The sequence below is a fragment of the Peromyscus maniculatus genome, chromosome 18 (assembly GCF_049852395.1).
Source record: "Peromyscus maniculatus bairdii isolate BWxNUB_F1_BW_parent chromosome 18, HU_Pman_BW_mat_3.1, whole genome shotgun sequence".
In the NCBI taxonomy this organism is placed as follows: domain Eukaryota; kingdom Metazoa; phylum Chordata; class Mammalia; order Rodentia; family Cricetidae; genus Peromyscus; species Peromyscus maniculatus.
In genome coordinates this window covers 43,863,877-43,978,880 of record NC_134869.1, presented here as the reverse complement: position 1 = coordinate 43,978,880, position 115,004 = coordinate 43,863,877, and the positions used below count along the sequence as shown (strand labels likewise).

The following is a 115,004-nucleotide window of genomic DNA, read 5'->3' as shown; positions in this document are numbered from 1 at the left end:
TTTCACTCTCCATCCTCTTAAAAGATCTCTGTGTGTCTGTGTGTGTGTCTCTGTGTATGTCTCTGTATGTCTCTGTGTGTCTCTGTGTGTGTCTCTGTGTGTGCCTCTGTGTGTGTCTCTGTGTGTGTCTCTTTGTATGTCTCTGTCTCTCTGTCTCTGTCTCTCTCTGTCTCTCTCTGTGTCTCTGTGTATGTCTCTGTGTGTCTCTGTGTGTGTCTCTGTGTGTGTGTCTCTGTATGTCTCTGTGTGTGTGTCTCTATGTGTGTCTCTGTGTGTGTCTCTGTGTGTCTGTGTGTGTCTCTTTGTGTGTCTCTGTCTCTGTTTCTCTCTGTGTCTCTGTATCTCTGTCTCTCTGTCTCTGTCTGTCTCTCTCTGTGTCTCTGTCTCTGTGTCTCTGTGACTCTGTCTGTGTCTGTGTGTCTGTGTGTGTGTGTGTGTGTGTGTGTGTGTGTGTGTGTGTGTGTGTGTGTGTCTCATCCACCCTACACACCCAGTTTTCAGCACACAGAAATTTCTGGTTCTCATTATCAACTGCCAGAAGCACAGAAACCCCTCAAACGGCGGGTTGGAGATTTCTGTAGAAGCTGGTTCACTTCACACCCCACCAGCAAAAATGAACTCAATGGGACCTGTGTCCTGGGACCACTTGGCCTGAATCCTGCTCCCAATTGGTGAGGGCTCCTGCCGTGTGCAGCCCTCCTGGTTAAAGCAAATGCTAGCCACTCCTTTTGGTTAAAAATAGTTTTACATCCTATGAAGAGGGATGAGGACTGAGGTCATCTCCGTGACGTCATTTTATAAACACATAAATAAAACGGACAGAAGGAGAACTTGAGCAAAAATAAACTATTGAAAACGGGAGCAGAGAACAGCATCTTCATGGAGATTCTTCTTAAAACTTGTGCATCCAGTGGACATTCCAACCTGTCAAGAGACGGGGACTTGATCCCAGTAGGTCAGTCACAAAGTCTCATCCTTCAGTCTCTGTGACTGGGTCAGGAGTAAACACGTGACCCCATCTGGCCAATTGGAACTCCGGCCTGGGTTTCCTTCCAAATGAAGTGGAGGGAGAAGGACCTGTTTCTGTGGGGTTGGGGGGAAGGGGGGTACATGGTGCTGGGCTGCAGCGCCTGTAACCAGACCAAAGCGGCTCACCTGCACAAACAAGTCAGTGTTCAGAGACGCTGAAACAGGCAGTATGCAGTGTGACGGGGTTGGGTTTCCTGGTTCCAGCCAATGCCAGGTCTACCCTGCCCTGTCCTGTTCCTGACACGTTAACCTGGAAGTCATCCTCTATGATGTCGCTCGGTCAGTTCAGTTTCTTTCCCTTACCATCAAGACATTCATATTCAATTCTCTTCTACCTCTGTGTTGGTCCTCTACAAGCCCCTTAATTAAGCAGAAATGCATCCTAAGAAACAAGGAAAGCTGACAGGCTATAAAGATCTATACTAGTCATAAAGCAGCTGGAGCACTTTGAGGGATGAAAATGGAAAGGAGGTGAAGTATTTCATGCCAAGATCAAGTTGCCATTTTCACACGGACCTTTGTTAAGAATGGAATATAGTATCGTAGGATAGACAATAGAGGCTGGAAGAAGGAGTCCTAAAAGACAGCCCAAGCATTCTTCCTGTTTGTACACCTTGACAAAATATTGTGAAAACCCTGTCCCCAGCTTGCATGGCAAAAACCTCAAGTTTAAAAATGGCAAGCTGTCTAAACCAACCGTCAGCCATGACAGCCATCATGGGACCCTGGGCAGTTTCAGAAACTGAGGTAACCAAGGAAACAGCAGCTGCATTGAAATAGCGGTGTCTCTGGTGGGCAGGAGGCCTCTTCATGGGTAAACATGCTTGAGGCAGCAGCCTGGTTGCTCCTGCTGTATCCAAAGCTAAGCCAGGGCACTCAGCCACTCGGGTCTGGGTCCTCAAAGACCTCGGCTTCATTATAGTGTTCCTTAGGTTGGGATTTCGATCCCCTCTTTTTGCGGGCTTTTCTGAGGAACGATGAAAAGAAATACCTCAAAAGAAAGACTTTTCCCACCATAATTTGGGAGATAAAAAGTATTACTTTACCCAATAAACATATTACCTACCTCACATACGTTCATAAAACCTGTTCAGACTGAACACTGGAGAACTTCTTATACTATCCTCTGCCTCTCAGGGCAGCCCACTCCAGTCTCTCTTTGAAATACATTTTGCTTTAATTTTTCTTTGCCAAATAAGCTTCTATTTCTAATGTCTGTGTCTCTCAGCGGAATTCTTTCCTTCAAAAAGACAAGAACCAGGAGACTCCATTCGGTAGCTCTTGGCCAACGGAAAGGACAGTGGACAAACGTCAAAACTGACCCCAGAGCACAGTCTCTTCGCCTCTCAGTCTCTTCTCATCTTAACAAAGATGTTTTATAAGGAAAAAAAGAGAGAGGGAGAGAAAGGCACACCTGGGTGTTTCCGAAACCCTTTGACGACTGGCATTTCAGAATCACACGCAGAATCTCCAAGGACATACCCGACTTCTCCCATAAACCAAAAAAAAAAAAAAGTTTAAAGAAAATTCTTGTCCTGACCTCGATCTAAGATGTGTGGTGGGTTCTCTGACAGACAGAGAAAACCCACCACCTGCTTCCCAGGTCCATCACCCATTCCTCAGAGACAAAGCCTTCATCTGCTAGAAGAGCTTCAGCTCGGTCTTCTTAGTTGATCTTTGTGTCTTTAGAACCTGATGCCAGATGATAGCATGCGGAGTAAAAGCCTTTTGAAAGCTAATGGAGACTGTGTACTGTCGGGTGGGTGCTACCAAGGGCTGGTTTGCTTCTGTGCGGTGGTGGCGACCCTCATCCTCCTACTGGGCAATGACTTCAGTGGTGTGTTTTCAACCTTCTGCCTCCAGCCAGGCCCAGCCCCTGGGAGCAGGAGGAATTGGAGTCTCAGGAGACCTAAGTACTGGCTCCTTTGGGGGGGCCTCATTACCGAGGGCACAGAAAAAGTATTTGACATCTTCGGGACCACAGGGCCCCCCCATTAGTGACTTTTCTTATCACCATTTAGAGAGGTTGGCATGCTAATACAGTTAATATTCTAGGTGTCAATTTCTGGGCAATGTACTGAACAATTTTAAGTGGGCAGATACGGCCCAGTTGCCTTTGTGGACAAACAGAAGGTGGCTAGGGTCCCATGACATAGTCTGAGATTTTCTAAATGTCCATTTTACATTTATGCCTGGCTTCTGCCATTGGCGCTTTCCTCTGACACCCTAATATAAAAAGAAACAAATTCCAGAAAACTCAAAGGTAAATGAAGACACCAAATGCTCTACCAAGAACCCTGACATGGAAATCCAAGGAGAAGATCTGGTATTACAGGAGAAATTAGCAGAATTGTGGTCCACTCCCAGGGAGGCAGAAGACTCTCGTGTCTGTACCAATGTTAACCAAAATGCTAACATTTAAAACATGAATTTTTGCCCACTTTGGAACAGCAAAACAGTGTTTATGGCTCTCTTATTCTGAGTTTTGTGTAGATTTGAAATATTTCAAAATAAAAAGCTGAGGGAATAATTCTAAAATAAAAGACAAAAATAAAACTTCCTCCGGGCTAGGGTAGTTGGCAGAGTGCTTGCCTAGCATGTACAGAGCCCTCCGTTTGGTTTCCAGTACCCCATAAACCAGGTGGAAGCAGAAGGATCAGAAATTCAAGGCCATCTTCTGTTTCACAGCAAGTTCAAAGCCAGCCTAGGACATATATAACTAAATGAGTAAACCATTGCTTTGAAGATGGCATCTTCGGGTTGGATGTGTAGGCTCCAAAAATTAATACAAGAACTGATAGCCAAACATCAAGGCATGTATGTACCTGTCATCCTAGCAGTCAGGAAACTGAGGCCGGAGGATTGCTGTGAGCTGGAGGCCACCCTAGGTTACACAGTGAGACCTTGTCACGAGAAAAAAAAAATGGTAGCAGCCTAGACTACATCTTTGGGAGTAAATGTAGAGGAGAAATCGAGAAAGAAATTTCTGATTGGGAACAGGAGACTACAGATGGGAGGGGGAGGTCAAAGATGACACTGTAATGTTTAACTTAAGGTCGGTGGGTCAAGAAGAGGACAGGGGGCTAGATATGGTGGTGAACACCTGTAATCCCAGCACTTGGGAGGCTGACGCAGGATCACAAGTTCCAGACGGGCCTGAGCAACACAGTAGAACCAGAGAGAGAGAGGGAGGGAGGGGGAGGGGGAGGGGGAGGGAGGGAGAGGGAGAGGGAGAGGGAGAGAGAGAGAGAGAGAGAGAGAGAGAGAGAGAGAGAAGAGGAGAGGAGAGGAGAGGAGAGGAGAGGAGAGGAGAGGAGAGGAGAGGAGAGGAGAGGAGAGGAGAGGAGAGGAGAGGAGAGGAGAGGAGAGGAGAGGAGAGGAGAGGAGAGGAGAGGAGAGGAGAGGAGAGGAGAGGAGAGGAAAGAAGAGTCCATTTTGAGTTGGCCAACTACCCCTGGGCATGAGACCGGCCCTGGCGGGCAGCTGATATACCCAGTGACACTCATTGGAGGAAACTGATTTTTCTCTTTCTTGGCAGTTATCAATTGAAAATAGCCTCTTGGGACTGCATTTCCCTTCTCCTTCTCTGTGCTGGGATATCATGTGGTTTGAACCTGCAGATTTTGTACATTCTGGGGGTGACGGTAGGAGAATGAGAATGGAGGGAGGTAGACAGGGAGGTTATCTGGATGGAGTTGAGGGAAGAGAAAGAATATATTCAAGATATAGTCTGTGGAAAAAATGTGAAGAAAGAAAATCAATAAATTTCAATAAAAAGGGGGGGAGAGATGGAAGGAATGGGGGGGAATAAGTTATACGTGGTTCCTATCGGCCTCCAGGCAGAGAGGGCAGTCTGGTTGGTGAGCGAGCGGCCCCACCTGTGAGGTTCTGAAGACCTGGAAGTGAGAAGGAAAAAGGCAAGTTCCGCTTGCCCGCTGGAGATGACTGAGGGGAGGAACGTCTGCCATGAAGCTGTCCACACTCACTCCGTATGGTTTCCTGGTCTAACCGAGTCCTACACAAATTCCACTCCTCATGAGCATGTCTTCTCAGTCTGCGTTTTCCCTTTTATGTTGCTGGTGCCAACGCCAAGCGCGGCTCCTAACAAATGTCTCTCTTCGTCTATTTTTATCGCCCCAACAAATCCAAGGGCTCATAATTAGCGAGGTTTACATAACAGGTATAATTTCTTGATAATAAACTCAGCCCGTTATGGTTGTTTTTTCTTAATGGACCATTTTGTGCTCGAAACAAACAGCAGGCATTAACCAACGATGTCTGGATAGCAATAATGCTTAGCTGTGATGGCGGATGGCTTGCTACTCTCTTGAAGCTAATCATAATTCTAAAACAACATAAAAACATTAGGAGATTAATAAAAGCCATTTCATCAGCGCAGACTCATTCTTCTTTAGTGCCTTGTGTGTCACACCAAGGAAAGCCACTTTATTACATGGGTAGCAGCGCATTTATGACAGGCACTTGAAAAATAAGTCTGCCGCCCGCCTGCTGAAACTCCGCTTCTTGGTTGTAAGCCGCGCCGTCATCAGAAACACACTTTAAAAGGAAAAATGACCACACGCCTTAAATGTGTGGTTCTTGCTAATAGAAGACTTGGCAGGTGCATCTGTTAGAATTTACACTGTTGATGTATGGTCCGTGTTCAACCATGAGTCAACACGGTAGCCGCGTGAGATCTAAATAAGCAAATGAGAGGGGTTTCGGTTACTCAGTATTTTATAGAGTCCAGCATGTCGTTTCAAAGATGGAGAAAGGCCCCTTCTACCTCAGCTCCTCTGCTTGTCAATGATTAGAAAACAGTTGGCTAAATGATTGCCCTTGCCGGTCATTCATCCCCATCTTCCTCCACCAGGAAATCCAGAACTCCAACAGGCCGCCAAGAGTCTGCCCCACCCCGACTCCACCCTCAACAAATAGTTCAACAGACAGCGGAGATGGCCAAAACCACCCAGCAAAATCCATTCTTCCCCTTCAAGATCTAAAGATGGGCCTGAGACCAGCTGCTCACCCAGACAAGTCCATTTCCCACGCCTTCTGAAGCAAGAGAGAGACGAGGCAACCCCTCATCACGGGTGGGGGACAGAATAGCCACTTCCGGATCAAGGTTTTTGAGAGACAGGCATGAGGCTGGGCAGGTAGCTCAACAGTCGGAGTTTGCCTAACGTGTGTACGGCCCAGGATTTGATCCCCATCATTGCAAGTAAGAAGGCAGAGGAGGAGGAAGAGGGGGAGGAGGAACAGAAGCAGAATCTCTCCCCATCCGTGTTCTCCTCTTCCCTGTCCACCAGCTGGGTACGGATGATAACTGGGTCCCTAGGAACCCCAATATGTCTCCTGGGCCCCTAAATCATGACACACAGCATGAATCATCCACTGGCCCCTTGTGAACGAAAGAGAGATCCCTGTTACGTTTGAGCCATTAAACATCTGGGACAGATGTGCTGCAACAGGCTACCTTCTGTAATATTCCAGAGGCCGCCTCATAAATAACCAAGTAATATAAACTAACCAGTCAGTCACATGTCATCTACATGTCTTTCTATTGTTTCAATGTGAGGCGCCCTAATGTCCGCCATCTGCTGGGCTTCCCCTCGACTGGCCTCTACGCCGCTTCTACTGAGATCATCAGGCATAATTGTCATGTGGATACAACTGCCTCCATGGAAATTTCCACTGCTCCTTCCCCTACCCCTCTGAACACAGCTGCCCCAACTGGATCCCTCAAAATCTCAAAATGGAGCTAGAGAGATAGATGGTCAGCAGTTAAGAGCTCTGGTTGTTCTTCCGGAGGACCAGGGTTCTAAGTCCCACCCACTGGTGTTTCAAACATCTGTAACTCTAGTTCCAAGCGATCTAACGCCCCCTTCTGGCCTCCACAGGCAATGCACACACAGTGCAAATATATACAAAGGCAAAACAACTGTATACATAAAAAAAATTAATTATTTTCATCTTTAAATGCCTCCAAGTCGGTAGTGAAGTTGACAAGCATTTCATTCTCCATTTGATGCTACATTCATTTGACTTTAGCAATGAAAGAAAGAAAAAAACTCAATTAATGGTGGCTTAGGCAATAAACGCATGTACTTTTCTCAATTTACCAAGTGTCGAGTGCTAGAGAGATGGCTCAGCTAATAACATGCTTGCCACAAAAGCAAGAGGACCTGAATTCAGATACCCAGTACCCACACATAAAGCCAGACATGGCAGCCTATGCCTGCAACCCCAGAGTGGGGGAAGGGGAGATCAGTAGGTCCTTGGGGCTCGATGGCCAGATGGCTCTGGTTCAATGAGAGACTCTGACTCAATAAGATGAAGGAAGACATCTGGTGTTGACCACTGACTTCCACATGTATGTGCACCAATGTGTGCTCGCACACGCTCACACAGAAAAGGCAGTGTGGGGTACAGAGCTCCAAACGTGGTGTAGTAGCTCCACACACCATCAGTCACACAATGTCTCTGTGTCTTTTCTGCCTCTCTGGTCTCTCAGCTTTACATTATTGACAGTGCATCTTCACACAGCATCGACGGGACCCAAAAATATCATCTCCCCAGAAGCCCACTCACCCAGATTTCTCTAAACATAGTGCTGAGCAGAACCAGCTCATGGGGTCATCTGAGCTCTGGAGAGTTCCAGGAGGAGGAGACGATGTCAAAAGAATGGGACGAAGACTAATGACTGAATCATGACTTCAGTCCCTGAAGTTAAACATGCGTCTACTGGGTGCATGTAAATGTGTCTGCACAAGACAACAGAATGGCTACTGAAGGGAAGGTCAGCTAATTGTGTCTGCCACAGACCCACATTCCACCATCACCTTTCACAGAGAGAAGACAGACTTTCATCTTCTACCAGAGACAACAGGCATAAGGTGAAGACATCTGTACCCATGTTACACACAGGCCAGGCGGTGGTGGCACACACCTTTAATCCCAGCACTCGGGAGGCAGAGCCAGGAGGATCTCTGTGAGTTCGAGGCCAGCCTGGTCTACAGAGTGAGTTCCAGGATAGGCACAAAGCTACACAGAGAAACCCTGTCTCAAAAAACAAAACAAAAAAACAAAAACCCATGTTGCACCCAAAGACACACACATATATACACACGTGTATGCACATACACATACCATACACACATGCACAAGTACACATACACACACATACCTATCCCACAATAGTCATTGTTTGGGCTCAAGTCACAACTTACTGCCCTATCACATCACTTCTCATTTGACAGAATCACATGACCAGACTTCAAATCAACAAATATCATGGGATGCGCCTACAAGACTGTGGGAATTGTTAGAAAAATTATTGTCCCATAAGTGACCTATATCCAGACAGAAAGTACTGTAAGGTCCAAGCTGTATTAACAGTAACAGTAATAAGGACAAACAGACTATCTGTTCGATATTAACGGCATTTAAGCACAAAAAGTAGACCTTTCGTTAGAAATGATGTGTTAATATTCTGAGAGGAGAAAGTCTAATTCATCCACAACTTCAAAGGAAAATATCTCCCAGGGGAAATTAAGTTCATCATAAAGGGAAAATGCCCACAGAGCTAAATGCATTTTTTAGACTCAATATTTTTCCCTTTGCCTATTTCAATGAATTTCCAAAATGATGGATGCTAAGCAACCTGAGATGAAACTTTCTGATTGTCCAAATTCCGTACTTAGGGCAGTCCAGGAGCCTTTGATAAGAGGCAGGGCAAGAACCACGTTCCTGACAGTGATTTCTACAGCTCACCTCTATCAGGAAAGAGGTGAGGGAGACGTCGTCGTCGGGGCTTCAGTTCAGGTTGGTGGTTTCTACTCTACACAACTGTCCCTGGAGCTGACTATGAACCGGTTAAGTGGGTGCCTGGTAACAGCAAACATGGGGGAAATAACAAATGCACGTAAGGCAACACAGAGGATTTGGAGGGATTTGTTTCTGCTCTGTGACTACTGGGAAATTCAAACTCCTCCCAGCCATCTCCTTCCCTCCCTCCCTCCAAGCTCTTCCACGTGTCCCCAGTAAAAGAGCTCTGTGGCAGGTGAGTTGGGGGTAAAGAAGACAGAGAAAGGAAAATAAAGTGAACAGCTCTGTGAAAGGGGAGCCAGGATGTCCTCACACAGCCAGGAGCGGCCCCTTCAGCAAAGACAGCTGGCTGGGTCAAGGAAGAGAACAGTTTAGGTGACTTTTTTTAGATTTTTTTCATCCAATATGTATCACACATTTAACCATATCCCACCCGTTATCATCTCTTGTGCCCCTCCCCCTCCCCCAGAGCCGTGACTTTGTGTGTCAGTGTCTGGACGCATTAATTAGTGTTGCCTGTGTGAGCGTGAGTGGGGGGGGGGGGAGGGTTATGGCTATACCACAGAGGAATATGACTCCCTCTCTTAAGTAAGGTTTCCATTGCTGTGAAGAGACACTAGGACCACGGCAGCTCTTATAAAGGAAAACATTTAACTGGGGTGGTGACTTACAGTTTCAGAGGTTTAGTCCATTGTCATCATGGCGGGACATGGCGGCATGCAGGCAGACATGGTGCTGGAGAAGGAGCTGAGAGTTCTACATCTTGATCCTCAGGCAGCAGCAGAGACTGTGTGCCACACTGGGCAGGGCTTGAGCATATGAGACCTCAAAGCCTGCCCCCACAGGGACACACATCTTCCAACAAGGCCACGCCTACTCCAAAAGGCCACACCCACTCCAACCAGGCCACACCTACTCCAACAAGGCCACACCCACTCCAACCAGGCCACACCCACTCCAACAAGGCCACACCTACTAATAGTGCCACTCCCTAGAGGCCAAGCATTCAAATGCATGAGTCTGTGGGGGCCATACTCATTCAAACCACCTGGTCTCAATATGTAGGACCAGTTGACCACCACCTGCCTCAGCCTCACAAGCCCTGAGATTACAGGTATGTGCCGCCAGCTCCCACATAGCTTTTATCTCCAATTTCTGTCATCACAGCTTACATGTTGGAGCGTGGTTGTGTTTGTTACTGTCCTCTAGAGCAGGGCAGGCAACCACAGCAGAGCAAAATTCAGCTTAGCATCCAGTTTAGTATCACTGAAGAACAGTTTTGACATTGTTGATGACAATATTTTTGAATGTTATAGAAGCACCTACATTTGACCTTTCAACTTTTTCAATCTAAAATAGAGGGGGGGAAATTGTTTTGTTTTGTTTTGTTTTCTAGATCGGGTTTCTCTGCATCCTTGGCTGTCCTGGAACCCACTTTGTAGACCAGACTAGCCTCTAACTCAGAGATCCCCCTGCCTCTGCCTTCCAGAGTGCTGGAATCAAAGATGTGCGCCACTACTGCCTGGAGAGAAAAAGTAAAAAAATGAAACAATTTAACTCCTGCTCTGGGTAAGGCCTCCAGGGACACAGCGCATCTTCTATAGCACAGACTCTACGAGCTTCTGCCTTGGCTCCAGCGTTGCCTAGTGGTTGCATCAATGAAAGCAAGTTCTGGGAGCATTCTGAAACCAGAGAAGATGTCTCTTTTATTTATAAGCAAAGAGCCCAAGAAGAACCCCCACAACATACCCCCTTGGTCAGGCCCTGCCAGCAAAAAGCCTCAGAACACATTGGCACGTCCGTCTATAAATCAAACTGGCCGGCATCTGTGTTTCATGAGAATGTCGAGGCGCCGTGTGTGGATTATGTGCTGATGAAAAAGTCAGTCGTTTAGTAGGAAGTTCAAAGAACACTCATCTTATTCCTAAGGAGAGGTACAGCGTCAGTCATATTCCCCAGGTAAGTGACCACCCTGATACTGTGCTAAGGATCTATGACAATCTGAACCTATTGGAGCAACCCTGGAGAACACAGCCTCTCTCCTATGAGCTTCAAAGCTGCCTTGTAATATGGTTGATGGTAAGACAAGAGAAAAACACACTGATGAAATCCCCTTTTTCACTACAAATTACATCAGGAAGACGAGAATTTGCTTGGCACATTTCTATGCCCATTTTGAACAACTTCCGAGGTGAAAGTTTCTGAGCCTTTGGCAGAGAGACTCTCTAAGCTAATGCTTTTCGTTGTCATGCTTGTCTTCCAAGGCAATATCTCTAGGTCTCAAGGGTTTATTCCGCAGCCAACACACAACACTGAAGTGAAACCTTTCCAATCATTTTCTAACCCAAACTATATTATAATTTTTTTTTTGCTCTTTTAACAGCTTGGAGATATAAAACCTTGACATGTAAACAAATATTGATGCTTCCTTTGAAACTTGGGAGAAAAGAGTCAATAAATTGGATAGAGCTAAACATTCTGACCAGCTAGCTGGGCGTAATTAGCCTAACACTATTGCGCAGGTGAATTGTGGCCTTGTGTTATGTAGACAGCATCAGAGAATAACTCTTCCTTCCTCCCTGCAGAGTGCTCTTTTAGAAGTCTTACGGCTCTAGTTAGTTCAATGCTATTTATTTTTACTTCTGTTCATTAGTTCGGTCCTCAGGAGAAATGTTCATTGTTTAGCAACAATAAATTTTATTTCCCATGTGTACGTCTGGTTACAAAGCTGATACAAATCCCTCCAAATCTTTCATGCCACCTCATATGCATTTATTATTTCCTTCACCTTTTCATCAACCATTCCACTATGCAGCCAATTTCAAAGTAATCTCCGTAAATTGGGCATCACAGGTGTGGAGTAAAGCCCTGGAGACAGACATCTCACCCGCTCCCCTCTGCCGTGGGTGCTTTCTCTATCACACAGCTAACCCTGTTTAGACCTGGACATCGCTTTTGTTTAAATGCAAACTTAGGAGCACACTAATCATAAGGAATCAACCAACAAGTATTTGTTTCTATTCATCAAATTCTTTCCTCGGGAGTTGCTCCGGGTAAAAGGGAAATAAAACCAGAATAAATGAATAGAGGGGGAGGGGTAAGCATATGTCCTGGCCAGTTTCCTTGTCAACTTGGCACAAGCTAGAGTCATCTGGGAAGAACCACAATCAGATGGCCTGTAGGCAAGTCTGTAGGGCATTTTCTTGATTAATGATTGATAGGGGAGGGCTGAGCCCACCCTGGGCAGTGCCACCCCTGGGCTGATGGTCCTGGGTTGCAAAAGCAGCAGGCTGAGCAAGCCACGGAGAGCAAGCCAGTAAGCAGTATTCCTCCATGGTCTCCGCTCCAGTTCCTGCCTCAGGTTCCTGCCCTCACTTCCTTCGTGATGGACTGCAACTGTAAAGGGAAATCAACCCTTTCTTCCCCATGTTGCTTTTGGTCAGTGTTTGTCTCAGCAATAGGAAAGTAAACCAGGACACAGTTTCAGTGATTTTTGTTTGTTTTTTGTTGTTGTTCAGAGTGGATTCAAACTTGGCTGAGGATCCAGAAACATAACTTCAAAAGAGAGTGCCAACATAACTTCAAAAGAGAGTGCCATCCACAAGGAAACAAAGCCACCCTCAGCCAAAAGAGACTAACGTCAAGCCACACTAATATATATTTAAGCTATATTAAAATGTTTCTAGGATTAAGTCAACCAGCATGTTTTATTACCAGGAGGCATGTGTTTATGTGGATGAACGTATGTGGATTTGGGTACACACTGACGCACTCCCACAAATGTGGAGGCCAAAGGTCGACCTTGGGTGTCAGTCCTCAGAAGTCATCCATCGTGTCTTTCCAGACAGGTTTTCTCACTCACCTGGAGCTTGCTGGTTAGATTAGGTTAGCTGGCTAGTAAGCCCTGGCGATGCTCAGGTATTCCCTCTCCCCAGCTCCCCCACCCCCCACACTGATGTCACAAGCCTGCAATTAGCATGTCTGGCTTTCATACATGGACCCAAGGGTTCCAACATGGCCCTCATGCTTGTAAGACAAACACTTTACCAACTAAGCTACCTCCCCAGCCCCTCAATCAACAATTCTTTTTAAGTACCACAACTTATGATTACAGACAGGCGTGGTAGCATGTGCCGTTAGTCCTGGTACTCCAGAGGCAGAGGCAGGGGGACCTCTGAGTTCAAGGCTAGACAGACCTACATAGTGAGACCCTGTCTTAAGAGTAATATCATTTTCCCGCTTCTCCCAAATGTATGACCTCCTCTTTAACCATTGTTGTTACATATACCTATAAACCAATAAGTAGGTAACTACAGCCTGCTGAGCCCAGTCAGTGTTGCCTCAATACATGTTCCTAGGGCCCACCACTTGGTATTGATAGCCAACAGGGACTCATCCCTGGGGAATTCGCTTGTGTCTTTTCAGCTAAAGGTGAGCCCCAGTGCGAGTCCCTACATCTATGTTGGAATGTCAACTGTTATGGGAGTTGTTCGGGTCTTGTTTAGACAACTGTGCTTTGAGATTTCATGGGTGTGGCTTCCCTGCCCTAGCTAAAAAGCACACTCTCACAAAGACTTCCTGGCCCTCTACCTCTTCCAATCTGTCTGTCCGTCCCTCTCTCTTCTTCAATGTTCACTGAGCCTTCAACACAGGAGTTATATTGTAGATACATTGAGAGCTATAGAGGAAGTCATAATTACCCCCGAGGAAGTCATGGGTATAGATCCCTTAACATACAGACATCAAGGTCAAGGAGAAGACAAGTCCTAAGAGGAGTGTGGAGCAAAGAAGAAACATCTGTGTTCCCCTTTTCTGCACATCAGAATGTTCCAAAGAGGCCTTCAACCCACAAAGATCCACCTGTCTCTGTCTCCGGAGTGTCGGGATTAAAGGTGTGCATCACCACCACCCGGCTGGTTTGGTTATATTTTTTTATCTACCAGAATTTCATCATGTGTTCAGGTAGAGAGAGAAATGGTTTCCACTGTAATTAGCCAGTTCTTTGGAGGCCTGATTTGCCCTGTCTCTTTTCTAATTGGATCTTTTGCATCATTCTAGATGCAGAATAGTTCAGCCCTCATTAATAAACACATCCTGATTCTCTACCTGGCTTTTCTACCTCTTCAGGGTAACTGGGGGAGCCACACAGGAAGGATGCTCACCATCTTGCTTCCTTCGGATTCCTCGGCTTTGATGGGGTGGAGAAGGCCAGGATCCCTGGGCTAGTTTGCATGTTAAAGGTGCTCCTGGCCAGATACCTGGGTGAATCTGAAGGTTCCCCTCTATTGTGAGCAAGGGTGAACTCTTTGGCAATGTGAATTGACAATAAGCAGCACATCCGACAGACTTCAATAGTCCTTTGAACTCCACGCTTTTTAAGTCGGAAAACCTGTACTAGAGGAAGTTTGGACCTAATGTATTTTTATTGTGTCACTTTACCCGAGTTCCCCTGCCGCCCCTTGCTAACCCCGTAAGACGTTTGAACATGTCACCGCTCCTCAGTTCTGTGACACAAAGGCAGACATCTCCGTGCCTATTTTTAAATTATTTTATCAGTCCCTTTCCCATTTCTGATTTTACTTGCGTATCACTCACTTATTTTCTGTACAGAAAGGGCATTTTAAAGGGCATTTTCAGATAAAGCACTTTATTATTATTAAGCATTGTAAAATTATTATTGCACATCACTTTTATTACGTAGTTCATTTTAAATGGGCCAGAATATTTTAATCATCCAAGGAAAGCCAGAGTTTATAGCTTAAAATTGAAAATATATCTACACATTTTTTTCCATAAAATATGCATGCATGATTTTCAGCTCCATTTAACTAATGTGTTTTGGAAATATGTTACAATAGTAAATTCAACAAACCTCAGTCAAGGAAAAAAGTGATATAAAAAGTGTGATTAATAGCAACATGATGGGCTTTTTTTTTTCATTTTACAGGAGACCTTATTTTGAAATATGAATCATTTTACATAGATAACCTCTATATTTCCATGTCGTTTGTCTAAATAGTAGTCTGTACAACTCTGGGTGCAGAATTGAAAATTATAGCAGAAACTCAAAACTGTCAAAACAACATAAATTACCCACAATGCACTTGCAAAGAAAAAAAACTGCAACTGATAAAGAATTAAAGAGTAACCAAAAAGAATCGATAGTATGCACACCCTAGATACATAAAGGTTCAGAAATGTAGCAATCTTGTAACTGGAAAATATTTCTTTATTGCACTCGTGATCTGAAAACAAGTCGTCAGGTCATTGAGCAATCGAGCTTTGCAATTACCTCTTGGTCAACACACAAAACATGCGGCACCGAACACAAAAGGAACTTTTTCCTAGTTTAGTCACTTCCCTCAGATGTGAGGCCACAGGAAACGAAGTTTTGTTCCGTTTTGTTGTTTTAACGGTTCAGTGCTTTTACTGAAACCTGACAACCGATACGAAGAATCTGAGTCTGGTACAATCCCTTCCCTGGCTGCAGAAGCGCCATTCTCTAACCCTGCGTGACTGGTTGCTGGGTTGTCGGACAGCCGGAGAGCAGTGCTGAAAGGATCCAGGTTCTCACGGGACTTCGGGGCATGTTGGCGGGCACCGGGCTGCTGTCCCCTGTCTGCTGGAGCATGGCCCACGGTGTGTGAGCTGGTTCCCAAGCGGCCGCAGGCTCATTCCCAAAGCAGAGTTCACAGAGCAGAAAACAGCCGCGTTTGCCCACCGCTCGCTCTTCCAGCTGAAACACGGCAGTGAGCACCAGGCCATGGATGAGGGTCCAGTCGGCAGCCTCATGCTTCCGGACAGACTGAATAAGAAAGGTGTGGTGTCCTTCTCCTGGGGTGGCACATGGTCCTGCACACTGAACCTCATGTGTCTTGGGCATGTTCTTCCAAATCAAAGCGAAGCCAAGCCCAGCTGATTTTTGCTGCGGGGCTGTTTTCTAGCCTGTTCCCATAAAGCTCTTGAGACGCTTCTCCAGCACATTCTTGACTGATAAATGTGTGTGCATGTTGGGCAGGATCTTATGGGTTCATAGAGCAGCCTGTGCACTGTGAGCCTGGAGAGGGGCAGGAAGGCCGGCTCTGCGTAGATCACAATGTCGTCCGGTGCCCCAGAAACACTTTCCAAGCACCAAATTCGAATCCAACGCATTGATGGTTAAAGCTGCGGGCTCTCATCGGCTTGCAGGATGTCGGTTACATCCAAGTCAACATCTGGAGCGCGAGCCGTCTCTGAAAGGCCATGACTGCGGTCTTTAACTCAAACAAGAGTTTTAAAATATCCTCATGGCTGGGTTGGAGGGATCAAATGTTTCCTGCACGTGACCGGCAGACTGCCCATGATTACCTCTGTGCTCCGCCACCATCTTTCTCTCAGCAAGCTTGTCAGACACATTTCTATGAGTCAAAATTGGTTTGTAGCTTTTGCTTAGTTTTGTCAGGGAGGGTTGGCTCGTTTTATGCCAACTTGACACAAGCTAGAGCGATCGGAAGAGGGAACCGCCACTGAAAAAAAATCGCTTCCGTAAGAGCCAGGCTGTGGGCAAGCCCGTAGAGCATTGTCTTAATTAGTGATTGATGGGGGCGGGCCCAGCCCATGGTGGGTGGAGCCATCCTGGGCTGGTGGTCCTGGGTTCTATAAGAAAGCAGGCTGAGCAAGCCATGGGGAGCAAGCCAGTAAGCAGCATCCCTCCATGGCCTCGGTATCAGCTCCAGCGTCTAGGTTCCTGCCCTGTTTGAGTTCCTGCCCTAACTGTTTTCAGTGATGAACTGTTGTAGGAGTGTGGTTGAAATAAACCCTCTCCTCCCAAAGTTGCTTTTGGTCACAGGGTTTCATCACAGCCATAGGAGCCCTGACCAAGATGGGGGGAGTGTTTGTTTGGGGTGTGTGAGCTGGTTTGATTTTTTTCATTCATTACTGGGATTGAATCTAGATATACTGACTGGGTGAGCACACTAACCACAGGGCTGCCTCCTTAGCCCGTATGATAGTTTCCACTAGAGAAAAGAAAGTTCCCGTGCACAGAAGAGCAGGTCTAATCTCCTGCTTTGCATGGCTGGGTGGTAGCTGGAGTTCTCAGCTCAACCACGTGCCATGAATACGACACACTGAATTTGCATAGCTCTATCCCTCGGTGGAATTACAAGGGCTCCGGCTTCTCATTGGGACGCATAGCCTAGTTTCTAGGAGCAAGAAGCTAGGAGATCTCTCCATTTTCAACATCCTGAGGGAGCGGCGTAGGGAGACTGGACGGCACACCTTCCACCAAGCAGATTGGAAAGCGGTTTCCCCGTGGCTGCAGAGCTTCAGATGGCGGCTTTAGCGGGATTCCAGAAGCAGGGCATTCGCTGATCACGCACAGGCACCTCCTTTCAACATGGGCCATCAGACAAACAAGTAAGATAAAAAAACATCAAGAACAAACAGACCTTTACCTGTACCTCTGCTATGGCCCTTGCCCAGCACCCCTTCCCACTCAGCCCATTACTGACCACCACCCAAATGACCGCGTCCTAGCACCTAACACCATCCCTTTCTTCAGCTCCTCTGATTCTGTTCTCCCCCCAAGGGACAGTAAGAAAAAGAAGAAACAGTTCTGGTCTCCTCAGACTTCGGTTTCCATGGAGTGGGTTCTCTTCTGATTGTTCTTTTGGATTAGCATAGCTGATAATACTCTCTCGCCGCCTTTGGCTCCTGTGCCTCAGTTCTCCTTCCTGGCTTCTACAGGGTGGTGATGCCAATCATCACCTTTGAGCCCATCCTGCAGCTTGATCCTCCCACAGTGTCCTCCCAGGACGAGCCCCAGACAGCCCCTTCTCTGGGTCAAGTAGCTCCTACAGCGGTGGACTTAATGTCACGTGGATGGCCGGAGTGGGAGGCTAAGGAAGATGATCACGGAACTCTGTGGTCACGAGGACACTGCTAGCGAGCAGCCAGAAGTGTGGCTGAGCCCTAGCGTTCTGCTAAAGAGAAAAGGACAGGGAAGCCAGTCGGTGTCTGGACAAACAGCCCCAGAATAAGCGTCCCACAGACCACAGAACTGAACATGTCTTCCTCAGAGAAGGAGGGTTGGATCATTGCAGTCTTCTTGCTCAAAGCTGAGTACCATAGCAGCCCTGAAGAGAAAGCCCCATGTCAAGGACAGAGACCTTGCGGTGCATTGTAGGACTTCTCAGCCACTGACTTCTTACCTCTTGACTTCCTATTAAGAAATAATGATTCATCTATTTTTGGTTAAGATATTGTGGCTAGAATTTCTACTGCTTGTAACCAACTCAATTTTTTTTTCACATTAAATGTTGCCCACAGTGGTGACAGAGAGTCAAAGCTCACAGATTCACCTGCAGACATCTTGGCTTTTTAATTTTTACCTGGAAACGCCTCCCAACATTTGACCAACAAGACTGGAGTCCCTTCATCTTTTGGACAAAGCATACTAGTACATAAAGTGTGAGAGCTGGAGTTATGTTTTAAATCGCCGTGCTTAAGAGATCTATAAAACAAAACCACCGCTGACCTGTCAGGCCCACTTGCCCAAGGACGCGGGTTAACTTACTAGAATGCTGGGGGCTGCTGTTTAAGATGACCAGTCATGGGTTTCCACTTCTTTAAGCAAGGTTAGTTGCCCCAACTGCCCCGGGGATGCTTGGTCACACAGGAGGTACGTCAGGATGTATGCTTGCCCACCCCACCCCCCACCCGACGAAGCGGGGGACATGCGGAGCCTTGTGAGTTTTGCCTTTATAAGCTCCTTTCTAGTGTAATTCAGCACCATTCCCCAGGAATCCCAGGTATGGACCTGGCCCTCGTCCATCTTCCTGGCCAGTATTTAATAAAGCTTGCTTCAAATTTGGCTCAAAGATTGTGGTAGTGGTCTTATTCTCACACAGTGGGGTTAACAAAAGAAAATGATATTTAAGCATAAATGCCTCAAAGAACATCCTGGCATAAACCAGAGAGACAAAGGGGTTGGTAAACCATTTCATCTTAGGAAAGGCTGTGTCCTGTCTCCATTGCTTCCTAGCTGTGTGTCCTTGAGGAAATGACCAAAGCATCTAAGCTTAGTTTCTTTATCAAGTACACAGGGTATGGAGAGAAAGCTCAGAGGTCAGGAGCACTTGGCTGCTCTTCCAGAGGACCCTAGTTCAATTCCCAGCAACCACATGGTGGCTCACAACTATGGTTCGATCTGATGCCCTCTTTTGGCATGTAGGCAGAACACTGAATACATAATGAATGGATAAATCTTAATAAAAATAAAAAATAAAGTACACAGAATAAATTCTGTCTTGGAGAGTAAACATAAAATTAAAACATGTACATATGAATAATTATTACTGTCAACAGTGGCTATTATTATCTCTGAATGTGTTCCTATAATTTTGGTAATAGCCTCTGTTCAGGTTGTTGTAACAAACTATCATAAGCTACGTTGCTTATAAACAATACAGGTTTGTTTCTGAGGCAGATTCAGGCAGATTTTCTCCCTTTCCTTAGATGGTACAGAGGGGACCATGCAGCTTTCTGAGGTCCCTTTAAAAAAAAAAAAAAGTACTAATACCACTTATGAGGGCTCTGTAACAAGCCCCAGACCTTAGCAGGCCAAGACCTCAGCACAACTGATGCCATGACAGAAGTGGCCTTCAGGCTGTAAAACCAGCGCATGGACAGCACCACCTGCCAGAACTAAAACAAAGGAAAGTCTCTAAATGTACTAACCTTGCTTCTTGTTTCTGTAGTTCCACTTCTGGCTAACTGTTCTTGTTAACTGAAGTATGTCAACCCTGGACATTTTTTGTGTGTGCTTAAAAGCTTACCTTGAGAAAGGTGTGGGGTTACATTGGGGTCCTGAGTACCCAATATACTTGCCAGATAGCTAATAAAGACTTTCTATTGGCTTAAACCCATACCTGAGCATCTTCTCTGGTGAATACCCCACAACAGCCTCCACCCTCATGAGCAAAGCACCTTTCAAAACCCCAACCCAATATTATCCTCTTGTTTTCAAGCAAAAGATAAAAAGGTAGATGCTGTGGAATAATCCTTCTGTACACTATGAATATGTATTATTCTCCCATTGTTAATAAAGAGCTGATTGGCTGGTAACCAGGCAGGACAGCCAAACTGAGAATGCTGGGAGGAAGAAGGGTGGGGGTCAGAGGAGTCGCCAAGAGAGACAGAGGGAGCAAGACATGCTGGAGAACAGGCAAAACCACAAGCCACATGGCAATACATAGATTAATAGAAGTGGGTTAATTTAAGTTACAAGAGCTAGTTAGTAATAAGCCTGAGCTATCAGCTGAGCATTTACAATTAATATTAAGTCTCCCTGTTGGTTATTTGGGAGCAGGAGGTAGGGACAGGAAACTTCCACCAACAGGTAGAAGTTGACATTGATGTAGGAACTTGATTCTAGTTGAAAGTAGGCCCAAGAAGGAGATTCTGGTTTGGGGATAGCTCAGTGGATACCCCGTGTGGTAGTTTGAATATAATTGGCCCCCATAGTCTCATTGGGAGTGGCACTATTAGAAGGTGTGGCTTTGTTGGAGTGGGTACAGCCTTGTTGGAGGAAGTGTGTCACTGTGGGGACAGGCTTTGAGGTGTCCTAGGCTCAGGATACCACCCAGTGTCTCAGTCAACTTCCTGTTGCCTGCAAGATGTAGGACTCGCAGCTACTTCTCCAGCACCACGTCTGCCTGCACGCTGCCATGCTCCCTGCCATGATGACAAGGGACTGAGCTGTAAGTAAGCCACCCCAGGTAAATGTTTCCCTTGATAAGAGTTGCTGTGGTCACAGCAATAGAAACCCTAAGACACCCTGACAATGCAGTGTCCCATGAGCAGAACACAAAACCACGGGTATTCTAGTCCCATACATCAGACTTCCAGAGCCACACAAAGCCAGAAGACTGGGGTTTTCTGGTGGGCAGATGGCTAGTCGTCAATAAAAGGGTTTTGCGCTTCGAATGTTGAGAGTTTATCTGTCCTCTTCTACACCTGTCGCCAAGGTCAGTCTGGGGTACATGAGTGTGTCCCTTATTGTTTTTCTGAAAAGGACAGAAAAAGTAAACAGGATTTCTAGAATCCAGGAACTTAATTGTCTTTCCTTCCCTCCCCACCCCTTCATTTTATTTTCCTACAGGAGAATAATTGGACATAAATAACTAGGAAGACATGGGCAGAATTTGAGGTCAGGATCTCAAACCCAGAGGAGACATTTCTGCAACAAGGTCTTGAGGATTTCCAAACAATGCTGAAAAGCAGCGTGTGTTTGGAAGCAGCAACCCAACAGCACACACTCGGGGTGTCGCTGCCGTTTGCATAAACGCTTAGATGCTGGGACTTTAAAATTCAGCTGTGCTCTGCCATATGCAGCCCCACGCTGATGAAGTCCGCTAACGTCGCCTTGTAGAGTTTGGGCTTCTGTCAAGATCGGTCACGGTCACAGTCCTCATTTCTGCCTGTGTGTCATGCAGATGTGGGTATTAACTTCCATACCCGTTTCTAGGAAAGCCCCACTGCAACCTTGTAGATCACCGAGCCTGACAAGGTTAACCTGGAGGACGTGAAGTCAGATGGAAGCATCAGAGAAGTGTGGTTGGAGTGTCTGGGTGTCCCTGAGCCTTGTGACACAGTTCTGACCACGCCCTACAAGGGTGGGCCCGCCACCCACTACCTCAGTCCCTGTTCCCAAGGCTCCTACCCTGCAGCGAAGACCCACAGTGTTACATCTTATATGGCTGTCAATGTAGAGTTGCTGGGTTGTATAAGGGGAGGAAGGTGACTTTCAGTGGGACAGAGGGTGTTTTCCAATCTGTGAAACTCCTTACATCCTCTGAAATGCTGTATCCCAACTGTAAACTGGAATACTTACAACCTATGGGCACTTTCCTGCGTTTCTAGACTTGAAAATAGAGGAGGCTAAAAGGTGTGGCTTCTCTTAAAAGCTCTTGGGGCTTTAAAGATGTCTAGAGCATTTGGTCAGGTGATTCACTTTGGGAAATCCATCCTCAGACAACATCTGAAACGGACCTGAGCCAGACTGCATTGGCTAGTCCACCCTGCATCTGCCAGCCTCTGCTCAACAGCATGCACTTGCCAGCATGCCTACGTGACCACCCACGCACGCATGCACGCACGTGCGTTTTCAACCATGGATTCCTCCTCGTCGGACTCCTACCTTCAGCCTTCCCCCACTCACAGCCTCACCTCTTTCTTCTTGGAGACAGGGGCCCTCCTTAGAAGAAAGGAAGTCAAACTAAACCATGCAGAATCCCCTTTAACAGGCAAGAAAGAAACGAGGAGCCACTCACCATACAACTATCGGAGAGCATCTGATCACCGGACAGTTAATGCTGCAAGTTAGATACCCTTTCTTCTCTTCCTTCCTTTACTCAGGCACTTCATATTAAATACCTTTTGTACGCCAGACACCATCCTAGTTGGTAGGATTATAAAACTTACATTCAGTAGTGAGGAGGTAAACATTAAGCAAAAGATAGAAAGACTGAAGAGAGACAGCTCAGTGAATTCACAGAGGACTCAAGTTCAGATCCCAGTCACTCGTGTTCTCTAAGGGCACAAACATACACATACATACATACACACACACACACACACACACACACACACACACACACACACACACACACGACAGCCAAATAAAATTAAATACTTTTTTTTAAAAAAACGAAAATTGAAGGAAAAATGAACTGAAGGAGGAGTAGGACATGACTTGTCCTAAAACATGGAGAAGACTTTATAGATACAAATGAGAAAAAAGCAGGCAGAGGGATGACATGTCCAGGCTGAACATGGCAGGCAGACTAAACCAGACCCTGAGAGGAGAGAGGGGAGGGAGAGCAAGAGAGGAGCCACAGACCCAGAGGGGAGCCTGGGCCAAGAGATGGCTGTAGCCAGAATGGCCGAGGTATATGAGGATCAAGCACACATCCTGTGCAATTGAGGCGATCACGCTTGTTTACAGAAGTGAAAACACGACTTGTTGGCTTGTCATCTTACGTGAACAGCAGCCCTCAGCATTCCGGGAAGTCATCTGTCCTCGGGCAAGTGGGCTCAGAGGTTAGAGGTGGTTTTGTTTTATAGATCTCTTAGGCACAGTAATTTAAACTTCAAAACATAGCATTCACCAGAAAAGAGAAAAGACTGGAGAGCCGAGTTCTGATAATTGCAACCTTTAAAGGTTTAAGAACAGCCGAAGGGAACATCGGGAGAAGGAACCTGAGAAGCAGCATCCAGGGAGGCAGGAGAGAAATCAGTGTCTCGAGGGAGGGAAGGTAAGCCGAGAGCTGCCAGGAAGACGGCTTCGGTGTGTAAGCGCCATGGGTTCAAGAACCTGGGGGGGGCGGGGACACGACAGCAGGGGTGGAGAGAACTTATTCAAGAGGCTTTGCTTGACAGGGAACCCACACGAGGCTGTCACTGAAGGATGAAGAAGTAACAGGTTACTCAGAATGGTGACATACAGGACAGCAACCTGTAGGCACCCCCAGGAACAGCCCCAGGTCTAGAGCGTGCTAGGGGAATGTTGCGTTTGAACTGGAGATACCCAACAGGCAGAAATTAGTTTTAGACTCTCAATGAGCTCAGAAATTAACCCAGGTGAATATTCTCCGTTCCAACTATTTGCCAGCACCCACAAAGGCCCACGGCATGCAAGGGTTTATCATACTGAACACAAATTTGAATTCCACACACTACAGGCGACGTGCACAGGACTGAATTCTTCAGGTAGTGAGTGAATGACCTCAGCTGCCTGCTCAAGAGTCTGCTCTCAACACCATCTGTTCATTAAATACCCAAAAACAGCATTCAAAAAACACAAAGTGTGTTTCCGGAAGAAAGCAATCCTTACGGTCATGGTTGGGACGGGAGGAAAACTCCAGAGAAGCAGAGATTTTTACAACACTGTGCCAGCTAGTTTTATATCAGTGTGACGTGAGCTACAGTCGTTTTGAAGAGAAAACGTCAGGTGAGAAAATATCCCTGCCAGATTGGCCTGTGGGCAAGTATGTGGTACGTTTTCTTGAGTGATGATTGATGTGGAGGGTCCAGTGCCTGGGAAGGTGGTCCTGGGATGTATAAGAAAGCAAGCCATAGCCGGGCAGTGGTGGCGCCTTTAATCCCAGCACTCAGGAGGCAGAGCCAGGAGGATCTCTGTGAGTTCGAGGCCAGCCTGGACTACCAAGTGAGTCCCAGGAAAGGCGCAAAGCTACACAAAGAAACCCTGTCTCGGAAAAAAAAAAAAAAAACCCAAAAAGAGAGAGAGAGAGAGAGAGAGAGAGAGAGAGAGAGAGAGAGAGAGAGAGAGAAGGAAGGAAGGAAGGAAGGAAGGAAGGAAGGAAGGAAGGAAGGAAGGAAGGAAGGAAGGAAGGAAGGAAGGAAAGAAAGAAAGAAAGAAAGAAAGAAAGAAAGAAAGAAAGAAAGAAAGAAAGAAAGAAAGAAAGAAAGAAAGAAAGAAAGAAAGAAAGAAAGAAAGAAAGAAAGAAAGCCATAGAGGAACAAGCCAGTGAGTAAGTAGCATTCTGTGGCCTCTACTTCAGTTCCGACCTCCAGGTTCTTGTCTCGATTGCCTGGATGATGGGCTTTAAGCTGTAAACTGAAACAGACCCTTGCCTCCCCAAGTTGCTTTTGGTCACGGTCTTAGGGTTTCCGTTACTGTGACAGAACACCATGACCAAAAAGCAAGTTGGGGTGGAAAGGGTTTATTTGATTTACACTTTCATATCCATAGTCCATCACTGAAGGAAGTCAGGGCAGGAACTCAAACAGGGCAGGAACCTGGAGGCAGGAGCTGATGCAGAGGCCATGGAGGGGTGCTGCTTACAGGCTTGCTCCCCATGGCTTGCTCAGCCTGCTTCTTTTTTTGTTTGTTTGTTTGGTTGGTTTGTTTGTTTGGTTGGTTTGGTTTGGTTTGGTTTTTTGAGACAGGGTTTCTCTGTGTAGCTTTTGCGCCTTTCCTGGAACTCACTCTGTCGACCAGGCTGGCCTCGAACTCAGAGATCCGCCTGGCTCTGCCTCCTGAGTGCTGGGATTAAAGGTGTGCAGCGGCGGCGGACCAAAAAAAAAAAGTGTAGCCCAGGCTGGCCTTGAACTCATGATCCTCCTGCCTCCGCCTCCTTCAGCAAATCCTACCAGCATGCGTCACCACAACCGGCTCAGCCTGCTTCTTATAGAACCCGGGACCACCTGCCCAGGGATGGAACCACCCACAAAAGTCTGGGCCCTCCCACTTCAATCACCAATTCAGAAACTGCCATACAGCTGGATCTTATGGAGGCATCTTCTCAATTGAGGTTCCCTCCTTTCAGATGACTCTAGCTTGTGTCAAGTTGACATAAAACTAGCCAGGACAATTGGCCCCTTGTGAACTTGACACACAAGCATATTGCTGTTAGGCCATAATCATTCCTTTCGTGTTCACCCCTAAGATCACACATTAACATCAACATCACAACATTAAAACATTTCGCAAACTTTTAAATCCCACAGCCTTTACAAATTCAAACACTTTAAAATTCAGTCTCTTTAAAAATACAAAGTCTCTTTTAAAAACCTAAAAAAAAATCTCCTTTAAAAACTCAGTCTCTCAACTGTGGGCTCATGCAAAATGAAAAATAAGTTAAATATTTTCTTACTTCAAGAGAGAGACGAGCCAGGGAATAGTCACAATCTCAACAAGGCAAAACCAAACTCCAGAAGTCTAAGTAACTCAACTGCCCAAGTCTGGGATTTACTCACGATTTTCTGGGCTCCTTCAAAGGGCTTGGGTCATTTCTCCAGCTCTGCTCTCTGTCACACACGACTTCTAAGGTCAGGCTGGCTCCACTCCACTGCTGCTGCTGTTCTTGGTGGTCACCCCGTGGCACTGGCGTCTCCAAAACCCTGGGGTCTTCTGCTGCAGCTGGGCTGCACTTCCACCCGTAGTCTCTCACGGGATCTCCTTACAGTGCCAAGCTCAACTCCTCTGCACGACCCCTCCATCCTGGGTCTTCAACTGCCACTGAGGCTGCACCTGCACCAATGGCCTCTCCTGACCTCTCCCAGTGCCAAGCCTCAGCTGCCCTCCATGACCCCTTCATGCCTTCAAAACCAGTACCACCTGGGTGACTCTTCTATTACCAAGTTCAGCTGCCGGGGCGAGGGACCATCTTGGCGGCCTCTCAAACACAGCCTCTCTGTGCTCCCAGAAAATACTTTCCAGAAGATTTCACCGCAGTGATGCTGGTCTCTTCTTAATCACCGCCAATTTCTTAACTCCAGTCGACCAGCATCAAGTTATCCCAGCAAAATTCAAAGGTTTCCTTTAGTAGTTCTGGGATCTTATTAATCACAGCTGATTTTTCAGGCCCAGCTAACCAGAACCACAGAATCATAATTCAAAATAACCAATGGCCCTGATGGAGTCTTTAAACTTCCCCCTGAAATTCATAAGCCAGGCCTCCATCTATGGCACAGCCCTCCACATTCTTCAAAATTCCAAGCCCTCAAAGAATAGCTCACCAAGCATTGAACGCTCAGTGGTTTTTCTAGCCCGAAGTTCCAAAGTCCTTCCATAATCCTCCCAGAAAGAACATGGCCAGGTCTGTCACAGCAACACCTGGTTCCTTGGTACCAACTTGTCTTGGGGTTTCTATTGCTACAACGGACCACCATGACCAAAAAGCAGGTTGGGAAGGAAAGGGTTTATTTGGCTCACACTTCCACATCACTCACTGTTCATCATTGAAGGAAGTCAAGACAGGAACTCAAGCAGGGCAGAACCTGGAGGCAGGAAATGATACGGACACCATGAAGAAGAGCCTCTTACTGGCTTGCTCCTCGTGGCTTGCTCAGCCTGCTTTATTATAGAACTCAGAACCACCAGCCCAGGGATGGCACCACCCACCATGAGCTGGGCCCTCCCCCATCAGTCACTAATTAAGAAAATGCCTTACAGCTGCATCTCATGGAGGTGGCTCCATCCTCTCAGATGACGTTAGCTTGTGTCAAATTGACATAAAACTATCCAGCACACGAGACAATGAGAGAATCGAGTCATCTTGCCTTTTGATGACAGGGCTTTTGAGTTGTGAGGAGGGTGAGAATACAGGGTCTACAGATTAGAGGCCAGAAGTGCAGGGGTGTAAGACATCTGCTGTAGGTATATGCTTCGATACGACGCCTGCTTTTACCGCAGAATCCTTATGAAATGGCCCAGTTTCATGAGGGACCTGAGGTAAGTTAAGATGACGTGGTGCTTTACATTTTGATCGACTCATGACATTTTAGAAAAAGGAAACAGACACTGGAGCCAAGATGACAGTGAATTTGAAAGTTCTGAAAGACAGGATATTGGGCCAATAAGTGACTAAGAGGACAGAGTCCTTCCCTGAATAGAAAGATGCTGTGCCTTTAGGCTTTTCCAGAAAAGCACACTGGCTGTGTGGGAATTTCAAGTGATTACTGCTGAGAAATTCCCTGGAAGGCTAAAGCCTCCTAGACAGCTGTGGGCCTGGACATGAAGAAGAAGGAACAAGGACAAGGTGAAACTCATGGGGACCACCTGAGGCCCTCACAACCTCCATTCAGGACAACACAGGTAACCTGCACAAAGAGCTCACCTGTCCACCATGGAGCCAAAACTGGGATTTGGAGAAGCTAAGAAAGGAGATCCAGCAGGAGCTGATGGAGCTGTGGGCTTGGATGCTGCCTCACATCAATGAGATGAGCATCAGATAATGTACATGAACTATGAGAGAACCTGGCATCTCATGCTGAACTTCCACACATACCAGCCCACTGTTGGTAGGGATAGAAGGAATCATCCCAGTCCTCATGGTTTGCCTGCATCCAGAGCCCCCACCTGTTTGAAAGACGCTGGCAGATATTAGTCAATGATTTCACACATCCGCCTCATCCTGATAGACTTTATCTCAACCATGCAAGGTGTAGCTACCCAGAGGACATGGGAATTGAACCTGTGAAAGGTGATGCTGTCATTCTACTGGGTCATCTCCTTCAGAGTGGTGAGAACATTGTCAAGTCAGTAGTTTCCATGAGCATGAGTTCCCTTCACACTTCAACTTCTGTTGAACAAGCCCCTTGGTCAGAAGCCATTTGTAATACCTTGTCCTGACTACCTGGTATAAGCTCAACCGACGGCAGCCTTGGCAAAAGCCCTAAGGTTAAGGAAGACAAACCCATATCTAAACCAAGTATCTCTTCCAGTGAAAACTTGAAGCATTGTCTCCTCGAAGATGAATGGGGTCCAGTGCAGCCAGCAGCTACCAAGTGGCTGGCTCACCTCCTGGGGACTGGTGCCATTTCTGCTGTTGCCAAACTAGGGCGCTCAAGAGTGACCTCAGACAGAACAGCCTTCATGAATGGAAGTCCACGCTGCTGAATTCAGGCATGACCTCCATCCTTGCTATCATGGCCACTTTACAAGTCTGTCAGGCATGAGTGGGTGGGGTGGCCTGGAAACAAGAGGAGACAAATGTGATCACTCTCTAGAGGCTGTACAGATCTGTGCACACATATCCTTGTCACCAATTTTCAGTCTAGGTCCATCTTAAGGCAACACATATAGTCAGCTCCTTGTGTTCATTAGGTGGTCAGCTGCCCATGGTCATAGGCTGTTTCTCAAAAGAATAGTCATCTGTAATGGTGGAAGTCCTGCTCCATCTGTAAGTATGCACTGTAATGCCCTTGGAGTAGTCTCCAATAGTGTCCCAATCCACACAGCATGTCATGAACAATCAAATCTGTGAGGGCACAGAGCAAAGTACTTTAGGTGGCATCTGGAACCGTTGCAAATTCTTCTGGTTCTTCTGAGTGATGCTCTGGCCTCTGTCTACAATCACACAAATACACACATCATGACACACCATTATGTGTTCGTGTCTTTCTATTAATTTAGGATGTACACTAGGGGAAATATATACACTCTTACACATGAGTTACAAGGATTCCGGCTATTTTATTTAAGTACTTGAGGAGCAGATAACCCTCAAGGCTGGAGCTCTTTGTGATGCCCAATGACTGGCATGGATGAGACAGAGCTGAAGATCATGGAAGGAACAAGTATCAATGACCAAAGAAAGCTGACTCCAAAATAATTTACTGCAAAATGGAAAATTCAGTCAATCAACTCTTCGGGGCTTTCTCTCCGCTGCACTAATCGCCCAGTTTGATGGATGGCCCAGCTCCTTCTGGCCCCACCGCCTATAAATAACAATCCCAGGCTTCCTTGCAAAGCAGGGGCTCTCGGTAAATGGAGAATCGTTTTAACTGTGTGAGCACAAGGCCTTCAGCCTCTTGGCTTCACATCATATTTATTTTGTATTCTTTTAGGCCAAGCCAAACCCCCCCCAAAAAAAAAATGCTAATCTAACCCAGTTCACACCACAAAGAGGACAAAGATGTCACTTGAAATGGGGTCATTTTTATTCCTGTCGTCTCTACCTTGGACACAGACGTTTAATATTTAAATGTTATTCCCTGTGAGAGCTGGACTTTCAGTATTTTGTGCCTCTGACAGGATTCAAATTTCAGATTCTACCTTGTGTGAAAATATCATTTCAAAGCATGTGCCCCAGGAGAATGATAATAAAGCCAAATCTTGGCATTTTTCAAGATGAACTTTCTTCAGCGTTCTCTTAAAAATGTGGGTTCTTTCCTGCTCCTTCCCAGACACCATGAGTTAAGGAACGGTACCTTTCCCTTTGTCCCAATTAAGTGCATTCCGGATCTGCTAGCAAACTATTTATTATAAGCAGATAAGTAATTGCTAAATGTGGTGATATTGTTGAATCTGCATTTAGTACGTTAATTACAATATTTTACAATGCGTTAACTGTGTCTCTTGATTCTGCTTTGAGATGTTGCCGTTGTCTCTAGCTATAATTTGAATATTGAGGACACGTCTGTTGTTTTCCTTTGCTATTAGTATAATCCTGAAAACACCTGCCCAGCACATTCTAAGCGCTAGGGGCTACCACGATTAATAGCCGCAAATCTTAGGAAATCGCTTTTTATCCTCCAGCAGTCTGAACAAATTGGGTCATTAAAACATCTTAGCTTAAATGCTACGTTGCTCTGGCATGTCTTACAAGGTTCCATAAATTCTGTCACTCTGCCCCCCATAATTCATATCACAAAAGAAATGCAGTGTTCTGAATTTAACCATACAGTGTCCACTAGTAACCATGGGCACGGCTCTCACGAAGATGTATGGATTTATAAAATTGTGAAAAACGAAGGTTCTCGGGTTTTCCTTCATGGTTGTTTCCTTGTCTGTGTCCTCCCTGGTCTCTTTTACATCCTCCCCCTCCTACAATGGTCTCCCAGTGACTTCCTGTAGGGAGCTGACTTGAAGCAAACACATACAGTGGGTTCTATATTTTAGTAGATGTCGGAATGAAAAGCTAGCTTCTGCTTTCACTAGAGTTAGCTCTTTTACTGGAGACCATTTCTGTAACAAAAAGGCAGAAAATTAAAGAAAAGCATTCTTATGTGCACCGGGCTTTCTTTTGGGCCACCAACCAGCCCCCAAATCATGACACGGAGACGTATTATTAGTTATGAATGCTCGGCCTTAGCTTAGCTCTTGTTTTAATCTCTTTATCTATGTTTTGCCTCAGGGATTTTTACCTTTATTTCTGCATATCTTACTTTCCGGCTGTCTCTATGTCTGGCTGGAGGCTGCCTGGTTTCTAGCCTTGAGTGTGTCTCTCTCTTTCTCCCTGTTCTCTTCTCTTGTTCTTTTCTTCCCTCATTCTAGACTTCACCTCCTTCTTCTCTGCCAGCCTCCCCTCTTCCCCCCCCCCCCGCCCCAGCAGCTTTTAATTAGACCAATCAGGTGCCCTAGGCAGGCAAGGTGAATCACACGCCACACATCTTACATAGTTAAACACACATCCTTACATCGTTAAACAAATGCAGCCTAAACAAATGTAACACACCTTTACACAGTTAAAGTCATACCTGCAATGCCTCCGGAGACCAGAAGAGGGCGGCAGATCCCCTAGGACTGGCGTTACAGACAGTTGTCAGCCCTATGTGGGTACTGGAGATCCAGCAGGTTCCTCTGGAAGAGCAACCAGTGGTCTTAATGGCCAAGCCATCTCTCCATCTTCCCGAGCCTTTTGAGTCAACGTTGGTTACGGTTCATCTTTGTGAACTAAGGCTGACTGATTAACAAATTAGAAAAGTGTGGATTTTACATCAGAGAGCCAGAACATGCAAGTATTTTCAAGTCTTAAGCCAGTGTGCCGTTAACCTATGCAACAAGAATATCAAAACTTGAAGATAAGTCAAAATGTGGAACAACCAAAAAAAAAATAAATAACTAAAATAAATTATTAGAAGAGGTAACGACCATTCAGTGATGATCTGAAAGCAAATAGCTAGGAGTTTCAGTCCACTGGAATTACAGTAACAAGACAGAAAAAAAAAGTGCAAACAGAAGCAGGGGGATCACACACGTGAGTTCAGCCAGCACTGCATATCGAGACCCTGCCTCAAAAACCAACAAAACATAATAGAGCTGGAGAGCTGGCTCAGTAACCAAGAGTGCACACTGCCCTTGCAGAGGACCCCAGGGGGAGCATTCCCAGCACCCATGTCAGGCAGCTCACTTGAACTCCGGCTCCAGGGGATCTGACTCCTTCCTCTGACCTCCACAGGCACCTGCTCTCATGTGTGCACAAATCACAACACAGACACACATGTACACACATAACTTAAAATAAAAATAAATCTTTAAAAAGGATTTAGGCCGGGCGGTGGTGGCACACGCCTTTAATCCCAGCACTCGGGAGGCAGAGGCAGTCAGATCTCTCTGGGTTCGAGGCCAGCCTGGTTTACAGAGCGAGTTCCAGGACTGCCAGAGTTACACAGAGAAACACTCTCTTGATAAACTGATGATAGATAGATAGATAGATAGATAGATAGATAGATAGATAGATATGGGTGGATAGATAGATATAGATGAATGGATAATAGATAGATGATAGATGAACATAAATGGATGGATAGATAGATATACATACATACATACATACATACATACATACATACATACATACATACATGGAGGGATTTAGTGTGCAGGCCCTTTACCAGACTCCCCTTTAAGGAGGCGACAGATACATGAAGATCAATAATTCTACCACAGACATTTAAAGTCACCCACCTGGCCCCTCACTCTGCTTTTCTGCAGGTGACACCCTGCAGTGTCCTCTGTCTGCTCAGGTAAGTCTTCATCGGAAGTGATTGCTGAGCCACAGAGACAATCTTGACAGCCGCTAATTGAGCAACTCATGTACCTCGCACCCTGCCAAGCGCCAAACAACGTCGTAGAGAATTGTGCCCTGTGGAGTGGGAAGTCTAGTTTCAGAGCAGACATCAGACAAATTAAGATACGAGAACTGCATAATTAGTTTTATTAGACGCGATGAAGGAAGCCGAAGACGTAATAAGTAGAAGGACCTGATTTGGCTTTGGAAGATCACAGAGGCGCTGATTGTGGAAGAGGTGTTTATTTCAGCAGGTATTTGAAGCATGTGGCAGGGTGAGGAAGGGATGTCCCACTCGGCATAGGGATCAGAAGATCAGAGTCTCCCGGGAGGACTGAAGAAGGAGGCGAGGGAATGAGAAGAGGCCAGTGGTACATGAAATGAAGGCGGAAACGGAAGCAGGGCTCAGCCTACCGTGCAGGGCCAACGCCCTTGAAGCTTGGACTTCATTGTGAGGCAGTAGCCGTTCAAAGACGACTTGGGAACCACGGGGCCACCATCCAGGCGGAAGTGGGGAAATCAGTTGGGAGCAACCTCGGAAGTCCAAGTGGGAGATGAAGATGCCGTGAGCGAGGATATCGGATATAAATGACTAAAACGGCCCTTGCGTTTCCCGTCGGTCTCGCCGGAGTTTGGTTGGCCACAGGGTCCCCAGACCCGATTCTGGCTGCAGCGGCTAGACAGATTCTGGAACAGAGCGAGTCCAGGTTCGGTCCAGGGGACCCGCTGGATTCCTGGGTGTTCTGCTTGTCTCCTCCTCCATCCCTCACGCCGCATCCTGAACGGCAGAGCCCCGAGGAAATGGCCCTCGGGGTCAAGGGATGCCTGAGGAACCGAACTAGCGAGTTTACGTTTTGTTCTTTCTGCGAACATCGGTCCTCTTTGTGGAGGTAACAAGTCATTGAGGTCAAAACTGAGCCTCTGCTCTCCATGAGACTTGGTCCTGCCGTCTGTCCCCCAATCAGATATTTCCCAGATCCCAACAACAGCTGTGGAGTACTGACCGGTCCCTGACACCAACCTTCACACGACAGACACTGAGCAGCCCTGGAGCTCGTACTCAGCCCTGGACTCTTGGTCTGCTTGCTCCTGTGGATTTAAGTTACCTCTCTCTGCTGATGACCCCCACGTTCTTACAGTTTCTTACTCCTGAACCCCAAACTGGTATCCAAGTGTCCCCTCAACACCTCTAACTCAGATGACTGATAAATAACAACTTTTTTATTTTTTAATGAACTCTTGTTTATATGTCTGGGGTAGAATATACTGTCTTGATATGTTTATACAATGAAGAATTGTGAAATCAAACTCATCAGCGTATCACATCACTCAATCACCTTATTGTGGTACATCCCAGATTTACTCCTAGCAATTTTGAAATACACAATACACTGTGTAACCCAGTAAATCTCAAAACACACACACACACACACACACACACACACACACACACACACACACACACACACTCCTTCTACCCAAAACTTTTTTTTCTTCTTTTTTTTTTTTTCTGAAATTTGGTCTCAGGGTGTAACCTTGACTGGGACTGGCAGTCCTCCTGCCTGTAAAGTTACATCACCTGTCAAAACTGAAACTTTGTATCTTTTAACCAACATTCGCTGGCTTTGCTGCACCAAACCCCACCCTATCCTCCATGATGGACCATCATGCTGTGTTTCTGAGAGTTCTTTTGGAATGCCACAAATAAGAGCGTTTATACAATTCTTTGTGGTTCTGTGGCCCTCTTACTTCAGTTAACACAGTATCCTTGGGGCTCATCTATATAACTGTAGACAACAGCGCTCCTGCCTGTGACTGAATAGTACTGCATTGTGCACTTTGTATCACACGTCCTTGACTCCTTGTCTATTGACAGGTGCGTACCTTGATTTCGTAGGGTGACTGTTTGTAAATAACACTGCAATAAACACAGGAATGCAGATCTGTCTTCATCCATCTTTTGGATAAATGCCCAGAAGTTGGAATTCTGGGTCATTTGATAGTTCTATTTTTAGTTTGTTAAGGAACCTCTTTAACTACTCTCTGGAATGGTGCATTAATTTACATTCCCAGCAACACTGAACAAATGTTCCCTTTTTTCCATATTCTCTTAACCGTTTTTACTTTCCTTTTGTTTGTTTGTTTTGGTTGTGGTTTTTGTTTTCTGAGACAGGGTTTCTCTGTGTAGTTTTGGTGCCTGTCCTGGGTCCCGCTCTGTAGACCAGGCTGGCCTTGAACTCACAGAGATCTGCCTGGCTCTGCCTCCCAAGTGTTGGGGTTAAAGGCGTGCGCCACCACTGCCCGGCTACCTTTCCATTTTTAATAGCCATCCTAACAAGCATGAGGCAATTCCTCACTGTGATTTACATTGCAATCCCCTGGTGATCACTGATGTTGCAATTTTTCTTTGTCTATTGGTCAAATGTTTGTTTATTTGCTTTTCAGAAATATCTATACAAGTCTGTGACCTTTTTTCCATCAAAAAAATAGATGCTATAATCTTAATCCTGATTTTGAATACACATAATATAAAATAAAATAATAAAGCCAGGAGTGCTGGCACACGCCTTTAACCCCAGCACTCGGGAGGCAGAGCCAGGCAGATCTCTGTGAGTTCAAGGCCAGCCTGGTCTATGTAGTGAGTTCCAGGTTAGGCAAGGCTACACAGAGAGACCCTGACTCAAAAATAAATAGAGAGATAGATAGGTAAGTAGATAGATAGATGATAGATAGATAGATAGATAGATAGATAGATAGATAGATAGATAGAAAAATAGATAATAGAGAGATATCAAAATAAAATAAATAATATTTTAATTACAAAGAAACTTCTCTTATACCAATCCCTTTTCTCAACACCGCTCTATTTTCTAACATATAGTCTGAAGGCAGGTTACAGTTGACTACAGTTGACCCATTAGCAAGTACGCATAGACACTCTCTTTAAACCATTGTTACTTTTGGCAAATTTCTCTCTTTCTCTGTCTATGTCTCTCTTTCTCTCCCTTCATCTTTCTACCTCCCCAAACACAAATGTGCATGCATAGGTGTGTGTGTGTGTGTGTGTGTGTGTGTATTCTACTTTGCCTTCTGTTACTGTGATAAACCACTATGACCAAAAGCAACTTGGAGAGGAAAGGATCTATTTTTCATCTAAGTTACAGTCCATCGTCAAGGGAAACCATGGCCGGAGCTCGAGCAGGAACCTGGAGGCAAGAACTGAATCTGGTGCCCTGGAGGAATGCTGACTGGCTCTCTTCCGGACTCACACTTACCTCCCTTTCTTACACAACCCAGGACCACCTGCCCAAGGATGGCACTGTCCACACTGGAATGGGCCCTTCTCCATCGATTAACAATCAAGAAAGTGTCCCACAGAGGTGCCCACAGGCCAAGCTCATGGAGTCAGTTCCTCATCTGGGGATCCTTCTTCCCTCCAGTTCAGTCAAGCTGGTGAAAACTGGCCAGGATAGTGTGTATGTACCTCAATATAATCATATCCACATAGAGGCATTCACATTGTAAATATTCAAAATTAAAACTCCGTTTCTTCAACTGTAGGAGCCATGTCAACTTTCTCATTTCTGTCATCCCAGACAGTTCTATCAGATACACGGCCATGATCTAGACCCTTAGCTCACAAATGACTCAACACGTGCCGACCCCAGGTCTGCAAGACCTTTCTCTAAAGAGCAGGCCTTTACACACCAGCTGGTCCTGGCACTAAATATCAAGAGGTGAGTGAGAAAACAGTAGTTGTGAAGGTGAGGAGGGCACAGCTGCCCCATTCAAGGGAGGGCCCGGAAACTCAGTTCTAGCCACCGACCCCTGTGAAAATGTGGCCACGGCATTCCTGAGGAGCCCATGCTTCCGCAGTCAAAATCTCAGTGAAGTGTCTAAAAGCAAGTGGTCATTTTCTAATCATGCATGCTCATTATAAAGTACTCAGGAAAAGCATTGAACGAGGCAGAAGGAGTAAATATGACCAAAACCATCCTGCCCCTCACTGCTCACCATTAGTATTTTGGTGACTGTCCCATGAACAGCGTCTCCTTAGAGATGGGTACCTGTATAATTAGGTCTTCGTGGAATGTTCTATGTGCTGCTTTTTTTTTTTTAAATCATGGGCCCATAGCCGGGCAGTGGTGGCACACGCCTTTAATCCCAGCACTAGGGAGGCAGAGCCAGGCAGATCTCTATGAGTTCGAGGCCAGCCGGGGCTACCAAGTGAGTTCCAGGAAAGGCGCAAAGCTACACAGAGAAACCCTGTCTCAAAAAACCAAAATAAATAAATAAATAAATAAATAAATAAATAAATAAATAAATAAATAAATAAATCATGGGCCCTTTTTATGATGTCTCCCTATCCTTTCCCATGCTTCCTTTTGAGTTTCCACCATTGGTTCAAGTCTTTTCATGAAACCTTGAATGCCAAACTAAACATGTGCACCTCAAAGACCTCCAGTTCATCATTTTTGCCTCACACACACTCATTCTTTATAAGCTCTGTGTCTCTTAGTTCGAATTTCTACAGAAAGAAAAAAAACTAATACTCCATTGAACGCACCATTGACGGGTCTCCTTCCCACTAAGCTATAAAGGACGTCAAGGCCTGACTGGCCCCTAATGCCTGACCCTGAGCTGTGCTGGGAGCTGGAGAAACTTCCCAAACAGTTCTACATATGAAGTGGTTCCACGCAATGGTGAAGGGCGCTGAACTAGACTGAGTATGAACCCTGAATATCCACCACTTTTCTATGTTATCTTGAGCTAATCAATTAGCCTTCCGGTGTCTAATTTCCTTTGTATGAAAATTATGAGTCATATTAATACTCTATATAGCCATAGTCAAACTGTAGGACTGATCTGAAGATGTCGGTGTCAGAGGCTTAGAGTGGTGTTTGGCTCGCCGTAAATACCAAAAAACTAGCTAATAATAGTATACTATTTCCTTTCTGCTATTCCCGCCTGAAGAGTCCAGTGAACTCAACAGATCCTTTCAGGAAGGCCCTTGGCTCCATGGTAGATACTTCTGTAGTGAGAGGAGAATCTGTTTAAATTTTAAGAAATTGACTTCCCCAACATCTGTGACGCTTCTATCATCCGTGGTTTTAGGTGAAACAAGCTGCTTCCCACGGCTCCTCCCAAACATCTGCAGGACTCTGTAAAGAGTAAATGTTTGTTTAAAAGAAGAAGAAAAAAAAGGCAAAGCTATTCCTTGTCCTCAAGGGGTCTTTGGCCTAATAGGGGAGTTTAAATACAAATATCACTCAGTTGTTACAAATATCCTGAGTGCGATTCCTCCTCGGATTGGAACTTAATTCTGAAAGCTAAGAATCACTGTTGCTAACAATGTCACATAGGTTGTATTGGAGATTGAATTTTCACACAGTTTGTTAGTCAGAATAGGAGAGTCTGGGGACCTGGAAAGATGGCTCAAATGGTTAAGAGTACTCGCCGCCTGAGCAAAGGACCCAGCACCCACATTAGGGGGCTTACAACTACCTAGAATCCCAGTTCCAGGGCATCCAACGCCCTCGTCTCCGAAGCCACCTGCACGTAAACTCATGCAAACACACACACAACACACATCCGTGTTAATAAAATTAAAAAATAAACAAACCATTTTTAAGGTAGTTTTTTACTGCAGTTACAATTAAGCAAAGTCAGCCGGGCGGTGGTGGCGCACACCTTTAATCCCAGCACTTGGGAGGCAGAGGTGGGTGGATCTCGGTGAGTTCAAGGCCAGCCTGGCCTACAAAGTGAGTTCCAGGACAGCCAGAGCTACTCAGAGAAACCCTGGCCCCCCAAAAACAAAATTTTTTTGAGCAAAGTTATAGTGACTTTTAAGATAAAAATTTCCTTTTTCCACATCAAAAACTGACGAGGAGTGCCTGTCTGTCCCAGGCCCTCGAGAGCCCAGATCACACCCTGATTCAATATGTGTCGATGGTTACAAGAGGTAAAAAAGAAAATAAAATAAAAATCGAGGATATTGTGGGGGACCAGCCCCCACATTTATTTACCCCAGGAACTCTTGAGGAATGAGGGATAAGAGACTTAGAAATAGAGAATAAAGAGAAAGAGAGAAAACACAGAATAGACTCGGGTGGGCCTGGATCCTTATCCACCGGCCCAGAACTTTATTCCAAAGGTCTGTTTATAACAATGCCAAGGGGTGGGGCAAAAGACCTCCCCCTTGCTGGTTAGACCCTCACAAACACCTGGGACCCGGCCCATGGTCCAATCAACCTCCCATGCAGTCCTGCCGGGTACAGCCACTAGGAAACCTAGTGGGCTATACAGGACATGACCAGCTACATTTCTGGATGTTCCTGCCTGGAAACGTTTTGCTCTCTACTCCTATCCCTATGCCTTTGTGAACCACAAAAAATGACAGAACACCGACAGGCAGCCATGACTGAGAGTTCAGCGGGACAAGGCCACCCAAGCCTCCTCCTGGAACGTCACCGAATACTTGTGGGCAGTTCACATCGTCTATACCAAGCCTCAGGTGTCCAAAGCTTCCTTGATTTTCTGAAACTGATTTCATCTCCCCCTGGAGCCCAATTCCCAGTAACAGTAAAAACTGAAAATCCATGCTCAGGGTTTCCCCAGAGGCCTGTGATTATCTCCACTCTCCCGTTCTCCTGGGGACTCGACCACCATGGTCTCTCAGCAGCCCAAGGATTTGGGGATCCAGGGTTTTTTGCCTTTCTCCTCCTCTCCTGCCTTCTTGCGAGCAGAGACGACCCTGCTTCGCAGCCCAGCACACCGTCAGCCCTCCTGAACTGGCTTCTCGTGGTTTGAATGGAAGCTTTGGGGGTTCGGACAGCATCTGCTTTCCAACAAAGACCAGCGCTCAGTAACTTCTTCATTGTCGATTTAACAAATCGAGTGTAGAGGCTGTGAGTGAGACAAGGCCCTTGTGTTTGGAAACGGAGAACTCTTCCCTTTGCCAGGCTTCCATTCCCACGTTCTCAGCAGCCAGAGAAGGAAGTCCGGACCAAGGTTCCAAACTTGACCCAGTCCAGTGGGCTTTTGGTGGTGCACACCTTTAATCTCAGCACTCAGGAGGCAACGGTGGGCAGATCTCTGTGAGTTCAAGGCCAGCCTGGTCTACAGAGCGAGTTCTAGGACAGTCAGGGCTACATGGAGAAATCTCGTCTCAAAAATTATAAAAATTCCATGAGTTCTCACTAGTTTGGTTTGGTTGTCTCTGTAGGTTTCCCCATCATGATCTTGATGCCCCTTGTTCATAGAATTGTAGCTAGAGTTTTCCTGCCTTGCCCACAGTCAGGACAAATCTTTGTCACCCGCCAGTCCCACAGCCGCTCAGATCCAACCAAGTAAACACAGAGACTTATATTGCTTACAAACTGTATGGCCGTGGCAGGCTTCTTGCTAACTGTTCTTATAGCTTAAATTAATCCATTTCTATAAATCTATACCTTGCCACGTGGCTGGTGGCTTACCGGCATTTTCACATGCTGCTGGTCATGGCGGCGGCTGGCTGTGTCTCCTCGCCTCCGCCTTCCGCTTCCCATAATTCTCCTCTTTCCTTGTCCCACCTACTTCCTGCCTGGCCACTGGCCAATCAGTGTTTTATTTATTGACCAATCAGAGCAATTTGACATACAGACCGTCCCACAGCATAGAATCCCTCTTCTCTCTCTTCAGCTGGACTCCTGGAGCTTGGTCTGGTATTTGACTGTGGACCTCTGCATCTGCTTCCATCAGTTACTGGATGAAGGCTCTATGCTGACAGTGTATTCACTGATCAGATTACTAGGGTAAGCCAGTTCAGGCACCTTCTCCACTATTGCTAGTAGTCTAAGCTGGGGTCATCCTTGTGGATTCCTGGGAACTTCCCTAGCACCCAGTTTCTCCCTGTCCCCATGATGTCTCACTCTATCATGGTTATCTCTTGTGGAGCCTCCACGGGACTGGACTAGGCCCTCTGCATAAGCGAGACAGTTGTGTGGCTTGATCAGCTTAAGGGGCCCCTGGCAGTGGGATCACAATCATCCCTGGTGCATGAGCTGGCTTTTTGGAGCTGACTACCTATGGTGGGACACCTTGCACAGCCTTGAGACAGGGGGAGAGGATTGGGCCTGCCTCGACTGAATGTACCAGACTCTGCTGACTCCCCATGGGAGGCCTGACCTTCTTGTAGGAGGGAATGGAGGGTGGGCTGGGGGGGAGGAGACTAGAGGGGTGGGAGGAGGGAAGAGGGGGATCTGTGATTGGTATGTAAAATGAATTTAAAAATTCATAAATTAATAAAAAAAATTTAAATCATAGGAAAAGAAGAAGGAAAGAAAAAGAAAAGGAAGGAAGGAAGGGAGGGAGGGAGGGAGGGAGGGAGGGAGGAAGGAAGGAAGGAAGGAAGGAAGGAAGGAAGGAAAAAGGAAAGGAAGGAAGGAAAGAAACTTCTATTTCAGGGCAGGTGAGATGGCTCAGCAGGGAAATGGTACTTTTACTACACAAGCCTGGAGCCCTGAGTTCAAGCCCTGGAACTTGCATGAAGGTGGGAGGAAAGAACTGACTGGGAGCTGTCTCTGACCTCCACAGACATGACCTCACACATACCCGATGATGGTGGTGATTTGGTCCTCATTCTTTCCATCAGACTCGTCCCAGCTTCCTCTTCCTCCTTCTCGCCAGCTCTACAGCCCAGGTCCTTACAGCACCAGATGGGATCTTACGGTCAGGAAAGACAGAAAAGAAACCAGGCCAGGTGTCACAAACAAGATGATCAAGGTCCCGACTCACTCACAGCAAAGAACCGGGCACTGTCCAAGGAAGTGACCGGCTGTCCACTGGACAAAGGGAGGGGAAGCCTTTAGGGACAGCTCTGGGCTGAGCTGGAGTTTGCTCATCTTTCATTGTCTACGGGCACAGCTTCGAAAAATGCCCGGTCCTGTGCACAGACACACTGACCTCAGTGTTTGCAGAGTTTGCAGGTTGGCTTTGCCCGAGAATTCCTGCATCCCTCTTTTTTTTTTTTTTTTTTTTTTTTTTTCTTTCTGGAGCTGAGGACTGAACCCAGGGCCTTGCGCTTGCTAGGCAAGCACTCTACCACTGAGCTAAATCCCCAACCCCAGCATCCCTCCTCCTGTCCACATCATCATCTCACATTAGTTTCCAGGCATCCTGGTTTGGTCTGGGCCTCCCAACAAGGCTGCGGGACCTTTGCTAGTGAGAAGCACAGGGCAGAACAGAAGGAACGTTTACCAGCTCCATCGGGCAGTTGACCGTGTTCACCGGAACATTTTGAAATGGCCAACACATCACCTGGAAGAGCTAAGTAAAATGAGACGGACCCAATTCCAGGACAGAGGTGCCAAGCCTTTTATCCCCTGTCAGTCACCCATCAGACATGTGCAGGCCTCCCTGAAGAGTCAGTGTTTTCCACAAAAGCCACCTTTGAATTTCTGGGAAATAATCTATGCAATCTATGCAATCGTTATGATAACCCACAGGTCAGAGGTAATACCTACAGCAAAGCCTGTGGGAACCAACCAGTGTCCTGCCCACTTGGGTGACCAAAATGACTTTTTTTTTTTTTAAAGATTGATTTATGATGTATACAGCATGTATCCCTGCAGGCCAGAAGAGGGCGCCAGATCTGATTACAGATGGTTGTGAGCCACCATGTGGTTGCTGGGAACTGAACTCAGGACCTCTGGAAGAGCAGTCGGTGCTCTTAACCTCTGAGCTATTTCTCCAGCCCCCAAAATGACTTTTAAATCAGCTCCGAGCAAGTGCTGGGATCCGGCTGTGGTAGGTTATCTGGTGTCCCAGTCGATTCTGGAGAGTTACGAGGCAGTTTATGGGGTGAGGTTTCTACCCACCGAAGGCCCTCCCCGCGTGAGCGTTTGGCCTCACGGCCTCATCTGGTCCTTTACGGCAAAGCGGTTGGAAGAATGTAAGGATGGGGGCAGAAAAAACACGTGCCACACTTTTAATGGACAGCAGGTTAAGGGCCGGAGTTTATTTGCCTTCTCTCCCTTTGTGGTGGGCTCACACAGTCTCACAGCACAGCCCACAGATGCCTTTTCCCGGCTAAGCTCACAGGCGCTGGATTCAGACCAACCAGAACACAAGCCCACGTCTTCAGACAGGCCCCAGTCACCAGCCAAACACCCAGCCAGTCAAGAGCTGGAGAGAAGCCAAGAACCAACCGGCCGTGGCTAAGTCAGGGTTGGGCTCTCCTACTTTATTGGGAAACGTGATCTATCTTTAGATCAATCTGGAGTAGGGGCTTTTTAACGTTTACATTTCTTTTCATGTTGAGTAAATAGGAATTCCTTCTCTGTCTTTCTCATACACACACATATACCACACACACACATCACAGACACCACATACACACACATACACATACCTCACACACATGCACATCATATACACATCACACACACACCTCACATACATGCACACATCACACACACATTCACACAGACACACACATACATGCACACATAGCACACACCACACATACCTCACACACACAGATACATACATGCACACACATACACACACACACAACTCACACACATGCACATATACACATCGCACACACACCTCACATACATGCACACATCACACACACATACACATTCACACAGACACACACACACATGCACACATAGCACACACCACACATACCTCACACACACAGATACACACATGCACACATACACACACACACACATCACACACACACACACAAGTGTGGGAGCCCGGGCTGAAGAGATGGCTCAGAGGTTAAGAGCACTGGCTGCTTTTCCAGAGATCCTGAGTTCAATTCCCAGCACCCACATAGTGGCTCACAAGTGTGGGAGCCCACAGAGGTTTCCTAGTGAGGTCTGAGCCTGCTTTACCAGCAGGGCTGCATAAGAGAATGATTGGACCATGGGCCTAGGTACCAGGTATTGGGGAGGGTCTACACTTGACTGTATCTAGCAGGGGGAGGTCTTTTGCCTCACCCCTTGGTGTTGTTATAAAAAGCCTTTTTGAATAAAGTTCTGGGCCATTGGGTATTACCCAGGTCCCCCAGAACCTGTTCTTATTCCTCTCTCCTCCTCATAGGAACCCTTTAAAAGGTGGGAGCTGGCCTCCCACATACAAGCACACACAGACACACACACAGGCACACACGTCTTGTCCACAAAAGGATACGTTCTCCTGTGTTTTGATAGTCTGCGAGATGCCACCTAAGACAAGTTCTGATCTGTGATCCACACCAGACTGTTAGCATTTAAGTCCACGCTAGTATAAAGAGCTGAGCGATCTGAGCCTGGTTCCACTAGCCAGCACCCTAAATACTCAAGATAACGACACTTGCTTTGGAGGGGTGTTGTCATGATTAATGTACTTTACAACACTTATAAATATGTAAGATTGTTCCCAATGGAGAGCCCGTTACTGCTTTGCTGCTTTTAATTTTGTTGAGTGACGTCACACCCTATTTCTCTTAGATGCTTTCCCGATAATCCAGGACAATATACATTCCGAGGCAGCAGGCAGGCCCTTCCTTAGGGACCGTGCTTCACGCGAGCCTAGAAGGATGCTTTATTAGCGGTTACAAAGACAGTTCTCTGGAAACATTAAGCATCACCCTCTATTGTGGAGGACAAAGCAAAAGCCAGGGGAGGGTTTTGCTCACCCAGCCCCCCAGCTGCCTGGCACCCCGGCACGCCGCTGCTAACCAAGCTCTTGGCAGTTACCATCTCATTAGGCCTCCTGGGCCATCCAGGATGAACACGCTTCACACCCAATGCTAAGAGGCCCAGGTGAGCACCTGCTGTGCCTCAGGCTCCCCACTCAGCCCTCTCTTGTCTTTGTAGACTAACAGTGAGACCCACGCCCTCAGTGACCTGGTCGGATCACTTCGTGTCTGCTCCGGTGTCTCACAAGAAATCCATTTTACATGCCAGCATCATGGCCCATGGTCTTCAATCTTGGGAGGCAGAAGCTGGAGGATTATCTGTGAGTTCGAGACCAGTCTAGTCTATAGAGCGAGTTCCTGGTCAGCCAGAGCCATCTGATGATGATGATGAGGAGGAGGAGGAGGAGGATGACGAGGAGACAATAATGATGAAAAAGAGGAAGAAGACGAAATTCATTTTACAACTTCAGTAAGTATTATAATAACGGTGGCACACCTCACCAACCAACGACATCATGGCAAAGAACGGTTGTCCAGGTGAGGACCTCCAGAATACCTGTGCAAATATTGATGCTGAAGGCTGGCTGTAATGACTGACTCTCCCATCACCTGGGTGAATGTTATGTATCAACATTCTAGAACTCACTGGAAAGGCACTTTCCAATTAAGTGTGTCTTCTTTCTTCAGTGACCTCTGTTCAAAACAACAGCGTGTTTTCAAAGCAGTTCATTAGATTTTCTTATCCTAAATGCTCTCCCTGTACTGTTCACAATCACTTCAGGCATCACAGATTAACTACCACCACCAAGCCGTTATTAAATGGCTTTTAATCATGTGTGATTTATAACGTGTCTGCTAAAACATGTTCCCATTTCTTCCTCCATGTAGCGTCATTAACGCCACACTGTTATACACGCTTGCCAGCACACATAATCCCATACGGTTCATAGCTGTGACTTTCTAAAATAATTACATGGGAAGCAAATGAAATTAAAGATACTTAATATAAATGGCTGCCCTCGAGATACACTGCCCATAGTAAAGTGTCTGTGGAGCCGGTGCTCATCTCAATGGGCTCCCGACAGATGGAGGGCTGCGTTTGTCACATTACTTTGGAATTTCAAAATGGGCCTGATGGGAATTCCGCTGTCTACACCAGCTGTACCGATGACCTCCTTGCCTTCCGCCTCCCAAATTCAGAATATACGAGGCAGCTTTAAACACGATTTTACAATACACCATATGCAAATATCACCTTGCTTGACATATTTACTCTGTCATTAAATTTTAAAAAAAAAAAATGTCCTTTCTGCTTTAAACCCTGGATGTATGGTCTCCCACACACTTTCTTCTGAAAGTCTTTCTGCAGAAAGATACGGCCTGCCCTTCTGCTTCAGAAAGTGTGCAGATGCTTTTACTCTGCTCTTTACACCTAGTGATGAGACAATGGTTCCTTTTATGGCATAAGAGTTTACCAAAACTCCTCACCAAACACAGAATTAAATGAGAGAAGAGTGGAAGCCGTCCTGACTCACGAATGTCCACTCCGAATACTCGAATGTTCTCCCCATGAATGGGCGTTATTCAGTGTTCAGCACCTGTGTCCAAACATCCACTCTATTAAACACTAGAAGCAGCGTGAGGGTTGAAACATGGCTTCTGTTGCTCACAAGGCCCTGCTCTTTTTTCTCACCACACACAACCTCCCTAGGACACCACACAGTATCTTTCTGCTCCCCAGACACCACACACCACCTCCCTGGATACCACACACCACCTCCCCCTGGACGCCACACACCACCTCCCCCTGGACACCACACACCACCTCCCCCTGGACGCCACACACCACCTCCCCCTGGACACCACACACCACCTCCCCCTGGACATCACACACCACCTCCCCCCTGGATACCACACACCACCTCCCCCCTGGATACCACACACCACCTCCCCCTGGACACCACACACCACCTCCCCCCTGGATACCACACACCACCTCCCCCCTGGATACCACACACCACCTCCCCCCTGGATACCACACACCACCTCCCCCTGGACACCACACACCACCTCCCCGCTGGATACCACACACCACCTCCCCCCTGGATACCACACACCACCTCCCCCCTGGACACCACACACCACCTCCCCCTGGACACCACACACCACCTCCCCCTGGACACCACACACCACCTCCCCCTGGACACCACACACCACCTCCCCCCCCCCTGGACACCACACACCACCTCCCCCGGGACACCACACACCACCTCCCCGGACACCACACACCACCTCCCCCTGGACGCCACACACCACCTCCCCCTGGACACCACACACCACCTCCCCCTGGACACCACACACCACCTCCCCCTGGACACCACACACCACCTCCCCCAGGACATCACACACCACCTCCCCCTGGACACCACACACCACCTCCCCCCTGGACACCACACACCACCTCCCCCTACACCACACACCACCTCCCCCTGGACACCACACACCACCTCCCTGGATACCACACACCACCTCCCCCCGGACGCCACACACCACCTCCCCCCGGACGCCACACACCACCTCCCGGACACTGCTAGTACCAGTTGTACATCTCACACTGTTTCCCACTAAAAAAGAAAGAGTTCCTTGAATAAATGGGTCCAGTCAGGGTCAGAAAATGCGTCAAGATGAGTCTGGGATTTCTTTTTTGAAAGACGATTTTCAAAAGCTCATGCCAGAGGAAAATAGGAGTCACGTCAGAGAGGCTCCAACCGGCCAAGGAAGACCAAACAGCAGTCGAGACACACATCCACGGGATAGAGCATCAAATACCTAACAGCGCTTCCCAGGAGAAACCGCGGCTGATTGAAAGAAATTCGACAGGTAGGCAACCAAACACAATGTTTGCTTGTATGCCGTTTCGAACGAATTGACTATAAAAAGGCGTTGGGGCGGTTTGAATGCGGGCTGGTTATTGGGGGGTACTTAGTGGTTCATTTTGTGCAGTATGATGATGGTTTGATGATTACATTTAGGGGAAAAAAAAACAACTTGTGAGAGATGTGAAAGGGAGTACTTACAGGGGAATGGCCTGATTTCAGGAATTTACTTTAAAATATTTTGACCAAATTAAAAAAAAAAAGTGAAATAAAGGAAAGAGAAAAAAACCAGCCAAATCTGGATATTTATTAAACCTGGGTAATCTGTGCATAGAGGTTCACTTTACTATATCTGGTGTGCTTTTATTTAAAATTAACATATTCAGCTTTTTAATTTTCCTTATCCTTAGAATTAACTTGAACTTTATTAAATTATATCTTAAGTTTCTTCTCCCTCCGACTAAAGGATTTTTTTTGTTGCGCTCTTTCTGCATGGCATCAAAACAAATTGAAATGAAACCGATCTTACAAAGTACCCCAAGACGACTATGGAAGGGACAGGAACCCACTCGTGCATGTGGCTCTGGCAGGCCTTGCCCTTCTCCCCATTCCCTCTGCCCTGCTAAAAAAAACCCTTAGATCACACTCCTGAAGCTAGCCCTTATTTGGTCTGGTTCCTTATATGGTCACCTCCTCCTCCTGGGGCTGACTACCAAAGTCCCCTTTGGCTCACCTAATTAACACGCCCAATTAAAATGAAGCACCTCATCCTAACACAGAATTAACCTTTATAATCCACCATTTCCCTGTGGGCCATGTCTGTGTCCTCTCCATCAGGAGCAGTCCTTTGTCCCTCTGGGGCCAACACCCCGTCCCCTCTCCCTCATCTCCCTCCCCTGCGCCCTATCCCCTGGCTCTCTTGCCACCACGTCCCAGCCCATTCTAACACAGACCTTCCCAGACACCTGCAAGGTCATTTGCCCTGTCTCCTGCCTGAGTTAGAAAGCAGACACTTTTAATGTTCCTGCCCCACCTAACGAAGGCTCTCTCTGTGAAAGCAGGTGTTTGGGTGTGGTCTGTGCCTAACCTGGGGTCCGAGACAAAGCCCCCACTGTGTGGGGGGGTCGCCTTCAACTACTGTGGATGCTAGCATTCACTCTTTGATAGTCCTCTTGGTACATGGTTTCGGGAATGGTCTGAGGGATCAAAAAAACACTGGTTAGCAGGGTGGGCGGCCTGGAGCACTAGGTAGGTAATGAGAAATTCCCACCCCTTTGCTTTCTTGGGTCACTTACCATGAAGGAAACCAGCAGCCACATTGTGAAGACCCTCAAACGTCTATGGAGAGATCTATGTGGCATGGATCTGAGGCCTCCCGCCAACAAAGAATAAGGTGTTTGGGAAACAGAACTTCCTGTCCCAGTCAAGCCTCTGATGACAGACCACAGCAGCACCAGCATCTTGATTATAACATCACAGGAAGTACAAAGCCAGAACAGCCCGACTAAGCTGCTCTGTACCAGCCATCAGAGAAAACCAGTAGGCGGGCGGTATGTACCGGCTATAGACACTGTGGGGTTTGAAGTCTGAAGTCCATAGGGCAGGTGATCAAAAATGAAAAGACCTCACACAGCTGAACCCCAACAAGCAGAGACCGGCGCCATCGCTCACAGATCATCAAGGAAGGCATAAGCCAAGCAGCTATAACTTCAAGTGACCCCACAAAGATATCGGGTCACTCTCCCTAATTGATGGTAATGCCCTATTGCTGAAGACACAACTTAACTTATTGTAGGGGGGCCCAAAACAGCTCGACCACACAGCTGCCATGACAGGCTTAGAGGCCCAGACACAGCTTCTGTGACAGGCTTACTGGCAGGTAACCCTCGGATCTAAGAAAAGCCATAAGCTGACCCCACCCAGGGAGGGCCTGCATCTAAGGGGAAATACCTGACATTCCCAGTACCCCTGACAAATCTCAGCCAATCAGAGTCTTGAACCCTAGAAATCCTGTTACCCCAGCCTCTGCTATGATGAAAACCCCTATCCTGCCCAGGCTCGGGGCTCTCTGCTCACTACCGCTGCGTCCGTCAGTCAGAGAAACCAGGCTCCGAGCTTGAAATAAAGGCTCTTTGCTTTTATCTATGGGATTTGGTCTCTGTGGTGGTCTTCTGGGGGTCCCCGTGATCTGGGCATAACGCTTATGTCATCGAACACAGAGAACCCCAGCTGGTGCCCACCTAGGAGTTTCACCTCTCCTGACTAGCGTTCACACTGTTGTAAAGTACTCTGCAAAGTGCTGGAGAGAAAAGTAATCATCAGTCTCACTCAGCTCCACATCCTGTCTATACAGCAACAACAGAAACCTGTCTATAAGACACACAGGTGCAATACCGGCCCAATGTTATGGGCGTAACCAGCCACTTTTTGATTGGATTTAAGGCTGATCATGACAAGGAACCCATGCATGACACTGATAAAGTGGCCAAAGAGATGGGCCGAGAGAAATGCCTACTCCTATTATTCTGCTAAAGGAACGTAGGCATAGAATGGCTGTTAGTGACACTTCTGCAACCACAGATCATCTCCTCACTCAAACCTCACCAGAAAATCATCTTCTCGCGGTAAATGAGAATTAACACAAAAAAAAAATAAAAATAAAACCACATCTGGACAATGTACAGAGAGTGAGAGACTTTGGGGCACTCAGTCCTAAATGGGGCGTCTTCCTCAAACCCCTCCTCTTGAGGCTCAGGGATCTATGTGGAAGAGGGGGCAGGAAGTTCATAAAAGCCAGAGGCAGTGGGTGATTTTAGGGAAAGGACGTTTTCCAGACAGAACAGGACTGATGCACATACAACTCATGGAGACTGTGAACACACACAGGACCTAAACAGGTTCAAACTGGACCAAACCAGCACTGAGAAGGGGAAGTGGACACAAAGTCCCTAAGCAAGAAGCTATTTGCGGTTGATACCTTCAGGGAAAGGGAGTAACTGTTCTCTCCATCTGAGTGTCTCTGGGTGTATCAACGGAGTGTCCCTGGGTGTATCAACGGAGTGTCTCTGGGTGTATCAACCGAGTGTCTCTGGGTGTATCACCCACACTCCGGGGCAGGCCCCGTGCCCAAGAGTAATTGAGAAACACCAAATGGATTCCACGTTTCTTTGTATGTGGGGTTTGTTGTTTCATTTTGGTTTGTTCTGGTATTTTTTTTTTTGTCTGACTGGTGTCTTGTTTGTTTTGATATTCATTTTGTTTGTTTGTTTTGGTTTTTTGAGGGGAGAGAAGGAAAGAAAGCCTATGAAGCTAGGTGGGCAGGAAGGTGGGGAGGATCTGGGAAGAGCTTGGGGAGGGGGAAACATGACCAAAATACATTTTATGAAAAAAATTTAATTAGAAAGAAGGAAGGAAGGAAGGAAGGAAGGAAGGAAGGAAGGAAGGAAGGAAGAAAGAAAGAAAGAAAGAAAGAAAGAAAGAAAGAAAGAAAGAAAGAAAGAAAGAAAGAAAGAAAGAAAGAAAGAAAGAAAGAATATGGAGACACAATGTTCAATTATTGTCTGCCAGGTCATAAACCGTTATTCTCACTAGCATAACCCAGGAAACCAAGGCCCTAAGACAATAATTCAATCCATGGTCATGTGCTAAGCAGGGAGCCTGACACCATTTCTACTTCTAACCCTACATCATCCATGGAACCTGCTCCTCATCATGTTGGCACTCTGGTTAGACAGACAGAAACAAGATCACCTATGGAACAGAACATAATAATCGGAAAGTGGGGATGGACAGGCAGCAAACAGGACCAGGAGACCATCTACGTAAGGAGCCAAGTGTTTATTGTCTGCAAACATAGGTTTGCAGAAAACATGCCGCTTTCCATGTCTTTTTAACTGGTATGTAAACTAATCTTATTTATATTGTTTTCAAAATAAAGACAAGCAATACCATCTTAAAATTTTTGTGAGGGGTCAAGAAGCACCTTTGATTTTATAAAAGGAATAGGGTCCAGCTCTGAGTATTTGTGCAGCTGACTCAGAGAGGCTGAGATTTGGTCAGTCAGCTGTTACAATATTCCCCCAACCTTCTTCGAGAAAACGTCCCTTCCAAACAACTCACAAAGCACCACAGGAAGGGCGAGGTTGGTCCAGGGATCATCTTATCCAGAAGTTTGATTTCCTGTGATAGGCTGTGATTTGAACTCAATTGGTTCATTCACTTTTTGTTGTGTTTTTGATAGAGACAGGGTCTCACTAGGTGGCCAACACTAGTCCCGACTCAAGATCCTCCTCAACCTCCAAGTGTTGGAACCACAGACATGCAGCACCACCTGCAACAGAAACACTGTTTTAATCTCCTTAGGAATTCATCATTTCCCATAATGGCTTAATAGCAATATCAAATCACCCTTCCACCAGCAAGGGACTCAGTTCCCTCCTTCTCCAGATACTTGTCTTTTTAATATGAGCTGAAATCACAAAGTGATGTTAAACTTCTCTGATGGTTAGCGATATTGAACACTTTCCCACACCTGTTGGCCTCTTTTATTTGATACAGGGTCTCATGGATCCCAGGTTGGCCTCAAATTGAACACATAGCCGAGGCTGATTTTGAGCTTCTGATCTTCCCGCCGCTACCTCCCTAATTCTGGCATTGTAGGTGTGTACCACCATACCACCCTGTGTATGTTTTTATGCAATACTGGAAATCAAAACCAGGCTTTGCGCATGCTAGGCAAGCACTCTATGACTCATGAACCATATCCCAAGTCCTCTCTTGGCCATTTTTGCTGTGGGATGGTCCTTCTGTACACTGTGAATATGTGTTGCTCTCATTGATTGATAATAAAGCTGTTTGACCAATTATGAGGCAGAATAAGGTTGGACGGTACAATCACACTGAAGACGGAGATGAAGAGGGGCAGAGTCGGGGCAGACACTGCGAGCACCTCAAGGAGCAAGATGCGAAGGAACCAGTAAAAGCCACAGGCCATGTGGCAATACGTAGATTAATAGAACTAGATTAATTTAAATGTAAGAGCTCGTCAGTAAAAAGCCTGAGCTATCAGCCAAGCATTTATAATTAATATAAGCCTCTGTGTGGTAATTTGGGAAGCGATTGCCTTGTATAATCAGGCAGATGGGACAGAAAGTTCTGCTTCTGTTTACATATTTTTATATCTTCCTTAGAGAGTATCTGTTCAGGTGAAGTGATAATTTTTGAAGACTGTCTATGACAGAAGCTCCACAAGGAAATCTTTTGGGATAGAGTTGCAAGAGCCAACCACAGCCCCAGAAAGGAACTCACCAGGGGCTATCTTCTTTCCTCATGGGTCAAATGGCATGAAGATTTAATCACTGGACTCATTCCACTTTCACTCACAACACTCTTCAGAGGCATGGTGTTGACAAAGTCTGAGTGGCACATGTAAGTCAGAGACAATTTATACTACACCATTTATGTCACAATGCCTCTTCGTATGGCCTATCTCATTTCAAGCCCTTGGCCTCATCAACAATATCAGGCATGGGTTCCATCTCATGGAGCAGACCTTAAATCCAAGCAAAAAGTGGCTGGTCACTCCCATAACATCCGTGCCACTATGACACTAGTGGGTACATCCTGCTGGCCTGTCATCATTATAGCTCACAGAGTTGTAAAATTGGGTGAGACTGTTGGTGTGTTCTCCTCTAACAACATGGACAGCACCTTCTAGTACTACAGAGGCTAGCTGGCAGGGGTGAAGCTTCCAGCTGAGCATCAGCTGGATTTCTCCATGTTCTTCCATAAATATGTGGTGTCTTCAGCAATAGGTGCTATGGGATGGTCTGTATGTCAAATTGCTCTGATTGGTCAATAAATAAAACACTGATTAGCCAGTGGCCAGGCAGGAAGTAGGTGGGACAAGGAGAGAGGAGAATTCTGGGAAGCAGAAGGCTGAGGCAGGGAGAAACTGCTAGCCACCACCATGACAAGCCGCATGTGAAGACACCAGTAAGCCACCAGCCACGTGGCAAGGTATAGATTTATGGAAGTGGATTAATTTAAGCTATAAGAACAGTTAGCAAGAAGCCTGCCACGGCCATACAGTTTGTAAGCAATATAAGTCTCTGTGTTTACTTGGTTGGGTCTGAGTGGCTGTGGGACTGGCGGGTGACAAAGACTTGTCCTGACTGTGGGCAAAGCAGGAAAACTCTATCTACAAATAGGGCCTTACCATCAAGTTATAGAGCATAACTAATAGAATGGGCAGTAGTAGCCTATAGTGTTTAAGGATCTATGGGACCCCTTTGGTCAACAATTCAAAAAGATGTAACCCATTCCTGGTACTAGGTATTTTATTTGATAGAATATGATATCAAGTTAAGGTTTCTTTCTCCCTGGTTACATAGTGACTTGATTTAAATTCCTTTTATTTTATATATGTGTGTATATATATAGATATATATATATGTGTGTGTATGTGTGTGTGTATTTGTATATAATATATATTTATTTATGATATATTTATATGTGTATATATTATATATTTATTTATGATATATATTTATATGTGTATATATATTTATGTATGTGTATATATATATATATATTTATGAAGCTTCTACATTTGTAGGTTTCCCTATGGCTTTTCAAAAGAAAACCTACTACTATTATTCTGCTACATGAACATAGCAATAAAATGACTACAAATAACATGTTGCTATACTCATCAACCAGTGCCTTACTCAACCCTCAACAAAGAGACATCTTACTGTAGATAGCAGTTAACACAGAGACCCACAACTGGATAACAGGCAGAGAGGGAGAAACTTGGGAATGCTCAGCATGAGTGGGATATCTTTATCACACCCTTCATCTCAAGGTTCAAGTCAGAGAAGGCAGAAAGATTGTAAGAGCCAGGGGTGACGCACGATTTTGAGGAAAGGACGTTTTTTTCAAACACAACAGGGCTGGTACAAATATGAACACAAAGAGACTGTAACAGCATGCACAAGACCAGCGTAAGCTCAAGACAAACAAATCTGAGCATGAAAGAGAAACAATAGATACAAAGTCCCACCTTGTTGAGGTTTGAATAAAAATGGCCCCATAGGCTTCTAGATTTGAATACTTGGTCATTAAGGGGTGGCAGCAGCGCTACTTGACAGGGATTGGTAGGTGTGGCCTTGCTGGAGGAAGTGTGTCACTGGGGGTGGGCTTTGAGGGTTCAAATGCTCAAACCAGGCCCAGTGTCTCTCTCTTCCTGCTGCCCGATGATCTGGATACAGAACTCCCAGCTACCTCTCCAGCACCATGTCTGCCTGCATACTGCCATGCTTCCCACTATGCTTACAATGGACTAAACCTCTGAACCTGTAAGCAAGCCCAAGTAAATACTTTCCTTAATAAGAGTTGCCACAGTCAGCTGGGTGGCGGTGGTGCACGCCTTTAATCCCAGAGGAGGCAGAGGAAGTTGGATCTATGAATTCAAAGCCAGCCTGGTCTACAGAATGAGTTCCAGAACAGCCGAGGCTACCCAGAGAAACTCTGTCTCAAAAAAAAAAAAAAAAAGAGTTGCTGTGATCATGGTGTCTCTTCACAGTTACACAACACCCCTAACCTAGAAGCTATGTGCAACTGATACTTGCTGGGAAGGGAAAGCCAATTTTCTCCAACAGAGAGACACTGGTGTATCAACCACACTCCAGGGCAGGCCCCAAGCTCAGGAGTGGGTGACTAACACAAATCAGACTCCATGGTTGGGGGTAGCTTTTTTTTTTTTCTTGTTTATGTTCTAGGCTTTGAATGTTCTGTTTTGTTTTTAGAGAGAGAGAGACAGAATATGAAGTTGGCTGAGTTGAAAGGAAGATCTGAGAGGAGTTGGCAGATAGGAAAAAATATGATAAAAATATTCTCTATGAAATTCTCAGAGAATAAAAAGACTTTAAAAAAAAAAATGTGGAGAGCCCATTAGGCACTGGTTGGAATCCTGTGACTCGAACTCCAGATGACATTTGTGTAAATTGTTTCGTTTCGGTCTGGTTTGTTTGTGGTGCTTTCTATCAAACCCAGGGCCTCATGCACAACAGGTCAGTGTTCTATCATGGACCTCATCTGTGGAGAAGTAGCAGGCTACCCCAACACTTGAGTTGGAGGCAGTTTTGAGCCCCCAGAGTCGGGTACTGAGAGCTCAGGACCATCTGGACCCATCTCTCTCGCCGGCGTTTGCTCTTTTTAAAGACCCACTTGGCAGACTTTTACAAGCACAGCTCAAATTAGGCAGGATCGCAGAGTCAATGTCTCCTCCTACTTCTCCTCCTCCTCGTTTTTTAAATGTGCCTTTTCGTTTTCCTGGTGAGGAACATTCGGGAACAATACTTATGCATCTAACCCAAGGGTTTAAAAAAGTAGCTGGGGTATATACATTTCACTTTTTTTTAAAAAAAAAAAAAGCACTTTAGGCCAATGCTCAGCACATTAAAAGACGCCTCTGGTAACTGAAAAGGGACAAAATTCAGCATTTTTAACTTAAGAGCCTGCAAAAGTTCTAAAGGTTTCCGAATCTCCACCCGAGGACACTTTCTCTCTGGTAGCTTGGAGCCAGAGGAGCAGAGGAGGTGGGTGGGTAATTGGGCAGCAACCAGCTCTTTCCTCAGTTGGCAGCCTTTTATTTATTTATTTATTTATTTATTTATTTTTTTTTTTTTTTTTTTTTTTTTTTTTTTTTTTTTTTGGTTTTTTCGAGACAGGGTTTCTCCGCATAGCTTTGCGCCTTTCCTGGAGCTCACTTGGTAGCCCAGGCTGGCCTCGAACTCACAGAGATCCGCCTGGCTCTGCCTCCCAAGTGCTGGGATTAAAGGCGTGCGCCACCACCGCCCGGCTCAGTTGGCAGCCTTTTAAAGTTTGTGAAATCCAAACGGCGGCGGCCGGCGGTCAGCCTCTGGCTTCCTCTGCCCCTCCTCTGTCTGTCACAGACTACCGACTCTGTTTTGACCAGCTTTTAAAAAAAACAAAACAAAACCAACTGTCAGCAGCCTGTGTCAGGAAAAATACCACGCAAATCGCCAAAACAGAAAAGGCCAGATTCTTAATGGGACAGGACAGGTGCCAGGATTTGTGTTTCCGCCTAATGGGACATCATCTTGTCAGGGAGCCCTACAGTAGGACCGTTGTTCTTCCCATGAGAGACTAGAACAGGAGAGTCCTTCTGTTTGAGCAGCAGGCAACTAAAGAGATTCCAATCTGCAGCCTCGCACAGCTCCAGGCTGGGAAAGGCAGAGCCCTGGTGCTGCACACGCCAGCCAGGAATTCTCCAGTTCATAAGAACTAGCAACGGGCTTTGTACGAGGCCATTTTGGAAGGAGCAAATCGCCGTAGCAACAGTGAAAGAAAAAACCTGGCATTTAAAACATTGAGTCTCAACTCCGGCCACACATTAGAATTACCTGTGGAGATTTTTAGGAGGAGAAAGGACTGGGTCCCACCTTCGGGGACTTTGTTTTGTTCTGGGGTTTGTTTTTTTAACTCCCACAGGGAGTCTGATGCAGCAGAGACTGGAAAAAGCTGGTGTGGAGCATGGAGAAAGTCCATAAACGGAGGCCTCAAAGCGGGCCTCTGTAGAAAAGCCTGCCCAGGTGAAGACCTGCAGACCAGGAACCATACCAGCCAAGGAGGCCAGATTTGCAATGCCCTGTGATCGCTCCATGCCCAGGAATGTGGTTTCTGTATCAAGACCCTAGGCTGTAAACAGTTTGTGATATGTTTGATGTAAGTTAATTGCTCAATAGAGTGTTCCAAATGAGCCAAAGCCAGCCTAGCTCTCTCTACTCAGAATGCAGTCTGTCTCAGTCAGCATTCTACTGCTGTGAAGAGACATCATGACCACAGCAACTCTACTTATTTTATTTTATGTGTATTAGTGTATGGGTTTTAGGTCTCCTGGAACTAGAGTTACAGACAGTTGTGAGATGCCATGTGGGTGCTGGGAATTGAACCCAGGTCCTCTAGAAGAGCAGTCAGTGCTCTTAATGCTGAGCCATCTCTCCAGCCCCACAACAACTCTTAGTTTTGGTGTTTTGTTTTGTTTTTCGAGACAGGGTTTCTCTGTGTAGTTTTGGTGACTGTCCTGGATCTCGCTCATGTAGACCAGGCTGGCCTCGAACTCACAGAGATCCGCCTGCCTCTGCCTCCCGAGTGCTGGGATTAAAGGTGTGCGCCACCAAAGCCTGGCAACAACTCTTATAAATGAAACATTTAACTGGGCTGGCTTACAGTTTCAGAGGTTCAGTCCATTGTCATCAAGGCAGGAAGCATGGCAGCATGCAGGCAGACACGGTGCTGGAGAGGCAGCTGAGAGTTCTACATCCGGATCGGCAGGCAGCAGGAAGAGAGAGACACTGGGCCTGGCTTGAGCATTTGAAACCTCAAAGCTCGCCCCAGTAACACGCTTCCTCCAGCAAGGCCACACCTACTCCAACTCCATGTACCCTAACCATTTCAAATAGTGCCACTCCCTATGAGCCTATGGGGGCCATTTTCATCCAAACCACCATACAGTCCTTATATCAGAAGCAACTGCATTGCCCAGGTGTGGTGATATTCTAATTGTACTGAAATGTGATTTTAATTGTATGTTAATAAATAAAGTTGCCTAGGGGTCAGAGCTATTAGAGCCATAGCAAGAGTGTGGCAGTGGTGGCACACGCCTTTAATCCCAACACTTGGTAGAAGAGCTAGGTAGATCTCTGTGTATTCAGGGATACAGCCAGCATTGGAGACACATGCCTTTAAGACTTGGGGGCTGTATATACAGACAGTGAGGAGGCAGTCACGTGTTTGGGTTTACAACCAATGAGAAAGCAGAACAAAAGACTATGAAAAGACAGACACACAGGAAGTAGCTCTTTTTTTTTCGGAGAGCTAGGAGCACCGCAGGAGGAAGATTAAGGTTTTAGCTCTGAGCTCTGACCTCTCGGCTTTCTCTTTTGCATTGGTTCTATGTTTCTTATTTAATAAGACGGTTGGTTACATCTACACCCAGGAGCTTGTTCGAGATACTGGGCCTCCAACCCAGGCTTGGTTGCTCTCCGTAAACTGATGGTAAAGCCCTATTTCTGAAGACAACACCTACACAACTCATTGAACATGGAGAAGTCAAGCTGGTGTCTACATAGAGCCTTCATCCAGACTAACTAGTAGTGTTCATGATATGGGAAGGTACTCTGCACGACCAGAGAAAGGTAAACACAAGTCCAGCTACAAAACCTTTGGCCTACAATGGTGACCTCCCAGCATGGCACAAAATTTATGGAAGTAACCAATTACTCTCTGACTGGATTTAAGGCCTGCTTCATGAGCTGGAACCCATACCTGTCACTACTCAGGTGGCCAAGAAAGAACCTGAGACTAGATAGGCCATGAGCGTAGGGAAAAACCAAATACTACTGTTCCACAAAAGAATGGAGCAATAAGCGACTCCTAACAACACTCCGCTATACTCATAGATCAATGCCTTGCTCAGCCATCATCAGAGAAGCTTCCTTCTGCAGTAGATGGGAACAAACACAGAGACCCACAGCCACACAGTGTGCAGGGAGTTAAAGACCTTGGAACACTCAAGTCAAAAAAAAAAAAAAAGGAACGTCTCCATCAAATCCCTCCCAAGAGGAGGCAGAAAGATTGTAAGAACCAGAGGGATTGGAGGACACCAAGAAAACAAGGTCTTCTAAACACAGCAGGACCCACAAACATATGAACTCACAGAGACTGTGGAGCATGCATAGGACCTGCATGGGCCTGGGCCAGATGGGGTGCCTGAGCCGAGAAGGGAAGCGGACACAATCCCACCTCCCTAACCCAGAAACTATCTCAAATTGTAACAGCTCACAAATTAAAAATTTTATTCTCCAACAGAGTCTCACTGGGTATACAAACCACTCTTAAGAGCAAACCCCATGCCCAGCAGTAGATGGCCAACACAAAATGAACTCAATGGCATTTTTGGAGATTGTTTTGTAATGCTTTGTCAGGGTCTTTTGTCGATGTTGTTGTTGCTGCTGCTGGTGGTGGTGGTGTGTGTGTGTGTGTGTGTGTGTGTGTGTGTGTGTGTGTATGTATGTGTGTAAAACCTTATAGGTCCTTTGTATGCATTATAGTTTCTGGCTTTGTGTTTTTATGGGGTTTCTGTGAGTGAGAATGTGTGTGTCTCTACACATTCTTGTGCTTTTCCTCAGCTTTTTTTTTTCCTATTTGTTTTGTCCTATTTGGGGTTTTTTGTTTGTTTTTTAGTTGCTCATTTTCCAACGAGAGAGGATGTGGACTTGGGTGGGTAGGGAGACAGGGAAGGTCTAGAAGGAGTTGGGGGAGGGGAAAACATGATCAGACTATACTGCATGAGAAAAATCTATAAAAAACCTATTTAAATTATCTTAGAAAAGAAACACTACGGGCGGTGGTGGCGCACGCCTTTAATCCCAGCACTCGGGAGGCAGAGGCAGGCGGATCTTTGTGAGTTCGAGGCCAGCCTGGGCTACCAAGTGAGTTCCAGGAAAGGCGCAAAGCTACACAGAGAAACCCTGTCTCGAAAAACCAAAAAAAAAGAAAAAAAAAAAAAAAAAGAAACACTAGACCTCAACTCCATCCCAGACCTGTGGAATCAGGCTTGGCATGTTTGGGGGTTTTGGTTGGTTTTGTTTTGTTGTTTGGTTTTAGAAAGAAGAAAGATTTGTTTTGGTTCACAGATCCAGAAGTCTCCGTCCATGGTCATCTGGCCCTGTGGCTTTGGGTCTCTGCAATCGCAGGGCATCATGGTGGGAACTAGGGTGGGGAAACTTTGGTCTCACAGGAGCTGGAAAGCAAAACTGGAAGACTTGAAGGCCAAGTCCCAACATCTGCAGCAAAGGCCTGTCCCCAGCGACCTAACTTCTGTCCACCAGGCTCCACCTCTTTTTTTTTTTTTTTTTTTTTTTTTTGCTTGTTTGTTTGTTTTTCGAGACAGGGTTTCTCTGTGTAGATTTGCACCTTTCCTGGAACTCGCTTTGTAGACCAGGCTGGCCTCCAACTCACAGAGATCCTCCTGCCTCTGCCTCCTGAGTGCTGGGATTAAAGGCGTCCGCCGCCCGGCTCTCCACCTCTTTTTTTTTATTAACATACAGAACTAGAGAGATGCTCAGTGGTTAAGAGCACTGGCTGCTCTTCCAGAGGACCTGGGCTAAATTCCCAGCCCCCACATAGCATTTCACAAGCATCTGTAACTCCGATTTCAGAGGACCTGAAGCTCTCCTCTGACCTCCACAGGTGCAGGCATGCGTGTGTTTTACGGACATACAAGCAGACAAAACACCCATACGTGTAAAGTAAACATTAACACATACAAAATGATATTTCATCGTTATATTTTAATACATGCATGTAATGTATTTTGGTCCTATTCACCACCCTTTATCCTCTCTCACCTCCCCAACTCCTCTTGATCCCTTTTATCTTTCCTAAATCCTTCTCCTACATCATGGCTTCTTTGTTTTAATCTGGATTCCAGACATGAGAGAAAACATGTGGCGCTTGTTCCTCTAAGCCCGGCTTATTTCATTTAACACAGCCATCTCTGGTTCTTTCCATTTTCCTGCCATGGACATGATTTTATGCTTTACGGCTGAAGAAAACTCCACTGTGTGTGTGTACTATATTATCTAAGTCCATCCACCCACGGACGGACACCCATGCTGCAGAATATACAAGATGCTCAATGAGAATAAGTCTTCCAGGTAAAGTTCAAGAAGCAATACTCTTGATGCTTGTGGAACAGTGAAGCCAGTGATTCTTCTAGAAACTTCTCTTCACGGGTTGGTAGGAAGGATAGGTGGAAGGGTGACTTTGTTAGCTGTGCTCCTCCTGGTCTGTTTCAGCTCAGTTTGCTAAAGGATAAGATACCGTGCATGGCTACATAGAGAAGGAGGGGAAAGCAAGAACAGTGTTTAGCCCATAGAGGAAAACAAATATAAGCACAAAAGAAAAATAAGCTTTTTCCTAGAGACTAGTGATAACCTCATCCTAAGGGGATTTCCTTCCAGAACCCAGAGACAAACCGTAGCATCCGAGACAAGGAAAGCAGAAATGCCTCGGAGTCTTCCCGGCATCCCACACTACCCTGGCATCACAGGACCACTGGGTACCACTGGGTTCAGAAGCACCCCACGTGGTAGCATTTTCAGGAAGGCGGCCACCACGGAAGTGATGATGACACTCCTTGTCAGCGGAAGCAGGATGAGAATTGTCCCTAAGCATAGGTCCGGGTGCACGGCAAACATCTGGCAGGTATCTGTGGAGCCACCGCCAAGGAAACTTCAGAAATCACTGGAAGGAGAGAGTTGGCAGGCCCCCGAGCAAAATGGAAAAGAGTCCTCAGAATAAGAGGAGCATACACCATCTCACCTTTTTACACACCGACAACACAGTGTGTCACTATATCTCAAAGGAAGTCCTCTTACTGCCCACCATAAAGTCCAGAGAGTTTCCAGGTACTGTATCCAGAGGTTCCGGGAGGGAGTAAGGCCCTTGTCTTCCATCCTCTCCAACTTATCCCCAGAACTCATCATTCTAAACACTGATAAGGAAAAGCAATCAAGCATTTATTCCGTCTTCGCCTACCAGCTGCCTACTCAGGTAACGACTGGGAGGATGCTCGCTAGAGGAAAATTCCAGCTAAGCAAGAGTGCTCCAGCATCAGCCTTACTGCTCCCAGTGAAGTAATGGAGTAGACCTCTCAGCCTGCAGACCAGAATCACCCTGGTCAATGGCTCCCACTCCTTGCCTGCAGACCAGAATCACCCTGGTCAATGGGTGCCACTCCTTGCCTGCAGACCAGAATCACCCTGGTCAATGGGTCCCACTCCTTGCCTACAGACCAGAATCACCCTGGTCAATGGGTGCCACTCCTTGCCTACAGACCAGAATCACCCTGGTCAATGGGTCCCACTCCAAGAGCATCCGGTCTGGTTCATCTGGAGGTGACCTGGTGAAGAACTAGAGATAGGGCTTAATAAAACATCCCCAGTAGACTAAAACAACCATGTTCAGCTCAGTATCAACACGTGGTTGATAATTAGTCTTGTTAATACCGCTCACTGTCATTTGCCTCCTTCTGACAGAACATTTATACTCAAGTTCCCTCAGTTATCTACTTCCGTCTATCCGCTCTTCTGAACGTATCTCTAGAACTTGGCAGGATCTGCCCAGTTGTTCGTTTGGGGACATACCATGACCACGTTTTGTAAGATGAGGTCTGTCATGGGACTCAGCAGTCGGCCAGGGTGCTGTCCTCATTCCTTCTGTTGCTGTGAGGAGATGGCTGACGAGAGTCACTTAAGGGAGAAAGGGCCCAGCTGGCCCCCAGTCTCCAGTTACAGTCCTCCAAGGCAGAAAGTCACAGCTGCGGGAGCGTGAGCGGCCTGGTCCCCGTCAGGAGCAGAAAGCCATTAAGGAATGCATGTGTACCCGTGTCAGATCACTTTCCTTTCCATTCAGCTGCGGACCCAGCCCGTGGAATGGTTCCGTAGAGTGGGCCTTCCCACCCTGACCTAATCTAAACAGTTCACCCTTGAGCCCCCCCCCCACAACGGCCCAGGTAATTCTACATTGTTCCAAGTCAGTAACTGAAACTAACCACCACAGACATCTGGTCATCGATCAGCAGGTAGTCCGCCATTGTTCCATCATCAATTCAAAGTGTGTTAAGGTTTCTACAGAATGGAGGTGCCCTCTGGGTCGCAAAGTAGCCTGGGACAGGCTGTTTTGATACACAGGCTCAATAGAGTCTCTCCTGCTTTGATAAATAAGCCCTTCTTAACTCATCAGTCATTCTGAAAGTACTGACAGGCAATCCAGAGGCAGCCTGCGAAGAAGCATCATTTACGGCACATAATATAACGCGAGCAGGGCTGGCATCCTTGCTGTTTCGTGATCTGATTTGCCTAAATACCTTTAATCTCTCAGGATCGGCACACGCTTCCAAACACCGGCATTTCTGTGTTAAATATTCAGTATCTTTAAAAGCATGTTTCCCACAGGGTAACTGATCCTGTCATATTATAGTCGATCTATGTAATAAGGTCCATATTCCCCTCCAGTGTAATAGTGAGTTATTTCACCAGTTAAGATGATTTCATTGCAAAGAAGAGGAGGAGGAGGAGGAAGAAAAGGAGGGGGAGGAGGGAGAGGAGGAGGAGGAGGCCGCCGCCCACCTAACTTGACAGGAAAGGAAGGCAACAAGCAGTGATCACTCACAGAGTGGAACCAAATGTGGTATCAACAGGCTCAGAGAGGCAGGAACTGAGGTGACCTCACTTGGCAGAGGCAGGACCTGAAGAACGTCACTTACCACTTCCAGCATACTACAGAAACAGTAGTGCCAGCTCCTTCCAGTCTGTGTGTGTGTGTGTGTGTGTACACATGTGCCGTGGCACACTTGTGGAGATCTGAGAACAACTGGCAAGAGTCAGTTCTCTCCTCCTACCACATGGGTACTAGGGATTGAACTTGGAATAACGGGCCTGGAGGCAAGGGCCTTTAGCTGCTAAGCCTTCTCACCAACCCTGACTGGGTCCTTACGTCACCCTGACAAACACTTCCCAGGCACGGGGCTCGGGTTAGAGGTCAGTAGGTCACTGACTGACGAGTTCTCTGAGGAGAAGCAAAAGGTGACAAGTATCTGGTACCTATATTTAAAAATGTAGGTAAAACTGAGTATGGGGGCACACACCTTTCATCACAGAGCCTGGTGGACAGAGGCAGGCGGATCTCTGAGTTTGAGGGCAGCCTGGTCTATAAAGAGAGTTCCAGGTTGACCAGGGATACATGGTGAGACTATAACTCAGAAAACCAAAACAAATAAGTAAATAAAAGACGAGCTGGATCTGAAATTTTCATTGCTCTGATACTGTTAGGGGTTTTATTCAACTGTCCATGGTGAAAACCTGGTAGAGTGTTCAACTAATTACCATAAAATTTCTAACCAATGTTCCAGAATTGCTTTAAAAAGACAAAAAACAAACAAAAAAACCCACAGTAATGGACACAGTCACAAAAGGGTAACAGATTCTCAAAACATTAGCTCTCTGCTGGCTGTCTCACAAAGACTTTTATTAGGCTCCAGAAGAAGAGCTACTTCTTAGACGTGAAGTTCCCTTTCCTCTTAAAACTGTCTTGCTGTAAGAAGACTATCTTCAGCTTAGAATGTTCAAATGACGAGTTACAGGGAAATGAACTCCTTACATGGAAGGCGGCAGGTCCCGAAGCCTCACAGAGTGGAATGAGACACCATGTTGAAGGACTGAACACGAAGCCCAGGCCTGAGATCTTAACGCTCCCGTTGACACCAGAAAGAACCCACTCTCAACTTTCTCATGATATCAAGCAAGTTGCTAGAACTTTTGTCTAGTCAAACTTAATCTCCATTTCCAAAAACCCCCACGGACTTTCAGACTGTGTAGTCCTTTGGTTCATTTTTTTACATTGCTAATGGGTTTCATCTTTAGACCAGACACGAGGCCAAAAAGTCTTTCTGGTTTTTAAAGTAAATGTTAGCCGGAAAAGAGACATAGCTCTCCCTTGACAAGAAGGCTCTGAAGTTCTCTCCTAACCAGTCAAATTCCCAGCACAGAACCAGAAAAATGAGAGTAAAATGGAACCCAGGTGTTAGACTAATTTTTAAGTTAGCCATAAATGAAAAGAGGAAAAATATTAATCCTTGATGCAAGTTGTTGTGTTATTATGGAGAATATCTTACTGAAGGAATGACCCTTCTTTGCTCAGAGACTAACTGTATAAATGGTAATGTGCTGGGCAAATGTAACTGTGTGTGTGTGTATGTGTGTGTCTGTCTGTCTGTCTGTCTGTCTGTGTCTTTGTGTCTGTGTGTGTATCTCTGTGTCTATGTGTGTGTGTCTGTGTCTGTGTGTGTCTGTGTGTCTTGTGTGTGTCTATGTATGTGTGTCTGTGTGTGTCTGTGTGTGTGTGTGTGTGTGTGTGTGTGTGTGTGTGTGTTGGGAGTGCGGGTAGAAGTGAGTGGCTCTGGCCGGAGGATGTCACTCTGATAGTTGATAATGGCAATGGAAGTACTTGTCTTAGATAATGAACGGGGATTTACCTCACATCTTCCTAGTCATGGCACAATCTCTCCAGCTCTGTTTACAGTAATCTGTGGGATTATTTGACAGCAAGGTGACATTTTGACTTTGGAACACCATTTTCTCATAGAAAGCGTAATTTCTCGTTGATACTGTGACTTGGAGTTAGACAGAGCTGGTATTTTAGGTTTTGGTAAACATCCAAATGTGCATCTATCTGTTGTGCGTGAACGTCTGGGTCCTGGGTGCAGCCCTTTGGGTGTTAATGCCTTGGTCATATGCAAATGGATGTATTCTGAAAGGTTTTAATTACCCATTATTTAAATAAGAAGTTTCCAATTTTTAAACACAGGAGAACGTGAGAAACTAAAACTACTATCTATGATGGATCAAAGCCTCACCGAAGGCAGACACTGCTTCAAGGAACATTATTCAGGTTATATTCTACCTAGACCCATTTAAACGAAAAATTCCTATTATGAAGGAATTTTATTATAGCGTAAAATGTAATCTGCTGGAAATGTGTATGAATTTTTATGAGTCTCGTTGTTTTATTTAAATTCACAGAGTTATCAGCCGTGTACCACACTGAGGATGTGAAAGAGGAAACCCCTTTGTATCGCTTCTGGGCCTTGCAGACTTCGGGAGGGAGGTTCTTGCCCTGGAGAGCGTGTGTATGGATGCACATGCTCACACATTCATATTTATCTGCATGCAGCTAGCTCTCAACTGCATGTCAAGTGGCAAAATTTCCACCCACACTGTAACTCAGAACCATCTCCTTTCTCCACAAAGTGTGTTCAGGAGAAATCAGCGGAATTCAACATTAAGCCAGACAAAACAAGTTTATGGAGAAATCTAAAGTAAATTATTTGTTATACATCAGCAAATGATTTTAAAACAAGGTGCTTAAAATTGTGGAAACCTTTTGTGATTTATGCGATACTTAAAATACACCCAAAAAAAAAAAACTGTGAAACTATACTGATCTAGTACATATTATGAACCCATCATTAGTCAAGAGCTGAAAGGAAGGAAGGAAGGAAGGAAGGAAGGAAGGAAGGAAGGAAGGAAGGAAGGAAGGAAGGAAGGAAGAGAAGGAGGGAGGGAGGGAGGGAGGGAGGGAGGGAGGGAGGGAGGGAGGGAGGGAGGGAGGGAGGAGCTCTCCTCTGGGTAGGACACTATCTGATTGTCCCAGATTACTAGAAAAGCTAACCCTCCCCAGACCCTTTGGTGGCATGCATATGATAACTATGTCATACAGTTTATGACCAATGTTTAATAAGATGATGCGGTGGTCAGCAGACCACAGTGTAGGAGCTGGATCTAGCCCAGCATTGACTTCTGTCCAGCTCACAAGGTGCACGTGTGGTTTTTTCCACATTTCTAATGGTTGGGGGAAGAGACATTTTATGACATGTGAAATTCAGGGTTCAGAGTCCACAAGTCAAGTGCTTTTGAGACACAGCTGTACTACTGATGGCTGCGGAGCCGACCAGTCCCGACAGAAACCTTACAAGCCACAAAAACGAAAGTACTCATCGGTTCCTAACAGAAAAAAAAAAACTAAGATAAGCGTGAGAAATCAGCACACTGTGCAGCATACGGCAGGGTTCTGTAAGGGATAGTTATGTATGTAAATATAGCCTTGATTTGTTTGTGTATGATTCATGAACTGAGCTTTTTGTCGTCGTCCTCCCCTCCCCGGGGGCGGCGGGGGGTGGGGGGGGTGAGGATCTTAAAATGTAATACAGAAACTCACCTCAACAGATCAACCCAGCCACTCTGAGTAGGCTACTGAACACAACAGACAGAAAGTCTATACATACACTAACAAGCATTAATTAGCTGGGTGGTGCTGGTGGCGCACGCCTTTAATCCCAGCACATGGGAGGCAGAGGCAGGTGGACTTCTGAATTTGAGGCCAGCCTGGTCTACAAAGTTCTAGGATAGCCAAAGCTACACTGAGAAATCCTGTCTCCAATAAATAAATAAATAAATAAGTAAATAAACCCAAAAAGAGGATTTATTAAACTCACAGGGTGTGGTCCAGGCAATTCAGCGATGAATGTCTCACAGTAGAGATCTAGTAACTGTCCAGTCCATGGGGCTGGCCGTCTCTGTAGTCCCAATCTGGTGCTGGAGTCCTAGAGGATTCTGGAGAGTTGCTGGTCCTCAGTCCACATTGGAATCTTGAAAGCATTGTATTTAATATCAGCCACAGTGACAGGATAGACAAACCAGTCGGAGTGAGGACAGGCAGGCACTAACAGTGTCCCTCCTTCGGTCCTTTCAGATGCCAACAGAAGGCATGGCCCAGATTTCGGGTGGGTCTTCTTACTTGAGATAATCTAATTAAGAAAATTCCTAATTGGAGTGTCCAGAATCTTGGGTTTCAGTTGATTCCGGTTGTAGTCAGGTTGACAACCAAGATTAGCTGCATAGTGAAACCTGATCAAAAGAATACATAAAACTCAGCCGGGCAGTGGTGGTGCACACCTTTAATCCCAGCACTCGGGAGGCAGAGCCAGGCGGATCTCTGTGAGTTCGAGGCCAGCCTGGTCTACAGAGCGAGATCCAGAAAAGGCACCAAAGCTACACAGAGAAACCCTGTCTCGGGAAAAAAAAAATTGTTGTTAAACCAGAAATGAACCCAGAAATATTCCACATTACCGTATTTCCCTTTATTCTTGAGAAGCCCAGATGTATACGATGAAGTCTATCAACCCCCCATTTCTCCCCTCCACCTCCCTCCATATCCCCCAGGATTCTCCCTCCAAACTTCAAGTCTTGTTCGTTTGCGTGTTTGTCTTATAACCCACTAAGTCCAGTTAGCGCTGCCCTCATGAGCACGGGTGCGGGCCATCCACTGGAGAATGGGAATCCTACCAGCGGCCGGCCACAGCCTCAAAAAAGAGTGCTGCTCCCTCCCTGCCTCCCCCGCCCCCAAAGCTACCAACTATCAACAGCTCCAGGGTGAGGAGTGGGGCTTGAGGATCATCTACCCCAACTATCCCATAATTTCCGCAAAAACAAATCAGTTTTAGCAAAGACACCAAGACTTCACTTGGGAAAGACTGTATTCTAAACAAGTGGTGTGAGGAAAACTGAGTGTCCACAGGCAAAAGGAGGACGTTGGGAGCTTAGTGGTATAACACACACTCAATATACACAAGCCCTAGGTTCCACATGCAACACACACACACACACACACACACACACACACACACACACACACCCCTAGAGAAATGGACATGCTGACTGCTAACTGCATAGATGAACCTTGGGGACTGTTAAGTAAAATAAGCTAGTAGCTAAATAGCAAATGCTGTACAGTTCCACTATGTGGTGTATCTAGTCAGGAACCATAGAGTGGATGGTGGTCGCCATAGGCTGGGGAGGAGAAGAAACAGGCACTGTGTATGATGGGTACAGAATGTTGGTGTTGCAACTTGAAAAGAGTTGGGGTGGGGCCAGTCACTCAACATTGAAATGCATTTAACACCAGTGTACGCTTGAAAATGGGTAATTCACCAGGCGTGGTGGCTCAGGCCTTTGATCCCAGCACTTGGGAGGCAGAGACAGGTAGATTTCTAATGAATTGGAGGCCAGCCTGGTCTATATAGTAAGTTCCAGGCCAGCCAAGAAACCTTGTTTCACCAAAAAAAAAAAAAAGAAAAGAAGAGAAAATGCAGTACATTTTATGTGTTGTTCTTTTCTCTTAAATACAAAAGAATACATGAATTGTTATCAAATTATTATCTTAAAAAAACAGAAGCCATGTGTGGTGATACACATTTCTAATCCCAGCACTCTGGAATCTAGGGCAGAAAGGATCACAAGTTCAAAGCCAGCACAGGCCACATAGTAAAGGATATCTCAAAAATATAACAATAACAGTAAAATGAAATTCAAATGCCTACTACTATCACAATTTAAAAAACAAGAAAAAAGTCCTATAATCATTTAAAAACAGTGGTTCCCCAACCTGTGGGTCATGACCCCTTTTATAAGGCTGTCTAAGACCATCAGAAAACACAGATATTTAAATTACAATTCATAACAGCAGCAAAATTACAGTTATGAAGTAGCAACAAACATAATTTCATGGCTGGGATTCACCACAGCATGAGGAACTGTAGTAAAGGGTTGGAGCTTTAGGAAGGTGAGAACCACCAACTTAAGAGGATGGGCAACCTTCCTAGGAAGTGTTTAATAGATTCCAGTTCCCACATGAAACACGAATCTCCGAGGAAAGTGGGGGTCCCACCAGCATCGCCCACCCAGATTTCCATTAGCTGAGGTTCAAACTTTACTATGATCAGCCAAATGGGGAATCCCTGAATAGTCGGTGTGAAATCCATCGTCCTATGTACCATTACACTGTGAACTCATCAAGCCTGAAGATATCGATGGTTTGAAAATCTTACCAAAAAAGGATTAAAAAATTATAAGAATTAGATTTAGTTACTAAATCAGTCACTTCTATGAATATATAATCACATTTCCCAGAAGAGAGAAGTTCAGATCCAAAACAAATCTGCTGTGGGATGTTCTGTATGGCAAATGTGTTGCTCTGATTGGTCAATAAATAAAACACTGATTGACCAGTGGCTAGGCAGGAAGTATAGGCAGAACCAACAGAGAGGAGAAAAGAAAGAACAGGAAGGCAGAAGGAGTCACTGCCAGCCACCGCCAGGACAAGCAGAATGTGAAAACGCCGGTAAGCCACAAGCCACATGGCAAGGTATAGATTTACGGAAATGGATTAATTTAAGCTATAAGAACAGTTAACAAAGAAGCCTGCCATGGCCATACAGTTTGAAAGCAATATATGTCTCTGTGTTTACTTGGTTGGGTCTGAGCGGCTGTGGGACTGGCGGGTGACAAAGCAGGAAAACTCTAGCTACACAAATCTTTACATCTAAAACAGCTGCTGTAATGTTCCAAATAATAACTTTCTATTACATAAAAATCGAGAGAGAAGTAACTGGTTTTTAGGATATTAAGAAAATGCTGATAATAAAGCATTATCAGAAAAAAGAAACATTTTTGCTACCATGGGCTTTGTTTTAGATCAATAAATTTGATAAAAAAAATTCATGTGTCCCTCTCTATTTATTTTAAAACAAGATAAAAAAAAAAATCTACCAGAGTAAAATGCCTCTGGTCTGTACATACTGCCTCAGAAAACAAAAACTCATTATAAAAGGATGACTTATTGTCCCCAGTTCATCCAAAAAACTCTTCCTGCTGCTTTTCCCAAATCTAAATGCAGTCTAGAAGACTTTCTTTGGAGAACCAGGGCAGGAGAAACTCCAAGAGTAGGAATCAAAGACGAAAGTCTCTAAGTCAGGAGCTGGGGTCCAGCTCCCCACACAGGATGGACCAAATGTCACACTGCTAAGTGCACACCCACAACTGGCCACTCACAAGCCCTGTTCCTCTGCCCCTTCCTGCCCCTGGAGTCACCGGCCAGGAAGCGTGCCGACCTGCCACTCTGCAGGGGCTCCTTGGCAAAACCTCAGCTTAAAGAAATGGATGCATATGTAAGAGAAGCATAAATAAAAAATAAAGAATAAAAAGAATGTGGCTCAGAAAAGAAAATATTGGGCGTGAGACAGTAGGGGGCAGAATTTTTTTTGTTTGTTTGTTTTTTCGAGTGTAGCTTTGCGCCTTTCCTGGAACTCACTTGGTAGTCCAGGCTGGCCTCGAACTCACAGAGATCCACCTGCCTCTGCCTCTGCCTCCCAAGTGCTGGGACTAAAGGTGTGTACCACCACCGCCCGGCAGGGGGCAGAATTTTGATCAAGGCACTTACTCTTCCCATTAGACCCACACACACACACCAAGGACAATATCGACTTTACACGCGCGTCTTGAGGAGCAAATGGGAGATACAGTTCAATCATAAAAATCATTATTTTTAAACAAGGTTTTAGTAGCAAGTTTCTAATTAATTCTAATTGCCTAATTAATCTCTGATTTTTTTTTTTTTCTGTCAACTCAACCTGAGGTTACATCTTGAACCACAAAAGGTCAACCGTGCAGGCTTGAGAAGACGGCTCAGAAGTCAAAGACGCTTGCTGTGTGGCAGGGGACCCAGGCTCGGATCCCAGTACCCACGACTGGCAGTTCACAACCACTTAGAGCCTCTGTGAGTGTGCACAATCAAGAGTGGGCACATACAAAAGAAAGTGTGTTTTCAATCTTAAAAAAATATATATCAATAAGTTCTACACACCTAACATGGGGAGAGGCGGTGCTGGAGAAAGTCTGGTCAGGACTTTCTCTTCCGATTTCTGTCGTTCTAAATTGCTGAATATATATATACATATATGGGATTACATTTCAAGGTCATCTGAAATAACATTACCTGAGGTACGTTTACCCATCCAGGTAACAACCACCCATGTTATCTACTCAGTCAGTTTTTTTGTTTTGTTTTGTTTTTGTTTTTGTTTTCGAGACAGGGTTTCTCTGTGTAGCTTTGCGCCTTTCCTGGAACTCACTCTGTAGCCCAGGCTGGCCTCGAACTCACAGAGATCCACCTGCCTCTGCCTCCCAAGTGCTGGGATTAAAGGCGTGCACCACCACCGCCTGGCTTAGTCAGTTTTTCTCATCAGTCCCCAAACTAACTCCCTTGGGGGTCCACTGGAATAATCCTGCAACAACATTTAGGGTGCACTGACCATGTGCCGGGCATTCCCTCAAGAACTTCCCCAGAACTCCGTAACCCCCACCCCATTACGCCATGCCAGCACTGCCCATTCTTCAGATGAGGAAACAAAGCTCAGAGGCGGTCAGTAACTTTCCCAACACCCTGCAGCTGATACTGATGGAGCGGCAGTGTGGCTTCCAAAACACCACTAATGCTGTCACTTCACCTCCCTCGGGGTGAAACCCCTCCCTAACCTCCGGAAGGTTGTAGTCTAGCTGGCAAGAAAGGAAGCAACCAATCAGAACGCTGTGCCCAGGACGCCGTACAAGGGGGAAACTGGAGTGGTCGGAAGGGGTGAGGATCGGCAGAGAACATTTCTCGGAGGAGGCTCCCAGCAGAGCCAGGACCGGATCTCGCCACAGAAGCCGAGGTGGGTGGGGACAAAGGCCAAGGACGGTGTCCTGTGTTTCCAACAGGCCACGCTGCACACCCAGAGCAGTTCCGTGAAATGGGTGAAGGGCTCACTTGCACCAGTCAAGACACCCCAAGTAGTGATAAAGCTGCCTGACGTTAAACATCTCGGGGTGCCAGAGGTTTAAAAAGAATCAAAGACAAAGACGAACCGTTAGGAGTCTGACCCGGAGCCCAAGGCTCCTTCCGCCATACCTACCGCCTCCCAAGGAAGAGCGGCGAGGAGAGGACGGGAAAAACTAAATGCTCATTGAAGCCATTCTGGATAGACTGGAGAGACAGCTCGGTCAGGAAAGTGCTCGTAGGACATGAGTTCAAGCCCCAGAACATACACACACACACACACACACACACACACACACACACACATACACATGCACACACATACACACACACATACACATGCACACACATACACACACATACACACATACCCATGCACACGCACACACGTGCACACACATATACACACATACACACACACATACACATGCACACATGCACACAAACGAGTACAGATACGCATTGTTTTAAAAAGGATGTGGTAGCCCACATTTATAATTCCAGAGTTCAGTGGGTCGAGAAAAGTGGATTCCTGAGCCTTATTTGCCAGCTAGCCTGAGCCTCCTCAGTGAGTTCCAGGCCAGTGACAGAGTTGGTCTCAAGCATAAATAAATAAATGAACAAATAAATAAATAAATAATAAGCAAGCAAACAAATAAATAAATAAGCTGGATGGTGTCCCAAAACCCAAGGTTTGCTGGGCAGTTGTGGCGGTGAACTTCTTCGATCCCAGCACTTGGGAAGGAAAGGTAGGCCTGTCTCCGTGAGCCCGAGTCCAGCCTTGTCTACGTAGTGAACTCTAGGACAGCCAAGTCTACACAGAGAAACCCTGCCTCAAACAAAACAAAACAAGGTTGTCCTCTGACCTCCACATGAGTACACACACACACACACACACACACACACACACATCTTGGCACCATAAATCCCTGGATGCTCCCACAGCAGCCTAGCAAATTAAATGAGATGAAGGCCAGAAACTCAAAGCTACCAAACTCGGTGTATAAACAAACCGGGAAATTCAAAGAGTCTGAGAGAGAGCTGAGTCCCAGCCAACCAGAAGCAGCTGAGCACCAGCCAATCACCGTGGCCACCACTCAGACCTTACTGACTGAAAGTCAACCTGAGCAGTGCCCAGTCCAGCTCACACCCCCACACCCCTACACCCCCACCACCCCACTCCCCCACCACCCCACTCCCCCACCACCCCCACACCCCACACCCCCTGCTGTCTGCACTCTCCAGCCTGCTTAGCAGCTCTCCAAACCTCTCCCGCTTTGAGTAATGCCCCCCCCAACACACACACACCATTTGTGACTAGGTCTCTGCTTGATTTGGACTGTGAAAGACTTTTTTTTTTTTTAACTGCCCAAAAGGCAAGCAGCCACACACAGCCCAAGCAGTCCCTCGGGATGATCTTCCCTGTCTGGAAATGTTTGTGCAAATGTGGGCACATGTCAGCCTGTGCTGGAAGGCCCAGGGTGAGAATTTAGACTACCTGACCTCTGGGTACTCTTAAAACTAAAGATAATATTATTCCATGGAATAATCCTTGGTTTCCATGGTAACACAGGCGCTCCCAGAAGTTAAGTGTAGCCACAAAATGAAGTTCTACTTAGCACTGGTTTTGTTGCTGTGACAACATTGTCCTTCTCTGAAGACCAAAGCATTGCCTTGTCACCTTGGTTATCCCAGGCGGGGGCCTCGGTCTTCTCAAGGACACACGAGCATCCTTACGGGCCTCTCTGCTCTCATCTTGCTTAACCTCTTGGCCATAGCCGAGACTTCCTCCTAACAGTTCCGTCCTTTGTTTCCACGGCTCCACACTTCCTCTCCTCTTGCCCTGGCTGTCCGTTCCTTCCTCTTGCTGCTTCCTCTTCCTCTTGCCAGTCTCTACCCTGGAACATGGTTTGGGATTACCTTCCCTGGGATCTGTAGGCTGTCCCTGGATCTGCTGCTTCAGCTCCTAATCTTCAAGTATCACCAATGCGCAAACAATTTGTGCCTTCAGCTCTGACTTACAAGGCACCAATGTTTTCCTGTCCAACGGGCATCTGAAGGCAGCCACGCTCCAGCTGAACTCAGAACTTCCATTCCCTACGACTTTTTTCCGTTTCAGTAGATTGCTCAGGACAACCCTTGGGTGCGGCAGTTTACACCTGTAATCCCAACAGGCTGAGGCAGGAGGATTGCACAAACCCAAGGCCTGCCTGGGCTGTGTAGTGAGTTTTAGGCTAACCTGGCCTCCAGAAGGACAGCCTGTCCCAAAGAAACAAAGTAGTCTTTACCCTACCCCCATTTATAACCCATCAGTAGATCCCTTTGTTACTCCAAAGGACATTTTACCATCAACAATTTCTACCCATCTCTTTGGTGCAAAGGCCCTGGACTTACACGGCTCAGCTGAAGTGGCCCTGGAGGTCTTTCTGCTCCCATCCTCGTCTCCAGAGTTCTTCTCCCAACTTCTAACTATTAGAACAACATCTGACCTCCTCCCCGGGACCTTCCATCTCCACACGAGCCCGCCCTTGCCTGTCTCTGCCCCCCTTCCTCCTGGCTCACCACTACAGCCCTTCCATTGCTTCCCTCACACGGAGCTGACTCAGGGCCTTGGCATGTGTTTCCAATATCTAGGGTGCTGACATCCCTCACCTCCTCCTCACCTGCTCTTCTTCCTCAGCGAGGGCCTTTCCCTCCCTGTGCCGGGCGCTCTCGATGGCACTCTCCTGTTCTAGTCTCCTCACAGGATCTTCCTTTACTTCTCCATTGCTTTTATTTCCACTACAAAGTACGCTTCCAGAGGGCTGAGTCTTCGTTCATCTTTTTGTTGTTGGTTTTTTTTTTTTCGAGTCAGGGTTTCTCTGTGTAGTTTTGGTGCCTGTCCTGGAGCTCGCTCTGTAGACCAGGCTGGCCTCGAACTCACAGAGATCCGCCTGGCTCTGCCCCCTGAGTGCTGGGATTAAAGGCGTGGGCCACCACCGCCCGGCTTGTCTTTGTTCATCTTGTTCATCGGAAACCCCATTGCTTCAGAGGGTGCTGGTTCTCGGTGAATGTTTGTAGAAGCCGCTGCCCACGTTAAAGTTTCTGTGGACTGAATCTGGGCCATGACTTTCTGCCAGAACTGGAGACAGAGGTGTTGCAGACATTGGCCTCTGTCGTAAGCAAATGATCGTTCCATCTGGAGTTGCCCAGGTCGCCCCACAAGACTCCAAAGACCCCGCCCACGCTTGTGGGTGGCCCTGGAGTAGCGGCGCCAGTGACTTATGAGATCTATTCCTTTTGTCTCACTTTCCCAGTTTCTTTTTTTTTTTTTTTTTTTTCAAAGATTTATTTATACAGCATGTATGTCTGCACACCAGAAGAGGGCACCAGATCTCATTACAGTTGGTTGTGAGCCACCATGTGGTTGCTGGGAATTGAACTCAGGACCTCTGGAAGAGCAGTCAGTGCTCCCAACCTCTGAGCCATCTCTCCAGCCCCACTTTCCCAGTTTCTTAATCTCACATTCCCAATGTTTTCATGTGAGACACAAAACTAAAATAACGAATCAACTGGTTTCTTCCAAGACTGTGTGTGCTTATTTAAAATGTAAGCCCAGCATGGTGGCACACGCCTTTAATCCCAGCAGGCAGAGGCAGAGGCAGGCGGATCTCTGTACTTTAGAAGCCAGCCTGGTCTACATAGAGATTTCCAAGCCAGTCAAAGCTACATAGTGAGACCCTGTCTCAAAAAAAAAAAAAAAACCTAGCCGGGCGGTGGTGGCGCACGCCTTTAATCCCAGCACTCGGGAGGCAGAGCCAGGCGGATCTCTGTGAGTTCGAGGCCAGCCTGGTCTCCAAAGTGAGTTCCAGGAAAGGCGCAAAGCTACACAGAGAAACCCTGTCTCGAAAAAAAAAAAAAAAAAAAAAAACCTAAACTAAATAAATAACAGTATGCTTATTTAAAATGGACATCGGGGCAGAATAGTGCTAACAACTGGGCCAGGACATGAATTATCCTTTATACGGTCAGATGTATGTCCCATTCTCTTAGAATACAATCCAAAAGTAATGTCATGACCCAATTCCAATTTCATAGAAAACCCCCATGTGGACACCTCTGCAATTTCTAGTGAGTTTCTGGTTTCGGAGCAAGCACATTTTCAGAAATGTCCCCTATTTTTAGATATTCAAGCAAATCTCTTAAGGAGGATTAAGGATTAGTTGTTATCAACATTGGCAAAGATAAAATAATAATCCTTAATCATAACTGCATTATGTGGGAAAAATGACTTCCTTTCATTGGATTTCGGGTTAAATCGTTATACTGGAATTGGCTTCTGGACAAGTCCCAGGTGACTCGTCATAGTCACGAGCAGGAAACCACAATTTGCCATCGGTATCCTATTATTTCTATACTGTTCGGTTATTTGTGACCTGAATAAATAAGGCCTGGTGGCTTCACAGGGCGAGAATGTCTGCTAAGACAGACAGAAGCAAAGGCCAGATGAACGTGACGAGACGCTGAGGTGTCTCCAGAGTCTCCTCACACCAACCCCACTTCAGAGAGAAGTGAAGGGGCTGGCTTTCACAAGGTCAATCACGGGGGGAAATCCTTTATGCTGTTGTTACATCCCATGAATTCCTGGAGAAAATATATTTCAAGACTGAGTCATCTAGAAGATTGTCCATTGCTTTCAACAGGTCCTTTTGTATATCCAGTCTCAGCTGAGTGTTTCACTTCTAACTCTTCTATCAACGGCGTAACTATGAATTAATTCCACTTCCCCAGTTGACAGTAATATACTACATTGCTTGAGGAGGCTTTTCAAAGGTTCCTCACACCTGTAACACTAGTGCTCTACTAGAGACAAGGAGGCGGAAAACTGCAAGTTCCAGGGCAGCCTGCAAGCTCATCTCGAAAAAATATTTTTTTCTTGGAGAAAGGGTACTAGAATAGGGTGAATATCATCACAGCTCTGGAGAAGAAAGGTGTCTTTTTTTTCTATTGGCCGTTCAGTTCTTTATTAAACCATTAGGTGTTTTAGACAGACACAGTATCACAGCTTCACAGAGTTAAACAAATGCAATATAAACAAAAGTAACACACCTTAAAATAATATTCTACAACAGAGAAAGAACAAAAGAAAAAAATCCTGCATTGTTACAGGGTTTTACATAATGTTGAATGCTTTCTATATTCTTGGAGGAGGTCTGGCTGGATATCATGGATTCTCCCATGAAGTCTGGTTACTGCGTTGTAACTTGGTTTGTTGTTGTTTGTTGTTGTTGTTGTTGTTGTTGTTGTTGTTGTTGTTTTATGCCGAATGCCGTTTATTGAAGGAGAGAGGAGGTCTTAAATACAGGCTTACAGCACAATGGGAGAACCCTGGAGGGCAGAAGTTCGCTACAGATGTTTTACAATCTTGCATCTAAAGCCCAATATGCAGGATACACAGACAAGGAACTTCCCTTAAGCACTCAGGATGGTGGAACCCGCCAGGGAATTAGCATAGGGAAGATATCAAGGTAAAGGTCAGCAAGCAAGGCAACAGTTACCCAAAATGGGGACCAGGGTCCTACAGGTCCCCCTTTTACTAAAAAATGGGCTTCTGACTTAGGTTGTGTGGGACATTGGCAGGTCACCTTACCCATCATGGAGACGCCTGCCCAGGCCACACAGGTGCTCTGTCTTAGGTTGGTGAGCGCCCCCCAGGTATTACCCGTCTCTGAATACTCATTATCATACAGGCTCAATCATGTGTGAGCTGCAGATTTAACTGCTGCCAAAGATCTCAAAGTGGCGCTAGGCTTGCAATCTGTGTGTTTGACACAGAAAAGACCAACAGAACTCCTAACCCACCCACAGCCAGTGGGCTAAAGGCAACTGAGCCATTCCCTTCCTTAACGAGCCTTATTGCAAATTGGAGTCCTTGTAAGATGGTATCCCAAAAGCAAATGGAACTTGAGTTTATAAATTTTTAACTTTCAAAGCCAATCGAAATGTATATAACTATTGAATTAAATTTATCATGCCCAATAGAATGAAAGATTAACTAGCTGTGGTAGCTTAATTAGGGTCTCTATTGCTGTGACCAAACACCAAGTTGGGGAGGAAAGGGTTTATTTGGCTTACACTTCAGCATTACTGTTCCTCATCCAAGGATGTCAGGACAGGAACTCAAACAGAGCTGGATCCTGGAGGCAGGAGCTGATGCAGAGGCCATGGAGAGGTGCTAATTACTGGCTTGCTTTCCCTGGCTTGCTCAGCCTGTTTTGTTATAGAACCCAGAACCACCAGCCCAGGGATAGCACCCACCCACAGCGGACCCGGCCCTCCCCCATCAATCACTAATTAAGAAAATGCCCTACAGCTGGATCTTACGGCAGCATTTCCTCACAGAGGTTCCCTCCTTTCAGATAACTCTAGTTTGTGTGTCAAGTTGGCAAAAGACTAGCCAGACCAAAATGCCAGAGACTTGTGGCTAGTGGTAACTTACACGACACCAGTATGACTAGAAAATGCCCACAAGTGTCTGTTCTTTAAACTCAGAATCCTTTGACCAATCGTCTGACAAGGATGTGCACACGTTGGGCCGGTAAGTCGGCTCAGCCAGTAATGCACTCATCAGGCAAACCTAATGGCCCAGGTTCAATCCCCGAAACCTGCAGAAAGACGGACAGCTCCACGGACCTGTCTTCTGACCTCCGCACGAACGTCCACACACACACAGTAACAATAAATAATAATTCTTCCTAAAAGAATGTCCGCAAGCCCTCATGTGCTTTACCCGCCAAATGACTCGAGGATATGATGCACTGAAAATGATGAGATCGTGTGTGCGTCCACACGCACCTGTGTAAAAAGGAGGAAACCGGGTTTCCTAGCATGTGAGTCTCAATGGTGGCTCTTTATTCAAATCCAGTGTTTGAATCTCCTTTCTTCATAGCAGCTGAGGGATACTGGATTAATGAAAGAAAACATTAATTGGTTCGACAGGAGAGCAAATCAGAATGCCATATTAAGAAATCAGCGGCAGCTCGGCTGTCTGTCCTTGAAGGGACTCTAACCGGCCCAGGCCTGGCAATCAAAACTCTGTCAGGCCCTGCCCTTCTCCCCCATTCCCTCTCCCTTGTTAAAAAAAAGTTAGATTTTAGTTTTAGTTGGATTTAGTTTCCTGAAACTAGCCCCCAAGGCCCATCCCTTATTTGACCACTTCCTCCTCCTGAGGCTGACTACCAAGGTCCAGCTATCAAAGTATTGAAGTCCAACAATCAAAAGCCCCCGTTGGCTCACCGAATTAACATGCCCAATTAAAATTAAAGACCTCATCCCAGCACGGGATTCCCCCTTTAACCTTTACAAACCGCCATTTGCCTACGGGCCACATCTGTCTCCTCTCTATCCAGAGGAAGTCCTTTGTCCTGTCTGTGTCCCCCCTACACACAAACACTCCCATCCTCCTCTCCCTTGCTCCCTCCCCCTCCTCCCTCATCCTCTATCTCCTGTCTTTGTCCCTTATCCCTGACCTCTGTCCCTCTGGGGCAAATAAATCTCCTTTGTGCTGAGAACTTGGTCTTGGGGTGTCTTGAGCCGACTTAGAGGGCCCCACAGTTATCACCATCTCCTCCTTAAAAAATGCTGAAACATCGCGGGAGCTGAATCCGTGCTCCCGTTCAAACCACAGCCATGCTCTCGTTCAAACCAAAGGCCTCCTCCTCACTTAAACTATAGACTCCCCTCCCTGAAACAGAACCTGTCTCACATCTCTAGTTCCTAGCCTAACGCCCATAAAGGGGTTGAATGCATGTTCTCTAATAGGATGATCTCATGATCTCCTTTGAACTCCTACAGAGAACGTTATCCACATCTTTACTCAGAAGACCCATGTTTCTCAAATGTACCCCACAGAAGGTAAACGCTTTGCAATATTGACGGCTGTTCTATTAAAAACGAAGGAAAGAAACAAAGCCAACAGCAGAGCTGCCATGGGATCCAACTATACTGCTGCTGGTGTCTTAGATCCTGGGATGCTGAAGGCTCCGTTTTCTCAGACCCCAGTCAGCGTATGCTAGGCATACTTCTGCAGCCATTTGCATTGAGGAACTAGTCACAACAGCCACGTTATGGAATCAACCTAGACATTCACCAATAGATGAATTTAAAAAAAAAAAAATGTGGTATAGACCCACAAGTCTCAAAAAAGAAAACAAAAGAGAAAAAAAAGGAAGATGACCCCATCGGATTATAAAGAACTGAGAAGTCCTTATTCTTAGATGCACAGATACACACAGCTCTCACCTCTCATCAAAGAAACGTCTCTTCCCAACAGACGGAAACCATTACCGAAAACTACAACCCATCAGGGTGCAGAGAACAAGAGACCGCGTGGAGTCCAGTTCCAGCTGATCCATCTACAACACAATTCCTGTACCTAAGCCTCGGGGATCATTGCAGAAGATAAGACAGGAAGACTGTGAGACAGGAAGACTGCGAGGGCCGGAGGGACAGACGTTTTCCATGAGATCGTGTCTCCTAGAAATGTCGGAGTGGCTGCGCCCTCACACTCCCAACAACATGGCTACCTACATAAGACCTGAACAAGGATGATGGTAACAGACATGCCAGCGTGCAGGGGGGGACGCCCACAGGACCCCCACCCCAGACAGAGAGCCACCGACGACTAGGGAACACTGAGAGCTGAAGAAATGGTCTTCCCCATGGTAAATCCTCATGACTGGCTTCCCAATGCCAAGTGATCAGCCCTGAGATCATATCATACAGCATCCAGGTCACATTGTATGGACTGAGCAGGTTGTATTATGTATTTAGGAATTCACACACACACACACACACACACACACACACACACACACACACACACGTATATATGTAACAACAAAGAAATGAATTTGAGAGAGAGCAAGGCGCTTGGTACGTCACAGAGGCTGGAGGGAAGAAATGATGTAATTATATTGTCATTTCAAAATTGATTATAAATTTTAAAGTCCCGTGTCTGGCGTACCTTTTCTGTATTTAGAAATGCTTTCCTATGCAAACACATAACCATTGTGTTTCAGCAGAGTACAGAGTTAAATCACGCAATACACTGTACAAGTTTGTGGCTTGGAAGCCACAGCCCTGTGCTGCGGAGGCTGTGTTGAGTACACCCCCATGCTGTGTGCACAAAGACAAAAGCATCCACAAATGCGTCTCTAGGAATCCGCCCTCTCGTTGTTCCCCGGCTCTCGGATGCCTGCAAAAAGCCAAGGCTCGCACTAAGAAAGCCAACCTGAACGCCTGTCTGGGAAAGTTAAGTCATCCCGACTCAGACACTCTCTGTCTGTATGGCTTTGTGCCTGGGGGCAGAACTGTCACGTTTGACTCCCGCTGTGGTTCGGGAGCCCGTCCCAGCCTGCCTGGGACTTTCGCTTCCTTACCTTGATAAATCCCCACCCATCCCTGCCTCTCTCACACACAGCCCAAGATCCGAGAGAGAGAAAAAAAAAAAAAAAAACCGCCGGGATTGAAGCATAAACCGGAAGCACAGGTCTGCCAGCTGCCAGCTGAAGGACTTCCTAAGCCAAGGAGTTTAAGCAAAAGCAATATATCATTTAGGGAAATGCAAACGCTGGGGAGTATACTAGGCCTGCATTTAGTTTCTAATCTGTTTTTGCACCGCTGCATGCCAAAGTTGATTCGAATAAATATTTAAATAAAATCTGAGCTGCACGTACAGAGCCTTGCGAAAATGACCCCGGCGGGCGTGACTAGGAGCTCATCGGCGGTGCACTTGCGCCCTCTGCTGCTCGAAAGCGTTCCCAACAGCTCATTCTCCCTGCGTTCTATTTCTGGTTTTTTCCCCTCTTCAACGCGGCGGAGCAGGTGGTAACGTTATTGTTTTTGGTTTATTTCGCACATAAGGAATGGCAATCAGAATGCATAAACTTGCTTTTTTGTTTCGCCCTCATCTCAAAGAGATTTCTCGGTCAAAAGTACTCAGAGATTTCTTGTTGGGCTGAGATCATGGAATATACACTATTCTTTATAATATGTCCTGGCTGGGTGTAATCCTAGCAACTTGGATGGCAGAGGCAACACGGTGCCTGAGATGTCTGTGAGTTTCTGAATGTGACTGTGGTCCTATAAGACTGGGATCCTGCCTCCTTAAAAAAAAAAAAATCCCAAAAAAGGTATTTTATGTGGGCATCCTGATAACACATCGTAGAGGTTCAAATTGTATTCATTATATATACTTTTTAGTCTTCATTTTACATGGTTTATTTCTCGGAGTTGCCATATTTAACATTCATACACATGCTCCACGTGCTTTCATAGGACCTACTTATAATAAATACAACTTATTAAAAACACAAAGTTGGGGCTGGAGAGGTGGCTCAGCAGTTCAGGGTACCTGCTGCCCTCACAGAGGACCCAGGCTCATTTCCCAGCACCCCCACGGAGGCTCACGACTGTCTGTAACTCCAGTTCCAGCGAGATCTGATGACCTCTTCTGGCCTTTGTGGGCAATGCATGCATATGGTGCACATGCATATGCTCAGGCAAACACAGAACATAAAATAAATAAATCTTTAAAAAAAAGATACAAAGTTGCCAGGCCTGGTGGCCCAGGCCTTTAATCCCAGCACTCAGGAGGCAGAGAGGTGTGGATCTCTGTGAGTTCGAGACAAGCTTAGTCTACATAGGGAGTTCTAGGGTAGCCAGGGCTACAGAGACCTGTCAAAAAGAAAAAAAAGTTAAGCCAGGTTCAGTGGTATGTGTCTAGCTACTTGGGATTCTGAGGCAGGAGGATTCCAAGCTTGAGAGCAGCCTGGGCTACACAGTGAAGTTCAAGGCCAGCCTGCATTAGGGCAAATCCTCTCAATCTAACCAAAAGCTACATGATTGAATAAAAAGCCTTCCCTGTCTATCTAAAATTCCAGTTTTACTGGATTTTCTCTATTCTTGTCTGATACACTAGCCTCTTCATGTGTCCTCTGAATTTCAGAATTCACTTCTGATAATCAGAGTATTTAGCTCTTTTTTTTTTTTTTTTTTTTAGTTTTTCCGAGATAGGGTTTCTCTGTGTAGCTTTGCGCCTTTCCTGAAACTCACTTGGTAGCCCAGGCTAGCCTCGAACTCACAGAGATCGGCCTGCCTCTGCCTCCCGAGTGCTGGGATTAAAGGCATGTGCCACCACCGCCCGGCTTTAGCTCATCTTAATAAAGAATAAAAACAAAGCATGTCTCCCTTTATTTTCCATTTATCCCCTCATGTTTTGTGAGACATCAAGCAGGCTTTAACATACAAGATCTAAGGGTAAACACTGAATTAGGAGGATCAGCCAGACATGATATTAAACACATTTGTCCTTAAAGTTATTTAATGAATGGATGGGTAGGATGAGAAGAATCCTGAACTCTGTTTCTTCATACAACACAGGTGTTGTATAAAGCCTGTATAAAAGTTTAAAGAGTGGTACATTTTTGGTAGGAGGCGTACCCCCAGGAACCAGTGCCCTTCAAGTCTGCACCCCTAAAATCACACATGGGAGCCTTAAAACTCTAGGATGCCCAGCCCACCTGTTGAGCAGTTACGTAAGATCCCTGAGGCCAGAAGTTCAAAGATTCCTGTGCTCAAAAGTGAGTGTGAGGGGGGGATTTGCGTACAGGAAGGGAATCCACTCTCTTGGGGCTGTCAAGGTCCTTCAAGGAGGGCTTCTCGATTCTGATGTCTGTGTGTGAATCAAAGCACACTGACTTAGTACATTCTGAGTATTTCTAACCAGCTGCTAGTTGATACTGACGCCGTTGGGCCATGGGTTCCACTTGGTCAGCAAGAGCCGAGGGAGGCAAAAAAAAAAAAAAAAGGTAATTTGTTGTAATGTGAAGTAATAACATCTGTGTGGACTGAAAATGCATATTGCAACCTCACTACTGTCACACTGTGTAGAAATGGAGGAAGTAAGCGGACAGGATAGAAAATCTTGATGGTCCTGCAGCGGGTTCCCTGTGTTATCTTCCGTCGCTTTGATGTTCTCTGTCATTCTATCTTCTCCTAGTGAAAAAAAGAGTTAGTGCTACTCCCCGGCTGCTTCTTCAGAAATGGTGTCAGGATTTGCATGAGACAATTCTACATCCCGCATCTCAAAGATACAGCCATCTAAACCACATAAGCTTTAAGTCATATTAGAAGTCGGTTCGCGGATCGTTTCCGTCAGGCGTTTCTTAACCATTTTGATCCATCAGAGCTCCGACCTGTGCAGACTGTGCAGCCATGTGAGGCTGATCAAATCAACCCTGGAAAGCGTAATTGGTAAGTTTCCTCATGTGGTTTTGAGAAATTAATCAAGACAGGTCTGGCGAACCTTTGCTGAGAGAGTCTCTTTGGGACAAATGACTTAGACCCCAGTACACTGTCATAAAAGAAAACCCCAGCTGCAAATCCCAAGGTGACCCATTTATCCGCTCGGTTGGAAAATAATGACTTCTTAAGCACCGCAAATAATGCCACTGGTTTAAAACCAATTTGGCTAATATGATTAAATGAACTATTTGATCTTTTGGGTTCAAAACCCATCAACTTGACTCATATGTTAACATTCTAATAAGGATGTATGCATCGTGAATCTTCCAACACCTTCCAACAATGTTTCAGAGGAACGAGTGTCCAAAAGTGTCGCATCACACTGGAAATCCCCAGAATTAGTCACAAGGATTGAGAGTGTAATATTCTTGCCTTAAGCACTTGTTTCATTTACCAGTGATGGCAAAGGAGTCACTGTACCTCAAACCCCCGTTATTCCAGCCTCCTCAGCCCACCACCTCCTGCTGTGGAACAATCTTAGTACACTGTAAAAATGTATCACTCTCATTGGTCAATAAAGAGCTGGCTGGCCTATAGCTAGACAGGATTTCCAGGGCAGAGAGACCACTAAGAAGAAGGGCAGAGTCTCGGAGTCATGAGCCAGACACAGAGGAAGCAGGACGTGTAGAAAATGAGATAACAAGCCATGAGCCATGTGGTAGAACTTATATAAGAAATATGGGTTAATTTAAGTTGTAAGAGCTGGTTAGTAACAAGCCTGAGCTATCGGCCGAGCATTTATAATTGTCTCCATGTTGTGATTTGGACTGGCTGGCGGGATAGAAAATTCCACCTACAAGCTCCAGAGTCACAAGCCTCCTTGGAGCACACAAGCACCATGTGAAAGGGCTATTTTCATTTGTGATCTGAATGAATCAGCCAGTGATAATTAATGCTATTAGTAAATTATCATCAACCATTCCCTCTCTTGGAACTCTCTTATAGGACGTCACTCAATTGAGGCCTCAATAACCATATTCTTTCCAATTCTTCCTTCCCAGACACAACCTGTCTTAGTTAGGGTTTCTAACACTATGAAGAGACACCATGACTGTGGCAACTCTTATAAAGGAAAATATTTGGGCTGGAGAAATGGCTCAGCGGTTAAGAGCACTGGCTGCTCTTCCAGAGGTCCTGAGTTCAAGTCCCAGCACCCACATGATGGCTCACAACCATCTGTAGTGAGATCTGATGCCCTCTTCTAGTGTGCAGGCAGAACACTGTATACATAATAAATAAATAAAATCTTTAAAGGAAAACATTTAATTGGGCCTAATATTGTAGAATATTATTTTAAGGTGTGTTACTTTTATGTTGCATTTGTTTAACTCTGTGAAGTTGTGTTACTGTGCCTGTCTAAAACACCTGATGTTTAGCTAATAAAGAGCTGAATGGCCAATAGCAAGGCAGGAGAAAGGATAGGCGGGGCTGGCAGGCAGAGAGAATATAAAGAAGGAGAAATCTGGGAGGAGAGAAGTAGCCAGAGAAGAAGGAGGACTCCAGGGGCCAGCCACCCAACTACACAGCAAGCATGGAAGTAAGATTACAGAAGTAAGAAAAGGTAAAAAACCCAGAGGCAAAAGATAGATGGGCTAATTTAGGTTAAGAAAGGCTGACAAGAAACAGGCTAAACTAAGGCCAGGCATTTATAATTAATAATAAGCCTCTGCCACCGGGCAGTGGTGGTATACACCTTTAATCCCAGCACTTGGGAGGCAGAGCTAGGCGGATCTTTGTGAGTTCAAGGCCAGCCTGGGCTACCAAGTGAGTACCAGGACAGGCACCAAAACAACACAGAGAAACCCTGTCTCAAAAAAAAAAAAAAAGAATAAGCCTCCATGTGTGATTTGTTTGGGAGCTGGGTGGCGGGCCCCCCTAAAAGAGTAAAAACAACCAACAACAACAGTCTGGCTTCCAGGTTCAGAGGTTTAGCCCATTATAATCACAGTGAGATGCATGGTGGCACACAGGCAGACATGGTACTGGAGAAGGAGCTGAGAGTTCTACATCTTGATCCACAGACAGCAGCAGGAGACTATGAGCCATCCTGGGCATAGGCTTGAGAATAGAAGACCTCAAAGCCCACCCTCAAAGTGACACACTTCCTCCAATATGACCACACCTACTCCAACAAGGCCACACTTCCTAATAGTGCCACTCCCTGTGGGCCAAGTACTCAACACATGAGTCTATGCGGGCCATACCTATTCAAATCACCACACAAGCTTAGATGCTGTCACCTACCAGTTATTAACCTCTGACACTCTTCCTTTCCCATTCTGTCCCTTTGTTCTTACATTTCACCTAGTAGCATAAAATGATAGCTCCATCCATAATTCCAAGACTGGCCTCTAGATGCCCAGGAGGATGACTACTAGCCCCATGTGGCTAATACACATGCATTAATTGAAGTGGGAAGATTTAACCACATTGGCAGCTCCATTCCCTGGCTAGGATCTTGCACTGTATAACTACAAAAAGTGAGCAGGATAGTGGCATGCATTCATTGTCCTCCATTCCTGATTGTGGATGCAATGTGACCCAGCTGCTTCAAGCTCCTGATGACAAGTCCCACCATGACGGACTGTGCCTTGAACTGTGAGCTAAAACAGACCCTCTGTCTTTTACTTATGAGGTGTGTTTATTCATTTATACCACCAAATGGCTAGGAAAAACCCAATGCCTATACACAGAAGTACGAACAAACACTTGGTGATCTACTTATATCACAGAATTCTCGACGCAAGAAAAGGGAGTCCCTGGTACATGCAATAAGATGAAGGTTTGCAAACATTTTGAGCAAAAGAAACCTCATACAAAAAGAACGCACACTGCTGGGCTAGTGGCACGCATCTTTAATCCTAGCACTCTGGAGGCAGAGGCAGGTGATTTATTTAGTTCCAGGCCAACCTGGCTACATAGTAAGACCCTGGAGAGAGAGAGAGAGAGAGAGAGAGAGAGAGAGAGAGAGAGAGAGAGAGAGAGAGAGAGAGAGACAGAGAGACAGAGAGACAGAGAGACAGAGAGACAGACAGAGAGAGAGACAGAGAGAGAGACAGAGAGAGACAGAGACAGAGACAGAGACAGAGAAGTGATTCCAAGTATATGAAATTCTAGGATGGGCAAAATTAATCTATGGTGAAATAAATCAGAACAAAGGGTTCCTACGGGGTGAAACAGAGAAACGAAGGATTCTGAGAGGATGAAAACGTCTTCTATCTTTATTATGTTGGGGATCAACCGCTGTCAACTCAGACTGTATTTGGCCCATTAGTGTATGTGAGAGTTACCTTAGAAATACCTGAGCAGGGAGGGTGAGCACACGAAGATGCTGGTGAGTTACATAGTTTCCACACCTGAGGAACAAGGGGAAGGATACTCTTTATACTGCTGTTTTCTAAATGCCTGAGATTTTCTACCATCAAGCGTTTTTAGTTGGTACAGCCACAGTCTTTGCTGAAACTTCATGAAGCAATGAGGAAACCTGTGTCCTGTTCACGTCTGCTCTCGGGAGAAGGATGGACAGAGTAAAGCATCAGACGGTGATTCTAGTGCACAGCCATCAGACCATGCTGTTTCTACCGTCCAACCTCCTTCTCATGGGGATAGAGGTATTCAGACAAGAGGTACCAAACCTAGTGATTTCTTCATTAAACTCCCACTTCAGAGCAATACCATGAGTGCATAATTAATACATGTTCATTTGTGTTGATAATACTGCCCTTGAATTTTTTTTAATGTTTTTAATTTATAATATCTGAACAACAATGGGCCGGAGAGATTGCTCAGAGGTTAAGAGCACTGACTGCTCTTCCAGATGTCCTGAGTTCAATTCCCAGCAACCATATGGTGGCTCACAACCATCTGTAATGAGATCTGGCGCCGTCTTCTGGCCTGCAGGCATACATACTGTATAAATAATAAATAAATAAATCTTTTAAAAAAATATATCTGGGGGCTGGAGAGATGGCTCAGAGGTTAAGAGCACTGGCTGCTCTTCCAGAGGTCCTGAGTTCAATTCCCAGCAACCACATGGTGGCTCACAACCATCTGTAATGACATCTGGTGCCCTCTTCTGGCCTGCAGGGACACATGCAGGCAGAATACTGTATACATAATAAATAAATACATCTAAATAAAATAATAATATTTTAAAAAAAGAAAGTGTTTCTTAAAAAATATATATCTGAACAACAAGAGCAATGCATTCTAATAATAATCTGCATTTTAATAGGTTTTAAGATTTTTTTTTTCCGGAGCTGAGGACCGAACCCAGGGCCTTGCGCTTGCTAGGCAAGCGCTCTACCACTGAGCTAAATCCCCAACCCCTTAAGATTTTTTTATGCATGTATGTTTGTGTAACATATGAGTGCAGTGACCTGGGAAGCCAGATACATGCATGAGAAACACTCTACACATAAAACAAAAATAAATAATATCTTCACGCCTCTAACTGCCTTCCTCACCCTCCTACACTGCCCGTTTCCTATCCCGTGTTTTAAAAAAGAAAAAGAAGAAAATTCTAAAGTTCACCTGGAAATCACATGAAAAGAAATAGCCTTTTTTCCCCCAAAAAAACAAAGTTTTTAATTATTATGAGATGTTGTCTCTAAGACATCAAAATGTTATGTTACATATACAAATGTGTCATATTTTTCAGATACACAAAACTATAAAGGTACAATAAAGGCCGGGCGGTGGTGGCGCACGCCTTTAATCCCAGCACTCGGGAGGCAGAGGCAGGCGGATCTCTGTGAGTTCGAGGCCAGCCTGGGCTACCAAGTAAGTTCCAGGAAAGGCGCAAAGCTACACAGAGAAACCCTGTCTCGAAAAACCACAAAAAAAAAAAAAAAAAAAAAAAAAAAAAAAAAAAAAGGTACAATAATAAAAGTACAATCGTAGTAGGAAAAAAGAAGAGAGTATATCTTAACTTCTAAAAGAAACACAGGGCAGGGCATGCTGGTGCACGCCTTTAGCCCAGGCTCTCAGAAGGCAGAGGCAGGTGGGTGTCTGTGAGTTCAAGGCCAGCCTGGTCTGCATGGCAAGCTCCAGGTCAGTCAAAGCCATATAGTGAGACCCTGTCTCAAAAAACCAGAGACAAGGGGAAGAAGAGGAAGGTAAAATGTCCACAGATGTTTATAAATGTTCAGAAAAATCTGTGGACATAAACACAATAAACTAAAAATAGTTTCCTCCAGGGAAGATGACCCAGGAGGAAGGGGAGTGCTCTGCAGTAGTTTGAATGAGACCAGCCCCCATAGGCTCACAGATTTGAATGTTTGATGACCAGGCAACGGCACTATTTGAAAAGGATTCAGGGGTGTGGCCTTGTGGGTGTGGCCTTGTTGGAGGAGTGTCACTGGGGGTGGGCTCTGAGGTTTCAAAAGCCCACGCCAGGCCCAGTGTCTCTCTCTTCCTGCTGCCTGCAGATCCAGATGTAGAATTCTCAGTTACTTCTCCAGGACCGTGTCTGCCTGCATGCCGCCGTCATGCTTCTGCTGTAAAGACAATGGACTAAACCTCTGAAAATGTAAGCAAGCCCCAATTAAGTGTTTTCTTTATAAGAGTTGTGGTGGTCTGTGGGATGACTCGGCCCTAACAGGCCTGAGGGCCAGCCGGCCCAAACCAGTAATAAGATACTCCCCGAGAGCCAGCCTGAGTCTGCCTAAGGGCCTTAGCAACAGCAGCTGAGACATGATCTGAGATGACCTGGACCAATGAGCGGCAGCCATGTCACACCAGCAGATGCATATTCATCAGACCTCCCCCCAGGGTGGGGTGGAGGGTATATAAGGCTTGCCTCTTCCTGAGTAAACTGAGCTTGTTGTTTCGACATCCCCCCGGAGTCTGTGTCATTGACTCTGCGCCTACTCACCCCGCTCCCCGCAAAGGGAACAGCACAGGACCCTGCCACGGTGGTCATGGTGTCTCTTCACGGCAACAGAACACCAAGAGTTGGACCAGAGTGTTGCTGTGACCGGCTTGACCCTGATGCTTGTCGGCAGAATGCGGACTTTGAGACTTTGGATTAGGAAAGCTGTGGAACACGTTAAGTGGGGCTGAATGAGTCATACTAGTAGACGCATGGAAGACAGTACAGAGGGCACTTTGAACCATGGGGGGGCCCAGTGCAAGAAGTTTCAAAGGGGAAGGATACTTGTGAGAAGTCTGGAGACTGCTCTTGTGACAATCTGTTAAAGAACGTGGTTGCTTCAGGTCCCTATTCTAATATATCTGCCTGAGGCTAAATTGAAGCGTTTGGGATTCGTGGTGTTGGCAGAGATTTCAAGCAGCGTGTTACTGACTGTGTCGTGTGGCTATTAGTGGCCACTCTTAATCTACAATGAAAAGAAGTAGGCAAAGAGAAAAACCACATGTACAGTTTGAGGAGAAAAGGAGCACCAGGAAGTGTAATGGAGCTGAATCCAGTGCTCAAGGAGATACAATGTTTAAAGGAAAGTATATAAAAGAAATATAGGGAATGGTGACTTCAGGGCAAGATCCTACCCAGCTAAGCCTCCAACTTGTGAAACGAATTAAAAAGCTTAAGCAGTGAAGGAAACCATTGAAAAACAGAAACGAAAATGTAACTGAACGAGGGGGCCATGTTCCAACCCCAGCAAGCAGCAAAACTTGGCAGTTTCAGCCACAAGGTTCTGGCTTTAGAGTCACGGTTACAAGAAAGGGGTTGTGGAATCTCCCTCTGCGGCTAGGGAAAGCCACTGAGGCCAGGCATGTCCCTGCATGGAGGCCCAGAGAAGCCATTGTGTGAAGCCTAGATCTCACTGGAGACCCCGAGATGTTGGAGATGTCAGAGCCACGGGATGCCTGCCAAGACCTGCTAACAGGGAGTGGAACCAGCCCAAGAGAAGGAAGTGTGTTGCAGTCAACAAAGCTGAATGGAGTTGGAGATCTGAAGAGCGTCTGGACATCACACATGGAGATGCAGAGTTTGGAGTTTGCTCAGCTGGTTTTCAGTCCTGCTTTGGCCCAGTATTTCCTCACTGGGCTCCTTTTCCTCCCTTTTGGAATGGCAATGCACATCCTGTATTGGAAGTATGTGATCTGCTTTTTGATTTTGATTTTACAGGGGTTACAGTTAAGAGATTGCCATGAGTCTCCAATGAGACTTTAAAATCTAAACCTTTAAAGTGTTGTTCCCAGTACCCATGTCAGGCAGTTCCCACCCCTGTAACGCCAGCTCCGGGGGATCCGGTGCCCTCTTCTGGTCTCCACAGGCATCTGCACTCATGTGCACACAGACACACAGACGCACGCACATAACTTAAAATGCATCTTTAAAATACAAGCAAACGCTGGAGAGAGTTAGTTCAAGATGGGGGCGGGGCGGGATCCCTCAGACCCTGGAGGAAGTATGAACCAGTGCAGCCACTATGGAAACCAGTATGGGGTTCCTCGGAAACTAAAAGCAGAATCACCATAAAGCAGAACACCACTCCTGGGCGCACACACGCCCAGCAGAGCTGAGCCGACACACTAGCTGCATGGTTACCGCAGCATTGCTCCCCAGAGCCTGTAACGGAACAGCCTGTCACCACAGGAAAGGGGTTAAGGTGGATGCGGTCTAGGTGCAGTGCAGACGATTTAAAAGAGCCAGAAAGGGTGAAATTCCATCATTTGCTGGAAAATGGGCAGATGCTGGAGAAGCAGCAAATTTAACAAAATCAGTCAGATTCATAAAAACATGTGTTCTCTCACATGTGGAAGCTAAAGAGAGAGTGTGAGTACACATGTGTGTGTGCGTGTGTGTGTGTGTGTGTGTGTGTGTGTGTGTGTGTGTGTCAGGGTGGGTAGAACTAAGCAGGAAGAGGAGTGAATCCCAGGAAACAGGAGACAGTTATGGGGGAGAATGTGGCCACAGCACACAATTGAATAAAAATGTCACTATGAAGCCTGGTACTTTGTACACAAATACACACTAAGAAAAAAATCTGACTTCAGAGTTTCCATTTTAGTTGGAAAGATCACACCACATGCATTCTCTACTCAGCCATATTCACGGACGTCTCAGTCCAGACTTAATCGGTGGAAGTGTGGCTGAGAAGACAATGTTCTCTTTTTCCCTTTGAGACAAAGTCTCACGTAGCCCACCTTAGTCTTGGACTCACTACATGGCCAACACTGACCTTTTATTCCTGATCCTCCTGCCTCCACCTTCCAATGTCTAGGATTCTATGCATATCATCACACTAGCTAGAAAGACGTTTTCTGTATCTAAAATTCAGATATGTAGACTAAAAAAAATTTAAAAATTATTATATAAAAAATTTATAAATATATAAAAATTAAACTAAATTGCATTATAGGTTGAATATAGTACTTTAATGTTTTAAAAAGTCTAGTAAGGGGGACTAGAGAGATAGCTCAGCAGTTAAGAGCACTGGTTGCTCTCCAAAAGGACCTGAGTTCAATTCCCAGCACCCACACAATGGATAGTCATTTATAAATCCAGTTCTAGGGGATCCAAGGCCCTCTTCTGGCCTCCTCAGGTTCTAGGCAAGCACATAATACTCAGACATACATATGGACAAAACACCCATATACATAAAATAAAAAATAAAATCTAAAAGAAATGTAAGTAAAGTATCTAATTATCAGACTGTCCCAGGAAATTAAGTCATCAAGTCCCCACACACATACCATGAACAGAGAGAAAATGACACTGACCTTGGATGAATTAGTCCCAACTTTCATTCTTTGTTTTTTGATCATGACAACATCTCACAAATGTCCTATAATGTGACCATTGCACTGTATGAAATACTTTGATCTCCCACCACCATCACACAGGGACATTGCTTCAAAGATTTCATAGTCAACTTTTAAAATAATCTCATAGAGTAAGAACAAATTACAAAACTGAAGAATTAAAAAAAACAAGTATGTTAGCCGGGCGGTGGTGGCGCACGCCTTTAATCCCAGCACTCGGGAGGCAGAGGCAGGCGGATCTCTGTGAGTTCGAGGCCAGCCTGGGCTACCAAGTGAGTTCCAGGAAAGGCACAAAGCTACACAGAGAAACCCTGTCTCGAAAAACCAAAAAAAAAAAAAAAAAAAAAAAAACAAGTATGCTGTAGAAAATATGAAAATGCCATTTATTTACCTTATTTACTACATGATTAGCTATAAACATCCAATTTTGCCTTGCAGTTTAAGGCAATATCCATTTTTTGTAGTTGAATGATAAAACCAGCACCTTTTTCAGTGTATCGGCAGTGATCACTTACATTGTATACACTGCGTCTAAGAACCACAGTTCACCTTCTGCACTGTGTCCAGTGCTTAACTGATCATTTATATTGTATACACTGTGTCTAAGAACATCTCACCTTCTGCACTGTGTCTAGTGCATAACTGATCATTTACATTGTATACATCTGTGTCTAAGAACCTCATTTCCCTCATGGTCCTGATGTTCAGAGATACTGACGGCCACCTTCTTCATATGTTCGAGTAATAACGATCACGGTTCCGAAAGTCCCTGTGAGCGTATCTGGCGTACGTCTTAGTATGTGGGATCCTGCCAAAAGGCTCATGGTCATTGAAACAAGACTCAAAAACCTCATCCACGGCCTTCTGGGCCTCTTCTCTGCTGATGTTCCGAACAGCCAAGATGGAAAGGACAGCTCTGTCCCGCACACAGGTCTAAGGAAAGGGAGAACACGTGGTTTTCACTCCGTGTGAAAATGTCATCACATGACACCATTATATATTACCTAAATTAAGATCCATTTCTCCGGGGCTGGAGAGATGGTTCAGCGGTTAGAGCACTGGCTGCTCTTCCAGAGGACCTGGGTTCCATTCCCAGAACCCACATGGTGGCTCACAGCTGTCTCTAACTCCGGTCCCAGGGGATCTGACACCCTCACACAGACAGACATGCAGACAAAACACAAATGCACACAAAATAAAATTTTTAAAATAGATTAAATTCACCTCCTGTTCTCTTATTAATTTCTACCATTCTAAAAGTTAAAATAAAATTATTAAATATAACTCTCAAACCATGTAACATGTTAGTTCAATATAAAACTCTTTAGACATAATTAAGACCTCCGTTTTCTTATTTGGGGGAATATGACCTGATGTCATCCTCTGAGGCACTAAACAATGTCTACCAAACAATCATTCCCAGTTGGCAAAAATCACAAAAAAAAAAAAGTCTGTAAACAAGGTCCTGGCTGGTTTTGCTTAATTAAATTTAAAATACATTTCAAGGGACCAGAGATATGTGTTGGTTAAGCGGCAGACGGCAGCCATGCGAACAGATGTTTCCGTGGCAGAAGAATCACGAGCCATGGTCACCTTTTTAGAGCTTTATAGGGAGAGAGAGGGGATGGGGAGGGGGAGAGGGAGAGAGAGAGACCACGCGGAGGGAAAGAGCACACAAGAGGGCATGCCAGCTTTTTAGGCTGGGACTCCGTCGCAGGCTGATGACATAATTAAGGACATAATCCTTACAATATGACTCAGTGGTTAAGAGAGTTGCCTGCTGTTCCAAAGGACCTAAGTTCAGTTCCCAGCAGCCATGGTGGGCGGTTCACAAACACCTGAAACTCTGGGGACCTGACGCCCTCTTCTGGCTCCCACAGGCACTACACTCACGTAGACAGACACACTGGACATTCCACAGAGTCACTGCATTGAACCTGAAGTCCAGAGTGACAGCACCCAGGTTTTGAACTACCTTTTGTTTAAAGTCCGTGATTCTTTTTTGTTTGTTTGTTTGTTTTTGGTTTTGTTGTTGTTGTTGTTTTAGTTTTTTTAGAGACAGGGTTTCTCTGTGTAGCTCTTCGCCTTTCCTGGAACTCACTTGGTAGCCCAGGCTGGCCTCGAACTCACAATAATCCACCTGGCTCTGCCTCCCGAGTGCTGGGATTAAAGGCGTGCGCCATCACTGCCCAGCAATGTCCGTGATTCTTATATGAGTTCTTCCTGAGGGAATTCCAGAGCTTTTGCAAAACTTAGTAACGAGAGAATCTGGCAAACCATGAGGTCTCCTCGAGGCAAATGGTTCCTTCAAACAACTCCAGATAAGAGGTTCCAGTATCCGGAAATTGACTTGGTGGAGGTATAATTTGTGTGACAATAAAAGAAGCTTTTGCAGCCGGGCGGTGGTGACGCACGCCTTTAATCCCAGCACTCGGGAGGCAGAGGCAGGCGGATCTCTGTGAGTTCGAGGCCAGCCTGGTCTCCAGAGCAAATCCAGGACAGGCACCAAAACTACACAGAGAAACCGTCTGGGGGAGGAGGGCAGAGGCTTTTGCAAAGCCACCAGAACCCCTGATGCTTTGGCTAAACCTGAACTACATTCTGGAGTAACACTCTTTCTTAACTGACCCTCAAAACACAGAACACTGACAACAGGCAAACGTAACTAAAAATAAAATCATCTTTTTTTAAAAAGTGAAATATTCTTCACTTCCACACCTCTTTCATAACTTTTCAGCTGACTAGTGAAAGATTAATTTTTAGTGCTTATCCCAAGGAAGCAGGAAACCATACCCAAACTTGAAAGGTGCCTTCATTTTTAGAAAGAAAGAAAATTGAAACACAGTCTTTGCATAGGCCTCGGTTTTGCTATGAGAATCACGTACCTGTTATCTTGAATTTGTCGATCCTAAATTTGAATTTGTCGATCCTAAAATTTACATGTTTTAAGAAATGTAACAGCCCTGCCGTTCCAATTCTCAGAGAGCTTTTTAAAATATTTATTTCTCTGTTCTTGACACTAAAATTTTAAAAAATGGTGTCTGACCCTTCAACAAAAGATAATTAGAAGCAGGTATGGTGGCACATGCTTGTAAAATCAATACTCAGGAGACGAGGGCATGAGGACCAAGAATCCCAGGCCAGTTTAGGCTACATATCACACATAATTTTGAAAGTCTATCTCAAAATTTAAAAAAATTGAAACTAAAATTAAAGGCCAGGTGTGGCGACACACACCCCCAGCAGTGGGAAGCCGAGGCAGGAAGATGGCCTGAGTCCAGAATAAAACCAGCAGCTGCAAGACCTGGTCTCAAAAGAGCAATAAAGGAAAACTACACAGGGATTCAGTGATAATCACCAACAGCCTCTGTTTTCCCAGGCTTACTTCTGCATGGTCAGCACACTCAGCTGGAAACGCTTGCTCATCAAAGGACAGCCAGAGATGTACAGTGAGACCCTGTCCAAAAAACAATCAAACAAACAAAATCCAGCCGTCAAAGGGTCAGAGGCCCAATGAGAGAGCACAACTACGATTTACTCCTACGGGAAAATGAGAAGAGCAAGGAAAGGGAAGGCGCTCTTAATTAGGGAGGGAGAAGAGAAATGAATATAGGAAGGTAAAATATCAGTAAAACTGTCTTTAAAAGTCCTAAGGAACTATACTATCTATCTACCTAAAATTCCCTATAGTGTGTGTAAATCTGTACAGACATATATAATTTAAATAAAATTTTCCCATCTGGGCTGACAATGCTTCCTCTCCGAGGGCCAAAGAGCATCTCACAAAGTCCAGCACCAAGGCTCCTTTTGAGCTGTTGGTCCAAAGCAGCCTATTGCCGCTGCCCTTCATTGCCCCTCCCTCCAGGGAGAATAAGTCCTCTTGCTGAAGACACCATGGACTTCAGACCCAAGAAGACCCAGAGGATTTGAGCTGGAACTGACCTGGAAACCTGCTCCCTGAGGACTAACTCTCACGGTACCAGAAGACGAAAGGAAGCCTCCGAGGGAGGGAAGCAATCAATAGTCCTACCCAGCTCTAATGTCTACGAGCTGAAACAATGACCAGCCTGGCATGCTATCCCTAAGGGTACAGCCCTCTGGTTGGATTTAAGGCTCGTTCAACAAGAGGGAAATCATGTTTGGTACTGAAAACCTATTCAACTACCCAGGGCTGGTGAAGTCATGGATCTTGGAGGATCTACAATGACCACTTATAATTACTAACTACATTATTTATATATATATATATATATATATATATATATATATATATATATATGTCATATACCCATAGATGAGTATAGGTAACTACATTCTACATATATATCATATACCCATAGGTGAGTATAGGTCTCACCCCTCCTTGCCACCGACAGACTTCTACCGAAAACCACAACCAATCAAAATACAGAAGACAAGAGATCATGTGATACCCAGGTCCGATACATCTACAACACAGTTCCTGTACAGAAGATGAGGTGAAAAGATCGTAAGAGCCAGAGGAATAGGAAGGTTTCTACGAGATTGTGTCTGCTGAAAATGTCAAAGCTGCTGCATCTGCAGAGACTCAGCAGCATGGCTGCCTAAACGAGACCTCAACAACGATGACATCGGAGGGCATGCTAGGATGTGAAAAGCCAACCAAAGCTTTTCTACCACGTCACACAGGTCTCATGGTGCTGACCTGGGCTGCAATACAGCCTCTGTGCTGAAGGGAATTGGGTTTTAACTCTCCAGAGCACTGTGCTCATTTCAAAATAGAATCCCAGGGCGGAAGGGTCGGCTCAGCAATTGAGAGCACATACTACTTTTGCAGAAGACCCCAGTTTTGTTTCAAGTACCCACATTGGACAGCTCACCGCCACCTATAACTCTAGCTCTAGGGGACCCAATGTCCTATTCTGGCCCCCATGGACACCCACACGTGTGCATATACACACACACAGATGCATAGACATAAGTCAAATATAAAAATAAATCTTTAAATGTAAATATATTGCGCTGGCTAATTTTGTAACAACTTGACACAGGCTAAAGTCATCTGAGAGAAGGGAACCCCAACTGAGAAAACGCCTCCATAACACTGAGCTGTACGTAAGCCCGTAGAGCATTTTCTTAGTTAGTGATTGAAGTGGGAGGGCCCAGCCCATTGTGGGTGGTTCCATCCCTGGGCTGGTGGTCCTGGGTTCCATAAGAAAGCAGGCTGAGCAAGCCAGTAAGCAGCACCCCTCCATGCTCTCCGAATCAGCTCCTGCCTCCAGGATCCTGCCTTGTTAAGAGTTCCTGTCCTGACTTCCTTCAACGATGAACAGTAATGTGACAGTGTGAGCCCAATAAACCCTTTCCTCCACAACTTGATTTTGGTCATGGTATTTTCCGTGGGAGCCGGGCAGGAACAGGTTAACTTCAGCTACAAAGTTTCATCACAGCAACAGAAACAGAAACTAAGACAAATTGATACCAGGATAGACAAATTGGTACCAGGATAGTGGGGTACCACTCTGACAGGCCTGGCCCTGTTTGGCGGAGGATTGTGGAAGGACTTTGGAACTTTGGGCTGGAAGAACCACTGGGTGCTGAGAGCATAAGTGAGCTGTTCTCTAAGAGTTCAGAAGGGTGGTGAAGGAACGCAGATGATAGAGGCCCCGCTTGTGAAGTTTCTACTCGGCCGTTTCTGTGAAGACTCTGTGATGTCTGCTCAGCAGGGGCTGAGGAGTCAGCCGTGATTAAGAAGGGACCAGCGTCATTGAAGTGCTACCTTCTGGGAAGCGTTTGTTCAGCGCTAACACATGCAAGCTGTGTTCAGTGGCGGCCAAGGTTGTACCTTGGACTGGCAGCCAAACTTGGTAGTGTAAGCGTCATCCCGGTGGTAGTGGTTTTGAGGGCATGAAGGGGTCACAGAGAGCAGCAGAGTCTGGGTACTGTGAGAGGCCAGGAGAGTCCGCTAGAAGGTGCAGCTGGTAGCAGTGGAAGCCCCAGGATTGAGGGGTTCATGGAGGAAAGTTGAGGCCTTGCACCATGAAGACAACAGAAAGGAGGCCATTGGTGAAAGGGCAGCCCAGTTGCAGCCGCGGACCCCAGTGTTTTGGAGATGGCAGCACCATGGGATGAGTGCTAAGAACAGCAACAGCAGTGGAGTGGACCCCATACAAGCCTAGAGGACCAGCTGTGTGTGCTGCAGAGGGCAGAGCCGGACAAGGGACCCCGGCCCCTTGGAGGAGCCCAGAAGATTGTAACTGAATCCCAGACACTGGACATGAGCTCTCTATACTGCTGGAGTGTGGTTTTGCTTTGTTCAGACTGTGACTGTGCCCTGGTTCTTCCTTCTTCAGGTAAGAAAGTATTTAGCTTATTTTTTTTTTTTTTTATTGGAGCCCATAGTTGAGAGATTGAATTTTTCAAAGAAATTTTGGATTTTAAAAGATTTTTGGATTTTACAGAGGCTGAACTCTTGGTTTTGTTTTTGTTTCTTCAAGACAGGGTTTCTCTGTGTAGCCCTGGCTGTCCTGGAACTTGTTCTGTAGACCAGGCTGGCCTTGAACTCAGAGATCTACCTGCCTCTGCCTCCTAAGTGCTGGGACTAAAGGTGTGCGGCCACCACCGCCTGCCCAAAGACTAAACTTTTAAAGTATTTTGAAGATTGACTTTTTTGTAATATTTATTAATCTGAACTCTTGGGAATGAAACAAAAAAAAAGGACAGATTATGTCTTAAAGTATTGTGTGTCAAGTCTACAAGGGTCAATTATATATGTATATATACATGTGACCGTAGCACTATTAGGATATAAGGGAGGCAGGCTACAACTTCACTTATATCCTCTTCCTATCCCCATTTAGAAGTATCCCGGAGATGGAGATGGAGATGGAGAGACGGCTCAGCAGTTAAGGATACCTGCTATTCTTGCAGAGGACCCGGGTTGGTTCCCAGTACTCACATGGCAGCTCACAGCCATTGTAACTCCACTTTCTAGAAGACCAGATGCTTTCTTCCGACCTCCACAGGCACCATGCACACACACACACACACACACACACACACACTCACTCTACACACACACACACGCACGCACGCACGCACGCACGCACGCACGCACGCACGTACATGCAGATAAAACAAAAAAGGCTTTTTCTTTTTTTAAATACCCCAAAGCAAGATCATAGCTCTCTCCTCAGACAGTCACATGGTTGACCCATGATTATGAAACAGAACTAATTTCCATCAACTTAAACAATAAGGTAGTTTGTGTTCTCTTTGTGTAAGTAGTTCTTGATATTAAGTGTATTTCCTTTCTTTTTATGTTCATTGGTGCTTCGCTTCCATGTATGTCTGTGGGAGGGTGTCAGAAGCCCTGGAACTGGAGTTACAGACAGTTGTGAGCTGCCATGTGGGTGCTGGGAATTGAACCTGGGTCCTGTGGAAGAGCAGCCAGTGCTCTTAACCTCTGAGCCATCTCTCCAGCCCCGCATATTTCCTTTCTTTCCTCACCACTTCCACTCAGGACACTGGTGAGGGCCAGTGATTCCATGGGGGTGTGTTACCTGATGGTGTTGTTTTAATCCAAAATGCAACCTGAAGATTTCGTTCACAAGCGAACAGTCTCCACTCAGGCTGGCAGCTCGAATCTGTCACAAACACAGAGGGCAAGGGGGAGGTAAGGGCTCTCTCTCTATCCACAGCCAGCCAACGTTTAAAACTGGGAGAGAACAGAACATCGGCACGCATTTCTGCGACTCCAGTGCGTCTGAAACTTTCTTCTAAATCATTCTTGAAGCATCTGTTAGCAAGATCAGAACACGCTACACAATCCAGGGGCACCGTGGCAGGGGGTCGCCCACCAAAGGCAATTCTCAACATTATCTGCAGCCTCACGGACATAATCTCTTCTGAAACAGAGTCGGAGAGTTGGGCCTCACAGTTAAAGCTCATGATCTCTAGAAGATACAAACACTTTAGAAATTACCAAAGGGACTTCAAGGGAACATTTTTCCAAAGGAGGTGCCTAAAACTAGCATGTGACCCTGGCCAAAGCCCAAATCTTAGACACTCCCCTACTCTGTCAAGGTCTGTCAAGCGTCTCCTCAGGGCCCCTGACTGTGTATGAGATGTTACAGGATGTAAAACACAAAGAATGGAGAGCATCCTCCTGAAGTTAGCACATATTTTCAGGACTACCCCCTACATGGCACGGCCTTCAGCCACACGTTGGTAATTCACTGCCAAGAGGACGGTCCGATTCTTGTTACCTCTGCAATGACATGGCTGCATGGGACTGTGGAGCTCAAGGCACTGAGCACGTCAGCTAACAGGCATTAGACTCCTAACACCAGAGACAGGCTCACTCAGAAACTCGGGTCTCATCTACTCTCCAAATAATGAGTTTTAGTTGGATGCAGGAGGGCACATCCTTTATTTCAAGGGAAGGAGAAAACAGTCTGCGTCATAAAGTATATGCTTGAGGATTGTTAATTCCTTAATTTCTCATTACATTAGTACATCACTACTCTTCAAATACTGAAATTCAAGTATGAAATCCATGCCTTGCTAGGAGCAAATGGAGCAACCCAAAGTCATTAATGCTAAGTATCTTTTTCCATTGCACTTTTGAGGCTAATTTTTTTTGTATCTTTTTTTTTCCCTTTTATTTTATTTTACAATACCATTCAGTTCTACATATCGAGGCTAAATGTTTTTTTTACTCCAGGGCAAACAATGACTTTGCCTCTGAGACACAACAAGCTAGTTAGGAACCCTGGTAACCCCGACTCTGCCACTAACTCTAGAATCCAAACAAGGGTTTCACCTTGCATATCTAGCAGACAAGGATCATAATTATCTTCCTCAATGGACTGCTGTAAAGGTTAAGTAAGAATCCGGAAGGGCTGGGCACTGAACGCAGTGGGGGATTGCTTACCCAGCATGCACTGCGCTCTGGGCTCCGCCCCAGCACTGCAAAAGCAAATCCAAGGCTGGGGATGTAGTCAGTTAACAGGGTTTGACTAGCATGCAAGAGGCCCTGGGTTCAAATCCCAGAACAATAAAAATTAATAATTGTTTTAAATCTATACCAGCATGACATTTAGCCCTCGGTGTACCCCAAGGAAAGCAGTTTATTATGATTTAAATCAGCTGATACTATTATTAGGTCTTGAAGATAACATTTATAGCAATTCTACAAAGAGACTGTTCAAGTTACAACAGCAAGAAAAGGAATGTGTTTAAACAGCTGCATCTGAATAAACAGTTCCGTGTCTGGGGAAAATAGAGATCTTCTGCGATGAAACTCACCTCGGAGCAGGCCAAATGTCTGACGTTGGTAAACCAGTGGACGTGGGCCCGACAATGATCGAAGGCGTGAATGAGCTCGTGGGTGACGACCCTGCTCATGTGGGCCTCGTTTCGGATATTATTCTGGCACAAAACGATCTGGGAGACAGGAAAACAGGAAAAGTCTTGGCTCGCTGGCTCCGCACGCCGGCCCGTTCCGCAGGCCAGACTTTCCCTCTCCCGGGCCACCTGCCGGAAGCCTCGACTCCTGCTTCTCCCTCACAAGCCCTCAAGTGCACTTCCGGTGACTAACTAACCCCTCCTCTTCTCTCTAGGTCATGTTCACATACTGCACCCCCTGGGCTGGCCATACCAGTCCGTCTCGACCGGATGCCGCAGCTCTGCGGTTCTAAGAATGGGCTTGGAGAAGAAACAGACAAACAAAAAGCACAGCTCCAGGCCCTGCCAGCCTAGCAAGCTGGGAAAATTTCTGCACATTTTTTTTTCCCAGTTTTGTTAGGGAGTAATACAGACATGTGTATGGGGAGCCACGGAGACCAGAGGACGACCTCACACCCCTAGAGCTGAGGTTACCGGTGACCCTGAACCACCCGACAAGGGTGCTGAGATGTGAACTCTGGTCCTCCGAAAGAGCGCTAAGTGTTCTGGGCCATGGCTCCAGATCCCTGAGCAAGTTTCTTAGCCTCTCCATGCCTCCGTTCCCTCCACTATGAAAAGGGGATGATTATGAGCAGAGAACACACGGGAAGTACTTCTTGGCCAGTTTCAGAGCCGGCAGTGAGTGAAGAATGGCTGACAGCGCTCCCATCCGGCTGGAATGAGGAAAAATTCCCGGAAACACCCTCAGAAGACTGTCAGAAGGGAGACCAAGAGGTCAGTGGTCTGCTGAGCAGGACCCCGTGAGATAAGAAAGACATAAGAGTCCCAGACATGGCAGCTGCATTTACCACGCACCCGACACTCAGTAGCTACCAGATATTTATGTACATCCATCCAACAGTAACTTACTCAACAGACAGTCATTAAGATCTAATAAGGGGGAGCTGGAGAGATGGCTCAGAGGTTAAGAGCACCGGCTGCTCTTGCAGAGGTCCTGAGTTCAATCCCAGCAACCACATGGTGGCTCACAACCACCTAATGAGATCTGGTGCCCTCTTCTGGCCTGCAGGGATATATGCGGACAGAACACTGTGTACACGATAAATAAAATCTTGAAAAAAAAAAATCTAGCCGGGCGGTAGTGGCGCACGCCTTTAATCCCAGCACTCGGGAGGCAGAGCCAGGCGGATCTCTGTGAGTTCGAGGCCAGCCTGGGCTACCAAGTGAGTTCCAGGAAAGGCGCAAAGCTACACAGAGAAACCCTGTCTCGAAAAACCAAAAATAAATAAATAAATAAATAAAAATCTAATAAGTGACCTAGAATCTACTAATGGAGACAGAAATTAAGAAATATTTACCAAAATGACTGACTACACAGTGACGGTCTTGAGCAAATACCATGAGAAGGCCAGGCCCGATCTGGAGAGCTGGAACAGGCTTCTCTTAGACCTATGGCGCTGGGGATGTGGCTCAGTTGGTGAGGCTTGTCTAGCATGCCCCGGTTCTATCCCCAGCATGGAACGAGCCAGCATGGCAGGTGCTCACGTCTTCCCACCACTGGGGAGACAGGCACAGGAGGATCAGACGTTCACAGTCATCCTCGACTGCAGGCCAGCCTGAGCTGGAGAGTCTGTCTCAAAAAACTAAATAAGCGAACAGGCTGGAAAGGTGGCCCAGCGGTTAAGAGCACTGGCTGTTCGTCCACAGGACCCAAGTTTCATTGCCAGCGCCCACGTGGCGGCTCACAACCGTCTATCACTCGGGTTCTAAGAGATCCGACGCCCTCTTCTGGCCTCCGTGGACACGAGTCACACACGTGGGGTACAGACACACGTACAGTCAAAACAGCCGTGCAGAGAAGAGAGAAATGAAAACTGACATTAGAAAGAGAGCGGGGGCAGCGGGGACATGAGATTTGGGAAGGAGGAAAGGGAACGGGGAAATCATAAAATTAGATTCTCATCTCAAAAAAACTAAAAGAAATTGTTTAAATAAAAAAATAAAAATTTATTTTGAAAATTAACGCAGACCTGACCTACTGAATGAGTGGGGGTTAAAAATGTAAACAGAAGAAAGGAAAGGGGGGTAACGTGTGTGGGGGGGGTGGCTGAAGACAGAACGTACGAGAAGCCGAATGCAGGACCGGAATCCAGCAGCAGAGGGGGCCGCGGGCTGGTGACGCGGGCTGAGGCCAAGGCTCACAGACCTGGCCTGCTTTCTGGCAGCAGGGGGAAGCCTCCAAAGGGAGTGCTGAAACAGGGGCATGCCTTTGTTTACCCTTAACACTACAACAGCCGGGAAGAGTAAGTGGGGGATGACCGAAGCTGAGTTCAGAGAAACCAGATGGCGGCCACCGTGGTACTGTAGGCGAGAGGCAGAGGTGAGGTGTTTAAGCAAGAATGGGGGGAGCCAGAAGGTAATTTAGGAGGTAACCCGAACAAAATCTGGGTATTTTACTGGTGCACCCCAAAAAAGCTTATCTGGGGATCAGAGGAAAAAGCCAGCCACTATAGTAAACATGGAGGTCAGGCAGCGATAGCACAGGCCTTTAATCCTAGCATTCAGGAGACATTCATCCAGATCTCCCTGAGTTCAAGGCCACACTGGGAACAGAGTCAGACGTGGTGGCACACACCTTTAATCCCAGCACTATTTAACCATAGAGGTCTGGAGGTCTGTACAGACAGACAGGAAGTGATAGAGCTGTGCGGAAAGAGGGAGTAAGATGGCAGGCACAGAAGGGTATACAGGTGTGAGTAAACAGGAAGTAGCTCTCTCTGGAGGCTGAGGGGTCGGTGAGGTAAAGTTGGCTGTGGTTTATATTATTCCTCTAATCTTTCAGTTTCCACCCCAATATCTGGCTCTAGGTTTTTTATTAATAAGACCGTTTTATTAATTCGTCTTACAAGGAAGGAACCAGACGTATCTATCAGTTTCTGGCTTAAATGGTAGAAACATCTACTGATATGTGTAAAACCAAGCTGAGCATAATGGTACATGCCTGTGATGCCAGAACATGGGAGGTGAAGACAGGGGGTCAGGGGACCAGCCTGGGCTACATCAGACCCTGTCTCAAAAAAAAAAAAAAAAAAAACTCAAAGAAAAAAAGAAGGAAAGGGGAAGAAAAACTAAAAACTCAGATTGGGTGAAGACAGGGGTGGTAAAAATCAGGAATCTGAACTTGGACATATTGAGTCTAACCTGTCTTGAAGACAATCCAAGTAAAAGTGATAAGTGAGCATTGAATACACAGATGAGCATTCAGATCGGAAGTCTGACCTAAAGAGGAACAAGACCCCCTCAGAACACAGAGAGACAAGACCCCTCCTCAGAACACAGAGAGACAAAACTCCTCCTCAGAACACAGAGGGACAGGACCTCAGAACACAGAGGAACAGGACCTCAGAACACAGAGGGACAGGACCTCACAGAACAGAGGGACAGGACCTCACAGAACACAGAGGGACAGGACCCCACAGAACAGAGGGACAGGACCTCACAGAACACAGAGGGACAGGACCTCACAGAACACAGAGAGACAAGACCCCACAGAACACAGAGGACAAGACCCCTCAGAACAAAGAGGAACAGGACCTCACAGAACACAGAGACAAGACCCCTCACAGAACAGAGGGACAGGACCTCACAGAACACAGAGGGACAAGACCCCACAGAACACAGAGGGACAGGACCCCACAGAACAGAGGGACAGGACCTCACAGAACAAAGAGGAACAGGACCTCACAGAACACAGAGACAAGACCCCTCACAGAACAGAGGGACAGGACCTCACAGAACACAGAGGGACAGGACCTCACAGAACAGAGAGACAGGACCTCACAGAACACAGAGGGACAGGACCTCACAGAACACAGAGGGACAGGACCCCACAGAACAGAGGGACAGGACCTCACAGAACACAGAGGGACAGGACCTCACAGAACACAGAGGGACAGGACCTCACAGAACACAGAGGGACAGGACCTCACAGAACAGAGGGACAGGACCTCACAGAACAGAGGGACAGGAACCTCACAGAACAGAGGGACAGGACCTCACAGAACACAGAGAGACAAAACCCCTCCTCAGAACACAGAGGGACAAGACCCCTCACAGAACACAGAGGGACAGGACCCCACAGAACACAGAGGGACAAGACCCCTCAGAACACAGAGAGACAAGACCCCCTCAGAACACAGAGAGACAGGACCCCTCAGAACACAGAGAGACAGGACCCCTCAGAACATAGAGAGACAAAACCCTTCACAGAACACAGAGGGACAGGACCTCACAGAACACAGAGGGACAGGACCTCACAGAACAGAGGGACAGGACCTCACAGAACACAGAGGGACAGGACCTCACAGAACAGAGGGACAGGACCTCACAGAACAGAGGGACAGGACCTCACAGAACAGAGGGACAGGACCTCACAGAACAGAGGGACAGGACCTCACAGAACAGAGGGACAGGACCTCACAGAACACAGAGGGACAGGACCTCACAGAACACAGAGGGACAGGACCTCACAGAACACAGAGGGACAGGACCTCACAGAACAGAGGGACAGGACCTCACAGAACACAGAGGGACAGGACCTCAGAACACAGAGGGACAGGACCCCACAGAACAGAGGGACAGGACCTCACAGAACAGAGGGACAGGACCTCACAGAACACAGAGGGACAGGACCTCACAGAACACAGAGGGACAGGACCTCACAGAACAGAGGGACAGGACCCCACAGAACACAGAGGGACAGGACCTCACAGAACACAGAGGGACAGGACCTCACAGAACAGAGGGACAGGACCTCACAGAACAGAGGAGGAAAAAGGACTGAGCACGTCAACATTTAAGGGCTGGAAGAGGACATCAGCAAAGGAGCAGCGGAAGAATGTACGTGAAACTGCGCCACAGCGTCATCAGCCGGCATTCTGCATGCTCCACGCTCCACGCCCGTGATTCTGCTCAGAGACCTGGATCTTGGGGGAGCTTGTAACCGTCACCAGGAGAGAGGGTTGAGAATATTTAACGGCAGTACCGCGCACAATTACAAGGCTGGACACACTATTAGAAAGGTGGACCTTGATGCGAACACACAGTGGAATAGTATACAACAGTGAAGTTAAGTAAACCGGAGAGGACACACGGTAGGCTGGAAAAACTGACTTACAGGGGACTGCGTACTGGAGGATTTCACATCTCACAGAACCACAGAGGACGTACGCCCACATGCCCAGTCCACAACACATTCCACACCACTCCAAGTGCGAAGCAGGAAAGCAGGCGTCCAGACAATGCAATCCTGGACTGCACACGTGGGTGGGAAAACTCAGAAAAGCGGGAATGATGCCCAGTCAGGAGGATAAGGGATGTCACTCAAGAGGACCACACAGGTGTCTCAAGTCCGGGGAACATTCTGCTCCTCAGATCTCGGCATCAGTTAACCAGAGGCTTCCCTTGTTGTTGAAAGTATACCCATGGTTTTCTGATTGCCTGGATCAATGAAGGACTTCACAATAAAGACTCCAATTTAAGACAGAATGGAGTAGAGTACGGCTGTGTTTTAACACTGCCGAGAGCTGAGACTTTAAAACGTTCACTCGATTACTTTTTTCCTGAGACAGAATCTCTAGTCCAACCAGCCTCACTCTCTATGTAGCTGAGGATGGCCTTGAACATCTGATCCTCTGCCTCCACCTCCTGAGTGCTAGAATTACAGGTGTGTGCCACCGAGCGTGGATGATGCGTTGTTAGGGATGAGCTCAGGGGTCCGTGTACGTTGGGCAAGGCCTCTACCAGCTGAGGGACAGCCCCAGCTCCCAAAACACTCATCTACTAGACCACCACAGAGGAGTGGGCAGACTTACCGAGAGCTGTCAGTAACGTGATCACCAATTCACCGCCGAGGAAACTAAGAGTACGAAAAATTGCCAGGCGGTGGTGGCGCACGCCTGTAATCCCAGCACTCGGGAGGCAGAGGCAGGTGGATCTCTGTGAGTTCGAGGCCAGCCTGGGCTACAGAGCGAGTTCCAGGACAGACTCCAAAGCTACAGAGAAACCCTGTCTCAAAAAAACAAAAACAAAAAGGAAGAAAAAAAGAGTATGAAAAATCATTCCCAAGCCCACAGCTAATAAGCAGAAGAACTGGGATTCCGACTGGAGTCTTACTCTAAACCCATAGTTTTGTAGACAGTTATGAATAACCAAATACACGAGAAATTCTCCATCAGAAAAGCACTTAGGTGGACTTAAACATAGATTATATATTCAAATTGGAAAAGCTACGTGCAATACCGTCAATGACCTTCACCATGTCACACGAACCACCTGCTACCACCAAGATTCTGTGAAAACCCTCCAGTGACGTCAAATGAATAATAAAATTGCTCATTTATTTCTCAAGCTAACTTAGTTCCCATCGCCATTCTACGAGATAGATACATGTTATCTAGAACATGGGAACTCTCCCTCCCGCCCTCCTTCCGTTCCAACCTTACCTCATGTGGTATCGGTTCTCACCTCAGCATTCCCAGCTGCCCACCACAGAGCTCACATTGGTTTCCGTGTCCCCGCCCTCCAGCTACACCTCACACCATGCTGTTCCTGGCGCCTGTGGTTTCCTAGCCTCTCGGTTAACAGCGTCTGTCTTTGCCTTTGCAGGGGCTCTGGGCCTTCCAGCTGAGTGTGTTAGTAGCCTTCAATCAACCGTCACTGTCCTATGGTGGTTACCAACCACCTGCCAGAGGTTGGACCTTGACCATCCTCCACAGGCCCAGGAATTAAAGGATTGGCTCCCTTGTCATTGTTTTTTAAATATCTATGTGTGTTTTGTCTGCGAGTATGTCTGTGAACCACATGCCTGCCTGCAGGGTTCAGAAGAGGGTGCTGGATCCCCTGGGACTGGAGTTACTGATGGTTGTGAGCAGCCATGTGAGTGCTGGGCACTGAATCTTTTTTTTTTTAATTAATCTGTATTTTTTAATTATCCATTACGATCTAAATGAGTTACATAAACATACTACCTCAAACAAGAGCAGAAATATATATACAGTATAACAAAATTTACTTCAAATTTGTATCAATAAACTAAAATCTACAGCAATGTAAAACATTTCAAACAAGTCACTGCTGTTTAAAAGTAAGTTCAACAATCCACCCTTTTATCCTGTCATTATACTATCCCCTTTTCTTCTTTTGTTTTTAATTATTTTTTTCTAAAATCAGCTTGATACAGTACAAATTCTTACCCTAATCGTGAAATGTTTCACTGAGGCTTGCCCAGTGATTGAGTAAAACCAAAACTTATTCTAAGCCACAGTCATCCTAGGGTCCCCCCTGCTGTGTAGCCTCCCTGGTTCTGTGGGTTGCAGTCGGATTGTTCTTTTGGGCACTGAACCTTGTCCCATGGAAAAGCAGTCAGTGCTCTTAACCACGCTCTCCTGCCCCAAAGGACTGGTTATCCTGCGGCACTACACGAAGTGGGCCCAGTGGAAGGCAGTTAGATCACTGGGTCTGGGGGGCTGTGGTGACCTTGCTGCCCACACACACTGCACACTGCACACTGCACATACAGCCCCACTATGAAGTACTGACTGACACAGACCACAGAGGCAACGGGGTCCATGCTGCAAGCCACAGGAAAATGTATGGAATTCAGCTACTATCACAAAAGCTACTACCAGGAAAGGTCAAGGCCCTTTCCGAAGGTCAGGCCATGACTTAAGAAGTCTTGGTGATATTTTAGCTTTTGTATATATATTAGCCGGTTCCTACGGTGATTTTCTTGTATGCTATGTGGGCTTCCAAGAACTCCTAACAGTGTATTTATCTAAAATACCCATCAAGCATCCAAGGCCAAACAATCTCCTGAATTAAGGTAAATTAAGCTCAAACCTCCTTTCTTATATAGCCTTAGTGGTATTTATACTAACATTATAGACTCCTGATATTTACCTAACCACCTCTAGAAATGTAGTTTGAGCACATAAATTCCCTTTTTCTGATATATTAACCGTTGACCTCCTCCTTTACCACTCCCCTTTTGGGTTGTAAAAGAAAGCCTGATGGTCAGTGCCTGAAGAAAACTCTGGCCTGCCTTTATGAGCCTGTAAGAATTCAAGCCTGGTCACCTTGCTTTAGCTAGATCACTGCTATTGCGTGGGTATATACCTGTAAACCTCAGAGACTGAGGAAGGATTCTGACTGGAGAACTAGAAGAATGAGATGGAAGATGAGGAAGAGCCAGATGGGGAAGAAGGAGATGAAAGACCAAGATGGGACAGAACTAAGGTGAGCGAATTAAGATAGAACTTAGAGGGGACAGCAGATAAATGCAGAGAGAAACCGGGCAAGAAAGGAGCTAGGCAGGAGAGCAGAACTGAAGCTGTGTAAATAGAATTTTATCCCAGAGAAATAAAATAGACAGACGAAAGAGCTTGGTGTACTTAGATTCTTTTCCTGAAAATAACTCGTGCCGTTTGTAGCTTCTCTTTGGAGCCCCTGGGAAGAAGATTATTAAGACGGGTCCTTCATAATATTTGAGAGGGTCAGTGACCGTGGGCTGACATGAGCCAAAATAACTCATTCCTCCTTGTAAGCTCAATTTCTCAGCTGCCTGCTCCAGGAACAGAAAGTTTGTTTTTTGGTTTTTTTTTTTCTTTTTTTAAGATTTATTTATTTATTATGTATACAGCATGTATGACTGCAGGCCAGAAGAGGGCACCAGATCTCATTACAGATGGTTGTGAGCCACCATGTGGGTGCTGGGAATTGAACTCAGGACCTCTGGAAGAGCAGCCAGTGCTCTTAGCCTCTGAGCCGTCTCTCCAGCCCCCAGGAACAGAAAGTTATCACACCGCGTATGCTAACCTGCCTCAAACCTGTTTAAGGAGTTCGTGTCTTAGCTCCTTCGGAAGAGTAACACTCCTGGAGAGTAAGGATCAAGACTGATTTTTTTTTTTTTTTTTTTAAGTCCTACGCAGAGTCCACCAAACAGAATGCCCAGCGTGTGAAAAGCGTTCAGCAAGTCTCGGAAGGAAGTAAAGGGAAGAAAACAATTCAGCCAAGAGACCCACCTGGGACGTGGAAGCATCAAATCCGCCACTGACATTTCCGTCACAGTCCTCGCAAGAAAAGTGCCTCCCTGGGTCAACAGCGCTGAAAAGCATGGAGAGGTGTAAGCACCGTGTATGAAGGAATCGGCCCTGGCCGGGACACCCTGGACCACACAGCATGGCCCTCCCACCACTAACCCCTACGGAGAACCTGGCAGGCCATTATTTAATACAGTCAGAACTCAGTCTCCTCGCCTGTAGAATGAAAGAGACTATCTCCCCAGATTCCATTCTTCACACTCTATAAGGATTCCATCAGGGAGCTGGTCACCTGACTGGGACCACACTGAAAATATATGATGGGTCAGAGTGATAAGTAGATATCAGAGCCGGGCGGTGGCGGCGCACGCCTTTAATCCCAGCACTCGGGAGGCAGAGGCAGGCGGATCTCTGTGAGTTCGAGGCCAGCCTGGGCTACAGAGTGAGTTCCAGGACAGGCTCCAAAGCTATACAGAGAAACCCTGTCTCGAAAAACCAAAAAAAAAAAAAAAAAAAAAGTAGATATCACAAGTCATTTCCTCTAGTCCGTTCTGAGTTAGTATCTGGAAGCCTCCTACTAATTAATCCAAGCTAAGGTTTCTTCACCACAATGCCCTAGGCTGGGGGGATGGAAGGGCCAAGTTGGGTAATGACTTTGAAGACAAACTGTGAATAATGCCTTTACTGACATTCAAAGTGAACAACAGAGCCAGAGACTGAGCCAGGACAGAAGACCGTCGAAGAGCACCAGGCCAGCCTGGAAGACAGGCAGCCTGCCTCTGTGGACGGAGAAGGCTTTGTGCCCCAAAGTGAGAAGCCCCAGGTATAAGAGCGCTGCGATTTTAGTTCTGGGGGCTCCAGAACACACAGTGACATTTCCGAAAAGGTTCACTTACCAACCTGAGTGCTTCATGGCATCAAGTAGAAGTTTGACATACGGATCTACAAAGACAGCAGAGAGTACGCTCATTAGAAAACGCCGTACCAATTAATCATCCAAACTGCAGACATCACAAAAGTAACTCACAAACACCATCTTAAAACCGATTTTTATTAATGGGCATGAATCATGTAAATTCATACCAAATCAAGTCTTGAGTGAAGTAAAACATTAACACAAATACCAAAATGGCACCCACAAGCATCTCAGTGTCAGGGGCTGGTTTTGTTTAAATGACTAAACACTGTCTTACAGCATACATTAGGAGGCCAGGGGCATCTGGGGCCACAGTCAGGAAGACAAAACCAGCTCAGTACCTAGAATTGAGGAAGGTGGTCCCTACACTGTTCTCTGAGGTAACGCCATGGCCCATTCTGAGAACCCCATTCCAAACAGGACAGGCCAACCAAAGAACACGCCAACCAGCTCTTCAGCGAGGGCTGGCCGCTGAGAGCATGTGAGCCTATGGTTCGTAAGAAAGGGGGTTAGGGATCGAGCCCCGTGGTAGAGCCTCGCCCAGCGAGTGCAAGGACGTGGGTTCAGTCCTCACCCCTGAGAGAAAGAAAAAGAGAGGGGAGGGGTGGGGGAGGGGAAGAGACGGCTGAGGGGTTAGGAGCACTTGTTGCTCTTGCAGAGGACCCGGGTTCAGTTCCCGGTACCCACATGGTGGCTCACTGTACCGGACACTAGGAATGCAAGGGGGCCCACACACATGCTGGCAGGCAAAACAATCATATACATAAGAAAAAATGTAAATATATATTCTTTTTTGTTTTATTGTTTTGTTTTTTGTTGTTGTTGTAGTTGTTTGGGTTTTGGGGTTTTTTGTTTGTTTGTTTGTTTTGTTTTGTTTTTCGAGACAGGGTTTCCCTGTGTAGTTTTGGTGCCTGTCCTGGATCTCGCTCTGTAGACCAGGCTGGCCTCGAACTCACAGAGCTCTGCTTGGCTCTGCCTCTCGAGTGCTGGGATTAAAGGCGTGCGCCACCACCGCCCAGCACACATAAAATCTTTAAAAAAAAAATTTTTTTTTAAAGGAGAATGAGAGTAAGGGACTGGAGAGATGGCTCAGCGGTTAAGAGCACTGACTGTTCTTCCAGAGGACCCGGGTTCAATTCCCAGCACCCACAGGGCAGCTCCTAACTGTCTGTAACTCCAGTTCCTGGGGACCTGACACCCATGGCAATACACTCATGCACATAAATTAAAAATAAATTGAAGAAAAAAAAGGGGTATAAAATCCTTGACAGGATGACTTCTGAATTTTGACCGATTCTGCTATGAAACGGCAACGGTATTATTTGGGACAAATACATTTAACTCTGACTTTCCTAAATGAATCTGAAGTAGACAGGCAATCTATGCCGATTGCAAAGCAGCAAGGATCTAAAGCAGTCTCCCGGGGACTGGTGAGAAACCGCTCAGCGGGAGCCTGCCTGACCCGCCGCGATGATAATAAACCTTTTAGAAGTCACGGGCCTCTTTGAGAGCGCGAAGCTAGAAGCTCTCTCCCCCGGCGAGACGCACTTGGGTGCATAAACCCAGGCTTTTTCCAAAGTTTCCCCACTGTCCCTAGTGCAATGAATGAAGGTTAACCCTGCCCCGCCCCGTCCCGCCCAGGGAAGGGTGCACTAATTATTAATGGAGTGCTTTCCAGCTCTTCTCGCCGCCACCCTACAGCGGGTGCTGCGGCGTGGCTTACATAAGAAACTAGCGAGTGTGACCCAAAAGGGCACAGCCTAGCCGTGCGATCGCAAGCTAGGGTGGTGCGGGAAGGCCCGCGCCGCCCCCCCCCCGGGGCTGTAGTGGAGCCCCCCGGGGACGCAGTGGGGTCCCCGCCCTTGCTCGGGCCCCGGATCTGATGCCACCCCTGACCCCAGCCTCCAGGTCACCGCTCCTACTCGTCTCCAGCGTCTTCAGGAGCATGAGCGGGCAACTCTGATCCCGGGTGAAGAGGCTGGAGAGGAAGCCCTGCCGGGGCTGCCCGTGCTCCGGCGGCGGCGGCGGCGGCGGCGGCTCGGGCGAGCCCTGTCCGGAGTCGCGTCGCTGCAGCAGCGGCTCCCCGGCCGCGGGGCCTGGCCCGCCACCGCCCGGAGCTCCAGCCATGCGGCCCGCAGGCCTCGCCGGCCTCGTCGCCTCCTCCTCCGGCTCGTTCCCTTCAGCCGAAGCCGACCGGGGAAGCCGCTTCCGCCGCCGCCGCCGCCCGGCGGGCCCTCGGCCCTCCAGCGTGCGAGCTTCGCGGCTAGCAGCTCGGGGCGGGGCTTGGGTGGGCGTGGTTTGCGGGGGCGGGGCCTGGTGGGCGGGGCCTCAGGGCCGTCTAGTCTCTTGCTGCTGCTGATGGAGCGGTCGGTCGGTCTTGGTAAGTGCATCTTAGCTGCTAACGGTACCCACCCACCCCTGGACATATCCTCTCCTCCCGGCCAACGCTGGCCACCTTGTTCCTTTCTGCTGCTGAAAGTCTCTCATTCCCACTACCCGCTCGGACCAAATTAAAGGCTG

The 115,004-nt window shown here is 46.3% G+C and overlaps 1 protein-coding gene across 4 annotated transcripts; it reads right to left on the bottom strand.

Moving 5' to 3' along the window:
- Positions 1 to 50,661: 50,661 nt before the first annotated feature.
- Atp23 (ATP23 metallopeptidase and ATP synthase assembly factor homolog) lies at positions 50,662 to 114,726 on the bottom strand. 4 transcript variants are annotated; one of them, XM_076554141.1, is made up of 7 exons: positions 114,407 to 114,725; positions 112,465 to 112,510; positions 111,551 to 111,632; positions 102,372 to 102,509; positions 100,625 to 100,708; positions 96,469 to 96,540; positions 93,441 to 94,016 (listed from the first exon to the last, which is right to left on the bottom strand). In XM_076554141.1, exons 1-7 carry the CDS (start codon positions 114,609 to 114,611, stop codon positions 93,813 to 93,815), a joined length of 831 nt encoding a protein of 276 aa, XP_076410256.1. In that variant the 5' UTR covers positions 114,612 to 114,725; the 3' UTR covers positions 93,441 to 93,812. The 4 variants fall into 4 exon arrangements, with proteins under 4 accessions (XP_042119154.1, XP_076410257.1, XP_076410256.1 ...); XM_042263220.2 differs by lacking the exons at positions 93,441 to 94,016; positions 96,469 to 96,540 and adding an exon at positions 50,662 to 51,039 and having other exon boundaries at positions 114,407 to 114,726; XM_076554142.1 differs by lacking the exons at positions 93,441 to 94,016; positions 96,469 to 96,540 and adding an exon at positions 67,116 to 67,264.
- Between the last annotated feature and the right edge of the window lie 278 nt (positions 114,727 to 115,004).

Coding starts and splice junctions, on each gene's coding strand:
- Atp23 (XM_076554141.1), bottom strand. CDS start 114,611: ATGGCTGGAGCTCCGGGCGGTGGCGGGCCAGGCCCCGCGGCCGGGGAG. Junction 102,510..111,550: donor TTGATGCTTCCACGTCCCAG/GTGGGTCTCTTG, acceptor CCTGTCTCCCAG/ATCGTTTTGTGCCAGAATAA. Junction 96,541..100,624: donor GATTAAAACAACACCATCAG/GTAACACACCCC, acceptor TTTTTTGGACAG/GGTCTCACTGTACATCTCTG.